We start from the raw sequence: 135374 nt of genomic DNA, 5'->3' as shown, positions 1-135374 counted from the left end.
TTGGTGTCCCAAATGACACCTTATTCCATACTTAGTGCACTACTTTTGACCAGGACCCATAGACAATGACAGAGCAGAGCCACTCAGTGGGTATAATGGCAGTGCTGTCTGATAGACACTTTTTTGTGTCAGTGATGTAGAGCCACACTGATACAATATTCCCATTGCTATTTCTGCACCTTATAGAAAAACAACATAAATCACAGACTTTTGTCATCTCATCACCTATTCAGTCAAGTGGACTGTACTGTATACATACATTGATATAGCCTACAGTACTTACTCTTAATCAGAGACACCATAGCCATAGCTGATGCTGTATATAAGAGCAATAAAATAGGAAGCTTTTCAAAGGGAGATGAATGCATGCTGTCAATTTCTTCCAACCTCAAGACAATTTCAAATGAGGATCTTGGTGAGAACTGTATAGTACACCATAGAGGACCTACTATATCCTCACAAGGTTTGGTCTCAGATTGAACTGTTCTTCATCAACACATACAATTTGTGTCTATTTGGCCCACATCTAAGGAAGGTTATTGATGATCCCTGACTGTCAGATATAATTTGTTGTAATGTTGGACAGTGAATAATAGAATGTGGTTAAACATGTACTAATATAGTTAGGCTGTGTCATGCCTTGGTTTGTGTGATCCCCTGGATAAAGCTCTTTTGGAAGTAAGTAAGTAAGTTTATACAGTATGTAGTAGTATAGTACAGTATGTGGTAGTACAGTACAGCATGTGGTAGTACAGTGTGTTGTAGTACAGTACAGTATGTGGTAGTACAGTACGGTATGTGGTAGTACAGTATGTAGTAGTACAGTACAGTATGTTGTAGTACAGTACAGTATGTGGTAGTGCAGTACAGTATGTTGTAGTACAGTACAGTATGTGGTAGTACAGTACGTAACAGTACAGTATGTGGTAGTACAGTATGTGCTCGTACATTATGTAGTAGTACAGTACAGTATGTGGTAGTACAGTACATAGTAGTACAGTATGTGGTAGTACAGTATGTGGTAGTACAGTATGTTGTAGTAAAGCACAGTATGTAGTAGTACAGTACAGTATGTGGTAGTGCAGTACAGTATGTAGTAGTACAGCACAGTATGTTGTAGTACAGTACAGTATGTTGTAGTACAGTACAGTATGTGGTAGTGCAGTACAGCATGGAGTAGTACAGTACAGTATGTGGTAGTACAGTATGTAGTAGTACAGCATGTGGTAGTACAGTACAGTATGTGGTAGTACAGTATGTGGTAGTACAGCACAGTATGTAGTAGTACAGTACAGTATGTGGTAGTACAGTACAGCATGTAGTAGTACAGTATGTAGTAGTACAGTACAGTATGTGGTAGTACAGTACAGCATGTTGTAGTACACTACAGCATGTAGTAGTACAGTATAGTGTGTTGTAGTACAGTACAGTATGTGGTAGTACAGTATGTGGTAGTACAGTATGTAGTAGTACAGTACAGTATGTTGTAGTACAGTACAGTATGTGGTTGTACAGTACAGTATGTTGTAGTACAGTGCAGTATGTGGTAGTGCAGTACAGTATGTTGTAGTACAGTACAGTATGTAGTAGTACAGTATGTGGTAGTACAGTTCAGTATGTGGTAGTACAGTATGTGGTAGTACAGTATGTAGTAGTACAGCACAGTATGTGGTAGTACAGTACAGTATGTTGTAGTACAGTACAGTATGTAGTAGTACAGTATGTGGAAGTACAGTTCAGTATGTGGTAGTACAGTATGTAGTAGTACAGCACAGTATGTAGTAGTACAGTACAGTATGTGGTAGTACAGTACAGCATGTATCAGTACAGTATGTGGTAGTACAGTACATAGTAGTACAGTATGTAGTAGTACAGTACAGTATGTTGTAGTACACTACAGCATGTAGTAGTACAGTATAGTGTGTTGTAATACAGTACAGTATGTGGTAGTACAGTATGTAGTAGTACAGTATGTAGTAGTACAGCACAGTATGTAGTAGTACAGTACAGTATGTTGTAGTACAGTACAGTATGTAGTAGTACAGTACAGTATGTGGTAGTACAGTACAGTATGTGGTTGTACAGTATGTAGTAGTACAGCACAGTATGTAGTAGTACAGTATGTTGTAGTACACTACAGCATGTATTAGTACAGTACAGTATGTTGTAGTACAGTACAGTATGTGAGAGTGCAGTACAGTATGTTGTAGTACAGTACAGTATGTAGTAGTACAGTACAGTATGTAGTAGAGGCGTTTCCCTTTGCATTGCTCAAATCAAGAGTACAATTCTAACATGAGAACAAATGTTTCAATTCATTAATATAAAATTACAAAGTGATATCCCATGTTTATCCTCTTAGAATACATTTTCGATTGCAACTTTTAGTCAGAAGCAAAAGCCCAAATAGGTCATACAAATTGTGTTGTTATCTCTTCTCCTGTATAATTACCTCTGGATGTGTTAGAGCTGTCATGTATCACCTCGCGTCATGAAAAGCATGATACATATGTTAAATAATTCCTGTGGGAAAGTTTTGCTCTTCTGATTGGTGTTGGTTGGTGGTTGAAGATATCCCTCTAGTGGTGTGGGGGCTGTGCTTTGGCAAAGTGGGTGGGGTTATATCCTTCCTGTTTGGCCCTGTCCGGGGGTGTCCTCGGATGGGTCCACAGTGTCTCCTGACCCCTCCTGTCTCAGCCTCCAGTATTTATGCGGCAGTAGTTTATGTGTCAGGGGGCTAGGGTCAGTTTGTTATATCTGGAGTACTTCTCCTGTCCTATTCGAATCTAAGTGTGCGTTCTCTAATTCTCTCCTTCTCTCTCTCGGAGGACCTGAGCCCTAGGACCATGCCCCAGGATTACCTGACATGATGACTCCTTGCTGTCCCCAGTCCACCTGGCCGTGCTGCTGCTCCAGTTTCAACTGTTCTGCCTTCTTATTATTCGAACATGCTGATCATTTATGAACATTTGAACATCTTGGCCATGTTCTGTTTTAATCTCCACCCGGCACAGCCAGAAGAGGACTGGCCACCCCACATATGCTCTCTCTAATTCTCTCTTTTTTTTTCTCTCTCTCTCTCGGAGGACTTGAGCCCTAGGACCATGCCCCAGGACTACCTGACATGATGACTCCTTGCTGTCCCCAGTCCATCTGACTGTGCTGCTGCTCCAGTTTCAACTGTTCTGCCTTATTATTATACGACCATGCTGGTCATTTATGAACATCTTGGCCATGTTCTGTTATAATCTCCACCCGGCACAGCCAGAAGAGGACTGGCCACCCCACATAGCCTGGTTCCTCTCTAGGTTTCTTCCTAGGTTTTGGCCTTTCTAGGGAGTTTTTCCTAGCCACCGTGCTTCTACACCTGCATTGCTTGCTGTTTGGGGTTTTAGGCTGGGTTTCTGTACAGCACTTTGAGATATCAGCTGATGTACGAAGGGCTATATAAATAAATTTGATTTGATTTGATTTGATTCTGATGAAATTAGGATTATTTATTAAATGAGAAAATTGCCTCATACAGTCTATCCACATTTTTTTTCACAGGAAGACAGGCTGATAAAATAATAATGTGATACTTCTTTCTCTGAAGAAAGTCATTCCCAGTCCCTCCAGTGAGAAGTATGTATGTTAGCCAGGTACTAGACTATATCTGCTGTTCTTGTTAAAACACAATGGCAGTTTCACATTGCTATGCATCCTGGGGCACCTCACATGAGAGGGAGTTCTGTGCACATATCTTACTCCATGAGTGACAGTCACACAGCAGTTCAAGGCAATATCAGCCCAACCCATTCCAGGGGACCCAGGTAAGGATGCTCTGTGCTTTAGGCAATACTATCTTTCACATTGAAAACCGAAACCCACACCAGAATATGTTTTTCCCCTCTAGGTGTCTCATTGACCCATTCTTACGGAATAGTATCCTGGGTCTGGAACACAGAATGTAATCTGAAAGAATGTTATATCTATTATTGCTGAGACACCCATCAAAGAAGGAAGGTGGAGAGACAGGTGGTAGAGAATTCTGTCAGAGGAGAGATGTCCAGGCAGGGTTCACAAGACCTGCTTGGTCTATCAGGCTTGTCATTTCATTTACTGCCTCAAAGGCTAATGAATATGATGAAGAAATACACCATTCTGTACAGTAGCCTGTTGTTTGAATATGCTGTGTGTTGTTGTCATTACAGACAAAGATATATAGTTAGGAGAACCTTACTGAGCATGTTTACAAAGAAGCTACAGTACATCAAATAGTAAATAAGCAGTTTCTGTTTCCTGTGTAACATCAATATGAGTAACATCAATATTGCTGCTACACCTGTGCCTGCAACTTCTCTGCACCTCTCTGTATCATTGCTGGCTGATACATATTACCCATCATTTTGGAACGTTTTGCAAATCACTAAGTTGTAGTGAAAGAAGCCTGGCTAAGAGAACAACAACAACATCACTTACGGTTGTATAACTGCCTTAATTTTGCTGGATCCCAGGAAGAGTAGCAGCTGCCTTGGCAGCAGCTAATGGGGATCCATAATAAATACAAATACAGTATATTTATGTAGACTTCAGAATCATATCCACATTACTGAATAAAAATGTAAAAAACACATTGAAGCATAATGAATTTAATCAAATTAAAGCATAATAAAAGCACAATAAACACTAATTGTTATTAGGCTAACTGGTCTTCAATATACTGTTATTATGAAAAAGTATCTCTCAAAAGTATTTCAAACTTTTATATGCCTACATCAATCTCAGAAACCCTGGGCGCCGGAGTCACAGTCCATTATGCTGCTCCCTCCAGGCAGTCAGACGATCCTGTCAGATTGCTGCCTCTTCCCCTCTATGACACTGTTCTGAGTGGGCTGATGGGCTGGCATGAGGCCTGGTTTGATGACTTCCCATCTTCAGCTCCATTGAGCTTTGTGCTCTCCACATCTCCTGGGAACTGTGGGATATCTGAGCTGCCCACTTCTATAGCGAGGCCATCTTTATGCGGCCACTACTATAGTCACCAACCCTACTTCTTCACAACATGAGGCTCATAGCTGTGGAATGACAGCAGATGTCCTCCCTTTCTCCCTGGATGCACTGACAACCACAAACATGCTGTCTTTGACTTTCAATGCCCTCCCTCTCACAGAGAATCTTACGTCTGTCATGACAAAACGTTGAAATGAGGGAACAACTGAGTGTAAATGGCTTGTGACAGACTTGTGTGTGGGATTTAACTTGGTATACTGGAATCCAAATAAGATTAGGGCTTCCCCCTGGGACCATCTAATTCTATTTTCTCCTAATGCCATGTGACATTGTTTTAATAAGTCACCTCTTAGTCCTGTTTGTAATTAACCTAAGCCGCAAATCATCTTCTGAGCTGGTTAAAGGGTCTTAGTCTAACTAGCTTTGGGCCGGTAAAGGCCAGCTGGACATCTCTCCTAGCTGTTCACAGGGCTCTATACCAGTGCTCTATCCCTGGATTAAAGAGAGGCCAGTAGATCAGAACATAGATCAGAACATGTTCCACTGTTCTTCAGTGTTAACTCTGTGAGCCGCCTGGGAGTTGTTTGACATTTTAGCTCAATTTGTATGGTTAGTCTCATCAAATGTTGACAAGTGTTCAGCAATATGCTTCAATGAGAACAGAAAGAAAACATGCTAAAACATTCTGTTAAGGATAACTGATTGGACATGACACAGTATAAGAAAAGCTTAGGTTGTTATCTTGAGATAGGTCTTCAGAAACTGAAGTACTGGATTAATTTAAAGAATGCATTCTTATGCACGCCAATCGTTCTGTGGTTATCTTTTCTTTGCATGACATCTTATCCTTACTTTACCCATTCAACGTATGCAGGTAACAAATGCTTCAACTAGGGTTAATTGTTTCAGATAAAAATTGAGGGCTAAATGATATATCGAAATCATTAACATATTTTTTTTTTATCGTGTACAATTGTTACAATTACTATTACTCCATAGCATTTTTTCTATTGGCAATTTTAGCTTGCTTCAAGAGAAGAGGAGGAGAGGCCTGTAGAGATGGACAGAGATTGGCAACATGATTACATCATTATTTGATTTTTTAAGTGCTGTGGATTGATAAAATAAGATCAGTCTGTGATTTAGATTAGTCCCAGCGAGTATGACTTTTTTTATCTTGTAAAATGTGTGCTTGGTGCACATTTTGATGATGTTGACCAATCAGTGAACCACCAAGCACTGTTTAGTTTTAGCTCAAGGTATTACAGTATGGTAAGGAAATGATTAACTGATCTTCTGATAACAAAATTCACATTGGGGCAAAACATACTGGAAACAATTGTCATTAGATAAATGAGTCTCAGGTGGGGGTTGGACAGTCAACATTCTCCCTCTTCATCACTGGGGATTCACCGAGATAAAGGTGTGAGAGAGAGAGAGAGAGAGAGAGAGAGAGAGAGAGAGAGAGAGAGAGAGAGAGAGAGAGAGAGAAAAAGAGAGAGAGAAAAAGAGTGAGAGAAAAAGAGAGAGCAAGACTGGGAGAGAGCGAGAGAGAGAGACGGACCTGTCACTGTCAGCATGTCAGGACTGTGAGGACGTATGAGAACTAACCACATTGACATTTTTAGGAATGATAGGATATCATCATTTATCGGAGTGTACACAATGACAAATGTCCTCCAGTGAGATTCCTAAGACTGTGTTGTTATGACAGATCTACAGTAACTTCTCCTCCTCATGTAGTCTTCATCTGATGGAATGAACAATGAGGAGCAGATGGGTTGTACAGCGTGGTAACTGGATGGCCTGGGGTGACAGACACACCCTCCATCAAGTACACTGCAAACTCACATTAGTGTTAGACTCCCAGAGGTAAATATGGAACAAGGTGGTGAGGGTTCTTGCTGAGTGAAGTGAACTTCCAAAGACTTCTATGAGAAAATAGTGGTTCAGTCTGTTGAATAAAATACTCTACTGTGGAGATCAGTTCTGTCAGTCACAGCCAAGTTCTGAGAGACATCTAATTGATGGAGGTTGTATGGCTTGTGGAGGTTTTCTAACTTAAACATGAACTTAAACACTGCTGGTGACCGCTTTAATAACAACATGTGAGTGTGAGAGATTAAAGAGCCACTGAACACACCGATTGGCGCATGTGATTTCAGTCTTGGAAGTGTTTCCTGACTGATTCCGCGTTTGGTTAATGATGTTTGTCCCCCATGAGACACCGTAGACGCGGAAGCCTATTTCACTTCTTCAAAATCCCAAAAATTATGTTTTAGTTGCATAATTTTACATCTAAGGTGTTTGGTGCAGTATTTCTCAAGTAAAAAAATGTGTGACGTTTTGTCTTGTGCAAACAAAGTTGGAGCTGCTGTCTTATGCCAGTGGTCACCAACCTTTTCTGTGTCAAGATCACTTTCTGAGTCAAAATGCAAGCTGAGATCTATCACTCAGATTTTAAAACCTCTTGAAACTAGGGGGCACTATTTTTATTTTTGGAAAAATAACGTTCCCAAAGTAAACCGCCTATTTCTCAGGACCAGATGCTAGAATATGCATATAATTGATAGCTTAGGATAGAAAACACTCTAAAGTTTCCAAAACTGTCAAAATATTGTCTGTGAGTATAACATAACTGATATTGCAGGCGAAAGCCTATGAAAAATCCAATCAGGAAGTGACTCGTGTTTTGAAACCGTTGTGTTCCTATGCACCCCTATTGGCCACTGAAAGGGATATCACCCAGATTCCTTTTTCTACGTATTCCCTAAGGTGTCTACAGCGTAGTTTCACGCCTTTATGTTGAAGAATGAGCGTAAACGACTACATTGTGTAAGTGTCCAGCTGGGGGCTCTCAGAGTGATTCTTGTGTAAAAGACAGAGGTAGTCATTTTTCCTCTCGCTCCTACTGAAAAGCCAATTGTCCCGGTTGATATATTATCGAATAGATATTTGAAAAACATCTTGAGGTTTGATTATAAAAAACGTTTGCCATGTTTCTGTCGATATTATAGATATAATTCAAAAAATAATTCGGCGTTGTCGTGATCGCTATTTCCGGTGGATTTCTCAACATAACGTGACAAACAAACAAGAGGAATTTTGGGTATAAAAATAATCTTTATGGAACAAAAGTAACATTTGCTGTCTAACTGGGAGTCTCGTCAGTGAAAACATCCGAAGATCATCAAAGGTAAATGGTTAATTTGATTGCTTTTCTGATTTTCGTGACCAAGCTTCCTGCTGCTAGCTGGACATAATGCTATGCGAGGCTATCGATAAACTTACAAAAACGCTTGTCTTGCTTTGGCTGTAAAGCATCATTTCAAAATCTGAGATGACAGGGTGATTAACAAAAGGCTAAGCTGTGTTTCACTATATTTCACTTGTGATTTCATGAATATGAATATTTTCGAGTAATATTTTTTGGCCGTTGATGACAATTTCCCGGATCCGGGATGGGTAGTTCCAAAAGGTAAAAAAAAAACATACGCCTATGCAACATTAACCAATTAAAAACAGTTTGTAGCAATGAGGTTTGTGCAGTAGGCTATTGGCCCAATACATTATCACTGCATATTGGCTATGCTTGAATTGCCATGCCAATGTTATTCTTCTCAGACCATTTTGAAATTATATTGAAATTTTTGGGGCTTATAATATATATATAACATATCATTTGTTGTATTACTTGTGAGGTACAGCTGAGTGAAAGTAATAATTTGCTTATTTTTTGTATTACTGGACTGATGGCCTGGATCTGATGGTCAGTTTGAGAGGAGGGAGGGAGAAGCGGTGAGGCTGCCGCTCACACCCTCTGCTGACAAAAGGGGACGCAGTCTTCCAGCCGATGGCGAAACTCAAGTCGCACTGCCTCATGCACCAATTCATGTTGTTACTTCTATGACCAGAGAAAGTGAAATATTCCTAAAAAAGACAAGCTGCTAATAATAACAACGCAAGCTTATGGGAACACTTTGCTGTAGTCTTTCATTGCAGCTGCAGTGCTGGTTGTAGGGTGAGTGGAAGTAGGGAGAATGCACATTTTATGGCTTATAAAAGTGTTGAACAAAGTGTTGACAGTGCTGAATAACAACTTAAACATGAACTTACACATAAAAACAGCCGCTCTTTGCTGTATTCGCTGAGTATCTCTCTATTCATGGATTTAAACGTTTTTAAATCTCACAGTATCAACTTTGCTGTGCGTTCAAGGCTTCTTTTTACAGTCAATGGCTTGAGGAAACTGTGCAGACATGGTGATCTGAGCTATCTGTACTTGCTCCCTGGGCATGCAGGGTAGGCGGAGTTCTACCTTCAGACACATTTTTAAATGGTTCAAAATGGGAACACTGCCTTCCCGGCATTAGGGCAGCTGAATCAGGTGCACCTACCACCAACAGTGCGGAACAAATAAAAAAATAGGATTGCAAGGTTTTATCATTGGGTTTTTAAAATAAATGTTTGGTGATGGACTAGGAATGCCTTGGACTTCAACCAGTTGGTGACTAATGGTCTATGCTATCGGATAGAGAACAGTCACTGCAGCTGTTCACCCCATGTTAGTGGGCAAATGGACATTGTCAAATCAAAACTCAACCTTCATTTACCCGTTTTGAGGCACGGATGTTCCAAACTCCGTTTTAGACGAGACTGACTATGACCAAAATTATCCTATTTACACTTTGTAGTACATTTTGACACTAGAATAATTGACTCATATCGATGCCACATGAAAGTATTCAAACCCCTTCACTTTTTACACATTTTGTTTCAGCCTTATTCTAAAATGGATCAAATAGTTTCCCCCCCTCATAAATCTACGCACAATAGCTCATAATGACAAAGCAAAAACAGGTATTTAGACATTTCTGCAAATGTATAAACCCCCACGGAAATATCACATTTACATAAGTATAAGTCTCTGCACAGATATTTTCAGGTCTCTCTGGAGATGTCCAATGAGTTCGGAATCTGTCTGGGCCACTCAAGGACATTCAGAGACTTTTCCCGAAGCCACTCCTGCATTGTCTTGGCTGTGTGCCTGTTGTCTTGGTCGTTGTCCTGTTGGAAGGTGAACCTTCGCGCCAGTCTGAGGTCCTGAGTGCTCGGGAGCAGGTTTTCATCAAGGATCCCTTTGTGCTTTGCTCTGTTCATCTTTCCCTCAATCCTGACTAGTCTGCCACTGAAAAACATCTCCACCGCATGAAGCTGCCACCACCATGCTTCACCGTAGGGATGGTATTGGCCAAGTGATGATCGGTGCCTGGTTTCCTCCAGACGTGACGCTTGGCATTCAGGCTAAAGAGCTCAATCTTGGTTTCATCAGCACAGAGAATCTTGTTTCTCATGGTCTGAGAGCCCTATAGGTGCGTTTTGGCAAACTCCAAGCGGGCTGTCATGTGCATTTTACTGAGGAGTGGCTTCCGTGTGGCCATTCTACCATAAATGCCCGATTGGTGGTGCTGTAGAGATGGTTGGCCTTCTAGAAGGTTTTCCCATCTCCACATAGGAACTCTGTCAGAGTGACCATCGGGTTCTTGGTCACCTCCCTGACCAAGGCCCTTCTCCCCCGATTGCTCAGTTTGGACGGGCAGCCAGCTCGGGGAAGAGTCTTGATGGTTCCAGACTTCTTCCATTTAAAATTAATGGAGGCAAATGTGTCCTTGGAGGCCACTGTGTTCTTGGGGACCTTCAAAGCTGCAGACATTTTTTGGTACCCTTCCCCAGATCTCTGCCTCGACACAATCCTGTCTCGGAGCTCTACGGACAATTCCTTTGACTTCATGGCTTGGTTTTTGCTCTGACATGCGCTGTCAACTGTGGGACTTTATATAGACAGGTGTGTGCCTTTCCAAATCATGTCCAATCAATTTAATTTACCACAGGTGGACTCCAAGTTGTAGAAACATCTCAAGGATGATCAATGGAAACAGGATGCACCTGAGCTCAATTTTGAGTGTCATAGCAAAGGGTTTGAATACTTATGGTTATTAGGAACATAAATCCAAGTGCACCCCACATGGCACCCTATTCCCTAGAGTGCAAGGGCCCTGGTCAAAAGTAGTGCAGTAAATAGTGTGACATTTGGCACGCACACAAAGTCCTTGGTGCTAAGAGATAACATCCCCTTTATTCCTAGGAGAGAAACTGTCTCAGAGCTGTTGGAGAAACAATGTAAGATGGTTTACAAAACAAGGAAGTGATGCCAGGTAACTAAATGATCTAGCTACATAAGAGTTATTGTTGTGGTGAAATGTGATGTTCCAACTTCTGTCAAAGCCTATTTTCCTCTATGTGGGTTTATCAAGCACGAGTCTCATTGAATGAACTGACATAAATGTGAAAGTAATTCTGTTTCTGGATTGTGGTAGGTTTTTGGCCTCAGATACAGTTCATTACTGTACACTTCAGAAGGTACTAAGTTTGACTGGGGTAGGCTATCACCCCAATAAATTGCTTTAAAGGCAGTTGTTCAAGGCAACAGGAAAATCAGAGGTGTCTCTGTGTCACTGATTTAATCTCAGCCAGTCTGTGTTCCCTCAAGCATTTCAGCAAAACAACTCATCACAAGTTACTCCTACAAACAACTCTTGATAACCACTTTTCCGACTCACAGAACTTGCAGTTCATGGATGGTGAGGTTTGAATTATTCAAAGACCAAAGAGCAGGGGTGTCTATTTCAGTCTGGTGAAGAAAGAGTACAGTTCTGAATGATGTGTACAGTAAAAACACATAGTAGCACCAATTCCACTTCTGTTCAGGTTAATTGCATTTTATAGTCTAAGCACAGTCATTTTTATTAACAGAGTCGATCCAGAAAACTACAGTAGAAGAGTGCTCATAAGTGATGATGCCAAAACAATTGAAACACTATTGGAAACAGGCTGGTCTACCAGAAAATCATTAGACATGGAGATACATCTAGTGAACAAACTAGATACAGACAGTATGCAAACTTTGACGGAATTAATCAAATACACCACACTAGCCCAACATTGGAACACAGTACTGTCTGCTACTGTATGCTCTCCTCTGGCAACCATTAATTATTATGTTGTGAGTCAACAGAAAGGCAGGCAGAGGTGTTATGGACAGATAAATGACAAGTCTGACCATTTATGTTGCTGTATTTAAAAAAATATGTTTACCTTAATTTAACTAGGCATAAGAACAAATTCCTATTTTCAATGACGGCCTAGGTACAGTGGGTTAACTGCCTTGTTCAGGGGCAGCCTTTCGGTTACTAGTCCAATTCTCTAACCACTAGGCTACCTGCCGTCCCCTGTTGAAGCAGTAGTCTACTTATTCAGCGCCCATCAAGACCAAGTGTCAGAACAGTATGTTCCTACACATTCTCTTCACACAAGGAAAAATGTTTTATTTCATGTTTGCTATGTCAATGCTTTTTGTATGACATATTTAAGCTTGTTAAAGAAAAAGAAAATAGCATTTAAACATGGGCAAGACTACACTTTCCTGAGTAATCAGGATGAGTCATCTCTTTTACTGCACATATTCTGTCTACTATAGACTAAAACAAAGTTAAGGGGGACATTTTTGGGAAAATAATAAATGTAATAATAAATGATTCACTAAGCCCAGTGAGAGACAGCTCTTCTACAATTGTACAGCTGAATAACTAAGGGAATGATGCATATCATCCTAAAAAGCTCTTAATTCAGACCAGAGGTTCAGGACAGTATGTCCTCGAGGTCCATAAAGGCTGACTCAGTGCTTTCACAATCACCAGCCCAATACAACAGCAGGCAGTGAACATTATCAGGTACTGAAAAACATCCTGGACCCTCTCCCCCATCTAGCCTCACTTCACATGACATATGTTGCTGGGCTGCTGAACAAGTGATTGCCTATAGAGGTAATAAGTTCAACATCTACAGACAGAGTTGGCACTTGGGAACTAGAAACAGGCTCTGTTGTTATTATTGTTATTATTATTATTGTTGTTATTATTTGAAACAGGCGCTGTCAGAAGAAACAAGGAAAGAAATGTTTCCTTATGTTGTGAACTTAAATCCCAATGCAGCCTACATACATTTAGTCCACCATAGAATAACATGGTTAGTTAAGATAAAGATATCTAACTGTATCAGAATTCATGTAGCCATAGAAACTGATCCCCAAGTGTTTGAATGAGAGACATGGTTGAGTAATCAGAGAGTTGTTCTTTCTTCTTTATTACAGTGGATTGCTTCAGTAAATGTGAAAGCAGACACAGAAGAGATATAGGGAGAGTCTGTCCTAAACCCACCCTTATCTCTAATAAACCGCCAACCACCGACAAATCACTAGGTTTCACATTTGATCATGTATTGATTTGTTTTTGATATGGAAACAGGTTCCTTGCCGATGCATGCTGTAAGATAAGAATGAGACAACGGCATGCCTCCAGGCCAGGGACACTCCCATGGATGAAAGTATCTTACTTTCACTATACCAGGTTTGTTTAATATATCACATTCTACGTTTGTCTCACAAGGGAAGAAGAAAATTCAAAAACGTGTCAAACTTGGGGATTACTGTAATTGAAATGTTGTATTTAGTTTTAAGAGATGTAACAGTTTTCAGAATGGTTGTTTTCTTTAATAATTGATTCAACTGTTGTGAAGTTGTCCTGTACCGTCAGAGTCAAGCTTGAGACTTCTTGTTGATACAGTTTTTTCCATCATAGACAAAGTGCTTTTCTGATCTTCAGTTTCACTTTTTTGAATCTCTTCCTTTATGAAAAAAGCAACAAAGATGTTAATTACCATCTGCATCAGTAGTCAGTCACATTGCTAATATATTGACACTTTATTTGTGATTTGCATCATCAGCTAATACCTCATTAACTTCAGGATGTTGCAGCGGTGGTATATCTTCCACTTTGACAAAAACATCCTCATCCGACTTTTGACTTACATTTCCTGACCTTCCCTCTTGTAAAGGATAAATTAATACATGTGACCCCATTATGGTTACTCAGGGGTTGACAACTCAGGAGGGAGGGAGTATGGGCCCTGGTCAAAAGTAGTATACCATACAGGGAACAGGATGCCATTCGGGACGCACCCTACAGATTAACTCACCTATGCGCTGACCATGACGGGGGAGTCTGAGTCTGGGATGCAGCAGGTCAGAGGGCTCTGTAGGGCGGAGGTTGGGGGTGTGGCTGTCCCACGTTCCATGGTTTCCGAATGGAGAGGTAGAGGAGAGGAGGCAGCTGCTGTCTCATGGTTTTCCCTCTGTGAAGAGACTGTGGGCTCACATTCTAGGATATCACTTCCCTACAACACAGGAAAAGAGAATATCACTTCCCTGCAACACAGGAAAAGAGGATATCACTTCCCTGCAACACAGGAAAAGAGGATATCACTTCCCTGCAACACAGGAAAAGAGGATATCACTTCCCTGCAACACAGGAAAAGAGGATATCACTTCCCTGCAACACAGGAAAAGAGGATATCACTTCCCTGCAACACAGGAAAAGAGGATATCACTTCCCTACAACACAGGAAAAGAGGATATCACTTCCCTACAACACAGGAAAAGAGGATATCTCAGGAAGAGGCCAAAACGTAAGTAAGAGGAAGTCTTCTGGAGGGTAGCTCTATTTCCCTGTGTAGGGCAGGTATACAGAAGCCATATAGTACCTGTCCCTGCTCCAGCTCTAGAGCCGAGTCTTTACTGGCTTGGAGAGAGTCGTTACTGGCTTTTAGAGAGAGTAGTTACTGGCTTGGAGAGAGTAGTTACTGGCTTGGAGAGAGTAGTTACTGGCTTGGAGAGAGTCTTTACTGGCTTGGAGAGAGTCTACTGGCTTGGAGAGAGTCTACTGGCTTGGAGAGAGTCGATACTGGCTTGGAGAGAGTCGATACTGGCTTGGAGAGAGTCGATACTGGCTTGGAGAGTCGATACTGGCTTGGAGAGAGTAGTTACTGGCTTGGAGAGAGTAGTTACTGGCTTGGAGAGAGTCGATACTGGCTTGGAGAGAGAGTAGTTACTGGCTTTTAGAGAGAGTAGTTCCTGGCTTTTAGAGAGAGTAGTTACTGGCTTTTAGAGAGAGTCGTTACTGGCTTGGAGAGAGTCTTTACTGGCTTTGAGAAAGTAGTTACTGGCTTGGAGAGAGTCGATACTGGCTTGGAGAGAGAGTAGTTACTGGCTTTTAGAGAGAGTAGTTCCTGGCTTTTAGAGAGAGTAGTTACTGGCTTGGAGAGAGTCGTTACTGGCTTGGAGAGAGTCATTACTGGCTTGGGGAAGGTCATTACTGGCTTAGAGAGAGGTCTGGACGTCATCAGGCTCAGCCTGAAGTCTTCATCTTCCTCATTCTCGTCCTCTCTGCTGCCATAGTTAGTCAGAGCCTGGCTGTCTGCCTTAGACAGGTCTACAGGACCAACACAGACCAAATCAAACACTTCATACAATACCAAAATGATATATGTATTAACCAAGGTGAAATAAAATTTTGCAGCTCACTTATTAATAGAAGCAGTCCTTCACTGTCATTCATATCTTCCTCTTCTTCTCCTTCTAAGGCATCATTGCAGCTGTCATCTTTCAAACTAGTCATCCTTTCTCCTGCCTCAGCACATTCCTCCCTCCGCTCTGTTTCATCTTTGTCTTAACAAAACACATTCAAGATACAGTAGTTTAGGAATATTGTAGATGACAGGTATTGCATCTCAAATGGTACCCTATTCACTATGTAGTGCACTAATTTTGATCATGGCTCTGGTCAAAAGCAGTGCACTACATAGGGAATAGGGTATAATTTGGGACACACATGCGTTGACACATTGTAAAGGCTCCCTCATCTTGTACCATATTTAAACCAAGATCATAGTGTACACTACATGACCAAAGGTATGTGGACACCCGCTCGTCCAACATCTCATTCCAAAATCATGGGTATTAATATGGAGTTGGTCCCTCCTTCGCTGCTTTAACAGCCTCCACTGTTTTGGAAAAGCTCTCCACTAGATGTTGGAACATTACTGTAGGGACTTGCTTGCATTCAGCTACAAGAGCATTAGTGAGGTCGGGCACAGATGTTGGGCGATTAGGCCTGGATCGCAGTCGGATTTCCAATTAATCCTAAAGGCTTTCACTGGAGTTGAGGTCAGGGCTCTGTGCAGGCCAGTCAAGTTCTTCCACACCGATCTAGACAAACCATTCCTGTATGGACCTCACTTTGTGCAAGGGGGAATTGACATGCTAAAACAGGAAAGGGCCTTCCCCAAAATGTTGCCACAAAGTTGGAAGCACAGAAAGTTCTAGAATGTCATTGTATGCTGTAGCATTAAGATTTCCCTTCAATGGAACTAGGGGTCTTTTCCCAAACCAGACTATTATTCCTCCTCCACCAAACTTTCAAATAAAATAACATTTTATTGGTCACATACACATGGTTAGCAGATGTAAATGCGAGAGTAGCGCAATGCTTGTACTTCTAGTTCCGACAATGCAGTAATATCTAACAAGTCATCAAACAATTTCACAACAACTACCTTATACACACACAAATGTAAGGGATGAATAAGAATATGTACATATAAATATATGGATGAGCGATGGCCGTGCGGCATAGGCAAGATACAGTAGATGGTATAGAACAGTATATACTGTATATACAGTTGAACAGTACATACAGTCGGAAGTTTACATACACCAGCCAAATACATTTAAACTCAGTTTTTCACAATTCCTGACCTAAGAGAGGGAAAAATTCCCTCTCTTAGGTCAGTTGGGATCACCACTTTATTTTAAGAATGTGAAATGTCAGAGTAATAGTAGAGAGAATGATTTATTTCAGCTTTTATTTCTTTCATCACATTCCCAGTGGGTCAGAAGTTTACATACACTCAATTGGAATTTGGTAGCATTACCTTTAAATTGTTTAACATGGGTCAAGCGTTTCGGGTAGCCTTCCACACGCTTCCCACAATAAGTTGGGTGAATTTTGGCCCATTCCTCCTGACAGAGCTGGTGTAACTGAGTCAGCTTTGTAGGCCTCCTTGCTCGCACACACCTTTTCAGTTCTGTCCACAAATTGTCTATAGGATTGAGATCAGGGCTTTGTGATGGCCACTCCAATACCTTGACTTTGTCGTCGTTAAGCCATTTTGCCACAACTTTGGAAGTATGCTTGGGGTCATTGTCCATTTGGAAGACCCATTTGCGACCAAGCTTTAACTTCCTGACTGATGTCTTAAGATGTTGCTTCAACATAATTTTCCTTTCTCACGAAGCCATCTATTTTGGGTCCTGGACTTTCTTACGGGCCGCCCCCAGGTGGTGAAGGTAGGAAACGCCCCGCTGATCCTCAACACTGGGGCCCCACAAGGGTGCGTTCTCAGCTCTCCAGCCATCTCCAGCCTCCCCCTTTTCCCTCCAAACATAACGATGGTCATTATGGCCAAACAGTTATATTTTTGTTTCATCAAACCAGAGGACATTTCTCCAAAAACCATGATCTTTGTCCCCATGTGCAGTTGAAAACCGTAGTCTGGCTTTTCTATGGTGGTTTTGGAGCAGTGGCTTCTTCTCTGCTGAGCAGCCTTTCAGGTTATGTCGACATAGGACTCATTTTACTGTGGATATAGATACTATTTATTTTATTTTAAATTTTTTGGAATTTTACCCCCTTTTTCTCCCATATTTCGTAGTAACCAATTATTAGTAGTTACTATCTTGTCTCAACGCTACAACTCCCGTACGGGCTCGGGAGAGACGAAGGTTGAAAGTCCTCCAAAACACAACCCAACCTTAACACAGCGCGCATCCAACCCGGAAGCCAGCCGCACCAATGTGTCGGAGGAAACACTGTGCACCTGGCGACCTTGGTTAGCGTGCACTGCGCCCGGCCCGCCACAGGAGTCACTGGTGCGCAATGAGACAAGGATATCTTCTGGGATTGATTTGCACTTTTCACACCAAGTACGTTCATCTCTAGGAGACAGAACGCGTCTCCTTCCTGAGTGGTATGACGGCTGCGTGGTACCATGGTGTTTATACTTGCGTACTATTGTTTGTACAGATGAACTTGGTACCTTCAGGAATTTGGAAATTGCTCCCAAAGATCAACCAGACTTGTGGAGGTCTACCATTTTTTTCTGAGGTCTTGGCTGATTTCTTTTTATTTTCAAAGAGGCACTGAGTTTGAAGGTACGCCTGAAATACATCTACAGGTATACTAATTGACTCAAATGATGTCAATTAGCCTATCAGAAGCTTCTAAAGCCATGACATCATATTCTGGAATTTTCCAAGCTGTTTAAAGGGACAGTCAACTTAGTGTATGTAAACTTCTGACCCACTGGAATTGTGATACAGTGAATTATAAGTGAAATATTCTGTCTGTAAACAATTGTTGGGAAAATTACTTGTGTCATGCACAAAGTAGATGTCCTAACCGACTTGCAAAAACTATGGTTTGTTAACAAGAAATGTGTGGAGTGGTTGAAAAACGAGTTTTAATGACTCCAACCTAAGTGTATGTTAACTTCCAACTTCAACTGTACATATGAGATGAGTAATGTAGGATATGTAAACATTATTAAAGTGGCGTTATTTAGGGGGACTAGTGATACCTTTATTAAGTCTATTTATTAAAGTGGCAGATATTTGAGTCTGTATGTTGACAGCAGACTCTCTATGTTAGTGTTGGCTGTTTAACAGTCTGATGGCCTAGAGATAGAAGCTGTTTCTCGGTCCCAGTTTTGATGCACCTGTACTGACCTCGCCTTCTGGATGATAGATGGGTGAACGGACAGTGGCTCGGGTGGTTGTTGTCCTTGATGATCTTTTTGGCCTTCACATCAGGTGCTGTAGGTGTCCTGGAAGGCAGATAGTTTGCCCCCCCGGTGATGCATTGTGCAGACAGCACTACCCTCTGGAGAGCCTTGCGGTTGAGGGCGGTGCAGTTGCCGTACCAGGTAGTGATACAGCCTGACAGGATGTTCTCGATTGTGTATCTGTAAAAGTTTGTTTTAGGTGACAAGCCAAACTTCTTCAGCTTCCTGAGGTCGAAGAGGCGTTGATGCGCCTGTTTCACCACGCTGTCTGTGTGGGTGGACCATTTCAGTTTGTCCGTGATGTGTACGCTAGGAACTTAAAACTTTCCTGAAGTCCACGATCATCTCCTTTGTTTTGTTGACGTTTAGTGAGAGATTATTTCCCTGACACCACACTCCAAGGGCCCTCACCTCCTCCCTGTAGGCCGTCTCGTCGTTGTTGGTAATCAAGCCTACCACTGTAGTGTTGTCTGCAAACTTGATGATTGAGTTGGAGGCTTGCATGGCCACATAGTCATAGGTGAACAGGGAGTACAGGAGAGAGCTGAGAACGCACCCTTGTGGGGCCCCAGTGTTGAGGATCAGCGGGGCGTTTCCTACCTTCACCACCTGGGGGCGGCCCGTAAGAAAGTCCAGGACCCAGTTGTATAGGGCGGTAAGCAAATTGGAATGTGTCTAGGCTATCAGGTGGGGTGGAGGTGATATGCTCCTTGATTAGTCTCTAAAAGCACTTCATGATGACAGAAGTGAGTGCAATGGGGCGATAGTCATTTTGCTCAGTTACCTTAGCTTTCTTGGAAACAGGAACAATGGTGGCCATCTTGAAGCATGTGGGGACAACAGACTGGGATTGGGATTGATTGAATAGGTCCGTAAACACACCAGCCAGCTGGTCTGCGCATGCTCTGAGGAAGCGGCTAGGGATGCCGTCTGAGCCAGCAGCCTTGCGAGAGTTAAGGCATTGAAATGTTTTACTCACGTTGGCCACGGAGAAGAGCCCACAGGCTTTGGTAGCAGGCCGTGTCAGTGGCACTGTATTGTCCTCAAAGCGAGCAAAGAAGTTGTTTAATTTGTCTGTGAGTAAGACATCGATGTCCGCGACAGGTCTGGTTTTCTTTTTGTAATCCGTGATTGACTGTAGACCCTGCCAAATACGTCCGAAGCAATCCTGAAGTGTGGAATCTGATTGCTCAGACCAGCGTTGGACAGACCTGAGCATGGGTGTTTCCTGTTTTAGTTTCTGTCTATAGGCTGGGAGCAACAAAATGGAGCCATGGTCAGATTTGCCGAAGGCAGGGCGGGGGAGGGCTTTGTATACAAACTTTACAGTTGGCACTACCAAATATTCATCTGTCGGACTACCAGATGGTCAAGCGTGATTCATTACTCCAGAGAACATGTTTCCACTGCTCCAGAGTCCAGTGGCGGTGAGCTTTACACCACTCCAGCCGACACTTGGCATTGCACATGGTGATCTTAGGCTTGTGTGCGGCTGCCCGACCTTGGAAACCAATTTGATGAAGCTCTCAAAGAACAGTTATTGTGCTGACATTGCTTCCAGAGGCAGTTTGGAACTTGGTATTGAGTGTTGCAACCGAGGACAGACGATTTTTATGCGCTACACACTTCAGCACTCGGCGTCCCATTCTGTCAGCTTGTGTGGCCTACCAATTTGCGGCTGAGCCGTTGTTGCTCCTAGATGTTTCCACTTACCTACCATAACAGCACTTACAGTTGACTGGGGCAGCTCTAGCAGGGCAGAAATTTGACAAACTGACTTGTTGGAAAGGTGGCATCCTATGACCGTGCCACGTTAAAAGCCATTGAGCTCTTCAGTAAGGCCATTCTACTGCCAATGTTTGTCTTTGGAGATTGCATGGCTGTGTGCTCGATTTTATACACCTGTCAGCAACGGGTGTGGCTGAAATAGCTGAATCCACTAATTTGAAGGGGTGGTCACATACTTTTGTTTATATAGTCTATGCAAATGTAAAGGGAAAAAGACAGGATGAAAATAGTAAACATACTTTATCTTCATCTTCCAGCGCTGTCGGGTATGGCTGTTGTTCCGCCAATGATTCTCCTGGAAAACAATGAATAAATGAAATAACAATTTGGCTGCATTTGTCAAACTCAAATATGATGGTAAATAAAATGAACACATTGTCAAACACTAATACCAACCTCAGTGTAGCAGGTCCATTTCACTGCAGGGGCTGTGATAGTGCTGGTGCATTGAACATTCTGCTTGACTGCCAACCTGTTCATGTCCTGCATCAGGTGTAAGAAGGCCAGCTCATGGAAGATGGCCTCAGAGAGGTCCACCAGTAGATCACCACCACTGCCTCTCAACAGGCTCCCTGCATAACGGGCCATGGAACTCTGACAAAGGTGAAATAAAGAGAAAGATGGTTTTAAACCCAGACAGATAGAAGTTAATGTAAAATTAACAATAGGATCAGTTATGTTCCAAATGGCACCAAATTCCCTACATAGACTACAAAGGGAAGCCCAGCCGTGAACTGCCCAGTGGCACAAGACTACCAGACGAGCTAAATGACTTCTATGCACGCTTCAAGGCAAGCAACATTGAAGCATGTATGAGAGCACAAGCTGTTCTGGACGACTGTGTGATCACGCTCGCCACAGCCAATGTGAGTAAGACCTTTAACCAGGTCAACATTCACAAGGCCGCAGAGTGAGACAGATTACCAGGACGTGTACTCCAAACATTTTCAACCTACCCCTGGCCGATTCTGTAATACCTACGTTTCAAGCAGACCACCATAGTCCCTGTGCCCAAGAACACCAAGGTAACCAGCCTAAATGACTACCGACCCGTATTGCTCATGTCTGTAGCCATGAAGTGCTTTGAAAGGCTGGTCATGGCTCACATCAACACCATCATCCCAGAAACCCAAGACCCACTCCAATTTGCATACCGCCCCAACAGATGACTCAATGTCTATTGCACTCAACACTGCCCTTTCCCACCTGGACAAAAGGAACACCTATGTGAGAATGCTGTTCATTGACTGCAGCTCAGTGTTAAACACTATAGTGCATTCAAAGCTCATCACTAAGCAAAGGACCCTGGGACTAAACACCTCCCTATCCAACTGGATCCTGGACTTCCTGACGGGCCACCCCAGGTGGTAATAGTAGGCAACAACACATCTGCCACGCTGATCCTCAACACAGGGGCCCCTCAGGGGTGCGTGCTGAGTCCCATCCTGTACTCCTTGTTCACCCATGACTGCGTGGCCAAGCACAACTACAACACCATCATTAAGTTTGCAGATGACACAATTGTGGTAGGCTTGATCACCGACAACGATGAGAGAGTCTATAAGGAGGAAGTCAGAGACCTGGCAGTGTGGTGCCAGGACAACAACCTCTCACTCGACGTGATCAAGACAAAGGACATGATCGTGGACTACAGGAAAAGGAACGTCTCTTTCAGATCGTCCGAGATTCCTAAAGATTGGAAGGCTGTCACAGTCATCCCCCTCTTCAAAGGGGGTGACACTCTAGACCCAAACTGTTAGAGACCTATATCCATCCTTCCCTGCCTTTCTAAAGTCTTTGAAAGCCAAGTTAACAAAACAGATCACTGACCATTTCGAATCCCACCGTACCTTCTCTGCTGTGCAATCCGGTTTCAGAGCTGGTCACGGGTGCACCTCAGCCACGCTCAAGGTACTAAACAATATCATAACCGCCATCGATAAAAGACAGTACTTTGCAGCCATCTTCATTGACCTGGCCAAGGCTTTCGACTCTGTCAATCACTGTATTCTTATCGGCAGACTCAACAGCCTTGGTTTCTCAAATGACTGCTTTGCCTGGTTCAACAACTACTTCTCAGACAGAGTTCAGTGTGTCAAATCGGAGGGCCTGTTGTCCAGACCTATGGAAGTCTCTATGGGGGCACCACAGGGTTCAATTCTTGGGCCGACTCTTTTCTCTGTATATATCAACGATGCCGCTCTTGCTGCGGGTGATTCTGTATACAATCTGGCACTTCTTTGGACACTGTGTTAACAAACCTCCAAACGAGCTTCAATACATACAACACTCCTTCCTTGGCCTCCAACTGCTCTTAAATGCTAGTAAAACTAAATGCATGCTTTTCAACAGATCGCTGCCCTCACCCGCCCGCCCGACTAGCATCACTACTCTGGACGGTTCTGACTTAGAATATGTGGACAACTACCTAGGTGTCTGGTTAGACTGTAACCTCTCCTTCCAGACTGTAACGTCGTTCGTCTGTTGAAAGAGAAGCAGACCAAAATGCAGCGTGGTGGTTACTCATGTTCTTTAATGAAAATGAACAAACATGAAATAACTTAAATATACAAAACAACAAACGGACCGTGAAAACCTATACAGCCTATCTTGTGACAACAAACACAGAGACAGGAACAATCACCCACAAACACACAGTGAAACCCGGGCTACCTAAATATGATTCCCAATCAGAGACAACGATAATCACCTGACTTTGATTGAGAACCGCCTCAGGCAGCCATAGACTTTCCTAGACAACCCTACTCAGCCACAATCCCAATACCTACTAAAAACCCCAATACAAAAACACACCACAAAATAAACCCATGTCACACCCTGGCCTGACCAAATAAAGAAAGAAAACACAAAATACTAAGACCAAGGCGTGACACAGACTCAAATTAAGCATCTCCAATCCAAAATTCAATCTAGAATAGGCTTCCTATTTCGCAACATAGCCTCCTTCACTCATGCTGCCAAAATACCCTCGTAAAACTGACTATCCTACCGATCCTCGACTTCGGCAATGTCATTTAGAAAATAGCCTCCAACACGCTACTCAGCAAACTGGATGCAGTCTATCACAATGCCATCCGTTTTGTCACCAACGCCCCATATACCACCCACCACTGCGACCTGTATGCTCTCGTCGGCTGGCCCTCCTTACATATTCGGCGCCAGGTCATCTGTAAGTCTTTGCTAGGTAAAGCTAGCTAGGCTAGGTAAAGCTCCACCTTATCAGCTCACTGGTCACCATAACAACACCCACCCGTAGCACGCGCTAAAAAAGTACATAATTTTCTTGAGGAATGTAGTGAAGTAAAAGTAAAACTTGTCAAAAATATTAATAGTAAAGTACAAAAAACAACTTAAGTAGTACTTAAGTACTTTACACTGCGGAACGCCAATTGTAGGTCCAAAAGGCTTCTTAACAGCTTCTACCCCCAAGCCATAAGACTTCCGAATAGCTAACCAAATGGCTATCCAGACTATTTGCATGGATCCCCCCTTTTTTAAGCTGCTGCTACTCGCTGTTTATAATCTATGCATAGTCACTTTACCCCTACCTGTACATATTACCTCAATTACTTTGACTAACCTGTGACCCTTTTAGTCTACAAATGGTGTCAGTAGAGGAGGTGTTAAACCTGTTGAAGTCATTACCCGATGGTAAATCTACAGGTTATGATCTTATGGACTAATGTTTTAAGACGCTATGTGTCTTCTTCAGATGCCCGTGACAGAACTACCCACCACAAAAGGACCAAGCAGCGTGGCCAGGAGTATGAGACAACCTGGGAGGAGGCAGAGAGGTGGTCGGTCGACCCAGGGAGAGTGCCAGAGCCCGCCTGGGATTCAATTGAGCAGTGCGAGGAGGGATACCGGAGAATGGAATTGGCCACACGTACACGGCTAGCGAGGAAGCCCGAGAGGCAGCCCCAAAAATATTTTGGGGGAGGCACACGGGGAGTTTGGCTGAGTCAGGTTGGAGACCTGAGGCAACTCCCCGTGCTTACCGTGGCGAGCGTCGTATTGGTCAGGCACTGTGTTATGCTGTGGAGCGCACAGTGTCTCCAGTGCACGTTCACAGCCCGGTGCTCTACATCCCAGCTCCCCGCATCTGCTGGGCTAGGGTGAGCATCCAGCCAGGACAGATGGTGCCAGCTCAGCGTGCATGGTCTCCAGTGCATCTCTTCGGCCCAGAATATCCTGCGCCGGCTCTGCGCACTGTGTCTCCGGTACGTCTGCACAGCCCAGTGCGTCCTGTGCCAGTGCCCCGCATTTGCAGGGCGAAGATAACCCCCCAGCCAGGACGGGTTGTGCAGGCTCTAAGCTCGAGACCTCCAGTGCGCCTCCACGGCCCAGTGTATCCGGTGCCACTGCCAAGGGCAATACCGCAGGGCAGTTTCCTTGGGCCATTTCTTAATTTAATATATACCAACGACCTTCCTTATGCCTTATCTGTAACTCAAGCTACTATATTTGCAGATGATACTACAATTTATACAGCAAGACAATCGGTTCAACAGGTACATCAATCTTTACAAGGAGATTTGGAGAATATCAGGGAGTGGGTTTGCCAGAACAAACTTGTTTTAAACACCAAGAAAACCAAAGTTATGTTGGTATGTTTCACTAGGAAAAGGCCCACATAGCATGGGATACAATTAAGTATGGGAGGAGTGCAAATTCAGGAAGTGGCAGAAACCAAACTGCTAGGAGTGCAGCTAGACAACTGCTTATCATGGTCATCTCAAATAACTCATCTATGTAAAACAAATATTAAAACAGCATGCATGATCAGAAGGATAGCTAAATATTTACCAGGAAAGATTCTTAAGCAAATAACACAAACATTAATTGAGAATCAGGTGAACTACTGTTCTGTGGTCTGGGGACATGCATTAGCAAGTGAAATTAGTGGGATGCAGATTGCACAGAACAAAGCAACACGGATTGTTTTAAGGTGGAGATATGGTTCTTCTGTTGTAGTCATGCGCAATGCGCTTTGTTGGTCATCAATCAACAAGATAATTGAAAAAAACATGCTTATTTTATTTAATAATATACACCATTTTAAACGGCCAAACTCTATTCACAACCACAACAGTATTCAGTTGGTAAGAGACAGACATTCAGTAAATACTAGGAATAGATTGTGTTATCCAGACAGAAAAGAGAAATAGGCAAAATAACATTTAGATTTAGAGCAATAAAGAAATGGAATAATTCAACTGAGCAAACCAGAAATCTCTCAATATATAAATTTGATCAATATTTTAAAAGCATTTAAATATAACACACGTATGTAGCCTTGCTATTGATATTTTATCGTTGCTCTTTTATTTTTTACTTTAGTTTATTTAGTAAATATTTTCCTTAACTCTTATTTTTCTTAAAACTGCATTGTAAGTAAGCATTTCACTGTAAGGTCTACACCTGTTGTATCCGGCGCATGTGACAAATACAATTTGATATAATTTGATTTGACAGTGCACTACTTTTGACCAGAGTCCTACAGTATGAGTCAAAAGTAGTGCACTTTATAGAGAATAGGGTGCGATTTGGGACGATTTGATGTTTTCTCAGCTGCAGAACATCACTGAGCTGTTTGTGAAAGAAGTGGATGAATTCTCTGCTGTCAGAGCCAGAACCGTGTGTCTGATGGACACCAGGAAATAAGAAGATAACTCCTCCTCCACACGTTCCTGACAACACAACACACAGTGAGAAATGAACAAGTTCTTCATTTCAGTTCTAAAGAAATCTTTTTCAGCTAAGAAATGGCATAAAATGCAATAAGTATACACATTCAGGGCTTTGAAATCCCAAATATCCTACACCAAGCATTGTGTTTAACCTTCAAAATGGGAAGGATCTCAGCCATGATAGCATTTATCTGCCTGTCAAGTTGTTGAGTGTCAACTTGTGTACACTGGATTTCATTTTTAGCCCACCTATAATTTAGCCCAAACAACTACCTCTTTCCCAACTGTATTTAATTTTAATTTATTTATTTATTTTGCTCCTTTGCACCCCAATTATTTTTTTATTTCTACTTTGCACATTCTTCCATTGCAAAACTACCATTCCAGTATTTTACTTGCTATATTGTATTTACTTTGCCATCTTGGCCTTTTTTTGCCTTTACCTCCCTTCTCACCTCATTTGCTCACATTGTATATAGACTTGTTTATACTGCATTATTGACTGTATGTTTGTTTTTACTCCATGTGTAACTCTGTGTCGTTTTATCTGTCGAACTGCTTTGCTTTATCTTGGCCAGGTCGCAATTGTAAATGAGAACTTGTTCTCAACTTGCCTACCTGGTTAAATAAAGGTAAAATAAAAATAAATAAATAAAAATTTAAGGAAGAGTTAGTACCATCACAGGCACCTAAAAAACAGCAGGGTGTGCAGTCAATCATAGCAACAGATCAAAGGTAAACAGACACTTAGACATATAGCATAGACTATTAATTAAGGAGACAGCAGGGTGTCCAGTCAATCATAGCAACAGATCAAAGTTAAACAGACACTTAGACATATAGCATAGACTATTAATTAAGGAGACAGCAGGGTGTCCAGTCAATCATAGCAACAGATCAAAGTTAAACAGACACTTAGACATATAGCATAGACTATTAATTAAGGAGACAGCAGGGTGTCCAGTCAATCATAGCAACAAATCAAAGTTAAACAGACACTTAGACATATAGGATAGACTATTAATTAAGGAGACAGCAGGGTGTCCAGTCAATCATAGCAACAGATCAAAGTTAAACAGACACTTAGACATATAGCATAGACTATTAATTAAGGAGACAGCAGGGTGTCCAGTCAATCATAGCAACAGATCAAAGTTAAACAGACACTTAGACATATAGCATAGACTATTAATTAAGGAGACAGCAGGGTGTCCAGTCAATCATAGCAACAGATCAAAGTTAAACAGACACTTAGACATATAGCATAGACTATTAATTAAGGAGACAGCAGGGTGTCCAGTCAATCATAGCAACAGATCAAAGTTAAACAGACACTTAGACATATAGCATAGACTATTAATTAAGGAGACAGCAGTGTTCAAATCCATGAACGGCTTTTACCCAGATCCTCATTGGCAAATGGCTTAAGGTGGGAGGCGATAGACAGGATGCATTCACCTCCTTCTGAAACATGTATTTTCTGTCTCTTTCCTGAATAATCCTCTTACAAATCAAATAAACAGTGACATGAATATTATTCTTGTTATGGTAATTTTGGTCTGTTCATAAAACTAACAAAGGATGTAATGTGTTACATTAGTCAGGTGATTGCAGGTCAGAGAAACGCATACAGACAGCAATGATGTCTTAAGAACATTGTCTCTCTGGATGTCAGTTCTGTGGTGGGGGAAGCCTGGAGAACAGGGCTGGCAGGCACAGGCTGGTCTTCAGTCACATCTTTTTTGGAAGGATGCCGAGCCACTGTCCTGCAAGTAATAAAACATTTTCTTGATTAAGATTTTAAAAAACAATCACATATGGATCTTGTATTACCGTACTGACAATAGCCTATTGTATAACACCTGTAGATGGTAAATGGCACAATTAAATTGTTCCAGTACCTTCAGGGCGAATAGTGCTCTCTGCCGTAGGTAGTCTGTGTTGAGCAGCTGCAGCTGGGCCTAGTCTCATTCTGAGATATCACATTAGCCATCTCAGAGTAGATGGCCTCACGCAACACTTCAAACAATGAACCACCCGTGACCCCTGCATCTGTGAACACACAAATCAACACACATTCCTTTAGGTCAATGTCTGTATCCCAAATGGCACCCTATTCCCTATGTACCAGATTCATTGCTCTATAATCCCCTTCACTCACCAGTGGTTCTGCTGTGTCCTCTACTCTGCTTCCTCTTGTTTTTAGATGAGGACAGGCTGTGTTTAAACATGAGGCTGACGGGGGTGGTGGCCTTGCTGGATTTGAGGGTTGTCATTGGGCTGGCGGTGGTGTCCGCGGGGTTGGATAGACTGCTGGTGAGAATTCCAGAAGATTTCTCTCCAAACCGACTGCTCCTGCTATTTCTATGGAGAGGAAATAACCTGGAGGTTTTCTGGCTCTTTGCTTTACCACCTAGCTTGTCTGGACTTCCAACATGGACATCAGCCAAGCTGACGGCGCTTGGCAGTGTGCTTCTGTCCTCCTTCTCCTCATTCTCAGGAACCCTAGTATTGGGAATCAAAGTTGTTCTATTCTGGAACATTGTCTCCATCCACAACATGTATTTAGTGTGCCAATCCAATCAGAAAACATTCTCCCAACTGAACAGGCGCAGGCTTCCACTTCCTCAAATTGAGTATGCTTTTCAATAACAAATCATTATGTAATTTAGCATGAAACAAACAGAGGAGGAGCCAGCTCCAAAAACTGTGATTGCAGTAGGTTTGCCATTGTTCTGGCCCATTCATAGAGTGGCTATCATGTGGCTGTGGAGACTGTATCATGAGTTGCCAGCACAGGGGACTTCGGCTCAGCCCACTGCTGCCATCTGGTGCTGGACTGGGGAACCGGCAATGGGTGAGGTGCAGGATATGGGTAAAATCCTGAAAAGATACAAACAGTTACTGATCAATGATGTCTTATAATGAACTATTTATACTTTGCAACACTTTGTTCTTGTTAAGTCATACAAAATCCCCAGCTTGCATTGAAACCTGTAGAGTCAAATATAGACCTTGCCTGAAGGAGGATATGAGAAGGTGCTGATGTCACTCATGTTCAAGGTATTTATGGGGGGAGGCAAGGGAGGTTGAGACTGTTGTTTGTGAAGGAGATCATTCAAAAGCTGCCTCATTCTATCAAATGAAATAATGTTTTCTTGAAGTGGACAGGCATGCATTTTCACCACTGACCAGTGAACAAGCCCTTGCATTTGGTCACAATACAGTAATGTCATTGCTGTTTATGCTCAAGGCTTTACTGTATCCCACCTTTGGATGTTGTTCTGTTGTCTGGCCAGCTGGGTTCAGCAGTGGTTGAGTTGGTTGATAATAAGGTAGACCTGTGTGTGTCCAGGGCTGATGCCATAAGGGCTCAGGTAGAGTACAGACTGGAACACATAGGACATACAGTGGGGCAAAAAAGTATTTAGTCAGCCACCAATTGTGCAAGTTCTCCCACTTAAAAAGATGAGAGAGGCCTGTAATTTTCCTCATAGGTACACTTCAACTATGACAGACAAAATGAGAAAGAAAATCCAGAAAATCACATTGTAGGATTTTTAATGAATTTATTTGCAAATTATGGTGGAAAATAAGTATTTTGGAAGGATTCCCACTGTTCCTAGGCCGTCATTGAAAATAAGAATTTGTTCTTAACTGACTTGCCTAGTAAAATAAAAAATAAAATGAACGCACAAAAAAACAGCCAGCACAGGCACAAAGGGCAATGGAATCATCTATGGACTACTTACAGGAGAAAGAGCAACAAGCAAACACAGAGGCATGCACACAGACAACAGATCATCATCCAGGTATCACACCTGCCCTGCGCAGACATGCTTCATCATCAGAGCAGCAGTCAAACGACGACATGCTGCTGGACACACAACTGAGAAAAACTGGTTTCCACACGACGGCAAGACATTAGCTCAAATACATCACTCCTAAAAGATAATGATCCCCCAAATAATAACGCAGGCTGTCCTCCTAAGTTATCCCCTGAGTCTAACCTGTCATCCATCCACTGGTGCTCTGAAGCTGCTCCTCCATCCAGTGCCTTTTGTAGGAGTCATTCAATCGGTGTCTCCCCTGACACTCTGCCATTAAAGATTCAGGCCCTGTCCTCTTCTGGCTCAGCTTCCCTCCCAGGATCTGTTGTTGCTGCACCTCACAGTTAGTCCACAGCTGAAAATAAACAGGGATCAGATCTGTTTGGTATTAGCTCTTAAGTTTTTGGATGCACTGTGTGTGTACTGTGCTGTACCTTTGTCTTGAGTGAACTGGCTGAAGCAGCGTGCTCTGTGTGGTTCATCATGGCTTTACTGGGACTAAAGGCTGTAAGGGCTGCGCAGGTCGAATGGGCTGCAGGGAAATCTGTGACTTCCTGGTAACTCGTCACACTGGACACAGATACCTGGAAAGTAATGCCACCCGGAATTCATCCTCTAACCATGAGGGATGCTCCCTCTATCTCGCTCTCTCACACACGCGCACGCACACACACGCCTCTGGTAGGGAACATGTCCGTGTGAGCTCTTCTAGCTTGGCATTTAAGTCGATCAGGTGCTGTTGCTCATCATTTAACCTCTTCAACTCTCTCTTCTGCTGCCACAGCATCTCTTCCAATAACTTCTCCCTGGCACTGCAACACAGACACAAGCATTAATTTACCTTCAGTTTGAAACTGTTTGGATCCAGCAGAATGTAGACTTTAGAAAGGCACATACTGTACCTTAATCGCTCTTTCTCAGAAGCATCTTTCTGAGTAGAACACCTTGATTTGTGATCCATTACCTTTTGTTAAAGCTAACTAACAAAGCTAGCTAATAACATTACCAACTGTCACATACATTGAGGAAGTTGAAACCATTATTATGGATACAGAGCCAGTTTAGAATGTTTAAAATCTTTTCACAATGTCATAATATTCTGATCTTTCCCCATTTAGTACAAGCTGACCTGAATGTCAGTCCGCATTTCTAACTTGCTTCACACATATTTCTTCCATTATTCTGTAATGTCTGTAGCAAATCAGGTATTCCCTTCAAAGCCACCCCCCTAAACACAAAAGGCGGTAGGTTACTTTATTAATATTATTATCAAAAGATATAAACAAAGACTGAAATTGAGTATCAGTACATACTGTGCCTGTTTGTTTGTAAAAGAAAATAAACAATGTGCCAAAGGGGGTTATCTGGTTCTCATAATGTTAGTTCTTCACTCTGACTCACCCCTGTGTATTGTGATGCTAGACAGAAGATTTAAGAGGACAAGCTCAACTGCTACTGAGAATCCTCACATTCTTGTGAGGCGGCTATGAAGAGACAGCTGTGGAAAGTCTGTTGAAGTCCTTTTCCACTAAAAGACAAAGCAACTGGACCTAAATATCCCCGTTTCAACTGTGATTATTTCAGCATCTCTGCAGGTAAAATGAGAACCTTCAGGTTGTTTTTCATCGGGCTCATCTTCATCATGGACATGTCCCTTTCGGTAAGTACTCATTAGAAGGAACTATGTCTATGGACTACTCTTTCTCATGTTTGGTTGATTTTGCTATTGGCCAACTGTAGACTATTGCAAGGGAACCAAGTTATTTATGCTACTTATACTACTTACTGCTATACTGTGTGTGTGTGTATAAACATGTCTGTGTGCATGTGTACATACATACCACACGTACATACACTGAGTGTACAAAAAATTAGGAATACCTTCCTAATACTGAATTGCACCCCCTTTTGCCCTCAGAACAGTCTCAATTCGTCATGGACTCTACAAGGTGTCGAAAGTGTTCCACAGGGATGCTGGCCCATGTTGACTTCAATGCTTCCCACAGATGTGTAAAGTTGGCTAGATGTCTTTTGGGTGGTGGACATTCTTGATACACATGGGAAACTGTGTATTTGACTCAAACCTGTGCACCTGGCACCTACTACCATACCCTGTTCAAAGGCACTTAAATATTTTGTCTTGCCCATTCACCCTCTGAATGGCACACATACACAATCCATGTCTCACTTTTGTCAAGGCTTAAAAATCCTTCTTTAACCTGCCTCCTCCCCTTCAGCTACACTTATTGAAGTGGATTTAACAAGTGACAACAATAAGGGATGATAGCTTTCACCTGGATTTACCTGACCAGTCTATGACATGGAAAGAGCAGGTGTTCCTAATGTTTTGTCCACTCAGTGTATATGTGTGTGTAGTCTTCAGATGAATGCCAGCAGGAGACAGTGCGGCTGCGGGCCCAGCTGAAGACTCTGGAGGTGCAGGTGATGAAGCAGCAGCAACAGCTCATCCAGACTCTCAGCAGCCAGAGGACTGAGCAGCTGGCTTTATACCAGGACACCTTCCATGACCTGGGAGATCATCAGTATAGAGGTCAATAATCGTTTTTTTTTATCCTTTTATTTCTAGTATGATTGCAGAATTCATAGTTTAAAACCATAACATTTGTGAAGTAAACATCCATAATCTCATCAGTAATCTGTATTCAGACTGTGCCCAGATTTTCAACGCTGGGAACAAAGGCAGTGGGTTCTACACGATCAGACCCATGACGAGCCCGAGCCTGGTCAGGGTCTACTGTGACATGACTGAGGGGGGCGGATGGACAGTCATCCAGAGACGCTCAGATGGCAGCCAGTCTTTCAATAGGTAAAACACAAATACGACTCAGATGTTATCTAATAATAAGATTACAGTAACATTCTTCTGTATGTGAATGAGTAATGTGTTGTCTTCATATCTAATCTGTATGCAGGCCCTGGAGTGATTATCAGCGGGGGTTTGGTGACCTGCAGTCAGCCAGTGGGGAGTTCTGGTTGGGGAATGACAACTTATATTACCTAACTTCACAAGGTAAATGTGATATTTTACAATGTCTGCAAAGTCAAGACAAACAGTGAGAGAGTGACAGAGAGATGAGAAATTAGAGTTTTGACTAAAGGCTACCATCACTGCTTGTCTTTAGGTGACTACAACCTGAGGATCAACTTAGCTGACTTTGAGGGAGTACAACGCAATGCAGTGTACAAAAACTTCAAAGTTGCAGATGAGAAGGTGTTGTATTCTCTGGTTTCATTTTTACACCTCTGCTCAACAAGTGTCCATATGGAATGATGACGACGTTGTCTTCGGGTGATGCTTCTATCTATCTGTGTCAGTGGATCATGGGGAAGATCTCAATTACACACTCCTTGTGTCCTTTCTCCTCTCTCTTGTCTCTTTCTCAAAACCTATTGGATGAGAAAGCCAGAGGTCCTGCCCCTCTGACCTTCTCCTCCAATGGGTTTTGAGGAGATGCGGAGAGAGAGGACGTTAGGAGGATGCAATTGAGATCTTCCCATGGTCAAGATCAGGGGTATTAAACTCTTGCCTTAAGAGGTCCAGTGCCTGCTGCTTTTCTGTTCTACCTGATAATTAATTGCACACACCCAGGAACAATGAAAAAATGCAGTGGAACTGGCTTCATGGTCCAGAGTTGAGTTTGAGGGGCAACTCATCAGTTGCCCCAAAGGAAAGGAAATAACAGATCAAAGGTTAAACAAACCAGGAGGAAGACATTCTACCAATATGTCAATTGTATGAAAAACTCAAAATGCTATGATGCAACTCATTCCTCTCTCAGAGTTTTGCTTTCCATAGACATATTACAGTTGAGGAGTTCGTTTTTTGGGGGTTTGCATTGTGCTAACTATATTACCATCATGTTTATCCCCAGGAGTTTTACCAGCTGCAGTTTGGTGAGTTCTCTGGTGACTCTGGTGACTCTCTATCAGGCAGTTACCACCCAGAGGTCCAGTGGTGGGCCAGTCACCAGGGAATGAAGTTCAGCACCTACGACAAAGACAACGACCGCTACGAACGCAACTGTGCCCAGGAGGACAAGGGAGGCTGGTGGTTCAACAGGTTCTTCATCCTCATTCTCTCTGTCAATGGTCTAGGCAAGGGCTACTTTGGGAGATGTCACAAGTTCTCTCTTTGGACAAGTTCTCTCTCTCTAATCTAATCAGTCAAAGAATACACCATCTGACATCATGACAAATACAATACACTTCATGATTCTTTATTTATCCTAATTCTTGCTGTTCTGTTTCATTTCCACTAGATGTCACTCTGCCAACCTGAATGGCTACTACTACCACGGTGCCTACAGTGCTGTGACAGACAATGGAGTAGTCTGGTACACCTGGCATGGCTGGTGGTACTCCCTCAAGTCTGTAGTCATGAAAATAAGGCCGGCTGCTTTTGAGCCCAATACTGTCTGATCCTGTGGATACAATCCAATGAATGTAGGCTAAAACAGTGTATTATTTAGTCACATAAACTACAGTGTTTGAATTAATTCCAGCTCACAATTATGTGCTCTTATCATTCTCAATAACTGCCTTGCTTGCAAATCTGATTAAAGGATTCCTTAAAATGTTTTATTTGTTGTTTTTCTGTCTCACTGTCAAATGTCCCTAAAAAATGAAACCCTGCAGGGAAAGAAGAATGGGTTGTCAACAGTGAAAGCCAGACAGACTATTTCAAACACTTTCTAAAAAGAGGAGAGTGCTTTGGCTTGGTGAGTGTTGTGTGTGCAATAATTAGGACTAGGCCTACCGTCTTAAAACGAATACAAAACTGAAGGCTATCTCACCTCAGGCCCTGACATCCAGGGCTACTCTTAGTAGGCAGTTAGCATACATTGTCAAATGTTGCAGATAGAAATGCCATGAAATGAAGAATAGAGCCAACTTTATTCCTTAATAGATATAGAACCTGTAATATGGTCTGTGCCTTGTTAGCCTATTCGACACTTTATTGTGACATGTTTGTTCTACAGCTTATTTCTATCTGAACATTTCAAAATGTTGCGTCCTGTTGAACGCAACCAATGTGAGCGCGAACTCAAAGAGTGGCTCGTGCAGCAAGCTACGCGCCTATTCGGTCCATCTGGGAAAACCATTCGATTTGCCCATATCAACTCAAACATGTTTCATCTTGTATGATTTTTCTACATACACGTAGCAATTAACACAAGCTAACATTTTCGTTAATTTGGTTTGCAGTAGGCTCGTCTTTTAACGATTTATGAAAAAATATGATAGCCTAGGAACCTCTAGAAAAAGCAACGCTTCAAATACAATTTTCAACCTGAATTGGCAGTTATCTGGCTAAAGTAGCTGACTAAACTCCACTCCTCCATGAAGTGGATGACCAAACTCCACTCCCTCACCATGGACTCGCGAGTTGCGCAGCGGTCTAAGGCACTGCTTCTCAGTGCTGGAGGCGTCACTACAGACCCTGGTTCGATTTCAAGCTGTATCACAACCGGCCATGGTTGGGAGTCCTATAGGGCGATGGCGGCATCGTCCAGGCTTGGCTTTCATTGTAAATAAGAATTTGTTCTTAACTGACTTGCCTAGATAAATAAATAAAACACAGTCAGCAATTATCAGACTATGTAGACTATTTCAAAGAGTTTTATTTTTGATTTGGCCTAATTTCCATTTTTATTAGTTCTGACAACGCTTATACACTCCATCCATCAAGGTCCGAGTGTTCTACAGATTGGAACGTGAAGGAGCCTTTTTTTTTACGTTTCAAAATGGTCTCCTGGCCTCCTATTGGTCATATTTTTGCAAATCATTTTCCAATGGTGGAGTTTATTTTGCGTGGCTGGGTGCCTCAGGTGGGTGGAGATTACACGTAAAGGTATACTTCAGGATTTTGGCAATGAAGCCCTTTATCTACTTTCCCAGAGTCGGATGTCTCTGCATCCAGTACAAAGGAAGTAAAAGGTAGTTTCGCGAGTCAATGCTAACTAGCATTAGCACAATAATAACGTCTATGGTGTCTACTAGCTAGCAGTTACCATAGACTGAAGTCATTGCGCTAGTTAGCAACTTCCTTAAAACTGCACGCAGACATAGAAATTGTGTCCAAGAGTTAATCTGACACTGCCAAAATCTTGACGTATCCCTTTAAGGACCAATAGAATGATCTAAAATTAAGGAACTCCGCCCACCCGGGGCACCGGGCCATACTAAACACCCAACCAATCAATCAGTTATTTTTTTATTCCCATTGTGATCGGTCACTAAACCCAGGAGGCCATTTTGAAATATATATATCCCTCCTTGACTTTCATATTCTGTAAACTAAGAACTTTATCAACTTCCACTTGCAAGTAAGAGTTGCCAAATGTCCTCTTCACTTCAGTTTGCTACTCAAACGAGGTAGTGGCAGTGTTCCCTTTGCTAGCAGAGTAAATCGTTTTACCCAATTGAAAGTATACCGGAAGGATGCCCTCGGCAGTGCAGCACTAATCGGTTTGACTAGATGGAATACAGCTACCGGCGTAAGTGACTTTTTCGTAGCAGGTTAGGTGACTTTATGCAGCAGGTTAGGAGTATTATGTTAAGGTTGGCTAAAATTTTCTCCAAACCTGCTACGAAAAGCCTAATAAGGAGCTATATGACCTCATGAGAGGAATGAATGACTAGAAATACACCCAGGGTCTATTCAGGCTGTTTTCTCTGTAATGCTCTCATTCCACTTGGCTTGGCTGTTTGGTGTTGCTCATAAGCTGCTCTTGACAAACCTGATCTGATGTTCAGTTCATTAGTTCACTATTAAAACACCCTGTTTCTCTTGGATACACATGAGGTACTTTGTTGAGATTTTCCATTTTGGGGAATTGGAGGAAATGATTGGAAATGGAACTTCAGTATGCTCATACCCTCATCTATATGGTAATACTCACTTTAACATGAATCGCTGTCTCTCAACTATTGTTGCATTCTATAATCAAATGTGAAATGCCAACCAAACTAGTATGCATTGCATCTTAGTCTGTGTGTAAGTTCTCTTTGAGTATTGCCTCTTTGTGCTGACCAGTGCAAGCAAACAGCTTATCAGAGAAGGTTTCGTGATTTACATTGCCATGCAATACCTCAAAGGCTTTTGTGCACAGTAAGCCACCTTATTTATGAAACTGTCTCTAACTAGACACAATGGTGTGTCTTTGTCCTCTGTTATCCATAGACCATGACAAGGACCCTGGTTGGCTGTCGCTTTGCCATGGCATGTAGAATGGAATCCCAAAGGTTGATCTGGTGCCCTGTTGTCCCCTCCCCTGCCTGTGGCCCAGTTTGAGCAATGGGCTTTGGGGCGCCGTCCCAAATTGCACCCTATTTCCATATATGTAGCGAATATGGTGCCATTTTGAACACAACCAGGGTGTCTACTCATAGCCTTGTCTCTGTGTGATGCTGGCCTGGCAGCCCCAGTCACACATGGAGGGCCAGGGCAGAGTAGCAGAGCGTGCTGGGTGCCTGGGGGATTAGGATGCAGAGCAGGCTGGGTGCCTGGGGGATTAGGATGCAGAGCAGGCTGGGAGCCTGGGGGATTAGGATGCAGAGCAGGCGGGGTACCTGGGGGATTATGATGCAGAGCAGGCTGGGTGCCTGGGGGATTAGGATGCAGAGCAGGCTGGGTGCCTGGGCGATTAGGATGCAGAGCAGGCTGGGGGATTAGGATGCAGAGTAGCAGAGCAGGCTGGGTGCCTGGGGCATTAGGATGCAGAGCAGGTGGGGTGCCTGGGGGATTAGGATGCAGAGCAGGCGGGGTGCCTGGGCGATTAGGATGCAGAGCAGGCTGGGGGATTAGGATGCAGAGTAGCAGAGCAGGCTGGGTGCCTGGGGCATTAGGATGCAGAGCAGGTGGGGTGCCTGGGGCATTAGGATGCAGAGCAGGCGGGGTACCTGTAATTTCCCTTCAAATCCATGAAGGAAGAGAACAAGGGCACACTTCGAGAGAAAGGAGATATGATTGGGATGCCACCGCTGTGATGGCATTGTTTGACATCTGCTCCAGTTCATAGTGTGTAGAACAGGTGTAAACCTTCACTGACTAGATTTACTTGATTAACTCCAGTAAGGTGCCACTTGTCTCATATCCACCTGCTATGGTCAGAATTCATCATCATTGGCATTTGAACATTTTTCTGTTATCACATCCCTGATTTACAGGAAATCTATCCTATGCCACAGTCTTGTAGTATCTGACACTGCATGCACGGGGCACAATGAAGCACATTCACTGGTTAGCCTAGCTAGTTGTTATGTTTCACGAAGACAAAGCTTGTGTGTTCCATCTTCACATCTATCTGCTCACAAGGCTTGGTCACACTGAGAGCTGAAGATAATGGGGCATTAATTTTGAAATAATTATTTTAAAGTTTTCTTCCCAGGGCAATTTTCCAGGAAGTATCAGATGTATATCAGATGTTTTTAGAGGTCCTATGACTGAGTCGGTGGGAGTGTTTCATACCCTGCTATTTCAGATTGTAACAATGATCTGCAAAATTACATTTCATCCAGGCTCTCCTAAGTGTGTGGCTGACTGTGCTCAGCTCATCCAGACCTAATCACTGTTCATGTTGGAGGAGTCTGGGAGGGAGCTGGACTGGGGCTGTGTTGGAACCCAGCCTCACAGGGCTCACAGCTACAAACTTAGAAGCTCAGGTACACACTCCTCTCTCAACGTCTCCAGGCTGATGTTGGGAACTAATTACAGGAAAAGTTGTTCCATAATAGAACTTTACAACAAAAACACTAAACTGTCCCCTGGGACATTATTGTATGTAACTTCAGGTAAGCATATTTTGTAATCCCTTTTGGAAATGGTTTGGGACGGAATCTCTTCCAGTGCTGGTGGCTCGGGTTGCGTGTCGTTGCTTACAGAGATTATGGTTCCTCAGGCCACGTAAGGACCTTTATGGATTAAGCAGAAATGGCGCTGGTCAGTAGGGTTCAGACCTAGGCCCTATGTTGTAATGGAAGGCATAGTCAACTGTAGGGCTCTTAACCCAGCAGATCATGCACTCTGACATGACATCACCTGTGTTTACTAGGCCTAGGGGTATGATGAAGGTCCAGGGGAACAGTCCACTATCACTCTAGGCCTGGACTGACATCCCTGCATATTTGTGCTGTTTTGCTCAAACTAACATATGTTAATCCAATGTATGGTAATAGTTTATTGTGAGTATGTGTACGTAGGAATGGTCTGGCTTTGTCCGGAACCTAGGCCCCTCTCATCCCACTCCCACACCCCCTTTCATTTCTCCCCCATTTGCCAAGAAGCTGTCTGATACATTCCCCCATGAAATAGACACTTTGGCTGCTTAGCAACAGTGAATGCTGATTTGGACTGCCGGGCCTTGGCCCCCCCCCCCCCAGCAATTTGCCCGACATCTCTCTCTCTTGTCCCCCCCCCCCCCCAGTAATTTGCCCGACATCTCTCTCTCTTGTCCCCCCCCCCCCCCCCCCCTGTAAACTTAGTAGTGGCGCACCACATGAGCTGGACCTTGAGTTGCCTTCTGCCGCATGCACAGGCACGTTGTACTGTCCAGGGGCCTGACTGACAGACGCTGCTACTGCTGCACTGTTGGACTAAGTCACATTCCTACAGGGAGGAGGGGGGATAAAACTAGACTATTCTGCTTGCAGCTCAGAGAAGAAGTCCCTCTCTTTCGCTGTGTTACTGATGCACGGCTGAGTTTGAGTGCCGAGGGGGGGTGTGTTCTGTTTGTGTAAAGGGAGCTGTCATCCCAGCAGTGTTAATGCTAGTGCTAGCCACAGGAGGTGTACACAAGGCTACTGGTTGGTTTTAGTGCTGTGGGAAACACTAATGGGATTGTCTCAGAGGGACCTGGGTAAGCTGAGAGATCTGTGGCTTGATACGGATACACAACAACACCAACTGACTGGTAAGGCTGCTTTTTCTCATCAATGGTTTTGTTAATGAATGCATCTCAGAGGAGTATACTGTATTTGTCAGTAGATTGCATATCAATGGATGATCATGATGTGCTCCATCTTGTATAGTATTACATTATTTCAGTTCCTCCTAAGTTTTGTTTTCCTTTATTAGTGGACAGCTACAAATGCAAGTTTTAGTTTTGTCATTAAGTGTTGCTGTCGTGCATAGTGTTTCTTTCCTATATGTGGCTTTGTGCCATATTTCTCCCAGGTCTGGTGGTTGGATTATTCCATAAACATAGTGGAGCCATGGTTAATATCAGGTTGGTCTGCTGTTGTACTTTACATAAAACACTAGCACTAAGACCAAGCCAAAGTTTCCCACTCTTTAAATCCCTGGAGTGAATGATTACCGGTATAAAAGCAATCTCCCAAATGAGAACGCTTGCCAAGGTCCAATGTACAGATTTTTATATCTCTCCTGCATTAGAGTCTTGCTGTACGTCTTTAAGTGGCTGGTGTTGGCTTGAGAAGTCTGGAAATGACTAAGCACTCTATTCTGCCTGTTCCCCAGGAAACCTTTCATTCCGTCACAGAGAGGTGTGTTGTTGCTCAGCCTTAATAGCAAACATTGCATTCAGTTCTGGACTATTGAACCCTATCAATGAAAATGCCTTGATTAATAAAATAATTTCCTGTGACAAAATTTGAGAAATGACAGTTAAATCTACAATATATTGTGCATGACAGAGCAAGCCACAGGTGTAGATAACAGTCAGTAACTAAAGTGGGTGGTGATAAATGAATCAGATATATCAAACACGTTTTGATATATTGACAATATGAGCTGAGCATACAACCTAAGCATTTCAGAGGAATGTCTGTGACTTTACATGGCCACTGTGTGATAATTGTATTCCTTCTTTGTTCAGATCTCTCAATCAGGAGACACGACTCTTTCTTTAGTGAGGAAAATTACAATACTTAGCAATTGGAATTTGACATCAAGGTTTTTTTCCCCACTTTGCAATTCCTGCAATTGTGTGCCAGTAACTTTTGAAGCACAACGTATGATTACATTTAATTATGGTTTGTTTCTTGGCGAAATCAAAATATTTAGCCGGTATCACTGATAATGAATATCTTGGTGGTTATAGGGTTTTTTGTGAGAAGGTCCTGAACCCCACACAAGCCACTATGCCAACATTACCAATATGTCCCAAATGGCACCCTATTCCCTATATAGTGCACTACTTTTGACCAGAGTCCTATGGGCCATTGTAAAAAGTAGTGCACTATAAAGGGAATAGGCTGCCATTTGGGATGTAGACAGTCTTCCTTGGTAGAAAGGTGGCTGTGTGATTACAATGATCAGCATGTTAGTCATGGCTTCTTCATGACCGAAACCACTGATGTAATTGTAGTCCAGCCTTATGATTTAGTTATAGAAAGGAAGCATCCCAGTCTCCAGATATAACTCTATAGCTATCTGACATCTACTCCAGGTGTCTATTATCCCCCTCTACTCCAGGTGTCTATTATCCCCCTCTACTCCAGGTGTCTATTATCCCCCTCTACTCCAGGTGTCTATTATCCCCCTCTACTCCAGGTGTCTATTATCCCCCTGCCCCTCTACTCCAGGTGTCTATCCCCCTCTACTCCAGGTGTCTATTATCCCCCTGCCCCTCTACTCCAGGTGTCTATTATCCCCCTGCCCCTCTACTCCAGGTGTCTATTATCCCCCTCTACTCCAGGTGTCTATTATCCCCCAGCCCCTCTACTCCAGGTGTCTATTATCCCCCAGCCCCTCTACTCCAGGTGTCTATTATCCCCCCGCCCCTCTACTCCAGGTGTCTATTATCCCCCAGCCCCTCTACTCCAGGTGTCTATTATCCCCCAGCCCCTCTACTCCAGGTGTCTATTATCCCCCCCGCCCCTCTACTCCAGGTGTCTATTATCCCCCCGCCCCTCTACTCCAGGTGTCTATTATCCCCCCGCCCCTCTACTCCAGGTGTCTATTATCCCCCCGCCCCTCTACTCCAGGTGTCTATTATCCCCCCGCCCCTCTACTCCAGGTGTCTATTATCCCCCCGCCCCTCTACTCCAGGTGTCTATTATCCCCCCGCCCCTCTACTCCAGGTGTCTATTATCCCCCCGCCCCTCTACTCCAGGTGTCTATTATCCCCCCGCCCCTCTACTCCAGGTGTCTATTATCCCCCCGCCCCTCTACTCCAGGTGTCTATTACCCCCCTTCTACTCCAGGTGTCTATTACCCCCCTTCTACTCCGGGTGTCTATTACACCCCTCTACTCCAGGTGTCTATTCTATAATCCTCACTCCTCTACTCCGGGTGTCTATTAGACACCCAGAACAGATGGGGGGGATATTTATCCCCCCATCTACTCCGGGTGTCTTATCTCCCCCCCACCCCCAATCTACTCTGAGGGCCTTTGACAACCGAGGAACACCAGATGCTGTACATTTACTGTTGCCACAGAGAATTATAATTAATTATACCAGAACTTTATTCTCCCCTTTTCTGGATGTTCCTCCTGGGAAAGTAGCTTGGCCTTGTTTTCCCTTCCTCCTCCCTCATCCCTTCCCTCTCTTATTGAACATGACAGGAGTGCCACAGCACAACTTTTCTTCCAACAATCCAGATTTATGTTGAAATCCCCTATCCCCAAGGATATCACTATGATTGTGGATTGTGTCCCAAATTGTACCCTATTCCCTTAATAGTGCACTACTTTTGACCAGGGCACGTACAGTAGGATTCTGGTCAAAAGCAGTCCATTATGTAGGGAATAGGCTGCCATTTGGGACACACCCTTTGATTGTAAATGGAGCAGACTGTGAACTACTGCACAAAGCAGCCCTTTTTACTACTTGTAAATGTCCAAAGTCTTGCTTTTATTTATTTACCTTGGGTCAGGAACTTTACAGTGTTGGTGAATTGATATGTTCCTGGGCGGGCAGTACCACTACGAAGGGGCTAGGACTGGAGGCTTACCAGTCCAGTGAGCTAAAACAAACACAACAGGCCTGTTTAGATTGATGTTTAGTGGTTATGGTGTCAAACCCATCTGCGCTGGTTTCACCAACATCAACCCCAGCATGGGTCCACATTAGGGTTGTGACTGCGCATGCATCATTCCCCACTGGCCACGCGGCTCTCACGCCTCATGCATCGGGGGGGGGGGGGGGGGGTTGTTATAACCCTAATGTGGACCCATGCTGGGGTCTATCAGTTATTTTGGTCAAAGGGTATTGTTATAATTGTGTCAAATCGGAGGGCATGTTGTCCGGTCCTCTGGCAGTCTCTATGGGGGTGCCACAGGGTTCAGTTCTCTGGCCGACTCTTTTCTCTGTATATATCAATGATGTTGCTCTTGCTGCGGGCGATTCCCTGATTAACCTCAGACGACACCATTCTGTATACTTCTGGCCCTTCTTTGGACACTGCTATTTAACCTACAAACGAGCTTCAATGCCATACAACACTCCTTCCGTGGCCTCCAACTGCTCTTAAACGCTAGTAAAACCAGATGCATGCTTTTCAACCGTTCGCTGCCTGCACCCGCACGCCCGACTAGCATCACTACCCTGGATGGTTCCGACCTAGAATATGTGGACATCTATAAGTACCTAGGTGTCTGGCTAGACTGTAAATTCTCCTTCCAAACTCATATCAAACATCTCCAATCTAAAATCAAATCTAGAGTCGGCTTTCTATTCCGCAACAAAGCCTCCTTCACGCACGCCGCCAAACTTACCCTAGTAAAACTGACTATCCTACCGATCCTCGACTTCGGCGACGTCATCTACAAAATAGCTTCCAATACTCTACTCAGCAAACTGGATGCAGTTTATCACATGGCCATCCGTTTTGTTACTAAAGCACCATATACCACCCACCACGGCGACCTGTATGCTCTAGACGGCTGGCCCTTGCTACATATTCGTCGCCCAACCCACTGGCTCCAGGTAATCTACAAGTCCATGCTAGGTAAAGCTCCGCCTTATCTCAGTTCACTGGTCACGATGGCAACACCCACCCGTAGCACGCGCTCCAGCAGATGTATCTCACTGATCATCCCTAAAGCCAAAACCTAATTTGGCCGCCTTTCCTTCCAGTTCTCTGCCGCCTGTGACTGGAACGAATTGCAAAAATCTCTGAAATTGGAGACCAACTTTAAACATCTGCTATCTGAGCAGCTAACCGATCGCTGCAGCTGTACATAGTCCATCGGTAAATAGCCCACCCAATTTACCTACCTCATCCCCATACTGTTTTTATTTATTTACTTTTCTGTTCTTTTGCACACCAGTATCTCTACCTGCACATGACCATCTGATCATTTCCCACTCCAGTGTTAATCTGCTAAATTGTAATTATTCGCCTACCTCCTCATGTCTTTTGCACACAATGTATATAGACTCTTTAAAAATTCTACTGTGTTATTGACTTGTTTATTCCATGTGTAACTCTGTTGTCTGTTCACACTGCTATGCTTTATCTTGGCCAGGTCGCAGTTGTAAATGAGAACTTGTTCTCAACTAGCCTACCTGGTTAAATAAAGGTGTTCTCAACTAGCCTACCTGGTTAAATAAAGGTGAAGTAAAATAAAATAAAAAAATACTATGGTAATAAAATGAGTGTCACTGCCATGATGTCCAGCGTCGGCGTTACCATCGACACTTCAGACAGTTGATGTCCAGCGTCGGCGTTACCGGCGACCCTTCAGACAGTTGATGTCCAGCGTCGGCGTTACCGTCGACACTTCAGACAGTTGATGTCCGTCCAGCGTCGGCGTTACCGTCGACACTTCAGACAGTTGATGTCCGTCCAGCGACGGTAGACACTTCAGACAGTTGATGTCCGTCCAGCGTCGGCGTTACCGTCGACACTTCAGACAGTTGATGTCCGTCCAGCGTCGGCGTTACCGTCGACACTTCAGACAGTTGATGTCCGTCCAGCGTCGGCGTTACCGTCGACACTTCAGACAGTTGATGTCCGTCCAGCGTCGGCGTTACCGTCGACACTTCAGACAGTTGATGTCCGTCCAGCGTCGGCGTTACCGTCGACACTTCAGACAGTTGATGTCCGTCCAGCGTCGGCGTTACCGGCGACACTTCAGACAGTTGATGTCCGTCCAGCGTCGGCGTTACCGGCGACACTTCAGACAGTTGATGTCCGTCCAGCGTCGGCGTTACCGGCGACACTTCAGACAGTTGGGCTATACGCTTACATTTTATGACCGTTTCTTAAGTCCAATTCAGTCGAATATCAGAGTATCAGTATTACTTCTAATGCAGTACACTGAATTGGCTAGGAAACATGGGGACCAACACAGCCAGTGGTTGAATAATGCCAGTTTCCCCTGATGAGAATGTTTTTTCCCCATTTGTATTGATCTATGATGGGTGTGTGTGCTATGTTCATGTCAGGCTTATAGTCCTGTAAAGTAAAGCCTTTTAACAATGCCACTTCTATCTGTCACCAATGTGCTGTGTGTGGTGTTTAGTCCAGGGATATCGGTTTTCTTTTAATGTTTTCAGAGCCGTCAGCCCAAAAATTTAATCTGATGGCATTTGACGACATCTGTCATTTTTACGGAAATCAGACCATTACACAATTACAGAGAATATTAGGTTTATGCAAAGTTCAATTTGCTTTGTGTATTTTATCACATAGTCCTGTAGGATATTCCCCTTTGACTCCATAAGCCGTCTCACCATTTTATCCCTTTTACTTGTACAGATCTGTTCCTGATGGTGATTCTCAGACATTCTCCTGGAGCAACTGTGAAGGCATAGTTGTAGCTGTATGCCATATTTAAAAAAAGTTGCTGCCCAATCAATTTATTTGAATCCCATGGAAGTAAATGGCTATTCATTTTGAGGTGCTTTGAAAACTAAACTTGACATAAATCATTGGGTATGCAGTAAACTCAAACACAGCTGTGCTAAAACATAACAAAAGCCTGCGAACATGTCCAGTGTGAAGACAAAGTGTAGACCCACGCAGCAGGCCCTCTCCTCAGGGCCCGGGGACAGTAACGGTACCTCAGTGGCCTGTCTCGGGACACCCTCCCTGGACTCTCTGAGGACCCTGAGTGATAGAGACTCCTCCATTGCCCCTGACATGGAGTGTTGCCTGATTGAGGGCTCCCCGGCCAACCACCACACAGACCACCTCAATTGCACATGTACAGCTAACACACCAATAAACGGTAACCTCGAACTTGGCTCACCTCCAGAGAATAACTCCCTCGACCTCATCACATTTCCAGAGAATAGCACCTGCACTGTCCTCTCACCTGCAGTGGCTGTACCTGGTGAGGGGGATATTTTGGAACCTGTCCAAACATCGGTCTCCAGCTGTGTCAACACCAGCCTGGACAACTGGAACGGGAATATCACTCTGGTGATCACCAGCCTGCAGGGGCACCATGGTGACAACCAGGGTGACTGGGGGAGTACTACATCGTCTGGTGACAGGAGTGTTGCTGCCTCTTCTGAATTGGCCTCTCCTGAGGGGGAAGAGAGCTCCAGCTCTGTGTCGCTCCGTGGCTCCAGTGAGAACAACTGCTCCATCGGCTCAGGAGAGGTGGCGATGAGGTGGAACAGCTTCTGTCTGGAGGAGGCTGACACTCTCACTGTGTCTCTGTCTCTGGTGGAGCTGTCCACCAGTTCCTCTGCCCATGGCTCCCCTGCCCTGTCTGCTGACCTGGGCCATGGCCTGCTGTCATTGTCCACCACCACCACCCTGCCTGACGTCTGTGACGGACTCCTGGAGAACAGACCCACTGACACCCTCAAAGTAAAGGACAACCCAGGCCCTCAGTGCTGGGGCATGACCTTTATCCAGTCAGATGACCAGGATCTCCCTCCTGAGGGTGACGGCCTTGCACCGCCTCGGTCTCCTGTGGATGTGGATCCCTGTGAGGCAGAGGGTGTACACCAGGCCACCTTTCTGTGTGAGCCAACCCCGTCTGCTGCATGTGGAGGTGCTTCCCCAGCCCCCAGCAGGCGGGTCAGCTCGGATGCCTATATCAGTGGAGGATCCACCGAGGGCAGGACCTTCATGCTGCCAGCCTCAGAGGAGCTGGACCTTGACGGCCGTGCCCAGACCTCCACACCAGTGCAGTGTGCTGGGAACAAACCCCTGGACTTGCCCTCCCTAACGGAGTCCCCCTGCACTGGGGAACAAAGTCACATTGGTAGCCCTGTGGTCCAGACGGCTATAGACCAGCGAGGGGCTGCCCCAATGCTCGCATCCCCAAAACACTGTTTGGTCGCCAGTCTTCCCCCATCATCAGCTAACAGAATTAGCAAAGCAGAAATCAAAAAGTTTCCCAAGCCAGATTTCAGCAGAGTGAGACCCAAGATCATGTCGAGACCAGCTCATCCGTTGACATTGGGAAGCCCTGCACCCGCAAAGAATAAGCCAGGGAAACCAGTCAACCAGCCCTGTCGTAAACCATCTCAGGTGAACAGGAACACTCCAATGAGAAACACTCCTGTTAAACTAGCCACAGTGGAAGATGGCCGCCCGAGGGCTGCTGTGGCTGAGAATGCAGTCCCTGATTTCCATGGAATGACATTTATCCAGGCAGATGACCAAGACCTCTCTTCGGCTGCTGGGTCTCACATTGGTCCACTTGCTCTTAGTTTGACTGAGGAGGCAGATTGTCGATCATCCCTGTGTGATTCTGTCTCTGCTGCATTTGAAAATGTCCCACCAGTAGCAGTCAGCAGTCAAGCCACTAGTCGGGTCAGCTCCGAGGCCGAGCATGTGTCTTCTAACTGTGGAGGAGGATCCGCTCCAGTGCTGCCTGGAAACCAGACCTGTTTCCCATCTCCCACAGAGTCACCCTCCGCAGAACAGCGAGCTGACCCTGCACCAGCCCTGGCCAGTCCTGGCAAGGCTGGCAACAAGGAGGAAGTGCCACAGAGGAAGAGACCTGGCTCTGTCTCCTCAGCCTCCTCACCATCCAATCAGGCACCAGTGTCAGCACGGCGGTCCCGCTGCTGGTCTGAGAGTTCCTCCACTACATCTATACCACACAGGGAGTCCAGAGCCTCCCCTAGCGGCTCAGCTAGCTTCATCATCCCCAAGGCCTACGTCCACCTGGGACAGAGCCAGGCCAGACCAGCCAGCCACAACCCCACTGGCAGTGCCCACAACAAACCGCCTGAGACCAGGAAGGAAGCAGAAGAGCGAAGCAGCAAAGAGATTAAGAAATCCTGCCTTGTGGTAAGTAAATGCAAATGACTTGTGCCCTAAACATGACATAGAATAAATCCTTTTGGCCTGTTTAATCAAATCCAAGTATGATGAAATGTGCAGAAAATATACTATTCATTAAAATAGCCGCAGAATATAATCCACTGCTTTGTTTAATCTTCCTACATTGTAGATGAATGGGACTTGTAAAGGTCCATGTGATCGTTTTGAAAGTGATTGTTTTTCTTCATTAGGCAGATCTGGGATATTATTATTAAGTAGACTACAGACATCCAGGTTTTCCAAGACCTCATTGAGGAGTTCATCTAAAAAGGCAGGCTTTTTACATGGAAATCTAGTACTTTAAATCTGTTTTAATTATCCCTCGGAGAGAAGAGGCAAGACTGCTGCTCAGCTCGAGTCTAGCAAACACACGCCATGTGCTCGGCGAGTGTTTTTAGAGGAGGGGGGGAAACTGGGAGCGAGAGAGGTGGCCGGGAATGGCCTGAATCCCAGGGGGTAAACTACACTAGCAGCTTGGTTCTGTTGCCTGCGAATTGTTTTTATTAGTTCCCAGTGAGCCGGGTCTCCGTTTATGTCCCCACGGTGTACTAGATTGTGTGAGGAGCGGGAACGCGCTGACTGGGCCTGTTGAGTGGGACTCTGGGAGTGACGGGTTGCTCTTGTTGCAGACGGCCTCCTCTAAGACTGCCTCTAAGACTGCGATGGGAGCAACGGCAGCAGTAGGAGCTGCCTGTGACAGGTTTAAGAGTAGACTTGGAGCACGGCCATCCCTCAACAGAGCCAGAGGAGCCCCAGCCTCAGCCCCTCAGGCTCTCCCTCCAGTATCTAGGCAGAGGCAGGGAAGAGATGTCTGCAGCAGTGCCTCTAGTGGGATGTGTTCGCCACGGGCCAAACAGAGCACCACAGCAGGTAAGAGCATTCTCCAACAGACAGAGTTAATACAATGTGTAAAACCTTTGCTGCTCTGTGAGAGTTCTGTAAGACTAGATTGACACTGAGCTTTTGCGGTTGTGCTTTGATCTCTCTCACACAGAGTAAAAGTGACAAATCTCATCCAGGGGATAGTGTAAACATTGGCTGCGGTACAGAGTGAATACCTTTTTTTATAATCCAGACTGCCTTCCTTTGAATAAGCACTGGCCTAATGATTTCCTGGGCATTTCCTCTGTAATGTAAACAGTGAGCTATCCTGTCATCGTTTAGTCAGGTCTGTATGTCTAGCAGTGTGTATAAGCACCAGAGGACTGACCTGCTGGATAGTGTGGTGGTTTGTGTAACTGATGCTTTACCCTAGAAGTCTAATATTCTGCAGCTGCTCGGTGTTTCTGTTGTATGGACTCCGCTCGTACAGATGATTCCATGATGTGTTTTAAGTGATCAGAGTTTCACTAGTGATACATCTGATTCAAAGGTGTCATCCTAGTAGCCCTCACATCATGTAGTCATCAGTCTCATTGCCCAACACGTCCACCCTAGCATTGCTACCTGTCCTTTAGTTTAGGAGGGAAATGGATTCTAAATACCTTCATTATATATGATACTGTGGCTGACTTTACTGCAACTGTAAAGTGCCTTGTTCAATCTTCAAGACTCCTTTAAATGGTCATGCTTCAGTGGTAGTCAGCCAGGTTGCAGTGCACAATCTCACCATGAGAGGGCAAACTTTCCTGTTGCTGATGACCAGAGCTTGTGCTTTGACCCCACAGGAATAACATGGATACAGATGTCTCGTAGCTCCCCTGCTCAGCTCATGACCCAGAGATAAACACCCCACCCCCATCACTCTACCTCTACCGCTCCTATGAGCAGCATGAAGGGAGAGGGTAGGGACAGTCCCAGGGAAAGAGGAGAGATGTGGGATTCTCCCTCTGAGAGGAAGGAAAGGGAGGTTTTTAAAGCTCAGCGCTGCTGTGAAAGCCACAGAACACAATGTCTGTGAAACCAACTCCCTTACAGAAGCCTAGTAGATCTGTAGTGGTGTTTCAGGCTCTGCTCTGTATGTGGTAAAGGGACACCTGGTGCTGTTTATGATAAAGGTGCAGAAACGTGAGTAACCATGAGGATAGGTGCCACACAATTTGTCTCTCAGCTTTGTGCTCTTATTTGACACCAGTCATTCATGTAACCTGCTTATGTAACTCCATCAGAGGGGTATTGGGTGGTGTAACAGGCCTGATGTGGAGCTAGGCCAAGCCTGTGTCTGCTATACAACCTGCTTAGGGCAATTATTATATTTCCACCAGTGCTCTGATCTGGCATGAACAAAAGTCAGCTCACCATTTGCCTTGACCATGGCTCATAACAGCTGATCTCTGACCAGTTACCAGATGGACTACTGAACACAAGGACTGGGGCACTCAGTTGAAATGTTGTTTGTGTATTGTGGTGCAGCCTTATGAAAACATGTTGGAGCAGAATATGCGGTTACTCTCTGCAGGATTTATTTTTACACTTCTGCCTCTGATTTCTGTGTCTCAATGCTGATATCTGTCATATAGGTCATCAGAGGTCCCAGACAAATGAGGGAGTGCCTGTTGGAACCTCCTCAGCCAGCGGCAGCACTAAGCCCCCAGTGACTGGTTCCAGACTCCCCCAGGCCTCTGGTCACACCCTGGCTGTGGGCTCCAGCCAGCCCTCTACTGCGGTCTCCTCCTCCAGACTGCCCTACAAGTCCCACGGTGTCCCCAAGAGCATCCCTTCCAAGGCCAGTGTACACAATGAGCACAGTGGCAGCACAGGAAATGCACAAGGTGAGAAGCTCAACTAGGGAAATCCTACGCTGATATTGTTTTGTTCTAGTTGAATAAAAATAACTTTTTTTTAAAAAGCCTTATTTTACGAGGTCAATTGACTGAACACATTCTTGTTCACAGCAAGAATCTGGGATAGTCTTTATCAAGGTTGTTGCTCTCCAGGGTCCTTCTGGTTCTGTCCGGTTGATTTCTAAAGACACATCTGGTTACAGGGAAGGGTGGGGCGAGGCGGGTGAGCAGTGGACTGTACGTGGTGACCCACATTAAGTGTACATCTAAAATGTACATCTCCGTGGCTTTAAGCCTTCACATCAGCCTGCTGGAGACCCATATTTTTCATCCTGTGATTGTTCCTGTGATCTGTTTCTACATTAAATCACATACTGCAAAGGAAAGTCTAATACACCTCAGTAGGTTCAGCAGTGTCTGAGAATGGTATGTCCTTTTTCGGATGGGTATTATTTTTGAGTTATGTTCTTAGACGATGGTCCAGCTCAAACCCTCTGAGAAGTCTGAGATGAACATCAGAGCTAGTCTGTAAGGATAATGAATCCTACACAGTCAAATGAATGAAATACATTGGCAACATTCCCATCTTGTATGGTTGAACTGTGCATGCTTCTAATAAGAACATTGATTGTGTCTTAACAAGCATGACTTGGAATGTCTGACTGTTGAGCTGTACAGTGGGAGGGAGGGGGAGAGGGAGCTAGCCCTGTTAGACAATGGGCCTTTTCCCTTTCAGCATTTTCAGCATACTGTGACCTGATTGGCTAAGCAGTTTTGTTTTCCAGACTGGGGTCCCCCACACATGGTTGTCTAGGAGACTGGGTCTGTTCCACTGTAGTTCAGTCACAGTGATGCCTAAAGGGGGAAGAGCGCACACCACAGAAATACCACGGCGGAATATTTAGACATTTCTGTTGCGTTTTGGGTTTGCGACCTTTCCATCTTCCCAATGTCTGGTTACGGGGGACTACGGAGCTGCACTTGGACTGAATTTTCTACTCAGGTTTTCACCAATTCCTCATTGATCCCACAAGGCAGTGCTACAGGCTCCCACTGTGACCTCACTCTGCTGACATGCCTGCTCATTGGATCCTATCGCTTCTGTATCATCCCTTTGTTAGCTGCTTTTAACGGGAAGACTAGAATACGGCTATGGAAGAGTAAGTCAGACTAGATTTAGAATTGATTGTCTGTCTGCATTGGCTTTGTTTTCTAGCGCCCTGGAATAATTATATTAAATGATTTCATTTTAAGGCAACTATCCATTCTCAGTCCATGGCCCATCTCTTTAGTACACTCTGTTGTAAATAAGGTGGAGCTGTTTTATGGAATTCTGAAGTATGGTACCAAGCTCCCTCCTACATTTGTAAATGATAGAAATTACATTTAAATGTTCCATTCCTAAGATGGTAAATCACATCAAGTTTAGATGTCGAGTGTCTGAATACTGAGGAAGTATGTCTTAACTATTTGACTGTTATCTGCCCTACAGTTTCTGCAGGAGCAGCCCATGTGTCTGTGGGAAGACCAGCCTCATGCAAGACCCCAGTGTTAAAAGCTAGACTCCTCTCACACCCAGGGAGTAACATAGGACCTGGTAAGATAGGAGTCTCATACAGACATACTGTAGTTATCCACAAAACCAACGAGTGACTAACAACTCTTCTATTGGCTGTTTTCCCCCAATATTTAGTTTAGTTTCCTTCCTGAAGTTTCATTTTTTTGTTCTCAGTTTGTTTTTTACTTGTTTTTTTTACCCTCAATCTCCCAAATTCTAGTCAGATTAGTTGTTAGTCTGTTTTGTGTATCACCTAAAATCCCATAATGCAGCGCAAATTAGATGGAGCCTCTCTAGATTCACAACATCTGCTATCAAATGCCTGGGAAGCTAAATTTGGGTGATTAGGAAATAGATTAGAGAACCAAAATGCTGACTTGAAGCTTTTGTTTAGATGCGTCAACAGGGTGCTGATGGACACTGTTAAAACAAACGTATGTACAGTTTAATTAGATTGAACAGGTTATCCAGGTGCCTGATAAGATGTGTACTGCTCAAACACCTTTTTAAAAACGTTTAGCTAAGTTCCCATCAGTAGCCCCTGTCCCCGCTCCTGTATGAGGCCTCAGCCTTTTAAATGTCAGCAGGCAGAACTAGCTTTGATGCAGCAGTTCTCAGTCCCTTCATAGCCAGGGCACAGTGATGGTTCAGATCCACTCAAACCCCGAGCCTCATCTGAACATTTTATTATTCACAGCAGGATGCAAAACTACAGAGTCGACCAATCGGGTGCCCTCGAGGTCCAGAGCCAGTCCTATGAAAAGAACTGCTTCATCAAGACTTCTTCGCCCTGCCGCTGTATTACCTGGTGAGATGGTTGTTTTAGTTACCTACAGTGTTGACACTTTCTGTTGTAGAAGAGTTTAACTTCTCAACTCAATAAGCCCATCTGAGATGTAGATATTCTGTTTTTATGTGGTCAATGGTCATATCCAGATATGATTGGCAGTATGTATGATTGGCAGTTTGTATGATTGGCAATTTGTCTGCGAGAAAAGCTGTTTGGCTTGACCTCCAGAATGTTTGAAACTGCACTGGTTTGAGGTTCTACGTTCTGACTACATTATTCTAGACTAAAGTCCTTGTGGACTAGGACCTTTTCTGGAGAGCTGTGGCCAATCAGCCGTAGTTACACATAATGAGGCCTCTTAACAGGAAAAGCCCTTTGTTTCTCTGGCAGACAAACATACAACTGTTGTGTTCATGTCCATAGTCCTTTGTGGCTAGTGGAAGGTGGTTTTGCTTGTGGCCATCTATGCTTTGGCTGCATAAAATGTATAATGTTCTACTGAAACGATTTCAATTGCCCAAAACAATCAGAATATGTAAAAACACTTTTTATACTCAAGGCAGCTGAAGCTGTTTACTATTTGCGTAAGACTTCTTTCTGAATGTTGGACAGTAGGCCTTTTTGTTTCTAGGGGGAGTAACAGACCTCTCGTTATGAATTGTAGCTCCAGAATGTAATGTAGTTTATCCCCCCTGTCATAGCATCTACTGTAAATGAGATGATGGTACTTTACTGAGCCCCCGTACAGTAGTGTTGAGAGCCCCCCGTACAGTAGTGTTGAGAGCTGTTGAACTGTGAGAGCAGGGCTAAGGGAGCAGGGTTGTTTTTAGCTCATTGGGCTCAACCTTGCCATGAGCTAGCCATCACCTCCTGCCATTTCTCTTCTCCTCTCTCTGCTGGTGTGAAGGAGAGCAGAAGGGAGGGAGCAAAAGGGAGGGAGGGGTGAATTAGTGAGTAGTAGCCCAGATTGAGCCACCATTTGCTCCAGTCTCCACTGTTCACTCCTCCCCCTCCCCCCTCCTTGTTCCCTCCCACTCCCCTCCCCCTCTCCTCTGCCAGCATCGCCCAGCTCTGGGAGATTCTAGAGTTCTATTGCTAGATATTTGTCTGAGCACTGAATGGTCTGAACTGAAGGCTGGCTCGAACTCCAGGATTAGGGATGTCTTTCTCTGCCTCTGCCTGTCACATCTGTCCAGGGCAGAGCTATTGAAAGCCTGCTGGCCCACCCCTCCCCCCCACCCCCCTGCCAGTTTCTCTCCCAGCTGGGCATGTGCTGCTGGTCCTCATTCTGAGTGGGAGGAGTTCCTGTTGCCATGGTGAACTGACTGAAGGGGCTCTCACATGGTAACGGTTGCTGCTGCTGTTTTTTTCTCTTCATGTCTCCGTGCTACTGTCAACTGAGGCACTCTACCCTGAGACCATCTTTGGCATGTGGTGCACAGCAAGTTTACCATCTTCTACCTCTGGATTTTCTGGGGATTTAAAGTACAGTAGTTAGTGTTGGGTATATCCCTTCCTTGGTGTTTGGAGAGATGTTATGGTCTATGAAACTCTCACTGGTCAACATCCACGTGCGGCTGGCGGCCAAGGGTTTATTCAGGAACCTGCAGCAGCTGTCAGGATGCAGGAAGAACACCGGCGTGTTCTACACAGGTCTGTTTAATACCGCACCGCCAACACAGGAAACCACTACAGCTTACGCTGCTGTAGCCTCTGTTTTACACCGGCTAATTTCACTGTTATTGCCGTTCGTGCTACTCACTTCGTGCTACTCACACAGAGCTGCGCTGTTTGTGAATCTATTTTTAGCTTTTGTTTACCAGGAGCGGTTCACCTTTTATGCTACCTACTTGCATTCATTTAGAGGAATACATGTTTCTTATAGTCTGTGTTGCTTTTTTTTATAAACTTTATTTAAATGAAGTACTCAATGGAATTTCTCTTGACAATCATGTTGATTTCAGAAATATTTGTTTTATACTTGTGAGTCATGTCAAGAATAGTAAACAAACTAATATTCAGAGAACAAAGGACATTTTACTGGTCCTCACTTGTAAAAATACAATTTTAGGGTTCAAATTAGGGTTAGGCGTTATGGTTTTGGAAAATCTGTTTTAAATGGGAATCAATTGTTGGTTCCTAAAAAGTCCTCAAGTATAGCAAGACACATAGCACTGTGTGTTGTATGTAGGCATGAGAGCACTCTTCGTCTTGCATGCAGGGAAACCCACTGCTCCAGTTTCAGCCTGACATGTGGGTTATTTTCAGCAGCACTCACTAGGTTGAGCTGTGGGAATGTTGTGACGGAGGACAAATCCCACAGAAAATTCTCATCAGATTATTTTAAAAATGCATCCATTTGTTTGGGCAAATCAAGCCAAATAAGGTTTCACTCAAACATTACATTATTTTTTTATTTGTTTAACAGGCAAGTCACCAAAAGGCCTCCTTGCGGGGATGGGGGTTGGGATTAAAAATAAATTAAAATATAGGACAAAACCTACATCACAACAAGAGTCTACACTACATAAAGAGAGACCTAAGACGACAACATGGTAGCAGCCCAAAACATGGTACAAACAATATTGTGCACAGACAACATCACAAAGGACAAGAGGTTAGAGACAACAGATACCTTTGGCCATGTACTGTGTGTACACCTGCTTGTTGAACATCTCATTCCAAAGTCATGGGCATTAAAATGGAGTGGGTACCCCCTATGCTGCTATAACAGCCTCCACTCTTCTGGGAAGACAGTCCACTAGAAGTTGGAACACTGCTGAGGGCACTGATGTTGGGCGATTAGGACTGGCTCGCAGTCGGCATTCTAATTAATCTCAAAGTTGTTCGATGAGGTGGAGGTCAGGGCTCTGTGCAGGCCAGGCAACTTCTTCCACACCGATCTAGACAAACCATTTCTGTATGGACCTCGCTTTGTGCACGGGGGCATTATGCTGAAACAGGAAAGGGCCTTCCCAAACTGTTGCCACAAAGTTGGAAGTGCAGAATCGTCTAGAATATCATTGTATGCTGTAGAGTTAAGATTTCCCTTCACTGGAACTAAGGGGCCTAGCCAGAATCATGAAAAACAGCCCCAGACCATTATTCCTCCTCCACCAAACTTCACAGTTGGCACTATACATTTGGGCAGGTAGCACTCTCCTGGCATCGGCCAAAGCCAGTCTCATCGGACTGCCAGATGGTGACGCGTGATTCATCACTCCAGAGAACATGTTTCCACTGCTCCAGAGTCTAATGGCGATGAGCTTTACACCACTCCAGCCGCCACATTGCACATGGGGATTTTAGGCTTGTGTGCTTCTGCTCGGCCATGGAAACGCATTTCATGAAGTGAGTGTTGCAATCGAGGACAGACGATTTTTACGCTCTGCATGCTTCAGTACTCCCGTTCCCGTTCTGTGAGCTGTGTGGCCTACCACTTCGCGGCTGAGCCATTGTTGCTCCTAGATGTTTCCACATCACAATAACAGCACTTACAGTTAACTGGGGCAGCTCTAGGAGCGCAAAAATGTGATGAGCTGACTTGTTGGAATGGTGGCATCCTATGACGGTGTCACGTTCAAAGTCACTGAGCGCTTCAGTAAGGCCATTCTACTTCCAATGTTTGTCTATGGAGATTGCATCGCTGTGTGCTCAATTTTATACACCTGTCAGCAACGTGTGTTGATGAAATGGCCAAATCCAGTCATTTGAAGGGGCGTCCACATACTTTTGTATATGCAATGCCTTCGGAAAGTATTCAGACCCCACATTTTGTTAGGTTACAGCCTTATTCTAAAATGTATTCCCCCCCCCCCCTCAATCTATACACAATATTCCATAATGACAAAGCAAACACGTTATGTATTTATCTTATATATAAAAACAATTTCAGCCTAGAGTCTTCTTTGGTATGACGCTAAAAGTGTGGCACACCTGTATTTGGGCAGAGACTTTTCTCAAAGCCACTCCTGCGTTGTCTTGGCTGTGTGCTTAGGGTTCTTGTCCTGTTTCAAGGTGACCTTTCGCCCCAGTCTAAGGTCCTGAGTGCTCTGGAGCGGGGTTTCATCAACGATTTCTCTGTACTTTGCTCTGTTCATCTTTCCCTCGATCCTGTCTTGTCTCCCAGTCCCTGCCACTGAAAAACATCCCTACAGCATGCTGCCACCACCATTCTTCACTGTAGGGATGGTGCCAGGTTTCCATCAGACGTGACACTTGGCATTGTCATCAATAATTGTGGTCGTTGTCCGTGGATTATGCTGCCCATACCACAACCCCACTGCCACCATGGGCCACTCTGTTTACAACGTTGAAATCTGTGGGTATCAAAGGTTAGCATTTGCCCACCGAAGTCTGGTATGTGTGTGTGTTATGATGCCAAACTGAAGTCAGGTCAAGGATGGTGAGGATGATGAGCTTCCCTGAGACGGTTTCTGACAGTTGGTGCAGAAATTCTTTGGTTGTGCAAACCCACAGTTTCATCAGCTGTCTGGGTGGCTGGTGTCAGATGATCCCACTGGTGAAGAAGCTGGATGTAGAAGTCCTGGGCTGGTGTGGTTACACGTGGTTGTGAGGTTGGTTGGACATAGTGTCAAATTCTCTAAAACTGTTTATGGTAGAGAAATTTAACATTAAATTGTCAGGCAACAGCTCTGGTGGACATTCCTGCAGTCAATATGCCAACTGCACGCTCCCTCATCTTGAAGTACAGTTGAAGTCGGAAGTTTACATACACCTTAGCCAAATACATTTAAATTCAGTTTTTCACAATTCCTGACATTTAATCCTAGTAAAAAATTCCCTGTCTTAGGTCAGTTAGGATCACCACTTTATTTTAAGAATGTGAAATGTCAGAATAATAGTAGAGAATCATTTATTTCAGCTTTTATTTCATTCTTACTTTCCCAGTAGGTCAGAAGTTTTACATACACTCAATTAGTATCTGGTAGCATTGCATTTAAATTGTTTAACTTGGGTCAAATGTTCCGGGTAGCCTTCCACAAGCTTCCCACAAAAGTTGGGTGAATTTTGGCCCATTCCTCCTGACAGAGCTGGTGTCAGGTTTGTAGGCCTCCTTGCTCGCACACGCTTTTTCAATTCTGCCCACAAATCTTCTATAGGATCGAGGTGAGTGCTTTTTGATGGCCACTCCAATACCTTGACTTTGTCCTTAAGCCATTTTGCCACAACTTTGGAAGTATGCTTGGGGTCATTGTCCATTTGGAAGACCCATTTGCGACCAAGCTTTAACTGATGTCTTGATGTTGCTTCAATATATCCACATAATTTTCCTACCTCATCATGCCATCTATTTTGTGAAGTGCACCAGCCCTCCTGCAGCAAAGCACCCCCACAACATTTTGCTGCCGCCCCTGTGCTTCACGGTTGGGATGGTGTTCTTCGGCTTGCAAGCATCCCCCTTTTTCCTCCAAACATAACGATGGTCATTATGGCCAAACTGTTCTATTTTTGTTTCATCAGACCAGAGGACATTTCTCCAAAAAGTACGATCTATGTCCCCATGTGCAGTTGCAAGCCATAGTCTGCCTTTTTTATTGCGGTTTTGGAGCAGTGGCTTCTTCCTTGCTGAGCGGGCTTTCAGGTTATGTTGATATAGGACTCGTTTTACTGTGGATATAGATACTTTTGTACCTGTTTCCTCCAGCATCTTCACAAGGTCCTTTGCTGTTCTGGGATTAATTCTCACTTTTCACACCAAAGTACGTTCATCTCTAGGAGACAGAACGCGTCTCCTTCCTGAGCGGTATGATGCCTGCGTGGTCCCATGGTGCTTATACTTGCGTACTATTGTTTGTACAGATGACCCTGGGACCTACAGGAGTTTGGAAATTGCTCCCAAGGATGAACCAGACTTGTGGAGGTCTACAATATATTTTTTCTGAGGTCTTGTCTGATTTCTTTTGATTTTCCCATGATGTCAAGCAGAGAGGCACTGTTTGAAGGTAGGCCTTGAAATACATCCACAGGTATACCTCCAATTGACTCAAATTATGTTAATTAGCCTATCAGAAGCTTCTAAAGCCATGGCAATTTTCTGGAATTTTCCAAGCTGTTTAAAGGCACAGTCAACTTAGTGTATGTGAACTTCTGACCCACGGGAATTATGATACAGGGATTTATAAATTAAATCTGTCTAAACAATTGTTGGAAAAATGACTTGTCATGCACAAAGTAGATGTCCTAACTCACTTGCCAAAACTATAGTTTGTTAACAAGAAATTTGGGGAGAGGTTGAAAAACGAGTTTTAATGACTCCAACCTAAGTGTATGTAAACTTCCAACTTCAACTTTATGTGTTGTGTGACAAAATCGCACATTTTAGTGGCCTTTTATTGTTCCCAGCAAAAGGTGCACCTGTGTAATGATCATGTTTCTTGATATACCTCTCCTCTCATGTGGATGGATTCTTTTGGCAAAGGAGAAATGCTCACTAACAGGGATGTAAACACATTTGTGCACAACATTTGAGAGAAATAAGTTCTTTGTGCATATGGAACATTTCTAGAATCTTTTATTTCAGCTCATGAAACAGAGGACCAACACTTTGCATGTTGCGTTTATATTTTTGTTCAGTGTAAATAAAATGAGTATTCCGATTCGATGGTTTGGTGTCATTTGGCCTGTCAACTAATGAAAAGGACAGGTACAGTAGACATTTTTGTGACTGGGTAGGAACCAAAATGTTGGTCAGCGTTTCCCTGGGGGACCCTTATTAGGTTTGAATGTTACATTCATGGTGTAAATTTTTTTTATGCTTATTGCACATGTCAGTATTACAATTCTGATTTAAAATGCGATTAATTGTGCAGCCCTACAATAGTCTACTTAACCCTCTGACATGATGAAAAACCATTTAAAGGTTACTTCTCTTACCTAGATGTCACTACGGTCTATGTAATCTGGGTAACTTTTTTTCTCTCCGTTCAATAGACGACAGATTACAGCTGGAGAATGAATTAGCCGTGCTTGCATGACCCCTGACAAAGAGAGGGTTTATTTTGCCATATCTGCTTTCTAACCCCCTGAACAACATGTCAGCAGAATGAATGCTCCACACCTGATCCCACTGAAGCACTAGAACACACTGGCTTGGTCAACAGCACATATCAGAGCTGAATTGGGGTCGTGGAATTGGCTTATTTCTGTGTTACGCTGCGTCGTAGAGTAAATGAAGGATACAAAGTATATTGAAAGCAGGTGCTTCTATACAGGTGTGGCTCCGGAGTTAATTAAGCAATTAACATCCCATCATGCTTAGGGCTGTGTATTTTGGCCATTATTTTTGCAACCATGGCTATGCCCCCGTTGGATGACAGTTCCCCCATCCACAGCGCATGAGTGGTCACTCAATGGTTTGATGAGCAGGAAAACAATGTAAACTATATGCCATGGCAGTCTCAGTCACCAGATATCTACCCAATTGAACAGTTATGGGAGATTCTGGAGTGATTCTGGAATTTCTTGTGGAACAATGGTGTCTCATCCCTCCAATATAGTTCTAGACTCTTGTATAATCTTTATTTGGACAGGTAACTGCCCAAATAAAAATAAACATCAACATCAGGTGCATTGAAGCTGGTCTGGTTCATGGTGGTCCAATTCCCTATTAAAACACTTTGTTGATGTTTATTTTATTTGGGTAGTTACCTGTGTTTCAATGTTTTCCCCTGTAACAGTCAGTACCAAGTTATTAATTTGAAAGAGTGGGAAAATTATATTGAATAACATGGCCTGAGTTATTTTCTGAATTTAAGTGCCTTTTGGAGAAGGGATTGTTCAGAATCAATAGCGTTTCACTTAGCACGTTTACTGGTATTATTCCATCACCCCACAGCTGTACAATAATGTTATTGTGGTCAGCCTCTCATCATGCACTGTGCTATGGCGTGCCATCCCCTGGTGCCACCAGCAAAACCCCTCACTCTATGGTGTCAGTGGGAACAGAATAGCTACAGAGCTAGGAGAAAGAGTGAGTTACAATTTCCATGTTATGTCATCCTCTCCTCTATCTGGACAATTGGTCAAAATAGTTGTAGGTGCTCTCTTGCCATGGGAGACACTAGTTGGATGGCAACAAACACCTGTTTTGTGGTTGTCACTAAATCCTGCCTATTTCTAGAATTTCTCATAAAATCTGAATTTTAAACCAAACCTTAACCATACTGCTAACCTTATGCCTAACCTTAAATTAAGAACAAAAAGCAAATGTTTGAATGTTTACAATATAGACCATTTTTATTTTGTGGCTGTGGTAACTAGTGACAACCCTGCTTTGTCTAGACTCTAGAGAGCATGGCCAGCTGCCTCTTGGGACTGTTTCAAGTAATACAGGTAAAAGAGATTAACATTAATTATTGGAACACTCTGGTTCTGTTGCATAATGTCCATTTTTACCCCAGGACTCACTCCCTAAAGAGGGAATTAAATTCCATGACATAAGTTCCTGATCCAATCTCCCAAGTGGATATGTGGCTATATTAGGGCAGTCAAACTGTTTTGAAGAAAGCTTAAGAAATTGTCAATCTCAATTTGCGAACTGATTAGAAACTATGATCTTTACATATTTTCCTTGATACATATAATGATTCAACATGTCAGTTTACTCCGAATTGAGACCTACATAGTATCCACAGCAGTATTTCCAATGCCTGCCTATCATATTGTGTGTGGGCAGGGCTATGCTGCATGTATGTGTGTTTCAGGGCAGGACTTGGCTGCTGCTGCAGTGTTGCATAAGGAATCCCCACAGAGTCCAGAGACCTCTGACATCACCTGCAGAGGGCGCCAGACAACACGGAACATCTCACACCTACAATACCACACAGCCCTCCCCTCAATACCACACAGCCCTCCCCTCAATACCACACAGCTCTCCCCTCAATACCAGTGTGGTTCTGGTCAAGCCAACAGCTGGCTTCCAGTCTAGACTAAATGGTTGTGCAAGATTTATGAATGCTACTTCATTTACATGTGAGCTATTATATGCTAACTATAGTCTCAATTAGAGTGGTTTTCTACTTTATTTTATTAATAGAATTATTAGCAATTGTTTCAGTCAGCAAAATACTATTATTATCAGGAAGTGGTAATCAAAACATGGACATTTCTGACACAACTCCAGTTTTGGATCCATTATCGTGTACTTCCAGTTAAAACCTTGGAAAGAAAGTGAACCAAAACACACTTCAGCCTAGCTTAACCAAAACACACTTCAGCCTAGCTTAACCAAAACACACTTCAGCCTAGCTTAACCAAAACACACTTCAGCCTAGCTTAACCAAAACACACTTCAGCCTAGCTTAACCAAAACACACTTCAGCCTAGCTTAACCAAAAAGGTGAATCCGTTGTTGGACTGAGGGTCTTGAGACAATCCAAACAACATTCCTTACCCCAGGACACTTCAATGTTTGACTATCCAGGAGAATACAGGAAAAGGAGCACTGTGTCTGCATTGATCTGTTTATTGACGAGTCAAACACAACATTCCGATCAATGCAGACACTGTACTCCTTTTCCTGTTTCCTGGATAGTCAACTGTGGAAGTGTCCTGGGGTAAGGAATGTTTCGAGTCTAAACCCTTATTTCTCTCTCGTTTAGGGGGGAAAAAGCAACATCAAAAAAACATTTGGAAGACAAATTACCCTCTGTTACCGTTGAACCTGAATATCATACACCACCGGTCAGTTTTAGAACACCTACTCATTCAAGGGTTTTTCATTTATTTTTAAGATTTTCTACATTGTAGAATAATACTGAAAACATCAAAACGAACAAAAAAATCCCTAATTTGGACTCCAGACCAAAGGACAAATTTCCACCGGTCTAATGTCACATTACTCGTGTTTCTTGGCCCAAGCAAGTCTCTTCTTATTGGTGTCCTTTAGTAGTGGTTTCTTTGCAGCAATTCAACCATAAAGGCCTGACTCAGTCTCCTCTGAACAGTTGATGTTGATGTGTCTGTTACTTGAACTCTTTGAAGCATTTATTTGGGCTGCAATTTCTGAGGCTGGTAACTCTAATGAACTTATCCTCTACAGCAGAGGTAACTGGGTCTTCCATTCCTGTGGCGATCCTCACGAGAGCCAGTTTCATCATAGCCCTTGATGGTTTTGCAACTACACTTGAAGAAACTCAAAGTACTTCATTTTACATATTGACTGACCTTCATGTCTTAAAGTAATGATGGACTGTTTCCCTTTGCTTATTTGAGCTGTTCTTGCCATAAAATTGACTTTCTCTTTTACCAAATATGGTTATCTCCTGTATACCACCTCTACATTGTCACTACACAACTGATTGGCACAAATGCATTAAGAATGAAAGAAATTCCACAAATTAGCTTTTTAAGAAGGCACACCTGTTAATTGAAATGCATTCCAGGCGACTACATCATGAAGTTGGTTGAGAGAATGCCAAGTATGCAACGCGGTCATCAACGCAAAGGGTGGCTATTTGAAGAATCAAATATATTTGGATTTGTTTAACACTTTTTTTTGTTGTTGTTGGTTACTACATGATTCCATATGTGTTATTTCATAGTGTTGATGCCTTCACTATTATTCTACAATGTAGAATATAGTAAAAACAAAGAAAAACCCTTGAATCTAGGTGTTCTAAACCTTTTGACCGGTAGTGTTTGTTCGTATGGGGTCACGTGTGGCTCCATTGCTAGAGCATGGTCCTTGCAACGCCAGGTTTGTGGGTATGATTCCCACGGGGGACCAGTATGAAAAATGTATGCACTCAGCTACTGTAAGTTGCTCTGGGTAAGAGAGTCTGCTAAATGACAATGTAAATATATGGATGTTAAGATGGGGGTTGAAAGCCGTATCCTAACATCCTTTCCTGAAGAAGGTCATTAATACATACTACTGTAGATCTGACTAACCTGACCGTCAGGGTACTTTTGAAATGAAGCCCCCACTCTTGTGATGTGGTTGGATGCTGCCATCCTTGGCACTCTAAATTTTAACCAGAGTATTTTTCCCCTGTATGTTCATCTATGGGCTAATGGGTAAATATAGTATGTCTGTAACGCATAAGTGTATGTAGGATGTAGACTGTTTAATTTCTCTGAGTGGAGTTTGTCATCGGTAGAACTCTACAGTACTCCATATACTCACCAGTCCCATTCAAAAACAGAACACACCATCATATCACCATCACACACCATCACATTTGTTTTAATTAGGGAGGCCGGTTGTCATCCTAAATCCTCTAAATCTAGTCCCAGGGTTATGTGACTGGAAGTGTCCCCAGACGGCATTGGTACAATCTTTCCCTCATTAAAGCTGGTATTCCTGTTATGTCGAAGCTTGTCCTCACTGTCCCATTACATACTTTCCCACAACAGAACGAGGCAAGCAGCACCTAGTGCTTTGCAGCTAGCCCGCCAGCCGCAGGTGTCCAATATCAATGATAAGTTCTCAAACACACGAACGCATCCGCATTATTTTTTTACCTCATGGCAACACTTTTAGTAACAAGACAGGATCTTTAGTCTCCTTTATCTTCTAATAAGCTATGGCAGGGCGAACAGCCTTCTGTTCATTAGTTGGATCCATGCAGAGGGGTGTTATATTTATAAAGCTCATGTAAATCAAAACCACTGGCACAGCCCTGCTAAAATAAGCGGGCTCCGGTGACTACTGCGTCCGTCCAGAGAGCAGAGCAGGAGGAAGATTGAATCAGGAGATGGAGATGTAATCTCATTCGGGGGATCCATTATACTGTGTGCTGGTGCTGGAGGAGTGGAGCATCTCTCTTTCTCTGGGAAATAATGTCTCTGTGAATCATCTTTCTGCTGCTAAGGCCTCCCTGGACAGGACAGTGCCACGGTCCCTCTACTCCTCCTTTACTGGACAGACAGCCATCCTGTATGAGCTGGACGAGTGTTACTGCACGTCGGTCTGTTTCTCGCTGGAGCTAGACTGGTAGTAGTCTCGGTCTGTCTTTCTCTGGAGGCTGGAGCTAGACTGGTAGTAGTCTCAGGCTGGAGTTTATGCAGTGCTACTATAGCTAGTCATCTACCCAGCCACAGGGATCATGGAGGGGGGAATGATGATGCTGAATGTTGTAACAACGCTGAACGGTGGATGTTCTCTTGTAGTGGACAAGAACAGACCGAGGGCGACACCACGGAGCCACCCACAGCCTCAACAGCAGTCACCAGCGCCACTGCCACCCCAGAGGGATGGGCATCCAGACCTGCTGCTGGCGGAGGGCAGGGCGGGGGGCATGGAGAGCTACCGGGCACCATGTGAGAGGAAGAACCAGAGCCTCCATCAGCTCCAGGGACTCCTGGCTGCAAGTAACTGCAAATTTGAGGCCATTGTGGTGGTGCTGCAGCAGACCCTGGCAGAGGTAGGAAGCATACCTTTTTTCTTTAATGTTTCTGTATGGATGTCTTAACCATACACTTAGACACTCAATTCTGGTACGGATGTTATTGTTGCTTTTTATACTAATAGAAATGAAGACATTGAGAAACTATTGTAATTTAGGACATTAGATTACATTAAGAACCAATCATGTTGCTCACGCTGCTTGGTTACAGCTCTTGATCGGTATGAACTGGGTGTGTGAGTGTTCAGCTCACTGTTTGTTTTTGTTTTCGTTCTCATGGTTGAGCGTTATCATTGGAACTAGAGAAATTACATCTTACCACAGTGTACTACAGATGAGCTTATCCTATCCTTATCCTAACTCTCCTCTCCCTGGCTCACAATACTACCCAGACCAGCCACCACCCTCCATGTTGGTTGCTGCAGCACAAGTTATGGTCATACTGGAGGCGTTATTGTTGTTGTTGCTAATATTATTATTATTATTATTATTATTATTATTATTATTATTTTTATTTTTATTCGTTCCAGTCACAGGCAGCAGAGAACTGGAAGGAAAGGCGGCCAAATGAGGTGTTGGCTTTAGGGATGATCAGTGAGATACACCTGCTGGAGCGCGTGCTACGTGTGGGTGTTGCCATCGTAACCAGTGAACTGCGATAAGACGGAGCTTATGTAGCGAGGGCCAGCCGACTAGAGCATACATGTTGCAGTGGTAGGTGGTATGAGGTGCTTTGGTAACAAAACGGATGGCACTGTGATAAACTGCATCCAGTTTGCTGAGTAGAGTATTGGAAGCTATTTTGTAGATGACATCGCTGAAGTCGAGGATCGGTAGGATAGTCAGTTTTACTAGGGTAAGTTTGGCGGTGTGAGTGAAGGAGGCTTTGTTGCGAAATAGAAAGCCGACTCTAGATTTGATTTTAGATTAGAGATGTTTGATATGTGTCTGGAAGGAGCGTTTACAGTCTAGCCAGACACCTAGGTACTTATAGATGTCCACATATTCTAGGTTGGAACCTTCCAGGGTGGAGATGCTAGTCTGGCGTGCGGGTGCATGCAACGAACGGCTGAAAAGCATGCATTTGGTTTTACTAGCGTTTAAGAGCAGTTGGAGGCCACGGAAGGAGTGTTGTATGGCATTGAAGCTCGTTTGGAGGTTAGATAGCACAGTGTCCAAGGAAGGGCCAGAAGTATACAGAATGGTGTCATCTGCGTAGAGGTGAATCAGTGAATCGCCCGCAGCAAGAGCAACATCATTGATATATACAGAGAAAAGAGTCAGCCCAAGAATTGAACCCTGTGGCACCCCCATAGACTGCCAGAGGACCGGACAACATGTCCTCCGATTTGACACACTGAACTTTGTCTGCAAAGTAGTTGATGAACCAGGCAAGGCAGTCATTAGAAAAACCGAAGTTACTGAGTCTGCCAATAAGAATATGGTGATTGACAGTCGAAAGCCTTGGCCAGGTCGATGAAGACGGCTGCACAGTACTGTCTTTTATCGATATTGTTTAGTACCTGAGGTGCACCCGTGACCGTCTCGGAAACCAGATTGCACAGCGGAGAAGGTACTGTGGGATTCGAGATGGTCAGTGATCTGTTTGTTGACTTGGCTTTCGAAGACTTTAGATAGGCAGGGCAGGATAGATATAGGTCTGTAACAGTTTGGGTCCAGGGTGTCTCCCCCTTTGAAGAGGGAGATGACCGCGGCAGCTTTCCAATCCTTGGGGATCTCAGACGATATGAGAGGTTCAACAGGCTGGTAATAGGGGTTGCGACAATGGCGGCGGATTGTTTCAGAAATAGAGGGTCCAGATTGTCAAGCCCAGCTGATTTGTACGGGTCCAGGTTTTGCAGCTCTTTCAGAACATCTGCTATCTGGATTTGGGTAAAGGAGAAGCTGGGGAGGCTTGGGCGAGTAGCTGCGGGGGGGGGGGGGGGGGGGGCGTAGCGGAGCTGTTGGCCGAGGTTGGAGTAGCCAGGAGGAAGGCATGAACAGCCGTTGAGAAATGCTTGTAGAAGTTTTCGATTATCATGGATTTATCGGAGATGACCGTGTTACCTAGCCTCAGTGCAGTGGGCAGCTGGGAGGAGGTGCTCTTGTTCTCCATGGACTTTAGTGTCCCAGAACTTTTTGGAGTTAGAGCTACAGGATGCTTGAAAAAGCTGGCCTTTGCTTTCCTGACTGACTGCGTGTATTGGTTCCTGACTTCCCTGAACGGTTGCATATCACGGGGACTATTTGATGCTATCGCAGTCCGCCACAGGATGTTTTTGTGCTGGTCGAGGGCAGTCAGGTCTGGAGTGAACCAAGGACTATATCTGTTCTTAGTTCTGCATTTTTTTGAACGCCGCATGCTTATCCAAGATGGTGAGGAAGTTACTTTTAAAGAATGACCAGGCATCCTCAACTGATGGGATTAGGTCAATATCCTTCCAGGATACCCGGGCCAGGTCAATTAGAAAGGCCTGCTCGCAGAAGTGTTTTGGGGAGCGTTTGACAGGCAATGAGGCAGTGATCGCTGAGATCCTGATTGAAGACAGTGGAGGTGTATTTGGAGGTCCAGTTGGTCAGGATGACGTCTATGAGGGTGCCCTTGTTTACAGATTTAGGGTTGTACCTGGTGGGTTCCTTGATGATTTGTGAGATTGAGGGCATCTAGCTTAGATTGTAGGACTGCTGGGGTGTTAAGCATATCCCAATTTCGGTCACCTAACAGAACAAACTCTGAAGCTAGATGGGGGGGCGATCAATTCACAAATGGTGTCCAGGGCACAGCTGGGAGCTGAGGGGGGTCTGTAGCAGGCGGGAACAGTGAGAGACTTATTTCTGGAGAGATTCATTTTTAAAATTAGAAGTTCAAACTGTTTGGGTATGGACCTGGAAAGTTTGACATTACTTTGCAGGCTATCTCTGCAGTAGACTGCAGCTCCTCCCCCTTTTGCAGTTCTATCTTGATGGAAAATGTTATAGTTGGGTATGGAAATCTCAGAATTTTTGGTGGCCTTCCTAAGCCAGGATTCAGACACGGCTAGGACATCAGGGTTGGCGGAGTGTGCTAAAGCAGTGAGTAAAACAAACTTAGGGAGGAGGCTTCTGATGTTAACATGCATGAAACCAAGGCTTTTTCGGTCATAGAAGTCAACAAATGAGGGTGCCTGGGGACAAGCAGGGCCTGGGTTTATCTCCATCACCCACGGAACAGAGGAGGAGTAGAATGAGGGTGCGGCTAAAAGCTATCAAAACTGGTTGCCTAGAGCAATGTGGACAAATAATAAAATGATCAGATTTCTGGGCGTGGTAGAGTATATTCAGGGCATAATGCGCAGACATGGGTATGGTGGGGTGCGGGTACAGCGGAGGTAAGCCCAGGCACTGGGTGATGATAAGAGAGGTTGTATCTCTGGACATGCTGGTTGTAATGGGTGAGATCACCGTATGTGTGGGAGGTGGGACAAAGGAGGTATCAGAGGTGTGAGGGGTGGAACTAGGGGCTCCATTGTGAACTAAAACAATGATAACTAAGCTGAACAACAGTATACAAGGCATATTGACATTTGAGAGACATACAGCGAGGCATAAAGTAATCGCAGGTGTTGATTGGGAGAGCTAGCTAAAACAACAGGTGAGACAACAACAGCTAATCAGCTAACACAACAACAGCAGGTAAAATGGCGATGACTACGCAGAAAGGGTCGGATTAACTACACACAGTCTGAGTTCACGGCCGGGGCAGACAGATAAAAAAACAGAATGGAGTACCGTGATTAATGGACAGTCCAGCAGGCATCGGCTATGTAGCCAAGTGATCATAGTGTCCAGGGGACAGCAGTAGATGGAACTGGGTGATGTCATTGGCATGTTTTCATTAGATTTCCAGTCCGTCTCCATAAACACAGTGTAAAAACAGCCACTATCAGACCCTGCTGGGATACATAGCTTCACTATATATGCAAAAGTATGTGGACACCCCTTCAAATGAGTAGATTTGGCTATTTAAGCCACACGTTGCTGACAGGTGTATAAAATCGAGCACACAGCCCTGCAATCTCCATAGAGAAACATTGGCAGTAGAATGGCCTTGCTGAAGAGCTCAGTGACATTTAATGTGGCACCGTCATAGGATACCACATTTCCAACAAGTCAGTTTGTCAAATTTCAGCCCTGCTAGAGCTACCCCGGTCAACTAGGAGCAACAACGGCTCAGCTGTGAATTGGTAGGCCACACAAGTTCACAAAACAGAACTGCCGAGTGCTGAAAGGCATAGCCCGTAAAAAACGTCTCCTCGGTTGCAACATTCACTACCGAGTTCCAAACTGCTTCTGGAAGCAACGTCAGCACAACATTCACTACAGAGTTCCAAACTGCTTCTGGAAGCAACGTCAGCACAATGACTGTTCGTCGAACTTCATAAAATAGGTTTCCAATGGCCGAGCAGGCTCACACAAGCCTAAGATCACCATTCACAATGCCAAGCGTCGGCTGGAGTGGTGTAAAGCTCACCGCCATTGGACTCTTGAGCAGTGGAAACGCGTTCTCTGGAGTGATAAATCACGCTTCACCATCTGGCAGTCCGATGGATGAATCTGGGTTTGGCTGATGCCAGGAGAGTGCTACGTGCCCAAATGCATAGTGCCAACTAAGGTTTATTGGAGGAGGAATAATGGTCTGGGGCTGTTTTTAATGATTCAGGCTAGGTTCCCTTAGTTCCATTGAAGGGAAATCTTAACGCTACAGCATACAATTACATCCTAGACGATTCTGCACTTCCAACTTTGTGGCAACAGTTTGGGGAAGGCCCTCAGCATAATGCCCCCGTGCACAAAGCGAAGTCCATACAGAAATGGTTTGTCTAGATCGGTGTGGAATAATTGACTGGCCTGCACAGAGCTCTGACCTCAACCCCATCGAACACCTTTAGGATGAATTGGAACGCAGACTGTAAGCCAGGACTAATCACCCAACATCAGTGCCCGACTTCACTAATGTTCTTGTGGCTGAATGGAAGCAAGTCCCTGCAGCAACGTTCCAACATCTAGTGGAAGGCCTTCCTAGAAGAGTGGAGGATGTTATAGCAGCAAAGGGGGGACCAACTACATATTAATGCCAATGATTTTGGAATGAGATGTTTGACGAGCAGGTTTCCACATACTTTTGGTCATGTAGTGCATTTCACTTAACCTTGGCCAGATTAGTGCAAACTAACTTTAGATTTGGCCTTGCTGATATGCTTCAGAAAATGTTCGTACTAGTGCGTTGAAATTTTTCAAATATTGAAAAACGAAAAGATTTAAAGTCCTCTATACTTATCTTATCATGCGCGCGCACACACACTCAACAACGACAGTGTATAAAGTGACAAGCTTCCTCAGAGGACTGACCATTTGCTCTCAGCACTGTCATGTGACCTTTCAAGGCTTTCATCTTTACACTATCATTTATACTACCATATTGTTTGACCTTTCACCTATACATTTCCATGTTAGATAGACTAGGAGCGTAGTCTACAGTATTAGATTAGGCAGTAGTTCACTAGAGTTACAGGGCTGTGTCCTTAAATGCACTCTTTTCCCTCTATAGTCCACTACTACTATAGGGTAGTGCACTATAAAGGGAATAGGGTACCATTTGAGAGGCTACCACAGGTCCTTTTGAGGAAATAGCTGACTTGCCAAAGCCCCTTTGCCTCCAAATGCAGGTGTTTTTCTTCCCCCTTCATTATCCCTGCTGCCTGGTTAAGGTCTTAAACACTGGGTGACTGCTGTGTTTCTCAGTGATGGTGACACTAATTATCAGCCTGCTGTGGTTGAGACTTCCGCTCTCCCCTCTTCATCAATAACAACATATCATTCACTGTCCATGAGAAACTGCACTGAGACTGATCCTGGTACAGAGATTATTTCTAATTGTCACTTCCAAATGAGTTGTTATTCATTAGCAGTTTATTAGTTTTTATGCTCGCTGTTTCTTCACAGAGAAGGGAATATCAGTTACTTGGACCTGTCTCTGGTTCTGGCTGTTGTCAGACTGGGGTTGATACAGTGAGGTAGACGTCATGGCTGTGTCTCAAATGGCACCCTATTCCCGCCTGCATAGGGCTCTTCCCTATGGGCCCTGGTAAAAAGTATTGCACTATGTAGGGAATAGGGTGTTCCATTCGGGACTCATACCATGTCTGTTAGGCCTTTCTCCCGGAGGCCCCTTATCTGACATCACTGCCAGTCGGGCCCTGAGCTCAGCTCCTGATACAAACCAGACACTGGATGCGTCTGGGTGATCATTTACGGCATCTGTGGGTGCTCATATGCCGTAAGCATTAGTGTAAAGTGGATTGTGGATGCGTGTATTCATGTTCAGCTTTCTATAGGACATTAGTGGTGTGTGGTGAATCAACCAGGGGTGTGCTGTCATTGTCTATTTTAGAGACCCTGTCTCTCTTGATTGGCAAAAATGAATCCACCCATTGGACTTGGGATAAATGTAGCCTACATGCCTGCAATTGTCCAAAGTTGTTTTTCTAGGCAGCAGTAGCCAGTACTGGAGGTGTGTTGACAGATGTTATCCTTTGGGGAACAGTTCTGTTGCTGTGGTCACTTAGAATCCAGAGAGGGAGAGTTTCATAATTTGTGGATGGAGAAATATGGACTCTGGATAAACTTGCACCATTCTTGTGAAATTATTTTTAGCTGACTCCCACCCCCCCACCACCATCTCCAGAACCCTGGCAGTACATGTCAGAACATGGCTACATTCCATTTGTTGAAAGTTTAGAATGCATGTGTAGAGTGATTTAGGAAAGGGACAGAGACTGGGAGAGTTGACAGATATAAGGGCTTTCTTTATCACCAGACTGCTGTCAAAACACTGATGAAGTACATTGAGGTTAAATGCTTATTGTTATGCTGAAGCCCTGTCAGTTAGACGAGCTCCTTGTTCCAAAGATGTCGATGATTTCAAGAGTTACTTTCCAAACACACACACACACACACACTACATTCCGTCTCCGTGGTATCTCCAGTCTCTAAAGTTGGACTCGGGTCCTTCTGTTTGGATGGACGGTGGATGGGCTGTGAAAGTGATTATCTGAACCGGCAGAAAAACAGCAGAGTTCCTGGTGTCTGTGATGGTGGAACAGCAGCTGTCTCAGCTCCCTCTGTCCCCCTCTCTGACACAGTGACAATCACTAGCTCCTGCACTCTCATTGGAAGTCCTCATTAGAGATCTATTGACAGGTTTCAACAGGTTCAGTATGTGGGTGTTATCAGTATGTCACATTGCCTTATTTAATTATCATTACAAGGACTCAATGGTCCAATGTCACTTTGATCTATTGGGAGTATATGAATAGGCTGTGGGTGGCACTTGTTCTGTTGGGGAATCAGTCTGTTTCTGAACACTGTGTACAGTATTGGAATCTGTTAGCCAGTCAATAGGCTAGGAATAGGTTGGGCCTTGCCATGTCTGTGTGAGAATGTCCCAGCTGTTGACTTGATATGGTTACGAGCCACAACCAAACACTGGAAAAGGTGGTGTGTTGTTGAGTTCTGTTTCTTATCACCTGTTTAGGTTCCTGCCAGCACTGGACATTGATTACCGTAGTATCTGTAGAAGAAGAGACCGTGGTGGATTCAAAAGTGAATGTTAATTACTGTATGTAAAGAATATTACTATTTAAATAAGGATGTTCGATAATAACCCTCCATTATTATTGTCCCCCACTTTCCAGACCTTTCTATGATCATTTGTCTGCCTGCCCTTCCTTCCTCTTCCTTTGTAGCTACAGATGTAGGGTCTTAATTTGAGCCAGTTTGCTACAGCAGGAAAATTATCCAGCAGCAAAAGGACATGTGAATTATTATGTGAACTATAATTAATGGACATTTTTGTAGAAGTTTTTTATTTGGGGCAAATCAAGTCTGAATTTTCAAAATAGAAATTACAAACTCAAGTCTTTTTAACTCAAATACACTACAAGTTTGCAAATTCTCAGCAACAAAAGAGTAATCAAATTAAGATCCTACATCTGTCTTTTTCACATAACATTTCCAGACCATTAGATCTAAATGTGGATTGATTACTGGAGGTTTTATTGATCTCGCGGAGGGTCATTGTATACCTTATATATGATATCATTATGGTGGAGGTCTGGGAAATGTAGACATTCAGAGACGAGGGTAGCGTGTCCTCCAAATGACATGAAGTACTCACATACACTGAGTGTACAAAACATTAGGAACACCTTCCTAATATTGAGTCGCACCCCATTTTCCCCTCTGAACAGCCTAAATTCATCAGGCCATAGACTACAAGGTGTCAAAAGCATTCCACAGGGATGCTGGCCCATGTTGACTCCAATGCTTCCCACAATTGTCAAGTTGGCTTGAAGTCCTTTGGGTGGTGGGTACACACAAACTGTTGAGCATGAAAAACCCAGCAGCGTTGCAGTTCTTGACACTCAAACCGGTGCACCTCGCACCTACTACCATACCCCGTTCAAAGGCACTTAAATCTTTTGGCACTTAAATAATACCGCGTTCAAAGGTACTTAAGTCTTGCCCATTCACCCTTTGAATGACACACATACACAATCCATGTCTCAATTGTCTTGAGGCTTAAAAATCCTTCTTTAACCTGTCTCCTCCCCTTCATCTACACTGTTCTGAAGTGGATTTAACAGGTGACATCAATAAGGGATCATAGCTTTCACCTTGTCAATCTGTCATGGAAAGAGCAGGTGCTCGTAATGTCTTGTACACTCAGTGTATTTGTTCAATTAAACTGAAAAGGCGTTTGACAAATCAGACCCCCAGTAAGATTACATGTGGGGCCCACCGCAGACAGACCAATAATGATTTGTCTATCATTGAAAATAGGAGATAAAGGCAAATGTATTAATTATCAGCTTTCTGTCATACTGTCCCAATAATGATACTAGTTCATTCATTACCATCCCTCTGTCATGGTGTCCCAATGATGATACTAGTTTATTCATTACCAGCCCTCTGTCATACTGTCCCAATGATGATACTAGTTTATTCATTACCAGCCCACTGTCATGCTGTCCCAATGATCATATATCTAGCTGGCACTGAATCTACTGTATGTTAGAGGTATAGGATAGAAATGGCATAGAAATATGATATAAAAACAATGATTTAATGTATGGTGGAGGAAGGGGGGAGGGGTTGTGGTAGTAATGAACCCTTCTTCTGGTGTCGTCCCTTGGGAATGTCACTGCACAGCCAGGCCCTCTCCTGCTACTCAGTGAGGTGTAAATGCCTCTGTCCGCCTATTGTCAGGAGGCCTTTATGTATGAATGCATCCCAAATGGCACCCTATTTCCTATGTAGTGCATTACTTTTCACCAGGGCCCATACGGTGCACTATAAAGGGAAATAAGTGCCATTTTGGATGCACCCTATCTTATTTGCTCCGCTCTGCCTTTTACCACTGCTGCCTGCTACTACCACCACCTTAAAGTGACCTCCGCTCAGCTGTGAGGAGGTTGTCCCACTCTGCAGTCTGTCGCTCTCTTAGGGAGAATATGGTAAAGCTCTCAGCACTCAGATAGCAGGGCCAATGGAGTGCCGCTTTCAGTCGTGCCTCAGTCAGATGTAGTTGGAGCAGTCCTAGAGAGGAGTGTGTGTGGAGGTGGTGTCCACCTGTGCGGCTGTCATTTGTGTCTTGGTGTGCTGGGCCTCTGTAGCCTGGGGGAGACTCCCTGAGGCTGGACCATGGGCTGCTCAGGGAGCAGAGCGTGCCTTAGCCCTCCCTGCTCTGGAGACCGGGTAAAGGACTTCTATCTTTTGTTCTACTCTGTCTGTAATGGGGATGGGGAGCAGGGGACAGGAAAGACTGCTAAGTCTGTGTCTCACTGACCCTTCATTAGAGGGTACGATTTTTTTATTTTACTTGTCTGTTCTGTGCCTGACTCATTAGCCTCTGTCTATTTTTTGTGTTCTGTTATCCTTCTTCTCTGAGGGAGATTGTTCCAGGACAGTAACAGGGCCTGTGGTACTCAGTTGGAGCTGTGTCCGGTGGATTTGTTGAGGAGTATAAGACCGGTTAGTGGGGGATTCCCTCTGCGTCAGTTTGGGAGGAGCACTGCAGCTAGGGCAGCCTCTGTAAAGATGGGGAGAGAGCGAGTAGGGGAAGTAGAAAGAGGAGAAGGCAAGGAATAGAGAATGTCAAGTAGCTGGGGGTAGAGAGAATGGGTGTTAGGGTTTCTGTCTCAGCTCAGTTGCATAGGGGTTGGGGGGAGGGGGCTTTGCCTGACATGTTTTGCATTTGTTAGCTGAGCTGAGGAGCAATATAACTGTGCTATTTGGCTCAATATCCTGTTAATGAAATGAAGCTGAGATGGAGAGGTCTTGTACACTAATTAAGCTGTTACTGTCATTGGATTCATCCCAGAAGTGCTTGTCATGAATCAACAATATGTGTCTGTGTGCATCTAAAATGACCATATAGTATTCGAAAGGATATTGAATTGAAAGCTGTTATACGAATTACATTTTTTAGGTTCTTCTTACTGAACTGTGTGTGTGTGTGTGGGGCTCAAGCCTGTTGCAGTGTGCCAGCGAACCAAAGCCCCAAACTGAGTTTAAATGACCACTAACAGTGTGTTTGTTTCCCAGCATGATGAGGTCATTAAGCAGCGCAGGGACCTGTCCCAGGAACTGATGACCTTGAAGGTAGAGCTCGGTAAGTAAGGTCACCACAGAGACAAACCTAACCGCTTCGGGGTTAACTTTCCCCTGGGTACAGATCTAGAATCAGCTTCTCCTCCCTCAATCCTAACCTTAACCATTAGTGGGAGAAATTATACACTGACCCAAGATCAGTGTCTAGGGGACATGTCAATACTTCACTACGTTTACTTAAGCTATCACTACGGCTAACATTAAACAGATAGGGCTCAATCCTACTTTGTTTTGTTTGTGCAGCTATTATTTGTCAGAGCACTTAGCACTAGGCTCAGACCCAACCCTTAGCACTAGGCTCAGACCCAACCCTTAGCACTAGGCTCAGACCCAACCCTTAGCACTAGGCTCAGACCCAAGAACAACTCGTGGGCTTTGCCTTGACAGTGATGTTGTGCTTTCAGCGTGTGGGGAGGAAGCTCAGAAACCATCTTTGTGACTATCTTTTGGAGAAAAAAACATTGCTGCCATGACTGAGTGTAATAAGCAGCTTAAGTCTGTCACAAGCCCAAACAGTGGCAGTGTCATCAGACAGTTCTTCTATTGCATGTATTCCCTTTGCCTCTTATCTGCCCTGTAATTAGATTCTCCCCCTCCTTCCCTGGTTAATTTGTTCTGTCCTCCACCGAGGAGAGGATGGGACGCCCAGAACCGACGTAGTATAGAAGTGTGTGTCTGCTTTATTAGCCCCGGCTTCTGTTCTGAGTGTGTCTGATGCAGCATGTTCCCTTGAGGGTTCTTTAGGTTAGTGTCTGGCCCCCATAGGGGCTGTTAGCGTTAGCAGCCGGCCCCCATAGGGGCTGTTAGCGTTAGCAGCCGGCCCCCATAGGGGCTGTTAGCGTTAGCAGCCGGCCCCCATAGGGGCTGTTAGCAGCCGGCCCCCATAGAGGCTGTTAGCAGCCTGTGCTGGAATGCTAAACCATCTGAGGCCGTTAGAGAGCTGTGGAGACGAGGACACAACCCACAGCCCACAACCTGCAGTGGTCTTGGAAACACCCCTCCTGGCCATGCTGTGGTTTACGTGCTGGTTGCCGATACACTGTTTTGATCTCAAAATAGACCATCCACATGAATCCTGAAGGGGCTCGTATCGAAATCATTGGCTGAGCCTCTGGACTGAGCATAGAAAGTAACTTATTAGAAAACTAGTTAAATTAGCTGTCCACCAGTGACCCTGGGTTCGCTAACCAGGCTCTGTCGCAACCGGCCGCGACCGGGAGGTCCGTGGGACGACGCACAATTGGCCTAGCGTCGTCCGGGTTAGGGAGGGCTTGGCCGGTAGGGATATTCTTGTCTCATCGCGCACTAGCGACTCCTGTGGCGGGCCGGGCGCAGTGCACGCTAACCAAGTTTGCCAGGTGCACAGAGTTTCCTCCGACACATTGGTGCGGCTGGCTTCCGGGTTGGATGGCGCTGTGTTAAGAAGCAGTGCGGCTTGGTTGGGTTGTGTATCGGAGGACCCATGACTTTCAACCTTCGTCTCTCCCGAGCCCGTACGGGAGTTGTAGCGATGAGACAAGATAGTAGCTACTAAAACAATTGGATACCACGAAATTGGTTTATGCGAATTCATGACAATAATGCATCAGTGATGGATATTTCCTGCATCTTTCTGAAGAAGTGATGCCTGTTATGCCTGTTTCTGTGTGCCTTTGTGTTATGTAGCCAGTTAGCATGCAGAAATTGTCATTTTTTTTAAATCAATGAAATGTTGATTGGGGGGGGGTTCCCTGGATCCTCCTGATAACTAAATCTAATTTAGTTGTTTTTCTATAAAGAAACAGATTTTTTTAGTCAAAACCTGAAGGGGAAAAAAACTGTGGGGAAATCCAAAACCTGGAACAACTAAACTGAGCTCTGAATTGGTCCGATGTTCCAGTGCTCTGTGTGTTCCTGTCTGGGGAGACTGAGGTGATCATGACGTCATGCTAAACCTTGTAGGCAGACCAACGAGCCAAACTCCCCATACCCGTGGGCACTATTTATTGTCTATTGTGGTTTGGAAAGTTAGGATTATTGAGATTAATCAAATGTGTATAATGTACTTGTTCTCTGTAAATATTTTATTGCGCTTCACAGCAGTCTTTTTTTGCGTTTCCATGTGAACTTTTTTTTTCTCACCTTTTTGTGTCCTCAACAGTTTGCAGCCCTGTATTAAGTCTATCTGTTCTGTTCCTGTGGGGCTGCAAGGGTCTGACTGGGGGATAATGTGGCTCCACCCCTCCCTCCATGTTGGTGGTCAGACAACGTACCTCAGCCTTGGGACCAGCACATGACTCCCCTTCCCATTAAGCCCAGTGTATCAGCTTCTAATAGATAAGACCCCCAGACAGTTCTACAGACAGACCCACTGGGGTTGTTGGGATATGGTAGTACTGTACAGGGGGAGGGGAGGAAGGCAAAGACCACAAGGCATTTATCCTGAGCCCAACACTTGCCGTCAGTGATTCCGTCCCAAATGGCACCCTATTTCCTATATAGTGCACTACTTTTGACTAGAGCCCTGTATAGGCCCTGGGAATAGGGTATACTTTACCCCATCCCTCAGACAGTATTCTGCATAGCCAGTATGGGCTTGCTCCCCCAATGATGTCACCACTCCACTCACAGCAGCTGGCTAATTATAGTGTACTGCATTGTCTGTTTGGGCCACCTCCAGTTTCATGACATGACATACTATCCTTTCATATTAACTCTTCACCAATATTAATTACAAGTGCTTCATATTTTTTTTCCCTGCCTCACCACCTAGTATCTGGAATTGGGGCACATTCAAAGCCATCACCCTGACAAGAATCCAAGACCAGTAACTTTTAGATATGGCTTTTACAGTGTGTTTTAGTGTGATGAATTTAGCCTGGCTCCTATGACCATATCCCCTGTTATACTTCATGCCTGTGGAGTGCAGGGCTCAACCTGATGTGTTTGTTTGGGCTCTGTCCCTGTAGGTCTGGGGTTCTATTTCGTCTCACTCCCACACTTTTGATATGATGCTATATATTACACTTAGACATTTTTATAATTTAAAAATATTTAACGCACCTGTTGGAAAGAGTCGAAGTAAATGGATACTATATAAATATTTTATGTGCGTAAGCCATTTACTTTTTTTTTACACAAAATAGTTGCCTCAGAGTATTGCTTCATTACCATCACTCTGAACAAAATGAACAATTATAGTGGTCAGTCAACATTTTACGTCAAATCACAAAAGAACTGCGAAGTGAAAGTGGAGAACAAGGATATGACATGGAGAGTATCATATCTCCACCTCCAAGAAATGTCACTTTGAATATTGCTTATACTGCGTCATTACCGCAACGTCAGTAAAACAAAAAACAACATTTCTTACATTTTAGGCATTTAGCAGACGCTCTAATCCAAAGCGATTTAGAGTAGTGAGTGCATTCATTATCATATTTTTTTTCCAAACTGGTCCCCCATGGGAATCGAACCAACAACATTGGCTTTGCAAGCACCGTGCTCTACCAACTGAGCCAATTAGCTAGATTGTCATCTATTTGAAATATATCTCATTATGTTGTGGTTGGAATTAACAAATGATGGCTGATTCTACTAACCAAGTAAACCTTGTGGCCTGGCAGTGAAATCCCAAAATGTTGCCAATTGCCATAACCACAAAATGTCGGTAATGACTATTTCCAGGTTATTACCAGAAGTAGCTTATTTTTCAATGGGAATACCCCTGCTTAATACTGCTTATCAAATTATATTTTACTTTCTTTATAGCAATCAACGATAATCCATTTCCAACCACTTATTTTTAACTAGTCCAATTTACTATTACCTCCAATGTACACATACATTTGAAGTCGGAAGTTTACATGCACTTAGGTTGGAGTCATTAACTCGTTTTTCAACCACTCCACAAATTTCTTGTTGACAAACTATAGTTTTGGCAAGTCTGTTGTGTCAAGCACAAAGTAGATGTCCTAAGTAATTTTTTCAACAATTATTTACAGACTGATTATTTCACTTATAAATGATTGTATCACAATTCCAGTGGGTCAGAAGTTTACATACACTAAGTTGACTGTCCCTTTAAACAGCTTGGAAAATTCTAGAAAATGTCATGGCTTTAGAATTTTCAGATAGGCTAATTGACGTCATTTGAGTCAATTGGAGGTGTACCTGAGGCCTTGAAATACATCCAATCTTCAAACAGTGACTATTTGCTTGACAACATGGGGAAATCAAAAGAAATCAGCCAAGACTTCAGAAAACAAATTGTAGACCTCCACAAATCTGGTTCATCCTTGGGAGCAATTTCCAAATGCCTGAAGGTACCACGTTCATACAATAGTACGCAAGTACAAACACCATGGGACCACGCAGCCATCATACCGCTCAGGAAGGGGACGCGTTCTGTCTCCAAGAGATTAACGTACTTTGGTGCGAAAAGTGCAAATCAATCCCAGAACAACAGAAAAGGACCTTGTGAAGATGCTGGAGGAAATGGGTACAAAAGTATCCATATCCACAGTAAAACAAGTCCTATATTGACATAACTTGAAAGGCCTCTCAGCAAGGAAGAAGCCACTGCTCCAAAACCTCCATAAAAAAGCCAGACTACGGTTTGCAACTGCACATGGGGACAAAGATCGTACTTTTTGGAGAAATGTCCTCTGGTCTGATGAAACAAAAATAGAACTGTTTGGCCATAATGACCATCGTTATGTTTGGAGGAAAAAGGGGGAGGCTTCCAAGCTGAAGAACACTATCCCAACCATGAAGCACGGGGGTGGCAGCATCATGTTGTGGGGGTGCTTTGTTGCAGGAGGGCTGGTGCACTTCACAAAATAGATGGCATTGACCCCAAGCATACTTCCAAAGTTGGGGCAAAATGGCTTAAGTAACAAAGTCAAGGTATTGGAGTGGCCATCACAAAGCCCTGACCTCATTTGTATAGAAAATGTATGGGCAGAACTGAAAAAGCGTGTGTGAGTAAGGAGGCCTACAAGCCTGACTCAGTTACACCAGCTCTGTCAGGAGGAATGGGCCTCAATTCACCCAACTTATTGTGGGAAGCTTGTGGAAGGCTACCCGGAACGTTTGACCCAAGTTAAACAATTTAAATGCAATGCTACCAAATACTAAAGGAGTGTATGTAAAACTTCTGACCCACTGGGAATGTGATGAAAGAAATAAAAGCTGAAATAAATCATTCTCTACTATTATTCTGACATTTCACATTCTTAAAATAAAGTGGTGATCCTAACTGACCTAAGACAGGGAATTTTTACTAGGATTAAATGTCAGGAATTGAGAAACTGAGTTTAAATGTATTTGGCTAAGGTATATGTAGACTTCAATTGTACTTCAAGTGTAACGCACTTGTTCCCAATATACTGTAACTACTGGAAAAAGGATACATTTCAACTAGAAATTGCATTGTTGATGGTAGCCTCCATGCAGGTATACAATCACAGCCAGTGCAGGCCAGTATTTATGGTTTAAGGAATTTAAATAATTATTTCTTAATGCGGTAGTATCCTATAGACGGATAAACCAAATATTCCAAAAACCCATTCTGTTTTAAACTAAAATAGAATGCTAAAGATGTTTTGTGAAAATCGAGTAAAATCTTAATTTTGTGTGATTAAAAAAAAATGCCAACGGTGCCCATAGTTACAGAATCACCAGAGCCAGTTCCCTGGCTCCCAGGGTGATATACCATCTGTGTAACAACCACAGCCTGACTTGTCAGGGTCCCCTATCCTAGACATGTCTTTTCTGTACTGTAGGCTGGAGCTGGTTCTTTACATTTGATTTATGTTTAGCTGTTTGTCTCATCGGGTAGAAACCTTCTGCTTGGCATTTTTGCCTGAGACGTAGTTCTAGAAGGACGACATGGCTGACTGGTACACATGATCAAGAACCTCAAATTCCCCTTTGTCCTGAAACTTTCACTTCCCCAATCCTTTTAACGTGTGAATCCCATCTAATCACTGGAGTGAACATGTCTTGTTTTATGAAGGTTGCCATAGAGCTCCTATTGTAAATCTAGGAAGGTTGCCACCATTAAACATCTTGCATAAGAAGATTCATATTCTGACACGTGCCTGCAGAAGGGCACCAAGCATAGAATTAGAATGATTTCTATTGCACCAACAGCTGGAAGTAGCCTTTAATACCCATCCATCCCTGCCCACTTGTAAATCAAGAGCTATTGAGCTATTATGTTCATACTGGTAGGATTGTGTGTCAGGAATCAACCTCTATATGTATGTCACCTGCTACACATAGAGACAGTAGATACTACCCTGTTGTACACAGCTGCCACTCTTATGTCATCGCCAGCCAACGTAAATCCTCACGGGCTGGCAAGGCCAACTGCTGGGCATCACACTGGCACTGGCATCTGTTCTGTCTATACCAGGAATGTGGCACAGCACGCAAGGGCCCACCAGAGCCATGTGTCTGTTGCTTAGTTTATATTAGTGTCTCCCAACTCCAGTCCTCCAGTACCCCCAACAGCATGTACATTGTGTTAGACAGTAGAAACAGCAGCAATGTCCATGTTCAAACTGTAAAGCTGGTGTACTGTTCTACTGTAGCAGACATATGTTGCAAGTAGGACAGAAGTGAGTCAATATTTAAAAAATACCAAGGACATGACACTGATTTCAGACCATTGTGAAAATGTGTTTTTGATAACTCATGGGTATGTCTTTGTACTGCCAATAAGGCAGTGTGCTCTGTAGTCAGCCAGAGCAGGGCACTGGGTAAAGCAGTGTGCTCTGTAGTCTGCCAGAGGAGGGCACTGGGTAAGGCAGTGTGCTCTGTAGTCTGCCAGAGGAGGGCACTGGGTAAGGCAGTGTGCTCTGTAGTCAGCCAGAGGAGGGCACTGGGTAAGGCAGTGTGCTCTGTAGTCAGCCAGAGGAGGGCACTGGGTAAGGCAGTGTGCTCTGTAGTCAGCCAGAGGAGGGCACTGGGTAAGGCAGTGTGCTCTGTAGTCAGCCAGAGGAGGGCACTGGGTAAGGCAGTGTGCTCTGTAGTCAGCCAGAGGAGGGCACTGGGTAAGGCAGTGTGCTCTGTAGTCAGCCAGAGGAGGGCACTGGGTAAGGCAGTGTGCTCTGTAGTCAGCCAGAGGAGGGCACTGGGTAAGGCAGTGTGCTCTGTAGTCAGCCAGAGGAGGGCACTGGGTAAGGCAGTGTGCTCTGTAGTCAGCCAGAGGAGGGCACTGGGTAAGGCAGTGTGCTCTGTAGTCAGCCAGAGGAGGGCACTGGGTAAGGCAGTGTGCTCTGTAGTCAGCCAGAGGAGGGCACTGGGTAAGGCAGTGTGCTCTGTAGTCAGCCAGAGGAGGGCACTGGGTAAGGCAGTGTGCTCTGTAGTCAGCCAGAGGAGGGCACTGGGTAAGGCAGTGTGCTCTGTAGTCAGCCAGAGGAGGGCACTGGGTAAGGCAGTGTGCTCTGTAGTCAGCCAGAGGAGGGCACTGGGTAAGGCAGTGTGCTCTGTAGTCAGCCAGAGGAGGGCACTGGGTAAGGCAGTGTGCTCTGTAGTCAGCCAGAGGAGGGCACTGGGTAAGGCAGTGTGCTCTGTAGTCAGCCAGAGGAGGGCACTGGGTAAGGCAGTGTGCTCTGTAGTCAGCCAGAGGAGGGCACTGGGTAAGGCAGTGTGCTCTGTAGTCAGCCAGAGGAGGGCACTGGGTAAGGCAGTGTGCTCTGTAGTCAGCCAGAGGAGGGCACTGGGTAAGGCAGTGTGCTCTGTAGTCAGCCAGAGGAGGGCACTGGGTAAGGCAGTGTGCTCTGTAGTCAGCCAGAGGAGGGCACTGGGTAAGGCAGTGTGCTCTGTAGTCAGCCAGAGGAGGGCACTGGGTAAGGCAGTGTGCTCTGTAGTCAGCCAGAGGAGGGCACTGGGTAAGGCAGTGTGCTCTGTAGTCAGCCAGAGGAGGGCACTGGGTAAGGCAGTGTGCTCTGTAGTCAGCCAGAGGAGGGCACTGGGTAAGGCAGTGTGCTCTGTAGTCAGCCAGAGGAGGGCACTGGGTAAGGCAGTGTGCTCTGTAGTCAGCCAGAGGAGGGCACTGGGTAAGGCAGTGTGCTCTGTAGTCAGCCAGAGGAGGGCACTGGGTTATCTTTTTTAAATGTTTATATGTATATATTTTTTTTATAAATGCGTTTGCCTTTCCAATGCTGTATGTCATTACATGAGCCTAGAGTTTTGCTGAACAGTTGTTCCCAAAGTGTTTACTTGTCCCTGTGCACGCAGGGTGAATTTCAATACTCTTATTTCCCCTTTCTCAGAACTGACCATTTCTGATGTCCTTACCGTCATTGACATTTTTATTTATTTAGTCTTTAAATAAACATCCATGAAATGTCACATTGAAAAATGTAAATAAAGAAATCCAATAAGCACAACTAAGAGATTGCAGGCACACATGACTTTGGGAGTCTCAGTGCTGAACCCACTAGCCTTCTCCGCCCCTTTTGTTAGACTGTTACATTGTTTATCTAATGCTGTTCTTCTTTGATAAGATATGAGACAAACACATTTCCCGTTAGAAAATACAGTTTCACAAAACTAAATGATTTCCCCTCTGCTGTGGATCCTACTGGCACCCTGCAGTGAACTCGGCCCGCTCGTGTGAGTTGTTGGAGCGGGAGAAGGATGAGGTGTGTGGGGCATTGGAGGGCGTGCTCCAGACGATGCAGGAGCAGCACCACACAGAGCTGGCCCAGCTGGAGGAGAGGCTCAGGGTGTTCTACCAGGCCGAGTGGGACAAGATCCACCTGACCTACCAGGAGGAGGCAGACCGGTGCAAGGCCCTCATGGAGCAGCAGGTACATTAAAGCTACTGTACGCATCTCTAATGGAACCCTATTCCCTATATAGTGCACAACTTTTTTTTTTTAACCAGAGCCCTATGAGATTTGGTCAAAAGTAGTGCACTACAAAGGGATTGGGGTGCCATTTGGGACGTAGAAAGAGTGCCAATAGGCTAAACGTGGCTTTGTTCCTCCTTTTTACTGGAGAAGTCTTATTTCAGATCAGTAAAAATGTAGAAGGGCTTGAGAGGATTGGAATGCACCCACAGTGTCAATCTTAATACAACTACACATGACACTGTCGTCACCCCAGTCTCTCAGGGCTCAGTCCTGTGTCTGTCTGTCTGTCTGACAATGAGAGAATTGTTTAGAGATTTGTTCATTCCTGACATGCACAATATCCATCAGTGTCCTTTGCAGTCATTCTGTTGAGTCATTCACAGAGCGTACTACTCAGCTAGATTCATTTCAAGGAAAATTGGTCACTGCAGAAAGTAGTCCACAAATCAGACCTGGGGTCATCTGTCAGCATACTGTCAGCGTGGAGCTGGTTTCATCCTGATGCTGAAGGTTGCTCTACTGATACTGACTGCACCCCAAATTACACACTGTTCCCTTTTATAGTGTGCTCATTTTGACCAAAGCCCTATGGACCCTAGTCAAAGTTGTGTACTTTAAAGGGAATAGTGTGCCATTTGGGGATGCATACTGTCTTACCCAAACTGACTCACTGAATAAAATTGAAATTCTATCCGTTTGGAATAAGTGTTTTTGGCAGTCTGTACTGTGTTGGTTTATTTGATCTTAATTAGTTTAAAGGCTTTTCATGATCTATCCGTTACTATTGATGTGATGATTCATAATGCACCTGTTAAAGGGATACTTCGCGATTTTGGCAGTTAAGCCCTTTATCTGCTTCCCCAGAGTCGGGTGAACTCATGGATACCATTTTTAGGTCTCTGCATCCAGTATGAAGGAAGTTAAGAGCATTTCATAAGCCAGCGTTAACTAGCGTTAGCGCAATGACTAAGTCTATGGTAAATACTAGCATGCTAGCAGTTACCATAGACTTACATTGCACTAGTTGACAATTGCATTAATGCTAGTTAGCAACTTCCTTAAAACTGCAAGCAGACACACAAATGGTATCCATGAGTTAATTTGACTCTGGGGAAATAGATGGTGGTAATAGCTTTTTATACGTTGCTTTTGTTTTTGATTATGAATGTTCCTAAAACCATGTTCCTTCTCTTTTTGAAGATGACTGAGTTGAGAGCCAGCCACGAGGCTGTGACGTTAGAGCTGGAGGCCAGCAACTCTGAACAGATCCAAGTGGTTAAACAGCAGTATGAAGAATCTCTAAAAGGTACATTCATCCTGTCATGTATACCGTTTAAAAAATTACAAAATCTTAAGTTACTGCAAGGTAAAAATCAGCAAAGCACGTGTTAGTCATTTTTTTAAACTGATTTTGACTCTCTTGCAATATAATTCTGTTAAACTGATCTCTCTCAAAGAGTTCCATCAAGCTCATGAGCGGGAGCTGCAGACATTGGACACAAAACTGAAGGAGGCTGAAGCCACTTTATCTGTAAGCTTCAGCTTCAAATATCAAAATATATTCCAAGTTATTTTGTCTCAGGAGAGGTTAGGAGATCGTGTCCTCATGATGTGATGTTCCTCAGGGCCAGATTCAGGAGCTCATCGAGGAGAACACGACCCTGAACCACAGGATAAAGGCAGAGGAGGACCAGAGGAGGGAGCTGGCTGAGAGAAGTCAGGTACTGCCAACACGCAACACCCCTCACATTCACTCTTCTCTTACGGCCCACTCAATAACGTTCCAAGATAAGTGTTATTGACACTAGGCAACAGCACTGCCCTATCTCCCTCCATAATATAATGATGATGTGTCAGATATGCCATTTAGCAGACACCTTTGTCCAAAGCAACGTACAGTCATGCCTGCACATTTTACGTATGGGTGGCCCTGGTAATTGAACCCACAATACCAACTGAGGCATACAGGACCTCCAGTGTGTGTATATATATCGATAGTTTTCTATTTTTGTCTTTATTTCCTATAGAGTGCACTCCTTCCAACCAGCGCCTCTGGTCAAAGCAGTGCATTATAAAGTGAATAGGGTGCCATTTCTGACACCACCCAAGAGTGCGTTGTTAAAGTTAGTCTGCTGTCGGTCATAATCAGTATTGAGTGGGTGACCTTTTTCTTCTCAGCATTCTAACAATGCACATGAGGGGATTGAGATAAAGACCTCTGCACTACCCTTCCAGCCACACTGATAGACTAGAAATAGTCTGACAATAACTGTTAGCACCAACCCAGTGGTCCACTGCCTGCTTGGGGCTGTGGGAGTCATGCTGTATAGTTAAAACACCACACGGTGTATAGTTTTACAACCTAGAATGACTTTAATTCTCACCTGCTATGTGATTGAAGGCATTGACTATGTTTGAATAAGGCTGTTGTGGTGAAAGTATTACCGCCACACCGGCAGTCATGACCGAGTCATGGTAATCTCCTCTTATGCAGTCTGGACATGCATTAGTAGTACCCAACTCGCTAACGATCATCACGTTGCTATTGGCCTGGTACTCAGGGCTCTATTGTCCCTCTAACTACTATGACATCAACGCAAATACAATTGAAAATCACATCAAACACGTATCCAAACAGTTTCGTGCTTTTAAAACTCACCTCACTGTGATTGATCAATTTGAAGAAAGAAGTTCAACAACAGGTTAAACTGAGTGTAAAACATGGTTGTTGTGGATGTTGTTTCAAAGCCTAATACAACGAAATAGACAGCACTTTATAAGGTGATGATTAATTTAAAACACTTATATGCAAAAACATGTAATAATGATTGTGCCGTTTATATACTGAACAAATAAAAAAACGCAACATTTAAAGTGTTGGTCCCAGAAATGTCCCATAAGCACAAAAAGCTTATTTCTCTAGAATTTTGTGCACAAATGTGCTTACATCCCTGTGCTTACATCCCTGGTCCCTCATCCGAGACCAGCCACCTTGGACATCTGATGAAACTGAGGAGTATTTCTTTCTGTAATAAAGCCCTTTTGTGGGGGGGGGGAATGCTTTCTGATTGGCTGGGTCAGCTCCCGAGGGGGTGGGCCTATGCCCTCCCAGGCCCACCCATGGCTGCGCCCTTGACCAGTCATGTGAAATCCATAGATTAGGGCCTAATGAATTTATTTCAGTTGACTGATTTCCTTATATGAGCTGTAACTCAGTAAAATAATTGACTTTGTTGCATGTTGTTTATTTTTGTTCCATATACAATACATAGCCTACTGCATATTACACACAGCAGAAAAACATTAAACTGATTCAAGATGTCTTTGGCACATATAATTGGCCTAGCCTATGCTCCAAAAATGGTTACAAATTAGTGATCGCCTTTGAGTGTGGACTGTATTATTATACATACTGGATGGACCTTATGCTATTCTCCAAACGTTCTATTAATGAGTCTGGGAGAGAACTTATGGGCCTAGGCGATGCTGTTGGTTTATTGATTGTGCAGGACGACTTACAGAGTTAGCCTACAGTTATAGTGAATTTGTATTTGATATTTTATTCGCTTAGTAATAGAGCTTTTTCTTTGTATATAATTATTAGGCTGACATTACCTTTAGCTACAGAATATCTCACCACTGTGCATTTCCATCTCTTTCTCTCTCTCCTTCATTCCTTACTCCAGCGCGCAGAGTGGCTGTCAACAGTTTATTGAAAATATTTAATTTTCCTGAACAGATTTAACTTTGTTTCACAAAATGAAGCACTGGGTAGCTGCAGGAACAGCGTTGGAGAGCCCATGGCATACAGAGTTTGGGTGGAATATCACCTGTCGCGCAGTGAGGCTGCATGCTCCTTAAACAGTGATTGATGCTTGGAGTGAAATAACTGTAGTAGCCTTTCCTGCATAATAACTGAACACTGGAAATCAGTCTCCAGTCGCTATATGACGGGATACTTTTTAACCCTGTCCCTGTTCCTGACCATTTGATGGTGTATATTCAATTGATTTCTCAAATCCTGCGCACCTGCTCCAGAATGGGAAAAATATCCTTTACGTTTTGTTAAACAAAATTGAATGATATAATGTTTCTTTAGACCTGCCTAAAATACATAATGGATGTATTGTGATGGTGTATACAGTTTTATTAGACTTTTTTAAATGTCGATGTTCCAAAGGCGTGCATCAGTGGCATGTATGCGACTTGTACGAGGGGAGGCCTGGAGATGCTAAACAAGGTTTATTTTAATTAACGGTCAATGTCATGACCGCCACAGCCCTGTGTGTGGCATGTATGTGTTGCTAGGGCTTACACAGTGGGGTGTTTTTGTCACCTAGGTATGTTACCCTCTGTTGATTTGTTCATGGATTTAGGGTTGAATGAGTTATGGGAAGAGGTTAGCCTCATCTGGAATTATCACACTCATTCAGACCACCCTGTTCCAGAAGGACTCCCTGTATTTGGAGCAGGGGCTGGAGAGCCTCAGTGTGGTGCTGAATATCAAGAACAAACAGCTGCATGAACAGAACCACAAACTGATGCAGAACAGTGTTACTCACCCTCTTTTTGTGCTGTTCCAGAAGGACTCCCACACCCTGTATCTGGAACAGGAACTGGAGAGCCTCAAGGTAGTGCTGGATATCAAGAACAAACAGCTGCACCAACAGGACCACAAACTGATGCAGATGGCCAAAATGGTGAGCACCATAGATACCACACCCACTCACTGTTAATGACATATAGTTCAGACATACATTTTAAGACCGAAGCTTTTTTGATTTAGTCTTGCATTTTTTATGTTTTGGATTTTTTGTAGACGGAGAAAAGTGTTAAGCTGGACGAATGCCTTAAAAAAGTCCAGCAGGAGAATGAGGATCTGAAAGCCCGCATGGACAGACATGCTGCTCTGTCGAGGTAAAACAACCGCTCCTTCTCTTACTCCTGTAGTCTTAAGTCAGGGGGAATGGTTGTCTATGGTTGTCTATGGGCTTCTATGTATCCGGGTGTTTTTTGCTCTCTAACTCCTGTCTTGACACCGCTTTCCAGACAACTGTCCACAGAGCAGGCGGTGCTGCAGGAGTCTCTCCACAAGGAATCAAAGGTGAACAAGCGTCTGTCTATGGAGAATGAGGAACTCATCTGGAAGCTGCACAATGGGGACCCAAGCAGCCCCCACAAGCTGTCCCCCACCTCCCCCTCCCACCATTCCCTCGGCCTCCAATCACCTCGCAGCTCTGCCGTCTTCACCAGCCCCATCCAATCACCTCGCAGCTCTGCCGTCTTCTCCAGCCCTCCAGTCTCACCCAGATAACAGCAGCCCACCGCTTCCAGGAAGCAGACTCTTTCTCTCCTCTGATTGGACTGGGTCCAGGAATCAGCCTCTCTCGCTCCTTTCTGTTTGGACCGAGTCAACCCTCCGTACTTAAGAGCTATATTAGCTGACCGGGATTGCCGCATGTCATCCAGAGATGGCTACAATATCCCTGAATGGCTCTACTTTCTGTTGACACTTACTACAGATCAATGACTCTATGAGAAAAGACTGTTGCACAGAAGCACTTACTGAGTGAGACCGCCTCTTGTTCTTTCTGCCTTGTCTGATATTATAGGAAATCAGCCATAGGGTTAGGGTTATTATAGGACATCAGAGGGTTAGGGTTATTATAGGATATCAGAGGGTTAGGGTTATTATAGGACATCTCAGGACTATATAATGAGACACTATTTTTGTTACTCTTTCTCGTGGTCAGCAAAAGCGTGTTGCTGGTTTTCCCTCTGAAGACACACACCAGTGCTATGGGAAGGAGTGCTGTGGTGCTGGTGGCCAAAGGCAGACCTGTGTGTTGACTGACTGGGAATATGCTCTGCTCCTGTCTGTCATAAATATTGCTATGAGAATCAGCACGGCTAGGAATCCAAAAATAACATTGAATCTCCTCCTTTGATTTGGAAATCAAACATGAATCCTGTAATCTGTATATTAATTGATGAAAATGAGGTAAACATAAACCCTTGTACAACACATACTACTCAATAACATTGTGTTCACTCCTCATAGATCATTCATGAATGCTTTCACTGCAGGAACTTTGCTTTCAGTGATGCATGCACCACATGCTACATGCAATTGTCTTCATAAACTGGATATTAGCAATCATTTCCTGTGTTTTTAAAAGGTTAATGGCGTTTCCATGGTAATTAATGGGCGTCCTGCGCTTCCGAACTGTACTTTTTTCCCCCTGTTATTACCTGTCTACCGGCTATATAGACCTCTAACTGTTCAGTTCTACAGGTTATATAGACTTCTAACTGTTCAGTTCTACATGTTATATAGACCTATCTGTTCAGTTCTACAGGTTATATAGACTTCTAACTGTTCAGTTCTACAGATTATATAGACCTCTATCTGTTCAGTTCTACAGGTTATATAGACCTCTATCTGTTCAGTTCTACAGGTTATATAGACCTCTAACTGTTCAGTTCTACAGGTTATATAGACCTCTATCTGTTCAGTTCTACAGGTTATATAGACCTCTAACTGTTCAGTTCTACAGGTTATATAGACCTCTAACTGTTCAGTTCTACAGGTTATATAGACCTCTATCTGTTCAGTTCTACAGGTTATATAGACCTCTAACTGTTCAGTTCTACAGGTTATATAGACCTCTAACTGTTCAGTTCTACAGGTTATATAGACCTCTAACTGTTCAGTTAGGTTTCCTGATGACTCAAAGCTGTGTTTTTAATGTTCGTTGGTTTGTTTGACCATGGGACCAATTCAAATAAATGTTTGCATGTTTGATGACCTGTTATCTAGCACCCCTCCCTCATCCAATCCTCCTACTACAACTTTAAAATGGGGGGTCTTTACAAAGATGTCACTAAGGTTCAAATGCAAGAAGCTAAGCGTGATGGACGTGTTTTGGATATGTCACAAATTAGTACCTGTTTGGATGTGGAGATTACTGGTGTTGAAAAAACTGTTTAATATATGCAATTAATAAAGTCCTATTATGAAATCTAAAGCAGATATATATTTATGGTGATGTATTGTTTCTTTCTTGGTTGGTAGATGAAACTAGATTTTGTGTACAATTACCTCAACACTGCTTAGCTCTGTATACTGAACAAAAATGTTAACGCAACATGCAACAGTTTCAATGATTTTACTGCGTTACAATTCATTCGGCCCTAATCTATGGATTTCAAATCGGTGGGCCTGGGAAGGCACAGGCCCACCCACTGGGCAGCCAGGACCAGCCAATCAGAATGAGCTAAAAAGGCTTTATTGCAGACATACTCCTCAGTTTCATCAGCTGTCTGGGTGGCTGGTCTCAGACGATCCCACAGGTGAAGAAACTGGATGTGGAGGTCCAGGGCTGGTTGGACATGCTACCAAATTAAAATGCTGTTGTAAGTGGCTTATGGTAGAGAAATTAACATGACATTCTCTGGCAACAGCTCGGGTGGCGGTTCCTGCACACTCCGTCAAAACTTGAGACATCTGTGGTATTGTGTTGTGTGACAAGTGGCCTTTTGTCCCCAGCACAAGGTGCACCTGTGTAATGAACATGCTGTTTAATCAGCTTCTTGATAAACCACACCTGTCAGGTGGATGGATTATCTTGGCAAAGGAGAAATGCAAACAAATTTGTGCACATAATTTGAGCAAAATAAGATTGTGTGTATGGAACATTTCTGGGATCTTTTATTTCAGCTCATGAAACCAACACTTTAAATGTTCAGTATAGCTCATTCTAAGAGACCGCAACAGCCTAGTGCGTTTCTGTTGAGAGAGAGAGGTGGAAATGCAGTACGTGTGTTATACTGGACTAAAATAAGATCTGGGCCTGCAATTCACATTCCACATACGGAGTCCATTAGGACTGAGGCAGGGCACACGGTTTCTATTCCTTCCCCTTCACACCAGAGAGAGGGAGCAGAGGCTTCTCTCACATTACGGTTTTCCTTTTAGACTTATCAAATCCCCCAACAAAGCATCCAATATTGTTTCATTGTAAAATGTCTTTCCCCACAGAAGGGAAATATGTGCCCAGGAAGAGCTTCACCATACATACATCAGAGGAGGTAAATGTATGAAGATATCTTTAATGTCCTCCGAGACATTGAGTAAATGTGCATCTACATAAGCTGGATACATTAATATTTCTAAATGGATATTTACACAGATTCTTACTGGATAACAGCTAGTCAAACTGACACTGGTTTTGAGTATACTAGCTCAACTAGTATACTTCCTGTGCTAGCCTTATTGGTCAATCAACCTCAGCAAAGTGGCAAACATATAGTTGAAATCTACACAAGCTGCAAGAGGCCTAATGTGAAACGTTTCCTATACAGGTTATAAGTGTTATTTGTGGCTAGTTAGAGTGGACACTGGTGGCCACAGCGGTCTCCCCACGCTTGTTCTTGGCTCTGCATATGTATCTTCCAAAGTCGATGGTCTCCAGGTCATCAACGGCTATGACGCTCTGGGAGATGCGGGTGGTGTGTCCCATTCCTCTGTTGATCAGCCTCCACGAATCACGCACACTAACAGGACGGAGGTTCTGAACAGAGCACAGAAAGAGAGGACTAGCTCATACTATAGCTCCCAAAGGAGCTTGATTTGAGCCATTTTCCAGGAGAACGGTAACAAGGGAGGGTGAAATGTGGAGTGTGGAACGATTTGTATGTTTTTTTAAAAATGTTCCTTTAACTAGAAAGTCACAATTAAAGCAGCCATCTGCTGTTGAAACAATAACAAAGTGGACCCCCCACCCGTCTCTAAAAAGCTTAGGGATGAGACTGTAAAAATGTAACCACTCAAATGTATAGACCGAGCTATGACCATCCATGATATCAAAATGATACTTTTAACCAGGGGCGCAACTTTGCTAATAGAAGTGGTGTGGGACAACATAAATACCAAGTGCATTTGGAAAATATTCAGACCCCTGGACTTTTTCCACATTTTGTTACTTTACAGCCTTATTCTAGAATGGATTAAATAAATAAAAATGTCCTCAACCTACACACAATACCCCGTAATGACAAAGGGGAAACAGGTTTTTACAAATTTTTGCAAATGTATTAAAAATAAAAACAGTGATACCTTATTTACACAACTATTCATATCCTTTGCCATGAGACTCAAAATTAATCTTAGGTGCATCCTGTTTCCATCGATCATTCTTGAGATGTTTCTACAACTTGATTGAAGTTGTAGAAAGGCACACACCTGTCTATATAAGGTCCCACAGTTGACAGTGCATGTCAGAACCAAACCAAGCCATAAGGTTGAAGGAATTGGCTGTAGAGCTCCGAGACAGGATTGAGTCGAGGCACAGATTTGGGAAAGGGTATCAAAAAATGTCTACAGCATTGAAGGTCCCCAAGAACACAGTGGCCGCCAACATTCTTAAATGGAAGAAGTTTGGAACCACCAAGACTCTTCCTAGAGCTGGCCGCGCGGCCAAACTGAGCAATCGGGGGAGAAGGGCCTTGGTCAGGGAGGTGACCAAGAACCTGATGGTCACTCTGACAGAACTCCAGAGTTCCTCTGTGGATGGGAGAACTTCCGGAAGGACAACCATCTCTGCAGCACTCCAACAATCAGGCCTTTATAGTAGAGTGGCCACAAGGAAGCCACTCCTCAGTAAAAGGCACATGACAGCCCGCTTGGAGTTTGCCAAAAGTCACCTAAAGGACTCAGACAATGAGAAACAAGATTCTTTGGTCTGATGAAACCAAGATTGAACTCTTTGCCTGAATGCCAAGTGTCACATCTGGAGGAAACCTGACACCATCACTATGGTGAAGCATGGTGGTGGAAGCATCATGCTATGGGGATGTTTTTCAGCAGTGTGGACTGGGAGACTAGTCAGGATCAAGGAAAAGATGAATGGAGCAAAGTACAGAGAGCTCCTTAATGAAAGCCTGCTCCAGAGTGCTCAGGACCTCAGACTGAGGCGAAGGCTGACCTTCCAACAGGACAATGACCCTAAGCACACAGCCAAGACAATGTAGTAGTGGCTTCGGGACAAGTCCCTGAATGCCCTTGTGGCCCAGCCAGAGCCAGCCTTGAACCCAATCAAACATCTCTGGAGAGACCTGAAAATAGCTGTGCAGCGACGCTCCCCATCCAACCTGACAGAGCTTGAGAGGATCTGCAGAGAGGAATGAGAGAAACTTCCCAAAAACAGGTGTGCCAAACTTGCAGCATCACACCCAAGAAGACTCGAGGCTGTAATTGCTGCGAAAGGTGCTTCAACAAAATACTGAGTAAAGGGTCTGAATACTTAAGTAAATGTGATATTTCATTTATTTATTTTTTATAAACTTGCAAACATTTCGAAAAAGCAGTTTTTGCTTTGTCATAAGGTATTGTGTGTAGATTGATGAGGGAAATAAACTATTTAATCAATTATATAATGTGGTTGAAACGTAACAAAAGGTGGAAAAAGTCAAGGGTTCTGAATATTTTCTGTATGCACTGTGTGCATATATACACTGCTCAAAAAAATAAAGGGAACACTAAAATAACACATAACAGATCTGAATGAATTAAATATTCTTATTAAATAATTTTTTCTTTACATAGTTGAATGTGCTGACAACAAAAATCATGCATAAATTATCAATGGAAATCAAATTTATCAACCAATGGAGGTCTGGATTTGGAGTCACACTCAAAATTAAAGTTGAAAACCACACTACAGACTGATCCAACTTTGATGTAATGTCCTTAAAATAAGTCAAAATGAGGCTCAGTAGTGTGTGTGGCCTCCACGTGCCTGTATGACCTCCCTACAATGCCTGGGCATGCTCCTGATGAGGTGGCGGATGGTCTCCTGAGGGATCCCCTCCCAGACCTGGACTAAAGCATCCGCCAACTCCTGGACAGTCTGTGGTGCAACGTGGTGTTGGTGGATGGAGCGAGACATAATGTCCCAGATGTGCTCAATTGGATTCAGGTCTGGGGAACGGGCGGGCCAGTCCATAGCATCAATGCCTTCCTCTTGCAGGAACTGCTGACACACTCCAGCCACATGAGGACTAGCATTGTCTTGCATTAGGAGGAACCCAGGGCCAACTGCACCAACATATGGTCTCACAAGGGGTCTGAGGATTTCATCTCGGTACCTAATGGCAGTCAGGCTACCTCTGGTGAGCACATGGAGGTCTGTGCGGCCCCCCAAAGAAATGCCACCCCAAAACATGACTGACCCACCGCCAAACCAGTCATGCTGGAGGATGTTGCAGGCAGCAGAACGTTCTCCAAGGCATCTCCAGACTCTGTCACGTCTGTCACGTGCTCAGTGTGAACCTGCTTTCATCTGTGAAGAGCACAGGGCGCCAGTGGCGAATTTGCCAATCTTGGTGTTCTCTGGCAAATGCCAAACGTCCTGCACGGTGTTGGGCTGTATGAGGGCCCACCTGTGGACGTCGGGCCCTCATACCACCCTCATGGAGTCTGTTTCTGACCGTTTGAGCAGACACGTGCACATTTGTGGCCTGCTGGAGGTCATTTTGCAGGGCTCTGGCAGTGCTCCTCCTTACAAAAAGGCAGAGGTAGCGGTCCTGCTGCTGGGTTGTTGCCCTCCTACGGCCTCCTCCACGTCTCCTGATGGACTGGCCTGTCTCTTGGTAGCGCCTCCATGCTCTGGACACTACGCTGACAGACACAGCAAACCTTCTTGCCACAGCTCGCATTGATGTGCCATCCTGGATGAGCTGCACTACCTGAGCCACTTGTGTGGGTTGTAGACTCCGTCTCATGCTACCACTAGAGTGAAAGCACCGCCAGCATTCAAAAGTGACCAAAACACCAGCCAGGAAGCATAGGAACTGAGAAGTGGTCTGTGGTCACCACCTGCAGAACCACTGCTTTATTGGGGGTGTCTTGCTAATTGCCTAAAATTTCCACCTGAAATGTATTGTCAATCAGTGTTGCTTCCTAAGTGGACAGTTTGATTTCACAGAAGTGTGATTGACTTGGAGTTAAATTGTGTTGTTTAAGTGTTCCCTTAATTTTTTTGAGCAGTGTATATATCCAGTCGAATAAACACTCCAAACAGCCTACCCGACCATTCGGAGGCATCCGCATAGTCCTAAGCACACCATTTCCTTGTTTTGTATCACATTCCAATTATAAAACTGGGGGGGACAAAAATGCAATTTCAGAATGTGGGGGCATGTCCCCCCGTCCCCATTAAAAGTTGCGTCCCTGGTTTTAACAATATTTTGAGGCTATATAGTATTTGTTTACATTTACTTTGTTTGCAAACATTGGAATAAAACAACCCTATACTTTGGGTTCTGAAGGGGTACGACAGTTGAACTAAGCATATGTGTCATAAGTTACATTCTTCAATGGATACATATCAATTTAAGTCCAAAAATGGATGTAGCAACTGCAGATTTCCCTTTGTCAGGCTACGTCTCACAAGCTGAAGAGATGAAACATCTAGATCAAGCATCTCTGAGAAACAGTGACATCCAGTTTACCTGGCCAGGATAGGTCCATGTGAAGGTGACGTCCATCTCTGGCTCTCCCAGGACAGTACAGGTGATGTTGATGTTGTCTCCTCCCCTCGCAGAGGAAAGGGACGCTTCAATGGTAACGTATGGTGGGCCACTGGGCACTGCCAACAGAGTTAAGGAAGGACAAACCACATAATTAAATAGGACATTTGTTATAGGATCTGTATGGGACAAACAATTTTATTGACCAGGTGCTGTCCAGATGGCTACGTGGTTATAGCTGTCACTGACTGTTTTAAGATGGAATACATTTCTAGTGGACAGCAAGGATTGGATTGGAAACATACTTTCTTGGTCGACCTCCACCTAAACCTTAATACTGTTCTCTCCGCCTTCCTGTCAAAACTGAAGTGAGAGATTGATATCACCAGTTTTTCAGCGATCGGATAGGATTAAATCCATAGAAATATAATGAATAGAACTGCTGTATCATTGTCTTGAATGTGGTTCATTCTATTTCTATGGATTTAATCCTATCTGATTGCAAAATCCGATCAGATAACTTTTTAAAAACTCGACCCTGAACCACACAGTTTCCATTTCATAAATTCACCACTGATCCATCCCACTTAAAGCAGCCAAAGTGGGTTAATGTTTCCACTGCAGTAGGCACAGGTCCACTTAAACATCGAGCCCTACAGTGGAACAGCCTTTTGATATCACACTCTAAATACACTCTATTCCTGGAAGCTGATGACACACATCAGATCAAGTATGCGTCCCAAATGGCACCCCTTTTCCCTTTAGTGCACTACTTTTGACCAGGGCCCCTAGTAGACAGCAGCAGAGCTGATTCATAACTGTGTAAAATTGTCTCAGATAAAGGTAGACTTCTAATCAACTATTGTGTTAATAGTTAATTGCCTTTGCCTGTCAGTTATTGCTTTAAGTCATTCAGATTTGATACAGAGATGGGGACTCTGATGCTATAATATAGATTTGCATTTTTTTTTACTTTACTTTTACTAATGTTAATGTGATCACTAGTATTGTGATTTGACAACAAATGTTCCATATTGTGATATATTGAAAACCAATGTTTTTGTTATGTGTGATGGTGCACGGTTGCTAGGTTCCTACCCTCCACGTAAAGCAGCTGGTACTTTGTGGAGATCTGTGGGATGGCCTTGGTCACAGCCTTACAGTAAAACACTCCCTGGTGCTCTGGACTGGGCTTCTGGAGGATGAAGCCCTTGGTTGGGTCGTAGGAGACCAGTGTCCCGTCCACTTCCATCTCTTCTGGGGGGACCTCTCTGTGCAGGGACACCTTGGCCAGCGGACTGGTCACACGACATGGGATAACAGCAGTCCTGTCCGGACGCAGGTAGACAATCTCAAAGTGGATGGTGGAGGGGACGAAGAGATCATCCTTGTCTGATTGGAGGGGAAGGGGGGACGAGGGTAGAGATGATTTGAAGTAAAGAATTTGAATATACAATACGAGGGGATTAGTCTGAATGGAGGCGATTTAAATAACATGCTTAGTGTTAGGTTGATGAAGTATAAATAGGATTTACAGTAGTAAAGGCACCCTGCTCACCTGGGAAGTAGATATAAGTCCTGGAGGTGCGGTCAGGGTCTTTGAGACACTCCGATCCGTCACACAGTGTGACCCAGCAGCTGTACATCCCTGTGTCGGCAGCAGAGGGAGACGTCAGGATAAACTGGCTGTACTTGTCACTCTTCTTGATGCTGTATGGTGGGAGTGAATCAGATGGGGGACATTAACATTATTAATCATTGTTAGGTTACTATCAGCTGGAGGCATGGTGATGAGACAGAACAAGTCATCTGTTAATCAATGGATTCATCCCAAATAGCACCCTATTCCTTATATAGTGCACTACAAAGCCCTATGGGCCCTGGTCAAAATTACTGCACTAAATATGGAATCAGGTTTGGGACGCAACCTTCAGGTCACCTGAGTCGGGAATCATTGTAGGTGTCCAGGTATATAGGGTAGGACCAGCCAATGTTACTGCCTTTACAACGCAGCTCTATGTTGTTACCAGGGCTGAGGCTCACGCTCTCTCCCAGCCTCAGGAAACGGCCCTTATCCAGGACCTGGGTCAGGATGGACTGCCCTCTTCCTCCTGCCTCCTTCTCCTTCAGTTTGGGGTAGCGAACCTTGGCCCGCTTTCCTCCAGGCCTGATGCGGTTCTCTCCCGCCTCCTTCCTACGATTGACCTGCTGGCAGGCACCTAAACCAACAGAGGGAGGGAGGTTAGAACAGTATTAACAGTGACCCACCCCAGCAGGCCTCCACATCCGTGTCAGAGACCCACTGTGGAATGACACACCTCCACAGAGACAGACACAGATGCTACAAGTTAGCAAGTCTGACATGTTTATGTTTCCTATTTTTGACTAGCATCTGAACGCAGCAAAAGAGACAGTCAGAGTAGTAAGGAACAGTGCAGTGTTCCCATCTAGAAAAGCTACTCAATAATATAACACACGGCTGTAACAACCGCAGAACAGGAAACACAGGGGTTTTCCTTGCTGCCACATGTCCAAACCTCAACAACTTCCATCTGTCTGCAGTATATTCTATTTGGTGTGATAAATAGTTTTGTATAAATTATGGATATGTGATTCTGTTATTTGAGTTAGTTTAATTAATGGGATATGGGGTATGTTCCAGACAAAACATATTACAGGTATATTTAGGGGAACAGATTTGTCAACAGCATAATAGTTCTGACTTTTTATGATATTTCAGCTCATTGTTTGTTTAATTTGTTCTGTATTGGACATTTGGAAAGCAGAGATCTCTAAAATGAAAAGCAGTTATGCTGAATAAACACTCATGCTCCGGAGTGGCGCAGCCTCAGTGCTTGAGGTGTCAAATCCAGACTGTATCACAATTATTCATGATTCATTCAGGATTATCTGTGGTAGCATCCACATTAATGTAGAAGTGTTTAGAAACATATTCTTATTTACAATAAAAGTAACTCCAAAATGACACAACTCATTATTTACCATTCATTTCTATTGGGCACAAAATAATCTGAAACAAAACGAAAAAAAAAGGCAAATACATACAACATATTTCTAGTCACAAGCTTGATATGAAGCCATAGCGTGCGCTGTAAAGCCATAGCGTGCGCGGTTAGCGTGCGCTGTAAAGCCATAGCGTGCGCTGTAAAGCCATAGCGTGCGCGGTTAGCGTGCGCTGTAAAGCCATAGCGTGCGCTGTAAAGCCATAGCGTGCGCAAAAAGTACTGTAATTTCTAAACGGTTCACCCGATATTGATGAAAAAACGTCTGCACTTTAACCTCATAGTCGTATCATTTCAAAGTGCTGGAGTACAGAGCCAAAACAAACAAAAGTGTCTCTGTCCCAATACTTTTGGAGCTCACTGTACTTCATAAAATTTACAAAATATGTATTGTTTGTGCAGGCCTTTTCCAGAGTGACCAAACACCACAGAAACTATTCTGTAAAAATATGTTGCTATTGTGTCCAATCCTAAAATCACTGCTATCACTTTCTTACCCATTAGGGAAGTTATATTCAGACTATGCCTTTCCCCCTCACTCCCGTCGCTGTTTAACTAAACGGCAACATCAACTCAGAAGTATGAGATTATCTAATCCCAAAGGCTGCTCTCCGATTACAGCAAAACAGTTATGGCGGAATCAACGGAAACCGCAGTGTATTCAGGAAAACACACAAAGAAGACATGGAGGAGAGACACGGAGGATCAGAAAGTTACTCACCATTTTGGAGCTCCAGCCAGAGTATGGCCAGAGTTAAAAGGACCCAGCAGGGCTTCATGGTGAGCAGAAGCGAATGGGACTCGAGGAGCAGAGTGAGAGGGTCCCAGCAGGAGAGATGTCAGACCTGGGTGCTACACTGCCTGGATCTCTGCTGGCTCCAGCAGCCCTGTTTAGATTAGATGAATATATCCATCCTCCTCAGTGGAATGAAGGAGAAGAGAAGAAAGGGGAATCTCTCTCTCTCCTCTCTCTCGACCTCTTGCTTTTTCTACCTGTGTTAAAATGCATGCTCTGATGCCCTCTGGTGGGCTGGGGCGAACACGTATTTACAGTTTATAAAGGCGATTTAATGAGGAACACACAACCCTATTTGGGTTTTATTGAGAGAACCACAGATACATCTGGATGTCCAGACCCAAATTCTAAACCAAGTAGGTTTTTATTACCAATTATTAATACCAACCATTTACAACAGACAGACAAGCAGTTATATATCCTCCCCTCACTGAGTTACTGCAATGTCTGACAATGTGCAGAACACTCACAGAATACACTCTTGCATAAACTGATCTTATTAAAAAATACATTTATTGACAATAGTACAGTTAGTATAAACAATGGAAAACCATGTCACTACATAATGGGTACATTTACAGAGGATCATTCTGTTGATATATTTATAAGCTACAACACTAGCTACATATGCCTGAACCCTGATCTAGGTCCCCTGGGACATAATGTGCTCTGCTCTTTTGTTCCACGTTTAATTAACCTAACTAAACTTTAATCGATCAAGTGAAATCAAATGTAAAAAAAATAAAAATAATAATAATGCTTTTGCAGTAAATTATCATGACATGATATAGCATAACCTCAGCCACTTATCTTTCAAATGAAAATGTACATCAAAATCATCCAAACTAAGATTGTTCAGGAATTCTCAATACCAGAGGTTGAGGTTGAACTCTGAGATCATCATCATACCACAGGTCTCAATACCAGAGGTTGAGGTGGAACTCTGAGATCATCATCATACCACAGGTCTCATTACCAGAGGTTAAGGTGGAACTCTGAGATCATCATCATACCACAGGTCTCAATACCAGAGGTTGAGGTGGAACTCTGAGATCATCATCATACCACAGGTCTCAATACCAGAGGTTGAGGTGGAACTCTTGAGATCATCATCATACCACAGGTCTCAATACCAGAGGTTGAGGTGGAACTCTGAGATCATCATCATACCACAGGTCTCATTACCAGAGGTTAAGGTGGAACTCTGAGATCATCATCATACCACAGGTCTCATTACCAGAAGTTAAGGTGGAACTCTGAGATCATCATCATACCACAGGTCTCATTACCAGAGGTTAAGGTGGAACTCTGAGATCCTCATCATATCACAGGTCTCAATACCAGAGGTTGAGGTGGAACTCTGAGATCATCATCATACCACAGGTCTCATTACCAGAGGTTAAGGTGGAACTCTGAGATCATCATCATACCACAGGTCTCAATACCAGAGGTTGAGGTGGAACTCTGAGATCATCATCATACCACAGGTCTCAATACCAGAGGTTGAGGTGGAACTCTTGAGATCATCATCATACCACAGGTCTCAATACCAGAGGTTGAGGTGGAACTCTGAGATCATCATCATACCACAGGTCTCATTACCAGAGGTTAAGGTGGAACTCTGAGATCATCATCATACCACAGGTCTCATTACCAGAAGTTAAGGTGGAACTCTGAGATCATCATCATACCACAGGTCTCATTACCAGAGGTTAAGGTGGAACTCTGAGATCCTCATCATATCACAGGTCTCAATATCAGAGGTTAAGGTGGAACTCTGAGATCATCATCATACCACAGGTCTCATTACCAGAGGTTAAGGTGGAACTCTGAGATCATCATCATACCACAGGTCTCATTACCAGAGGTTAAGGTGGAACTCTGAGATCATCATCATACCACAGGTCTCATTACCAGAGGTTAAGGTGGAACTCTGAGATCATCATCATACCACAGGTCTCATTACCAGAGGTTAAGGTGGAACTCTGAGATCATCATCATATCACAGGTCTCAATATCAGAGGTTAAGGTGGAAGTCTGAGATCATCATCATACCACAGGTCTCATTACCAGAGGTTAAGGTGGAACTCTGAGATCATCATCATACCACAGGTCTCATTACCAGAGGTTAAGGTGGAACTCTGAGATCATCATCATACCACAGGTCTCATTACCAGAGGTTAAGGTGGAACTCTGAGATCATCATCATACCACAGGTCTCATTACCAGAGGTTAAAGTGGAACTCTGAGATCATCATCATACCACAGGTCTCATTACCAGAGGTTAAGGTGGAGCTCTGAGATCATCATCATTCCACAGGTCTCATTACCAGGGGTTAAGGTGGAACTCTGAGATCATCATCATACCACAGGTCTCAATACCAGAGGTTAAGGTGGAACTCTGAGATCATCATCATTACCACAGGTCTAAGAGCTCTATCAGTGGATTAACTGCAACTGAACACCCTAAAATACTTCCCTAACTAGGGTTGTAAAAATCTGGTAACTTCCCCAAAACTCCTAGGTATTTCAGAAATCCTAATTGGAGGATTTCCTGCTTATTCCCCCTTGATTCCAGGAATCTTCCAACAGGCATTTCTGGAAAACCTGGGAATTTGGGAAAAAATTACATGATTTTTGTCTCTGCTACTCCAAGAGAAGAATGTTAAAAAGCAATATCTCTCTCACTGCTCATCCATATCAAACCCCATAAATTGGTTGTGAAATCAAGGTAGAGTTACAAAGTAGACATAATAAACTTTTTGGACACAAAACGAGAGGAGGAGAGGGGAGGAGAACCTTTAAATACTGATCAAGCTCCGACTTGGAGTAGAATATTAATGCAAAAAGCATGGACCATTTAAACACTGAAAGACCAGTTTAACTTAAATCTGTTGAATAATGTCATTAACTGTCACTTTCCCTGGGATATTATCCTGCAAAACATGTACGGTACATCTTATATGTGATGCTAAGAAACTATTCAGAAAACAGTGAAGGGACTAGCATCAAATGAGAAGGGCGACTCTAGGTGGCCTGTAGAGCATATTTTGTCAAGAAATGGCAAATTTCAAGACAGTTCAGTCCACCGTCTAGCAATAACAGACAAAAAATCTCCCAAAGGACTTAAGAAGATATGTAACACTTGCACACAAAAAATACAGCAATGCAGAAACAGTCTTTTGTACGGAATGTGATATCAAACACTGAACAAGCAATTCTCTTGTTCACTCCACTTCCATTTCATACAATCTTCACGACACGATTGTAAAAACGATTATGACGGCAACACATCCAAGTAATCAGAATAGAACATTTATAAAGACTAGTTAAACTTGTGTTCGATTAGATCACCAACAACACCTGTTGCAAAAACATTAAGACAAGAAGTCAAATAGAGCACAAACTGAATCATTAGTACCATTATGGAAAACACACATCAGATGAACATTTCAGAAATACCATTCACCAGATAAACATTTCAGAAATACCATTCACCAGATAAACATTTCAGAAATACCATTCACCAGATAAACATTTCAGAAATACCATTCACCAACAGTTATATCATATTTGTGATTGTACTAAATTGATATGCACACATAAAATGATGCATGTGCATATATATATGCCAAGAATTAAATGAATATTCTGTGTGTGCATGTTAGTATGTCTGTTTACGTTTGTACAGAATGTACATTCAGAATGTGGCCACTATTTAGAAGCAAATAAATGGTTTAGTGTACATGTCATTAATCCTGGATAGAGTTAGATTTAGAGTTAGTTTTTTCAGCAAGATTAGAAAATTGTCTGTGCTTGGCTAACAGGGTATTAATATTAGCATAGTGTGACCTACTGACCTTTCTACACGAAGACAATAGATTCCAACAGCAAACTTCCTGAATAAGCTGACTTACAGAAAAAGACATAGAAAGTTAGGCCAAAACCAAATACCAAGCCTTTCCACAGTTAGTCCATGACTGTAATTGTAATAGGAAATGCAAAACCTGTCATTTCCTGTCTTCTGTCTCTTCTTGTTGACTGTTGGAGATGCTTCCACACCTTTCTGACCAATCAGCCTTTCCTACTTGGTCACATCGTCATGGAGACGGACATCGATTTGATTTGATAATGAGCCCACCTCACTGCTCCAAGGCACATGACGATTAATACAGTATACTGCAGCTCCACTGGGAGAATGGCATGTGACTGAGGCACAGATGGCATGTAGCTGTATAAACAGATGTAGGATCTTAATTTGACCAGTATTGCCACAGCAAAATAATCCTGCAGCAAAAGGATTTGAACATTTAGTCCATAATATTGCTTGATCAGTGGTTAGTTTATTAGCTGGCCAAAATTAGGCTACATGAAAAGTGCAATACTGTTAATATAACCATGTGTTAGTGTGGGATTTCAGGGAATTTTTGTAAATCAAGAAGCTCATCTGCATTTCCTGCGGATCAGGAAAATCCTCAGCAACAAAAGAGTGATCAAATTAAGATCCTACATCTGTAGTGTATTTAGGGATAGCTGCTGTGTGCATGTAGTGTGTCTGTGTCTTGCCTGGGGCAGGGGCCACCAGGTGACCTTCTAGAGTCTGTGTGGATCCCTGATCTTTCTTTAACACTGGCTGGTCTTCTCTGGACCCTTGTTCTTCTTCTCCTGCTTGGCACGTTTGCTGAGGGAGTCCTGGAGCCTGCGCTGGCGCTCCACACTGTGCCACATTCCGTAGCCAAAGTAGATTAGGAAACCTGGAGGGAGGAAGACAGGGAGACTGAGAAGGCCTGGTTACAAAAGGGTTCCCCATCTGCAGGCCTGGGACGAGCCAGCAGGTGGACATCTAGATAGATTCACCGCAATGTGTTTGAGGCTTCAGAGATGTTGGAAGGCGGCACCTACCCACAGCCATCCATATGGAGAAGCGTATCCAGGTGTCTCCACTCAGCTGGACCATGAGGTAAACATTGACAAATATACTCAGGATGGGAAGAAATGGGATGAGTGGAACCTGTATGAATAGACAACAGAGAGTCTAACCATCCGTAACACAGCTTATTGTATCCTCCAACTGCTACCTGAGAGTCTGAAACTGACATGGTATGAAATCATTGTACATCATTTTTTGAAAACTGAGGGGTCATGGTACAGTAGGCTGATTCTGCCTAAAAAATATAGTCATCTGTATAGGTACCATGAAGGAGACCTTCCTGCTGGTTTGAGGCTGTTGACAGATGAGAACCACACAGCCAATGAAGACCACCAGGGATAGGGCCAGACAACACAGGATCCAGGTCTCCATGCGAATGATGGCATATCCATGGTAGGTGGTCAGAGCACTGATCACACACACCACCAACACTGTGGACAGACAATACACAGACTTAAATAATTATCTAAGGCAATGAGTTGTCCACCACTGGTGAGACAACATCAGATACAAACAACATTGTAAACATTTCAAATGGCCATCATGGAGTTTAAGAATAGATCAGCGATGCAATGCAAACCTAAGAGGCAGACCGCCATGTTGACCACAGAGGAGGACTGTTCTGTGGGTACGAGTGGAGGTTTGAGCACCGTCTGCAGGGTGGAACCTCCTTCCTTCAGCATGTTGATGTGGGACTCAGACTCCGTCAGCTCCGACTCCCCTTCTGGTGATGTCAGGCAATCCTTCTCCCTGTTACAGCCCGGCTTTCCATAGAGCAGGTCCGGCTGGTACCTGAAAGACACGACAGACACTTATTTTGTCTTATTTAGTTTCACAACCAAAAGACAGGAACATTAGTGGTTTGGCATCGTATTTGGTGGGTTTGCTATTACATTTCTTAGATGTAAAGGCCCTTGTTTAAGGGACCTGCGTAGTTCTGGTACCGGTTCCGACTGACATTTTCACTTAGAAATTGATCTGTGGACACCATAGATCGAAATGGCTTTGTCACGCCCTGGTCAAAGTATTTTGTGTTTATCTTTATGTATTTGGTCAGGCCAGGGTGTGGCATGGGGTTTTTGTAATTGTGGTGTGTTTGTCTTGGGGTTTTGGTGGTGGTATTGGGATTGTTACTAGTAGGGTTATCTAGCAAAGTCTATGGCTGTCTGGAGTAGTTCTCAATTAGAGGCAGGTGTTTATCGTTGTCTCTGATTGGGAACCATATTTAGGCAGCCATATTCTTTGAGTTTGTCGTGGGTGATTGTCCTTAGTGTCTTACTTGTACTCTCTGTTAGTTTGCACTAGATAGGCTGTTTCGGTTTTCATTACGTTTATTGTTTTGTTCGTGTATGTTCGTGTTTCTTTGTTTCATTAAATATGAATCTCAATCGACACGCTGCAGTTTGGTCCGACTCTCCTTCATCACCACTAGAAAGCCGTAACAGGCTTGCATTGAGCGGTAGCCCTGATTCTCACTGACACAGGAGTATGTCCACAGACAGAAGGGGAAACCCAGGCACGTCACCGGGGCTATAAAGCTGAAGCATTCATTTAGAATGTTTTCTCACCACCATTTAAGATAATGAGAGGAAGTCCGGTTGCGGGTAGTGGATTAGGATGGAACCAAGTGAAACTGGCCCAATATTCTGGTAATTTTCTCATCGATGAAACAGCTGATCTCAATACATTTTCTGTTCCCAAAACTACAATCTGTTACAACCAAAGTTTTATAGACTTGACACTTTACCAAAGTAAAAAAAATGGCATTGTTTAGAAGGAGGAAAGGGGGATACCTAGTCAGTTGTACACCTGAATGCATTCCACTGAAATGTGCCTTCCGCATTTAACCTGAATCAGAGAGGAGTTAAGGGCTGCTATAATCAACATCCACAGAACAGTGCCTTGCTCAGGGGCAGAACAGCTGTTTTTTTATCTTGTCGGCTTGGAGATTTGATCCAGCATTCATTTTGGTTACTGGCCCAAAACTCCTACCTACCAGGCTACCTGCCACCGAGCCCAAGGCCAAATTGAGTTTGTGCACATGCACAGTTCACAAGTGGAGGCGTTCTCTAATGGAAATATGCAAATACATGCTATAACGCGCTAATAGGATCTCGCTAGCTCGTTGCTTGGCTCTGCCCACCTCCTTGCTTGTTCTGCATACCTCCTTGCTTGTTCTGCCCACTATGACTCATTTGCTCCCACTGTAAACGTCAAAGATTAACTATCTTGGGTTAGTTATGAATACACTATATCCCGAAAAGTATTTGGACAGCTGTTTGTCAAACACATAATTCCAAAATCATGGGCATTAATATGGAGTTGGTCCTCCCTTTGCTATAACAGCCTCCACTCTTCTGGGATGGCTTTCCGCTACATGTTGGAACATTGCTGCAGGGACTTGCTTCCATTCAGTAATGAGCATTAGTGAGGTTGGGCACTGATGTTGGGCAATTAGGCCTGGCTCGCAGTCGGCGTTCCAGTTCATCCCAAAAGTGTTCGATGGAGTTGAGGTCAGGGCTCTGTGCAGGCCAGTCAAGGTCTTCCACACCAATCTCGATAAACCATTTCATTATGGACCTCGCTTTGTGCACAGAGGCATTGTTATGCTGAAACAGGAAAAGGCCTTTCCCAAACTGTAGCCACAAAGTTGGAAGTACAGAATCGTCTAGAATGTCATTGTATGCTGTAGCGTTAAGATTCCCGGGAACTAAAAGGCCTAGCCAGAACCATGAAAAACAGCCCTAGACCATTATTCCTCCTCCACCAAACATTACAGTTGGCACTATGCATTCGGCAGGTAGCGTTCTCCTGGCATCCGCTAAAACCAGATTAGTCTATCGGACTGCCAGATGATGAAGCGTGATTCAATTTCAATAGGTGAACAACAAGTGGCTACCTAGCTAATAATTACTCACAAGGATTCCTAAATCATTGCTAAGAATAATGAAAATCACTGCAGTTTCAGGTTTGTTGTATTGGTGATAGCTAGGTACCAAGCTAAAGCTATCTAGCTCCACCAGAAGTTGAGGTCCAACAAATGATGCTTTATTATCAACACGGTAATGTAAACACATCGTTTGTGGCCAGTGTTTGCTTGTTTGCAGACTTTTTTGTACAGCTTTGACAGTACTACTGACAGTAGTGGTGTCGCTTGGCTTGCACCTGCAAATTCAGAACACATACATTTTATAATAGAACTATGTTATTTGACGTGTCAAAATAAAACCTACTCAATGCGTCAAATTATTTGACGTGTATCTTTTTTGATATGCAAAGACCCAAATGGAGCTCCATAGTGAAACACATTATATTCCTACAGGTGGGCATTGTTTTTTCCTCTCCTCCTAGAGTCAACATGTGACACTGATACTTGAGTGCATTGCTTCCTGAGTACATGCTGATATTTACTCAAACGTTCTAAACATACTTGATTCATCTGGCTTTGTCATAATTTGGATGTTGTTCCGAAATACTTCCCGAAAGAAATGTAGGCTATGTTGACCAAGAAACACGCTGTTCTGTTTCTGTTTGGAGTCAAAGGGTTATTTCCCTGGAAGATATTCATCTGAACTTCATAGCCTACAACTCTAAACAGGATGGTGTGTTTCTTGAATCTCGATTTGAACGCAACGAAAGGTTGAGTAAACATCAGCGTGAACTCAAGAAGTTATTTCACTACTTCCACACAAAGGAAGCATTCAGACCGATTACATCATAGCTCTGATTCAATAACACAAGCTGCATATTACTCTAACAGGGTAATGATATTTGCTTTATTTTCCCCACAAGCACGGCTACCTACACTGCGGCTGTGTCAATTGTATCAAGTTCCTTCACCCCACTGAATCAAGCTGCCTCGCTATAGGTCTTAGGATGGATTGATAATAATTTAGTTATTTAGCATTAGCAGATGCTTTTATCGGAAGTGACTTTCAGTTACCACACATATTCAAGTTGTTCTTGAATCGCAATGGGATTTGGGCATGGCATTTCGAGAGAAAAAAAGATGTTCATTATTCTAGATGTTTATTTAAATGTATTTGGGTACATCTTCCCATTCTAAATCCACTAATATTGCAGCGTAGTGACTTTAAATCATTTTTACCATTATGATAACATTGTGCCACCAGTAGGAGTATTAACACCAATTACACATTTTAGGAAATTGAGGATTTTCTTAAATGGAGACCACATATGCTAAAATCTTAGGACCCTTTAAAATAATTTACTAAAGTGATATGGTTAATCATGTTGCTCACAATGTGACTGTCCTTCGTTTAAATTGAGTAACACCAATTACACTGTTTATTTAGACACCAAAATATCAGTGGAATCCTAAAATGTATGACATACTAAAAGGGTTTGATTAGCTAATCATTTTCTTTAATATAGACCCTTCCACAGATAGCAATGTGCCACTGGAGAGAATGCTCAATGTCTGTTTATATCTTTGTAATGAGTGATATTCAAGGTGGTAACAACAATAACATTAAATTAAGAGACATATTTATAAAAATATATACATATTTGAATAGCCTTTGTTCTTGTTTAAAAAATAAAATAATTGTTTCACCTTTATTTAACCAGGTAGGCTTGTTGAGAACAAGTTCTCATTTGCAACTGCGACCTGGCTAAGATAAAGCAAAGCAGTTCGACACATACAACAACACAGAGTTACACATGGATTAAACAAATGTACAACCAATAATACAGTAGAAAAACCTACATACAGCATGTGCAAATGAGGTAGGATAAGAGAGGTAAGGCAATACATAGGCCATGGTGGCAAAGTAATTACAATATAGCAATTAAACACTGGAATGGTAGTATGTGCAGAAGATGAATGTGCAAGTTGAGATACTGGGGTGCAAAGGAGCAGGATAAATAAATAAATACAATATAGGGATGAGGTAGATTGGATGGGCTATTTACAGATGAGCTATGTACAGGTGCAGTAATCTCTGAGCTGCTCTGACAGCTGGTGCTTAAAGCTAGTGAGGGAGGTAAGAATCTCCAGCTTCAGAGATTTTTGCAGTTCGTTCCAGTCATTGGCAGCAGAGAACTGGAAGGAGAGGCGGCCAAAGGAAGAATTGGCTTTGGGGGTGACCAGTGAGATATACCTGCTGGAGTGTGTGCTACGGGTGGGTGCTGCTATGGTGACCAGTGAGCTGAGATAAGGCGGGGCTTTACCTAGCTTCTTGTAACTAGGGGGCAGTATTTTCATTTTTGGAAAAATAACGTTCCCAAAGTAAACTGGCTATTTTGTCAGAACAAGATATGCATATAATTGAACATATAGAATATGCATATAATTGACGGCTTAGGATAGAAAACACTCTAAAGTTTCCAAAACTGTAAAAATACTGTCTGTGAGTATAACAGAACTGAAATTGCAGGCGAAAGCCTGAGAAAAATCCAATCCGGAAGTGACTCATGTTTTGAAAGCTCTGCGTTCCGATGCGTCCCTATTGAGCAGTGAATGGGCTATCAACCAGATTCCTTTTTCTACGTATTCCCCAAGGTGTCGACAGCATTTTGACGTAGTTTCACACATTTATGTTGAATAATGAGCGTAAGCGACTATATTGCGTAAGTGGTCACCTGATGGCTCTCAGAGTGATTATTGCGTAAAATACAGAGGTAGCCATTTTTCCTCTTGCTATCTAACTGGGAGTCTCGTGAGTGAAAACATCCGAAGCTCATCAAAGGTAAACGATTTAACTTGATTGCTTTTCTTGTTTTTCGTGACCAAGTTGCCTACTGCTAGCTGGACATAATGCTATGCTAGGCTATCGACAAACTTACACAAATGCTTGTCTTGCTTTGGCTGTTTTTCAAAATCTGAGATGACAGGGTGATTAACAAAAGGCTAAGCTGTGTTTCAATATATTTCACTTGTGATTTCATGAATATGAATATTTTCTAGTAATATTTATGTCCGTTGCGTTATGCTAATTAGTGTCAGATGATGACAACGATCCCGGACCCGGGATGGGTAGTTACAATAGGCTAGCAGAGACTTGTAGATGACCTGGAGCCAGTGGGTTTAGCGACGAGTATGAAGCGAGGGCCAGTCAACGAGATCATACAGATCGCAGTGGTGAGTAGTATATGGGGCTTTGGTGACAAAACGGATGGCACTGTGATAGACTGCATCCAATTTGTTGAGTAGAGTGTTGGAGGCTATTTTGTAAATGGCATCGATGAATAGGCTGCACAGTAATGTCTCTTATCGGTGGTGGTTATGATATCGTTTAGGACCTTGAGCGTAGGATCGTTTAGGACCTTGAGCGTGGCTGAGGTGCACCCATGACCAGCCCTGAAACCAGATTGCATAGTGGAGATTAGGTACGGTGAGATTCAAAATGGTCAGTAATCTGCAGCTTTCCAATCTATTGAAATCTCGGACGATACGAAAGAGAGGTTAACAGGCTAGTAATAGGGGTTGAAATAATTTTGGCAGATAATTTTAGAAAGAGAGCGTTCAAATTGTCTAGCCCGGCTGATTTGTAGGGGTCCAGATTTTGCAGCTCTTTCAGAATATCAGCTATCTGGATTTGGGTGAAGGAGAAGTCGGGGAGGTTTGGGCGAGTTGCTGTGGGGCTGTTGACCGGGGTAGGGGTTGTTATGTTTGTTCCTTATATAATGACAAACCGGGGTGTAGGTTTAACTACTTTTAATGAACATATACTTCAGCTAGAAAACTCCATGTTTAGCCATGCAAGGCATTCCTTAACCATCTGCCTAGCCTGCTGGGTAACGTAGTCTAAATGTTATTAACGCATAACAACACATCTTCTTTCCTTTAAAAGAAAACAACTTTTCTATGTAACTACACATGTCACATCACAGTTGTTTACTCACCCTGCATAACATGCAATTTTCAATTACACACATTTCTTTCCCACAATTTTTCTTTCTTAAAAAAATGTATATATTTTTTCAACTAAATATAGTCTGTCCAACAATACTCTATTGTGGTTCTATTTCTTTTCACATAAACCAAACATTCAGTGCCCCTTTTAATTTTTTTTAGCAATTCTCAATAAGCCTTTCAGGGGCTCGGACAGTCCTTTTTGGTCATTCTGCTGAAGTGCTTCCTGAAACAGTTGGACAGCGTTCATTGTCAGTCAGGGTGTTCTGACCGAATTGTCCATTTCTAAAGGCATTTGGCGCTTCAGCAGTATCCTCCTGATGATCCTCAGTCCCTTGAGTGAATGGCTGCAGCCTTAGATCCACTCTGTTTCGTCTCAGTTGTGATCCATGCTTCGTTTGAATCTCATAGGATCTCGGTGCAACTTCTCTCTGCACACACCCTTGCTGCATCCAGGTTCCTGTAGTGATGTCTCAGAGTCGTACACGATCTCCTGGTTTCAGTTCAGGTAAGTGTCTTGCACTTTTGTCATGTCGCTGTTTTTGTTTGTCTTTCTGTTTTTCCTTTGCGAGTTTGACTTTGTGAGCACCTCTGGGTGTTAGCAAGTCCTCATGGATGGGTAGGTTGGTTCTGATGCGACGTCCCATCAACATTTGTGCAGGTGAAAGTCCGTTCTGCAGCGGTGCGCTGCGGGAGATCATCAGATTTTTTAGGAAATGCTTCTTTCCATTGTGTGCCTTTTTCATCAGACCTTTGACAATTTTGACTGAACTCTCTGCTAAGCCGTTGGACCTTGGGTAGTTGGGGTGTTGTGTCGGAATCCCCAATCGTTAGCAAACGATCGGAATTTGGAACTTGAGAACTGCGGGCCATTGTCCGAGTACAGTTCAGACGTAACCCCATGTCTTGCAAACACTGATAGGTGATTACAGCTTTGCTGGAGGTCGTTGGTAGAGTTGCTACTTCAGGGTAGTTTGAGTAGTCGGTAACAACAATGTGACTTTTGCCATCGCAGTCAAAAAGGTCAACTCCAACTTTGTGGCATCATACTTTTTTTTTTTTTACCCCTTTTTCTCCCCAATTTCGTGGTATCCAATTGTTGTAGTAGCTACTATCTTGTCTCATCGCTACAACTCCCATACGGGCTTCGGAGAGACGAAGGTTGAAAGTCATGCTTCCTCCGATACACAACCCAACCAGCCGCACTGCTTCTTAACACAGCGCGCATCCAACCCGGAAGCCAGCCGCACCAATGTGTCGGAGGCTACACCGTGCACCTGGCAACCTTGGTTAACCCACTGTTCCTAGGCCGTCATTGAAAATAAGAATTTGTTCTTAACTGACTTACCTAGTAAAATAAATAAAAAGGTTTTTGAAGCAGTTTTCCAGTTCATGGGACCATTCCCATTCATTTTTCTGTTCCAGAAGACATCTGAGTGGAGCAGACTGTGCTGACAGTTGAGGTATGAACTTTGCAAGGTAGGCGATCATGCCCATGAAGCGTCTTACATCGTCCTTGTTCTTCGGGCGCTCCATGTTGTTGATGGCTGATGTTTTCCTCGGGTCTGGTTTGACTCTGTCCTCAGAAAGTACATCTCCCACGAAGGTAAGTGTTTTCACACCAAACTCGCATTTGTCCTTGTTTAGTTTTAGGTTGACTTTCCGTGTCAGGTACAGCACTTGTCTCACTCTCGCATCGTGTTCTTCTTTTGTGGACCCCCAGACGATGATGTCATCCTTCATAGTCTCCACTCCTGGAATGTGCTCGAAGATCATGTGGATTGTCTTGTGGTAGACCTCTGGCGCTGAGAGAACCCCATATGGTAGACGAAGAAATCTGTACCTGCCCTCAGGTGTGTTGAATGTGCATAGCCTTGAGCTTGCATCATCTAGCTTCATTTGCCAGAATCCTGATGAGGCATCAAGCTTACTGAACCACTTTACTCCAGCAAACTGCAACATTATTTCTTCTCTGGTTGGCAACTTGAAATGCTCTCTCTTGATTGCTTTGTTGAGATCTCTCGGGTCTAGACATATCCTGAGATCGCCGTTCTTTTTCACCACAATAACCAGTGAGCTTACCCAGTCTGTAGGTTCATCCATTTTTGTGATGACGTCCATCTTTTCCATGCGTCCGAGTTCCTCTTTGAGCTTTTTCCTCAGTGCAAATGGAACTTTTCTGCATGCATGCACAACTGGAGTCATTTTGTCATCAGTACATATTTTGTGTTCTCCTGGTAAACATCCAAGACCCTCAAAAACATCCTCATACTCAGCCAGTATTGATTCTTGGTCATTTTCAGTCTGTGATGTCACTACATACACTCTTTTCAACAAATTAAGCTTTTCACATGCATTGATTCCTAGAATAGGCTGTACATGCTTTTCCACAATCAGCAGCTGTGCTCTGAACTGTTTTCCTTTATGCTGTAAAGATACTATGCAGCTACCTTTGACTGGTACGTTCTCCCCAGTATAACCAGTAACCTTCATTTTCACCGGGTGTATTTTGCTCTTCACCTTCAGTGTTTTGTAGTCATCCAGCGACAACAGGTTTACCTGAGCTCCATTATCAAGCTTGAATGTTATTATAGTTTCATTCACAGTCAATGACACAATCCATTCAATCTTTACTGCATTGCATATTTCCACAGAATCAACAAAGAATTATTCAATCTCCTCCTTGACTGTGAACCTTTTTCTTTGTAGCCTCAGCTTTGCAGCATTTTGATAAATGATCATTTTCCCCACAGTTATTACATGATTTGCCATATGCAGGGCATTTTTTTGGCTTGTGGATAAATCCACATTTTCCACATGTAGTGTTTTGATTTCTCTCTTTTGCTTGTTTTTGTTTTGTAAGGTGTTGTGTGTGATGCTCCTCTCTTGTTATTGCGTACACTGACGTCTCATCCCTGCACAGCTCTTTAGCTTGTGCTCTGATGGTTTCAGCTGCTCAACACATATTCACTGCTTTATCCAAAGTTAAATCTTGCTCACACAGCAATCTCTCCTTGAGTCCATTATCAAGTATGCCACAGACTATCCTGTCTTTCACTAGTGAGTCTTTCAGATTCTCAAATTCACACGTTTTGCTCAGTGTGTTCAGCTCAGCCAAATACTGGTCAAAACTGACTCCCTGTTTCTGATCATGAGAGAAAAACTTGTGTCTCTCAAACGTGATGTTCTGGCTTGGTACACAGTACTCCTCAAATGTATCCATTAGCACAGTCAATGTCAAGTTTGCCTCGTCTTGCTGAAAGCTATTGTAAATGTCCAATGCATCCTCTCCAATAACATGCAGAAAAATGGAAGCTTTCAATTTGTCATCATCTCCCCCTGCACCACTGGATGCTAGGTAGATATTGAATCTCTGCTTGAAACGTTTCCAATTGTCAGCTAAATTGCTTGTTAACTGCATAGGAGTAGGAGGACTAAGCCTATCCATGACGGAGAACAGGAACAGTGTCCATTTCTCTTACTTCATTCAGTATGTTGCTCATCAACTTGCTCGTCAACAGATTCCAATGCAGCCTTGCTCTCGCTGCTGTCACTCTCACTGCTGCAGCTCATTGTCCTCGCTCTCGCTGCTGTCACTCTCGCTGCTGTAGCTTGTTGTCCTCACTCTCGCTGCTGTCACTCTCGCTGCTGCAGCTCGTTGTCCTCACTCTCGCTGCTGTCACTCTCGCTGCTGTCACTCTCGCTGCTGCAGCTCGTTGTCCTCACTCTCGCTGCTGTCACTCTCGCTGCTGTCACTCTCGCTGCTGCAGCTCGTTGTCCTCACTCTCGCTGCTCTCACTCTCGCTGCTGTCACTCTCACTGCTGCAGCTCATTTTCCTCGCTCTCGCTGCTGTCACTCTCACTGTTGCAGCTCGTTGTCCTCGCTCTCGCTGCTGTCACTCTCGCTGCTGCAGCTCGTTGTCCTCACTCTCGCTGCTGTCACTCTCGCTGCTGCAGCTCGTTGTCCTCACTCTCGCTGCTGTCACTCTCGCTGCTGCGGCTTGGTGTCCTCGCTCTTGCAAGCTAGCATCTTCGACTACTCACGTCACTTGACTTGTGGTAAAATGTTTAATTTTCGTTGCAGAAATGTGCAGAGTTACTCCTTTCTTTTCTCTGTCTCGTCATAGTGACTACCAATCTGACACCATGTTATGTTTGTTCCTTATATAAGGATAAACCGGGGCGTAGGTTTAACTACTTTTAATGAATATATACTTCAGCTAGAAAACTCCCTGTTTAGCCATGCAAGGCATTCCTTAACCATCTGCCTAGCCTGCTGGGTAACGTAGTCTAAATGTTATTAACACATAACAACACAGGGGTAGCCAGGTGGAAAGCATGGCCAGCCGTAGAAAAATGCTTATTGAAATTCTCAATTATTGTGGATGTCTTCGTTAGTGACAGTGTTTCCTAGCCTCAGTGCAGTGGGATGAGGTGCTCTTATTCTCCATGGACTTTACAATGTTCCAGAACGTTTTTGAGTTTGTACTACAGGATGCAAATTTCTGTTTGAAAAAGCTAGCCTTAGCTTTCCTAACTGCCTGTGTATATTGGTTCCTAACTTCCCTAAAAAGTTGCATATCATGGGGGCTATTCGATGCTAATGCAGAACCCCACAGGATGTTTTTGTGCTGGTCAAGGGCAGACAGGTCTGGAGTGAACCAAGGGCTATATCTATTCCTAGTTCTACATTTTTTTTAAATGGAGCATGCTTATTTAAGATGGTGAGGAAGGCACTTTTGAAGAATAACCAGGCATCCTCTACTGACGGGATGAGGTCAATGTCATCCCAGGATACCCCGGCCAGGTCAATTATAAAGGCCTGTTCGCAGAAGTGTTTTAGGGAGCGTTTGATAGTGATGAGGGGTGGTCGTTTGACCGCAGACCCATTACAGATGCAGGCAATGAGACAGTGATCACTGAAATCTTGGTTGAAAACAGCAGAAGTGTATTTGGAGGGTGAGTTAGTTAGGATGATATCTATGATGGTGCCCATGTTTATGGATTTGGGGTTGTACCTGGTAGGTTCATTGATAATTGTGTGAGATTGAGGGCATCAAGCCTAGATTGTAGGATGGCCCGGGGTGTTAAGCATGTCCCAGTTTAGGTCATCTAGCAGCACGAGCTCAGAAGATAGATGGGGGGAATCAATTCACTGTGTCCAGGGCACAGCTGGGGGCAGAGGGTGGTCTATAGCAAGCGGCAACGGTGAGAGGCTTGTTTCTGGAAAGGTGCATTTTTAGAAGTAGAAGCTCGAAATGTTTTGGTACAGACCTGGATAGTAAGATAGAACTCTGCAGGCTATCTCTGCAGTAGACTGCAACGGCGCCCCCTTTGGCAGTTCTATCTTGGCGGAAAATGTTATATTTAGGGATGGAAATTGGACATTTTTGGTGGTTTTCCTAAGCCAGGATCCAGACACAGCTAAGACATCCGGGTTGGCAAAATGTGCTAAAGCAGTGAATAAAGCAAACTTATGGGGGAGGCTTCCAATGTTAACATGCATGAAACCAAGGCTTTTACAGTTACAGTATTATTATTATTGGTTATTGATCGATGCAATATAATACATACTTTTGTTTATTTTCTAGCATTCAAAATGTTAGATAGAAATCTTTAAATCCCCAAAACTCTCATTACTACTGGGACAAGCCGATTTGCTTGCCCTTAGTACTTTAAGCAATGCATTAAGGTAAAGGTTTGAATTACTTGCATTGTGTTTCATAACTAATAAACAGTTCAGTATAGACAAAAACATGTATAATGTGCAACTATTTGTAAAACTATGTGCAACTATGGTTGCAAAGTCGAAAGACGCTAATGCCAACGCAATTCAAGAATGACCTATTTAGTATATTTGGCCTTTGTAGGAATCACACTCACGAAGTTGGTGTTTCCAGCACCATGCTCCCACCAACTAACCCACTGGAGAACATGTGTTTTTAATTAGATAGAAATGAAGCATAATAGTTTGGTTAATAGCTGCAACAGCCCTGGGGATGTGTCCAACCATCACTCACCTGAGAATGAGAACACAAGCAGCAACAAGGGAGTAGGCCAGAAGAGTTCCAATAGACATCATGTCTACTAAGGCTTTTAGGTCAAACAGGAAAGCCATGATTGCTGAGGAATGGGGATGAGACAGACACAAGTCAGATACAAACGTTCATTGTTCATACTTATTCATGACTAATAATGATTACATTAAGAGTTAAATGAACCAAAATACAACACAACCACAACCCCACTCATTACATCTTTATACAGCATATTACAGAGAATTACACAGTCATTAATAAAGCAGGTTCCTAATCTATTGTCCCAATGAACAGTAGAAAGTGTTTTGGTGATGCACCGCACAGTCCATGATTGCTATTACAGACAGTCACAGACACAGGTGTTTAGGGTATATGATGCAGGTGCCTTCAACCAAAAACTCTCTCAGGGTTCAAATGAAAACTAAGACTGGATCGCAAACGGCAACCTAGTCTGGGGAGTTGGTATGAGATAGTCTGGGGAGTTGGCTCAGCTCCCTCTCTTGTATCTTAGCACCTGATCACAGTAAGGGACTGATCACCTCTGCATGGTTCAAACATAGACCAGCGGTATGTCAGGAGGCGCTGCTCACAACAAACCCCAACCCCTACTATTCCTCTACCAGGCACTGTGTACTCTACTGGGTCTACACGCTGGTACCAGCTGCTCTCTGTGCCCGTCCCAAGACCCACTCCCACCTTAACATGTACTTAGCACCCTTTGTAAAATAGTTATTCTGACCTCAATGGGACTTCCTGGATGAATAAATATCACATAATAAATATAGAAGAAACACCTGCTGGCATCAAAGTCCCTCAACCCTGCACCCTGCAGTCAGCCATCTCACTGGGAGAAACCCTGCAGACAGCACTATATGTCTTAACCTTATAGCCTGATAACCTTATAGCCTGATAACCTTATAGCCTGATAACATGATACACTTAAAGCCCGATAACCTTATAGCCCGATAACCTTATAGCCTGATAACCTTATAGCCTGATAACCTTTAACCTTATAGCCTGATAACCTTATAGCCTTAGCCCTAGTCTCAGTGAGCAGAGTAGAGACACACCTATGGACTATACTGAACCTGGAGAAGCTTTCATCTATTAAATGGGTCTGCTGACTGTAGGGCTACAGCACTATTCTGGTCCTCTATAGGTCTGCTGACTGTAGGGCTACAGCACGACTCTGGTCCTCTATAGGTCTGCTGACTGCAGAGCTACAGCATGACTCTGGTCCTCTAGGGTTGGATTTTGTCTTCTGATCAGAGAATAATAGGTCTGGTTGGGTAACCAGCTGTGTGGCTTCTCTGATAAATTAATTGATCAGTTAGGAGCAACAGAGGGCTTCAAAAGCCTAGAGGACTGGAGCTGTGTACCCCTGCTCTACTGATAATTAGGCCTACTACTATGCCTAACTGAATGGATGGGACAAGTCCATCAAGAGAGTTTGATTGATGTGAGAGGAATTTTCCATCATGCTTCCACCACCAGCAGCACATCATTGGCATGCATTCATCACCAGCAGAATCAGATGCAATTAACCCAACGATGACACAACGTAACCACAGCAGACGAGATGCCACACAAGGCCTCCTCAGGAGCTTACCCGCGGTAGTGCCCGCCGCCATGGTGGCAGCCACAGGCGACTGGCGCTTACTCACTTGGGAAAGAAATTTGAACAGTAAGCCATCTCGTGCCATGGCAAAGAGAATGCGGGGCAGAGGGAACATGGAGCCCAACAGGCTAAGGAGAGAGAGGGGTCAGGGTTCAAACACAAGACACTTTGAGAAGGAATGGACACCTGCACAACTGTGAAAGTGTTCGTCTGTACCAAGCCCACAAAACTCTGACCAAATAGAATAGAAGCTTCAACCGATGTTTTGATGAATTATGATTGGTCAAAACATGGGTTGGGGGGACATTTTGGTGAATTATGATTGGTCAAAACATGGGTTGGGGGGACATTTTGGTGAATTTTGACAAAGGCACCGGACTTGTTACTCTCCTTTTGGGAAAGGATGATTTTATCTGCATAATATCCTTTCACAGTTGATTGGTGGATACAGTTTCAGCAGCAGTGATGTCAAAGCACTTTCCCCAGCTCTCACCTGCAACTACACCGGAGCTCATTGTGGCAATAAGCGGGGTCTTCGTCTTAGGATTGATTCGGGCTAAGGCTTTGAAAAGCACCCCATCCTCTGCCATAGCATAGATTACACGTGGCATAGGGAAAATGGAACCCAGCAGACTGCATGGAACAGCAGAGACATGCACAAGGACAAACACGTTATGCAATAGGACAAACACACTACACACAGGAAAGTAATTTCACCAAAGCTAAAGAGCATAATCACAGAGACAGTGTATTTCTTGTCTTATGGCCCCATTCTTCCAACTGTTGATGACAGAATCCCCACTGTATCACCTTTCCTGAAGCTCTCTGAAGGTTATTGCAAATAGGACATTGCTCAGGTGTTATTTTGCAGCCTTTAAAAGGCCTGAAGGAAGACCCAGAGGACCCAGAAGACCCAGAGGAGAGGAGAGTTATTGATGTATTAATGGGAAATACTCTTAATGCCAACATGTATATCAAGGTTCCCCAATAGGACGCTCCCCAAGTTTTCAGAGCAAAAAAATAAAAATAATTGTTGGACATAAGACTATAAAATCACCAGGAAATTAGAAAAAAAGAGAAATCTGTTCCCATATATTCCCACGCATAAATAGAGAGGCATCTGTGATCGTATCCCAATGTAATCAAGGTTTGAAATTATTCTGTTTTTGTCAAGTACTATTACAGTGCATTCGGAAAGTATTCAGACCCCTTGACTTTTTCCACGTGTTGTTATATTACAGCCTTATTCTAAAATGGATAAAATATGGATGACATTTCCCTCATCCATCTACACACAATACCCCATAAAGACAAAGTGAAAACAGGTTTGTAGATATTTTTGCAAATGTATTAAAAATTAAAATCAGAGATACCTTATTTACATAAGTATTCAGACCCTTTGCTACGAGACTCAAAATTGATCTCAGGTGCATCCTGTTTCCATTGATCATCCTTGAGATGTTTCTACAACTTGATTGGAGAACACCGGTGGTAAATTCAATTGATTGGACATGATTTAGAAAGGCACACGCCCGTCTATATAAGGTCCCACAGTTGACAGTGGATTTCAGAGCCAAAACCAAGCAGAGGTCACAGGAATTGTCCGTTGAGCTCCAAGACAGGATTGTGTTGAGGCACACATCTGGGGAAGGGTACTAAAAAATGTTTGCAGCATTGAAGGTCCCCAAGAACACAGTGGCCTCCATCATTCTTAAATGGAAGAACTTTAGAACCACCAAGACTCTTCTTAGAGCTGGCCACCTGGACCAAACTGACCAATCGGGGGAGAAGGGTCTTGGTCAGGCAGGTGACCAAGAACCCGATGGTCACTCTGGCAGAGCTCCAGAAATCCTCTGTGAAGATGGGAGAACCTTCCAGAAGGACAACCATCTCTGCAGTACACCAATCAGGCCTTTATGGGAGAGTGGCCAGACAGAAGCCACTCCTCAGTAAAAGGCAAATGATAGCCTGCTAGGATTGTGCCAAAAGGCACCTAAAGACTCTCAGACCATGAGAAACAAGATTCTCTGGTCAGATAAAACTCTTTGGCCTGAATTCCAAGCATCTCATCTGGAGGAAACCTGTGGTATTGTGTGTAGATTGATGAGAACATGTCAAATAAAAAAATAAAAAGTAGAATAAGGCTGTAAAGTAACAAAATGTGGAAAAAGGGAAGCGGCCTGAATACTTTCCGAATACACTGTATTGCACAATAATTACTTAAGTAGAGTTGTTAGAGATTGATGTATTGATGTGATGTGTGTTACAGTATGAGGCTCTATAGTGGGAAGCCCAGGACCCAGGAAGGAACTCAGTGAACCAAAGGATAAGAAAGACAGAAACATGTCAAACAGCCAATATCATCAACCCAGGGATATACCACATCAAGACAGGCAGTTCTCTCAAAACAATATGACCGCAGCTTGGCAAGTAGGACGATTAGCAATGAGAATCAATCCAACACATAGACAGTCATTGTAGATTTCACATTATTTTGGGCTGGATAGGCTAGTTGCCTTGATAATAATACTCAATGTTATAGATTTGTTTGAACTCTTTTAAAAATCATTTTCCCCAAATTAAACCCAGAGAAATCTAGTTAAAACACCAAAACAATTAAAAACCTGTTATTCCATGTAATTACTTTGTCTTTATTGAGTCTCATCACATTTGACCTAACGGAAAGCTACACGGTAAGCATCCTGTGAATAGCATCACATTCAAGCATGCACAGGAAATGTCCATTACCTGGTTGACAGGGCACACAGTGACCCCACAGCCACCAGATATTTAGCTGGGCCCCAGCCCACATATTCAAAGGCCATGGGCAAGGGGCTCTTCTCATCCAGTAGGTAGTAGGGCATCATGAGGGTGAGGGCAGCAGACACACCGAAGTAGGCCAGAAAGCACACCGTCAGAGACACCACGATGCCGATGGGAATGGCTTTTTGAGGGTTCCTTACCTCCTCACCTGGTGTACACATGCATACACAGATACACGTCAAATTTAGATTCAGATCCCCCAGTGGTTTAGGTTGACCTCTGGGATTATTTGTCTCTGCAAACCAGGTACAGTGCCTTGCGAAAGTATTCGGCCCCCTTGAACTTTGCGACCTTTTGCCACATTTCAGGCTTCAAACATAAAGATATAAAACTGTATTTTTTTGTGAAGAATCAACAACAAGTGGGACACAATCATGAAGTGGAACGACATTTATTGGATATTTCAAACTTTTTTAACAAATCAAAAACTGAAGAATTGGGCGTGCAAAATTATTCAGCCCCTTTACTTTCAGTGCAGCAAACTCTCTCCAGAAGTTCAGTGAGGATCTCTGAATGATCCAATGTTGACCTAAATGACTAATGATGATAAATACAATCCACCTGTGTGTAATCAAGTCTCAGTATAAATGCACCTGCACTGTGATAGTCTCAGAGGTCCGTTAAAAGCGCAGAGAGCATCATGAAGAACAAGGAACACACCAGGCAGGTCCGAGATACTGTTGTGAAGAAGTTTAAAGCCGGATTTGGATACAAAAAGATTTCCCAAGCTTTAAACATCCCAAGGAGCACTGTGCAATCGATAATATTGAAATGGAAGGAGTATCAGACCACTGCAAATCTACCAAGACCTGGCCGTCCCTCTAAACTTTCAGCTCATACAAGGAGAAGACTGATCAGAGATGCAGCCAAGAGGCCCATGATCACTCTGGATGAACTGCAGAGATCTACAGCTGAGGTGGGAGACTCTGTCCATAGGACAACAATAAGTCGTATATTGCACAAATCTGGCCAAATATGGAAGAGTGGCAAGAAGAAAGCCATTTCTTAAAGATATCCATAAAAAGTGTTGTTTAAAGTTTGCCACAAGCCACCTGGGAGACACACCAAACATGTGGAAGAAGGTGCTCTGGTCAGATGAAACCAAAATTGAACTTTTTGGCAACAATGCAAAATGTTATGTTTGGCGTACAAGCAACACAGCTCATCACCCTGAACACACCATCCCCACTGTCAAACATGGTGGTGGCAGCATCATGGTTTGGGCCTGCTTTTCTTCAGCAGGGACAGGGAAGATGGTTAAAATTGATGGGAAGATGGATGGAGCCAAATACAGGACCATTCTGGAAGAAAACCTGATGGAGTCTGCAAAAGACCTGAGACTGGGACGGAGATTTGTCTTCCAACAAGACAATGATCCAAAACATAAAGCAAAATCTACAATGGAATGGTTCAAAAATAAACATATCCAGGTGTTAGAATGGCCAAGTCAAAGTCCAGACCTGAATCCAATCGAGAATCTGTGGAAAGAACTGAAAACTGCTGTTCACAAATGCTCTCCATCCAACCTCACTGAGCTCGAGCTGTTTTGCAAGGAGGAATGGAAAAAAATGTCAGTCTCTCGATGTGCAAAACTGATAGAGACATACCCCAAGCGACTTACAGCTGTAATCGCAGCAAAAGGTGGCGCTACAAAGTATTAATTTAAGGGGGCTGAATAATTTTGCACGGCCAATTTTTCAGTTTTTGATTTGTTAAAAAAGTTTGAAATATCCAATAAATGTCGTTCCACTTCATGATTGTGTCCCACTTGTTGTTGATTCTTCACAAAAAAATACAGTTTTATATCTTTATGTTTGAAGCCTGAAATGTGGCAAAAGGTCGCAAAGTTCAAGGGGGCCGAATACTTTCGCAAGGCACTGTACCTTGTTGATCCATGATAGTGCATGTTTTGAGATGGAATGATCTACATTGATGTTGGGTATTGTCTTAAAAGACACACCTGTTGTTGCGATGCAGTCAAATCCGACAAAGGCATAGAAGCAGGTGGCAGCTCCAGCCAGGGTCCCACTGAAGCCAAATGGCATGAACCCCCCTGCACCATAATCACTGGTCACATTAGCAGTCACAGATAGGTTCCTGGAATACAGAAGGGGGTTAAACAGAGGGGCACACTGAAACGTTACTGACACATTTCAGTGTTCATAATATTAGTAGTGGGCCATATGGTGATTGATTGTGAGCATATTCAAGTATAGATTATTATAATGCATAAAAGGATGCGTGCCTACAGAAAGTATTCACACCCCTGGACTTTCTCCACATTTTGTTGTTACAGTCAGAATTTTAAAAGGATTAAATTGAGATTTTTTTGTTTCTGGCTTACACACAATACCTCATAATGTCAGTGGAATTATATTTTTCAAAATGTTTACAAAATCTGAAATTTCTTGTCAATAAGTATTCAACCCCTTTGTTATCGCAAGCCAAAATAAGTTCAGGGGTAAACATGTGCTTAAAAAGTTGCATAATATGTTGCATGGACTCTGTGTGCAATAATAGTGTTTAACCCTGGTGTCCTGGCTAAATTCCCAATCTGGCACTCATACCATCATGGCCACCTAATCATCCCCAGCTTCCAATTGTCTCATTCTTATCCCCTCCTCTCCCCTGTAACTATTCCCCAGGTCGCTGCTGTAAATGAGAATGTGTTCTCAGTCAACTTACCTGGTAAAATAAGGGTTAAATATACAAATATTTAAATAATTAATACTGAATACAAAGTGTCATGTTAAGGGAAAACCCAATACAACACATTACTGAGTGTCACTTTCCATATTTTCAAGCATAGTGGTAGCAGTATCATGTTATGGGTAATCTTTAAGGACTGGGGAGTTTTTATTAAATTAATGGAATGGAGCTAATCACAGGCAAAATCCTAGAGGAAAACCTGGTTCAGTCTGCATTCCACCAGACACTGGGAGATGAATTCACCTTCAACATAAGGCCAAATCTACACTGGAGTGGCTTACCAAGAAGACAGTGAATGTTCCTGAGTGGCCGAGTTACAGTTGTGATTTATATCTGCTTGAAAATCTATGGTATAACCTGAAGATTTTTGTCTAGCAATGATCAACAACATGAATAATTTTGGAAAATAATATTGGCCAAATGTTGCACAATCCAGTTGTGGAAAGCTCTTAGAGACTTACCCAGAAAGAATCAGCCTGTAATCACTGCCAAAGGGGATTCTAACATGTTTGGCTCAGGGTGTTGAATACTTATGTAATCAAGATATATTAGTGTTTTATTTTTCATATATATATATATATATTTTTACCAATGTTAGAGTTTTGGCTTCCATTTTGTAGATCGTTGACAAAAAAATACAATTAAATTAATTTAAATCACACTTTGTAACACAACAAAATGTGGAAGAGTCAAGGGGTGTGAATACTTTCTGAAGGCACTGTACATGCATATTGTATTTATTGAGATAGGACAGTGAAGAGGAGACAGGAAAGTAGGAGAGATTTTGAGTCATAAGAGCATGGGTTGGACCCATGAACCCATGCTGACTCTGGAATACATGTGCCAGGGTCTGCAGCCAAACAGGCCACATCGATAAGAAATCTTGTGAAACGAGGAGACCCACCTCCAATCCTTACCGTTTAACAATGGTGACATTGATGAGAGTATCTTCAGAGATTTTCCAGTTGAGGGGGTCTCCCTTCACGAAGCCAGAGACGATGACAAACAAGAGCACCAGCACGTTGACAGCAGTGAAGACCTTGTTCACCCAGGCTGACTCCTTCACTCCAAACGACAGGAGGCCTGAGGGAGGAAACAACAAATAAGAATATAGAGTCCAACATACTCCGCATCAGGGACTCAACATACTGAATAAATACACAGTGTCATGTTACATGTAATCGGTTACAAAAAAACTGTAACTGTAATCAGTTACGTCACCAGCTCAAATATTGTAATCAGATCACAGATACTTTCGGAAAAATAGATGATTAATTATTTGATTACTTTTAAATTCAGAAAGGATGTTTTCGAAAAAATACATTGACAAGTTTAAGTTTGTTCCACCTGAGCGAGTCTGACCACAGATCAGAGACCACTATGATGACACACCAAATGTGTTTGATGGATCCTTTTTGTCTTCTTCTCATGCATCTTAAGGGGAAAGTAATCCAAAAGTAACTGAAAGTAATCACATTACATGACAGAGTTTGGGTAATCCAAAAGTAACGTTACTGATTACAATTTTGGACATGTAGCTGTAACGGATTGCATTTAGAAAATAACCTACCCAACCCTGGGTTTGAGACATGAGTGTCCATGATATGTGAAGAATGTTACACACCTCCAGCCCAAGTATTGAAGAAAGGTGAAATATTTATTGTTAAATACCTACCACCTATGATCTGAGATGATGTTTTAAGTATTACATGTCTGGTCATTTTGTCAGGTGATCCAAACCAAAAGGTCTATTATTATCATATCCTAACCCTAGGAAGCTAACACAACTACTCTCAGTATCTAAGACCTTTAGAACAGCAAACATTGCATCGCTATGGAGGTTTGCCTTCCGGAACATTGGAGTAATCCAATCACTGCATTTGAGAGTTTTTGGCTCAGCAGCAGTTAAAACACATGATGACTTTTAACCGTTTCTGATTGTTTCACAGAAAAGTCTTGTTGACGTCTACACACAGTGTCCCTCTGAAAGTGCTGAACTCTCTAGCCATGTCAAGCTTCTGTGTAATGTGTAACAGTAGCTACAGAGGGCTTGTCAGTTCTCCTGAACAGAGAGGAGCACTGCCTGGGTAGCTCTGACACCGACAAGGCAGACATTCAGGGAAAGAGGGCCTCTCCACCATGTGAGTACTACCACTCACCAAACAACGTTCTGCCATTCCTTATTACATTGAAAATGTGGACCAAAAAATTGCTGCTTATACGAATGCCCATTGATATGGAGAAAATACCCATTCCAATTTCTGTTGATATACAGTTCTGACAGTCAGGGGATCAGATGTAGTGTGCATCCCAAATGGCACCCTATTCTCTATATAGTGGGGCCCTATGGCCCTAAAGTAGTGCACTACAAAGAGAATAGGGTGCCATTTGGGACAAAGAGGTAGAGTTCTAAACAGGAGCTCAGTTAGCCACAGTTGCTACAGTTCTTTACCTGACAGAAGTAGAATGAGACAGACTGCAAAGAAGTCTGGGTAATGAGCCAGGCCTGGAGAGTTCATGCTGAAGTAGGTCTTGCAGAACGTCTCAATGTGTCCTCCAATCAGCTCATCAAATGTCCCGCTCCAAGCCCTGGCCACACTAGAGGTGCCTGTGAGAGGGGAATATAGAGTAGAAATGTTCCGTTAGAGTAGAAATGTTTATGTTCCGTTAGCAGTCAAACTCAGCATAGTATATGTTTACTTCAAAATAAAAGTTAATGCGGGCAGTATAGTATATTTAGACCGCTATAACAAACTCACCTATCACATAGGAGAGGATGAGGTTCCAGCCAGTGATGAAGGCCCACAGCTCTCCAACTGTTACATAGCTGTACAGGTAGGCTGAGCCAGTCTTGGGCACACGGGCTCCAAACTCAGCATAGCAGAGGCCCGCCATGACAGAGGCCAGGGCAGCGATGAGGAAGGAGACCACAATGCTGGGGCCTGAGTTTCCCTTGGCCACCTCTCCAGCCAGAACATAGACCCCAGCCCCCAGGGTGCTACCCACGCCCAGGGCGATGAGATCCACGGTACCCAGGCAGCGGCACAGCTTGGAGTCCTCCAGACTGTTGAGATCCACCACCTTCCTCCTCACCAGGGAGCGGCCGAACGACAACACACGACCCATCATCCCGCCAGCAAGGACTGGGGGAGGGTAGAACATGGTTTAGTGTGTGTGTGTGTGTGTGTGTGTGTGTGTGTGTGTGTGTGTGTGTGTGTGTGTGTGTGTGTGTGTGTGTGTGTGTGTGTGTGTGTGTGTGTGTGTGTGTGTGTGTGTGTGTGTGTGTGTGTGTGTGTGTGTGTGTGTGTGTGTGCGTGTAACTGTGGGTGTGTAACTGCGTGTGTGCGTGCGTGTGTGTATAGTGCGGCACACACTATACGGTTTGATACAGAACACAGACAAAGCTGAGGAAATGCATTTTCTTTATTATAGTACGGGTGGAGATAGGGACATGTCTCATCAAAGCTACAACTCAGGGGGGGTGGGGATCAAGCCAGTTGAGATAACACCATGGTTACTATTGACGTTCTTGCTGTATATATTTGGATAGGGGCTCCTGTTAGCATTCAGGAGGCAAATCCATTGTGAAGACTGAAGTCTTTCAGCAGGCCAGTTTGTTTTGGCACGGGGCTTCCTCTGAGTTTGAGCAGCCCTTTCTGAAAAGTCCCCTCATAAATCCTATAGAAGAGCAAACCTTCCTAAAAAGTCCCCTCATGAATCCTAAAAAACACCTCAAGCTGCAATTACATAACCTGGGAAATAAAAACGGGTACCCGATTTTGACAGCTGAAAGCCGTTAAGAGCAAACCATTGATTAATCATGTCATATGTGTGTCAGAAGATGAGAGTATTGGCCAACACTTTGCTGTCACTATAGCAGATCCTCATTGTAACCTCATTATAACCCTTTGTCTGGGGGTGCATGCAGTGCATGCAGACCTATACTTGGGGTCAGAAATGGCACCCTATTCCCTTCATAGTGCACTACTTTTGACCAGGGACCATCAAAGGTAGTGCACTATAGAGGGAATATGGTGCCATTTGGGACTTAGACTTAAATACTCAAATGGCTGAACAAGGGGGCCTGAGGGTACTCATGATATAATAGGGCAATTACTTTGGCTCTGGTTACTAATTGCTGTACCATACATCTATAAAGAGAAAATGCAGAAGTTCAAACGCATAACCTCGCTGGGCTTTAATGCAACACTGTCTCTTTGTATTACTTTGATTGTGGGGGAGCTTCGCAAAAAAAATCTTTCAACAATGTATTTATATGCAGGTTTTTCATTTGATGTATTTGTCTATGTCTAGGAAGTGGAAAAAGTAACTGTTTGTACACACTGCTCTCTAATGAATTGTTTCAGCTTGGACTGAAGTTAAATCTTCTTCTTTTCAACCAGCACATTTAGCATCTGTGTTTTTCTCGCTGTGTTTTAATGAACACTGACTACCATCTCACTGTGTTTTTAATGAACACTGACTACCATCTCACTGTGTTTTGAAAGAACACTGACTACCATCTCACTGTGTTTTTAATGAACACTGACTACCATCCCACTGTGTTTTTAATGAACACTGACTACCATCTCAGTGTGTTTTTAATGAACACTGACTACCATCTCACTGTCTTTTTATTGAATACTGACTACCATCTCACTGTGTTTTGAAAGAACACTGACTACCATCTCACTGTGTTTTTAAGGAACACTGACTACCATCTCACTGTGTTTTTAAAGAACACTGACTACCATCTCACTGTGTTTTTAATGAACACTGACTACCATCTCACTGTGTTTTTAATGAACACTGACTACCATCTCACTGTTTTTAATTAACACTGACTACCATCTCAGTGTGTTTTTAATGAACACTGACTACCATCTCACTGTGTTTTTAATGAACACTGACTACCATCTCACTGTGTTTTTAATGAACACTGACTACCATCTCAATGTATTTTAAATGAACACTGACAACCATCTCACTGTGTTTTTAATGAACACTGACTACCATCTCACTGTGTTTTTAATGAACACTGACTACCATCTCACTGTTTTTAATGAACACTGACTACCATCTCAGTGTGTTTTTAATGAACACTGACTACCATCTCACTGTGTTTTTAATGAACACTGACTACCATCTCACTGTGTTTTTAATGAACACTGACTACTATCTCACTGTGTTTTTAATGAAAACTGACTACCATCTTACTGTGTTTTTAATGAACACTGACTACCATCTCACTGTGTTTTGAAAGAACACTGACTACCATCTCACTGTGTTTTAATGAACACTGACTACCATCTCAGTGTATTTTTAATGAACACTGACTACCATCTCACTGTGTTTTTATTGAACACTGACTACCATCTCAATGTATTTTTAAAGAACACTGACTACCATCTCAGTGTGTTTTTAATGAACACTGACTACCATCTTACTGTGTTTTTAATGAACACTGACTACCATCTCACTGTGTTTTGAAAGAACACTGACTACCATCTCACTGTGTTTTAATGAACACTGACTACCATCTCAGTGTATTTTTAATGAACACTGACTACCATCTCACTGTGTTTTTATTGAACACTGACTACCATCTCAATGTATTTTTAAAGAACACTGACTACATCTCAGTGTGTTTTTAATGAACACTGACTACCATCTCACTGTGTTTTGAAAGAACACTGACTACCATCTCACTGTGTTTTTAATGAACACTGACTACCATCCCACTGTGTTTTTAATGAACACTGACTACCATCTCAGTGTGTTTTTAATGAACACTGACTACCATCTCACTGTCTTTTTATTGAATACTGACTACCATCTCACTGTGTTTTGAAAGAACACTGACTACCATCTCACTGTGTTTTTAAGGAACACTGACTACCATCTCACTGTGTTTTTAATGAACACTGACTACCATCTCACTGTTTTTAATGAACACTGACTACCATCTCAGTGTGTTTTTAATGAACACTGACTACCATCTCACTGTGTTTTTAATGAACACTGACTACCATCTCAATGTATTTTTAAAGAACACGGACTACCATCTCAGTGTGTTTTTAATGAACACTGACTACCATCTCAGTGTGTTTTTAATGAACACTGACTACCATCTCACTGTGTTTTTAATGAACACTGACTACCATCTCAGTGTGTTTTTAATGAACACTGACTACCATCTCAATGTATTTTTATTGAACACTGACTACCATCTCAATGTATTTTTAAAGAACACTGACTACCATCTCAGTGTGTTTTTAATGAACACTGACTACCATCTCAGTGTGTTTTTATTGAACACTGACTACCATCTCAATGTATTTTTAAAGAACACTGACTACCATCTCAGTGTGTTTTTAATGAACACTGACTACCATCTCAGTGTGTTTTTATTGAACACTGACTACCATCTCAATGTATTTTTAAAGAACACTGACTACCATCTCAGTGTGTTTTTAATGAACACTGACTACCATCTCAGTGTGTTTTTATTGAACACTGACTACCATCTCAGTGTGTTTTTAATGAACACCGACTACCATCTCAGTGTGTTTTTAATGAACACTGACTACCATCTCAGTGTGTTTTTATTGAACACTGACTACCATCTCAGTGTGTTTTTAATGAACACTGACTACCATCTCAGTGTGTTTTTAATGAACACTGACTACCATCTCAGTGTGTTTTTAATGAACACTGACTACCATCTCAATGTATTTTTATTTAACACAGTTTTGCCTATTAAAGTGTGTCCTTTTCATCCCAGTGAAATGCTATGCTCCATCTGACAATACATTAACATACCAATCTGACCTCTTTTATGGCCAATTCAGAATACAGTTGAGTTGCACTAAACAGAGGGAGGTCCTCATAATGCCCTACCAAATCCCTTTGATAGAGGCTGCTATGTATTGCTAACACTTGAAGCACTACCGTTATAAAAGCTGACATTGTAAGTAGTTATTACAACTTTTTAAGCAGTTATTACAACTATGAGCTAACATTACAACGCATACACATATAATATCAAGTAGGCACAGAAGTCGATAAGTCGAATCAATAGATGGATATATAGATAGATAGAATGCATGTTATGTCTATAAGTATATGCAGACTCCTCATAACACACCACTTACCTGTCAAGAAGACAAAGACGAATATATGGTATTCAAGTTTCAACTTTGTTAAATATGGAGACACTCAAAGGTCCTGTGCACCTCACGCGGACAAGACAGAAAACTTCCCTAGATTCCTCTCCAACAGGAAGTCACAGGGAAGCAGGCCACACAGGGAGCTCATGGACTACAGACATAGACCAGGCTCTATATAAAGTTCACTACCTCTGTCTGTTCACAGCTCATGTTCTCTGACATGTAAAACCAGTGTAGAGTACTAGGCTATTTTTACTCCTCCCCTTGCTCCATCCCCAAAATATCTTTCTTCATAAGCTCTTCCCCTGCCATGCCCCTGGCCCGAGCTACTGAACCATCACCACTACGGTACAGTGACCCCCCCGAGTAGGGAGGGAACAGGGGAGGAGGAAGGGGTGGGTAATAGGGTAATGAGGTAGAGAGAGGGTATCTGGTCCACGATTGTGTTCAGAGGGAGGCAATAATGTACCACAATAAGTCCAGATCTTCAGGTCAACAGCCCACAGACCATGAGGGAGGGAGGGAGGGAGGGAGGGAGGGAGGGAGGGAGGGAGGGAGGGAGGGAGGGAGGGAGGGAGGGAGGGAGGGAGGGAGGGAGGGAGGGAGGGAGGGAGGGAGGGAGGGAGGGAGGGAGGGAGGGAGGGAGGGAGGGAGGGAGGGAGAAGGCATCTTTCTCTCTCCCCTTTTTTACTTACAAAATGTTATTTCTAATGCACACACATGCCAGACTGAACCCAGCTGCCTGGGTACTTACTGATAAATGGTTAGGCATCTAACGTTGACAAACATTGAAACAGACACATCTGTTTGCTCAGTGCAGCCTAGGGGAGTGCTGCTAAAAGCATGGGTGCTGATTGGTCAATGGGGTGGAGGAGCTGCTAGTGCCAGAGGTATAGAGTCCTTTTAATGGAAGACAGTTGCACAATGTTCCCTTCGCAACTAGAGTCACAGCCATCAAAGTATTGAATCAATACTACCATAGAGATCCATTTACATACTATACTGTAAAATACAAGCCCAAAACACATTCATATACTTGATTTATAGTTGAAAATATCACATATTTGCTGTCAAGTCAAACATTCTTTATATTTGCTAAGTTAACACATGCATGTCAATTTCAAATGTGGTGCATCACCAGCTGAAGCCAGCAGCAGACTTCAGTGGGAAGGTCACAGCTGACAGCCCAGAGATATCTCTCTCTCTCTCTCTCTCTCTCTCTCTCTCTCTCTCTCTCTCTCTCCCTCTCTCTCTCCCTCTCTCTCAGTTTGACTCTATGACTCTAACCATTCAGGCCCTACTCTCTCAGTTTGACTCTCTGACTCCAACCATTCAGGCACTGCTCTCTCAGTTTGACTCTATGACTACAGCCATTCAGTCACTACTCTCTCAGTTTAACTCTATGACTCCAACCATTCAGGCACTACTCTCTCAGTTTGACTCTATGACTCCAACCATTCAGGCACTACTCTCTCAGTTTGACTCTATGACTCCAACCATTCAGGCACTATTCTCTCAGTTTGA

At 43.6% G+C, this 135374-nt stretch overlaps 4 protein-coding genes across 12 annotated transcripts; 2 read left to right on the top strand and 2 right to left on the bottom strand.

Moving 5' to 3' along the window:
* The first annotated feature begins 31514 nt into the window (after window positions 1-31514).
* fgl1 (fibrinogen-like 1) lies at window positions 31515-34714 on the top strand. The gene is made up of 7 exons (XM_020503649.2): window positions 31515-31775; window positions 32492-32666; window positions 32783-32942; window positions 33049-33146; window positions 33259-33347; window positions 34009-34196; window positions 34396-34714. The coding sequence occupies exons 1-7, from the start codon at window positions 31716-31718 to the stop codon at window positions 34553-34555; spliced, it is 930 nt and encodes a 309-aa protein (XP_020359238.1). The 5' UTR covers window positions 31515-31715; the 3' UTR covers window positions 34556-34714.
* A 1633-nt stretch (window positions 34715-36347) lies between these two features.
* On the top strand, window positions 36348-92375 carry mtus1a (microtubule associated tumor suppressor 1a). Of its 8 annotated transcripts, none has more exons than XM_031789803.1 (15): window positions 36348-36633; window positions 45804-48302; window positions 48965-49205; window positions 50795-51046; window positions 52551-52655; window positions 53317-53424; window positions 65542-65795; window positions 76422-76488; window positions 85077-85291; window positions 86537-86642; window positions 86794-86867; window positions 86962-87057; window positions 89920-90036; window positions 90156-90253; window positions 90386-92375. In XM_031789803.1, the coding sequence occupies exons 2-15, from the start codon at window positions 46035-46037 to the stop codon at window positions 90648-90650; spliced, it is 4266 nt and encodes a 1421-aa protein (XP_031645663.1). In that variant the 5' UTR covers window positions 36348-36633; window positions 45804-46034; the 3' UTR covers window positions 90651-92375. The 8 variants fall into 8 exon arrangements, with proteins under 8 accessions (XP_031645663.1, XP_031645664.1, XP_031645660.1 ...); XM_031789804.1 differs by having other exon boundaries at window positions 53314-53424; window positions 89923-90036; XM_031789800.1 differs by having other exon boundaries at window positions 53314-53424.
* A 648-nt stretch (window positions 92376-93023) lies between these two features.
* On the bottom strand, window positions 93024-101917 carry pdgfrl (platelet-derived growth factor receptor-like). Its single transcript, XM_020502085.2, has 6 exons — window positions 101612-101917; window positions 99807-100086; window positions 99426-99577; window positions 98966-99259; window positions 97850-97986; window positions 93024-93909 (listed from the first exon to the last, which is right to left on the bottom strand). Exons 1-6 carry the CDS (start codon window positions 101667-101669, stop codon window positions 93721-93723), a joined length of 1110 nt encoding a protein of 369 aa, XP_020357674.1. The 5' UTR covers window positions 101670-101917; the 3' UTR covers window positions 93024-93720.
* Window positions 101918-102031: 114 nt separating this feature from the next.
* Window positions 102032-134096, bottom strand: slc7a2 (solute carrier family 7 member 2). 2 transcript variants are annotated; one of them, XM_020502083.2, is made up of 12 exons: window positions 133836-134096; window positions 129441-129824; window positions 129134-129289; window positions 127599-127764; window positions 125933-126069; window positions 123898-124120; window positions 121643-121782; window positions 119514-119616; window positions 107197-107408; window positions 106881-107047; window positions 106589-106697; window positions 102032-106440 (listed from the first exon to the last, which is right to left on the bottom strand). In XM_020502083.2, exons 2-12 carry the CDS (start codon window positions 129808-129810, stop codon window positions 106310-106312), a joined length of 1914 nt encoding a protein of 637 aa, XP_020357672.1. In that variant the 5' UTR covers window positions 129811-129824; window positions 133836-134096; the 3' UTR covers window positions 102032-106309. The 2 variants fall into 2 exon arrangements, with proteins under 2 accessions (XP_020357672.1, XP_020357673.1); XM_020502084.2 differs by lacking the exon at window positions 121643-121782 and adding an exon at window positions 121141-121277 and having other exon boundaries at window positions 133836-134093.
* Window positions 134097-135374: the final 1278 nt, after the last annotated feature.

Source organism: Oncorhynchus kisutch, linkage group LG15 (genome assembly GCF_002021735.2).
Source record: "Oncorhynchus kisutch isolate 150728-3 linkage group LG15, Okis_V2, whole genome shotgun sequence".
Classification (NCBI taxonomy): domain Eukaryota; kingdom Metazoa; phylum Chordata; class Actinopteri; order Salmoniformes; family Salmonidae; genus Oncorhynchus; species Oncorhynchus kisutch.
Note: the sequence above shows the minus strand (reverse complement) of the source record. Positions and strands in the feature narration are given on the sequence as shown.

Bases quoted from the DNA above. Each gene is read 5' to 3' on its own strand.
- pdgfrl (XM_020502085.2), bottom strand. From the start codon at position 101,669: ATGAAGCCCTGCTGGGTCCTTTTAACTCTGGCCATACTCTGGCTGGAG. The intron at 100,087-101,611 runs GTGAGTAACTTT...CTGTTGGTTTAG, and splicing joins CTGGCTGGAGCTCCAAAATG to GTGCCTGCCAGCAGGTCAAT. The intron at 99,260-99,425 runs GTGAGCAGGGTG...CCCTCCAATCAG, and splicing joins GACTTATATCTACTTCCCAG to ACAAGGATGATCTCTTCGTC.
- slc7a2 (XM_020502083.2), bottom strand. From the start codon at position 129,810: ATGATGGGTCGTGTGTTGTCGTTCGGCCGCTCCCTGGTGAGGAGGAAG. The intron at 119,617-121,642 runs GTGAGAGCTGGG...CCCATTCCTCAG, and splicing joins GAGCTCCGGTGTAGTTGCAG to CAATCATGGCTTTCCTGTTT. The intron at 106,698-106,880 runs GTACCTATACAG...CTATTCATACAG, and splicing joins GCAGGAAGGTCTCCTTCATG to GTTCCACTCATCCCATTTCT.
- mtus1a (XM_031789800.1), top strand. From the start codon at position 46,035: ATGTCCAGTGTGAAGACAAAGTGTAGACCCACGCAGCAGGCCCTCTCC. The intron at 52,656-53,313 runs GTAAGATAGGAG...TATTATTCACAG, and splicing joins AGGGAGTAACATAGGACCTG to CAGGATGCAAAACTACAGAG. The intron at 86,868-86,961 runs GTAAGCTTCAGC...GATGTTCCTCAG, and splicing joins AGGCTGAAGCCACTTTATCT to GGCCAGATTCAGGAGCTCAT.
- fgl1 (XM_020503649.2), top strand. From the start codon at position 31,716: ATGAGAACCTTCAGGTTGTTTTTCATCGGGCTCATCTTCATCATGGAC. The intron at 31,776-32,491 runs GTAAGTACTCAT...ATGTGTGTGTAG, and splicing joins TCATGGACATGTCCCTTTCG to TCTTCAGATGAATGCCAGCA. The intron at 33,348-34,008 runs GTGTTGTATTCT...GTTTATCCCCAG, and splicing joins TCAAAGTTGCAGATGAGAAG to GAGTTTTACCAGCTGCAGTT.